This window comes from Monodelphis domestica, chromosome 5 (genome assembly GCF_027887165.1).
Source record: "Monodelphis domestica isolate mMonDom1 chromosome 5, mMonDom1.pri, whole genome shotgun sequence".
Lineage (NCBI taxonomy): Eukaryota > Metazoa > Chordata > Mammalia > Didelphimorphia > Didelphidae > Monodelphis > Monodelphis domestica.
This window is the reverse complement of record NC_077231.1, coordinates 225818394-225961667: the sequence shown is the minus strand read 5'-3', so window position 1 is coordinate 225961667 and position 143274 is coordinate 225818394. Positions and strand designations below refer to the sequence as shown.

The window sequence follows — 143274 nt, the reverse complement described above, 5'->3', positions numbered from 1 at the left end:
TTTAAGAAATAATTTTGTTCCAGGAACTTTTGAACCTCCTTTTCCATTTGGCCGAACCTACTTTTTAGAAAACTCTTTTCTTCACTGGATTTCTGTATTTCTTTTCCCATGTGGCCAATTCTGCTTTTTAAGATGTTATTTTCTTCTTGAATCTCTTTCTTTCTCTTCCCTATTTTTCCACTGCTTCTTTTATTTAATATTTGAAATCCTTTTTGAGCTCTTCTAGAGCCTAACACCAATTCCCTTTTTTTCTGAAGTTTTTCATGTAATTGCTTTGATCTCACTGTCCCCTTCTGAGTTTGTGCCTTGTTCTTCCATGTCTCCATAATAATTTACTATACTTGGGTGATTCTTTTTTTTCTTCCTTCCTAGGGGCTGTGGAGCTCTAAAAACTACCTCCACAGCTATTTAAGTCTCCCCAAGGCATGCTAATGGTTTGTAGGACCCAGAGAACTACCTTTTGCTGGGGCTCAGGGCTTCATCTTGGGCTTGGACAGAGGCTCTAGGACTCACTCTGGGCTTACACTGGCTAGACCTACACTAAAGACTGCCTTGAGATGGAGTTCAAGTATCCATTGCAGGTTTGGACAGGAACTCTGGGCCTCCATTTAAACTTGCACTAGTCAGGCACATTATAGACTGCCTTGTACTAGGGCTTGAGATCTCATGACAAATTTATCTCAGGGCTTGCAACTTCCAGGTATGGGAGTAGTGGTATTTTCCTCTTGGCTTAGGCAGGGTCTTGGGGTTTCCATGTTGGATTGGGCCCATGTTCAGAAACTCTAACAATTGGGATTGGTTGGGGGGCTCTTGTTGGCTTGCAATGGTGATCCTTGGTTCAATCTTGCTATGGGCTGCCTTCTCCTCTCACTCTCTCTACCTTCCAAGGTGTTTTCTTCAGGAAAGTTTCAGGAAAGAACCATCTCCTAGTTGGTTCTGTTGCCCCAGTATTCATCTTGAAGATTTCTTTTAAGGTTGATTGGAGAGGATTCCAAAGAGGTTGCAACTTTCCTTGCCTCTATTCTGCCACTTGATGAGGCTCTTCCTGTGCCTTTAAGTGTGTCTTCAGTCAAGTGTTCCCTGGCTTCTCCTGTGCCTTCAACCTCTGTCTATTGCCCTGCCTCTGGGAACCAAATTTGTTCTTTCTGCTTACACTCATGCCAGATTCATGGGCAAAGCACTGGCCTTCCCCCAGATCTAGTCTCTCAGGCATTCCAGCTAACTGGGGTGATTCAGGCAACACTGGGGTGTCATCCTTGGCATCCAGGTTAGAGCTGGCTTTGGGAAGGTTCAAAAAGCAGGAGAGACAGACAGACAGAGAGACAGAGATGGAGAAAGAGACAGAGATGGAGACAGATATGGAAATGGAGACAGAGAGACAGAGACAAAGACAGAGACAGAGAGAGCTGAGGCCTTGGGAGAGGCCCTTCATTTTAGCCAAGCCTGGAGGATTCATACCCAAAAAGCAGCTGACTGAGGGAATAGGGCCCACGAGCTTCATCCTGGCCTGTGGTTCCTGAGGTGACTGGTTCAAATCCAGCTGTGAAGCCCCTTGTGAAGAAGAGCTGGCTTGAGGGTCACCAGGAGACAGAGAACTTGGCAGTAGTGGGAGATGAAAGGCCTGACCCTAACCCAGAGCGCCAAGAAAGTGGGCCTTGGCAGTTGTGGTAGGAGATGGGGGCTGCAGGTTTCTCAGGGCCCAGGAGCTGTAGAACCTACCCTGGGCATGAACAGATGTTGTCTGCCTTGAAGAGCACTTACTACATTCCCTCCACCAGGAAAAAGAGCAAGCTTGTACCCAAGCAGGCTAGGCTTTGAGGAGGAGGCTGGAGCCTCATGTTGGTGCTCAAGAGATGGGGGCTTGCAGTTGCCCCAAACCCTACCCAGGTGACCTCAAATCTTACCCAAGGCTTGTAGACGAGCTAAAGGACTTGTAGCTTCAGCTGTGGGGCAGCATTCTATGCTTCTGGCCATTCAGAACCTAAAAGCCCAAAGCACTGTCTCAGCTTCATCTCCAGGGGCCTGGGGAACGGTTGACTCCTATGACTTGGGTGCTGCTAGGCTGGTCTGGGTGAGGAGGAAGGACAAGTAGCAGCCCCATGTGACTGGGGTCTCTGTAGGAGTGGGTGAGGTCCAAAGGACCTGTGGAGGGCTTGGTGGTTGTTGGGGACCCTCAGAGGGTCCCTGGACAAGGCTCTTGTGCCCAGGGCCAGGGCAGGCAGCTGGGCTCTGGGGAGGCTTCTCCAAAGCACTGGCAGTGGCTCTGGAAGGCAAGTGCTCTGGGTGTGGTGGCAGCTTGGAAAGGTGCTCATTAAGGGCAACCTTGCAGGCCAGGGGGTATAGCTCAGGGGTAGAGCATTTGACTGCAGATCAAGAGGTCCCTGGTTCAAATCCAGGTGCCCCCTACCAGCTGCCTTTCCTTTTAGGCTTGCCACATGCTCTTCCTCTTTGCCTCCCAAATGTCTGCAACAACCCAGCCTCTGCCATCCTCTGCCATCCTCTGCCATCCTCAGCCTCTTTCCCTCCTATGGCTGCCACACTCCAAGCATGCTGTGTCCAGACCAAGCACCTCCCTGACCTCAGGCTGACCTCACTCCCCTGGGGGGGATCCCAGCTTGCTTCTCTTCTGCCTCAGTGACCATCTGCCTTCCATTGGCTGCCATTTTCCTGCCTCTCCAATCCTCTTCTTGGGCCTGCAGAAGTCTCAAGAGGAGGCCCCCAGCTTGTGAGAGCCAGCTGCTAACCATGCACACACTTGAACAGGCACTAAATCTTGTGGGTCAGGGATGGTGGGTCCCCTAGAGGTGTGTATATTTTAAATATATCATTTTGTAAACATTAGGAACCCCAGCCTTGACTACCAGAGGGTAAGAAAGATGGATGGAGAAGTTTAGTGGAGTAAGTAGTTTTGAGTAGTGGTTGGCATTAAATTGGGGTTCTGCATTGAAGTCTCCATGAGAGATTTGGCTTCTCATAGATGTTTTTGAGAAATGGGGAGGCCACCCCAAAATTGGAAGGGACCAGTGTACCCTAAATCCCCTAAATGCAGTGAGCAGGGTCAGGGGGCAATCTTTGCATGAACTTTAACTCCCAAGAAAAGCCTTGAGGAGTAGGAGATGCCCTTTTAATTAGTTAGGTTAGTCACAATTTTATAAAACTTGTGGTTTCTTTGTTTTGGGGTGTGTATCTGTCTATCTATCTATCTGTCTGTCTGTCTGTCTGTCTGTCTGTCTGTCTGTGGGGTGAGCTAAGAAAGTGAAAGAGGGAAGAAGGCAGGTTTGAAGCAGCTAGGGCCACAAGGGAGAAATAGTTCTAAAATGGACAGAGGTTTTCCCTTCTCCTAGCCAGACCCGCTTCTTTCTTGGCTAGAATGAAAAACCTTCAATTGGCACTTTCAACTTTGATAGGTAGAATGCTAGAATTTAAGTAAACTTTTAAAGAAATCCTTTTCTTTTAGCAAATTCAAACTTTATTCTATTTTTTTAAGGCCTGTCTGACACAATCTGTGGTAACTTGGCTACTCTCAGGAATGCAATGATCTGGGACAATCCCAAAAGACTTATGACGGAGGATGCTATCTACTTCCAGAGCAAGAACTGTTGGAGTCTGATGGATGCCAATCAAAGCAGACTATTTTTCCCATCAGTGTATTCATGATTTTACTTGGAGTTCTAGTTTTGCATTAATGTGCTCTTACAACAATGACCCATAGGGAAATATCTTTTGCATGAAATACATAGGTAGCCCAGATCAAATTACTTACCTTGTCAGAATGCAGGAGGGAAGGAAATGATTTGGATCTAATAATTTGGGAAAACGTATGCTGAAAATTATTATTACATTTAACTGAGAAAAGATATATCTTTGAATTTAAAACTCTATAGTAACAGCAGCTGAGATTTTGTTCTAACTTTGTTACATATTTTTGAAACAGAAAAAATGTTTAGCTAGCTACATTAAATATTTTGTTATTTTGGGCATTTACCATCATCACAGAATGATACAGTTGTCTATTTGGGTATAGTGTCTGTGTCTAATTTTTTAAGTGGTTGTTTTTAGTTTCTTTGTAAAATGTAGAAGTCTTTGTATTTTTATTTATTCTGTAATAGGCAAATTATTTTTCTTTTTTCTTGTGCATTTCCAGAGAGTGGCCAATATCTGGAGATTACAGAGAATATTTTTTAAAAATTCTAATTAGAAACATAAATGGGTTAGTAAAAAAATTCTCTTTTGAAAAAAATGTCTAAATAATTATGTGAGAATTTGAGGTGAATGATTCCACTGTAAATAAAGGTAAAAGTTATGTGACCAGTTATAAAAGCTAGATTTGATTTGGTTGATAGCTATTTTATTTTTTCTTTTTAATTGAAATTTTTTATTTAGTTAATTAATTTAGAATATTTTCCCATGGTTACATAATTCATGTTCCTTTCCTCCCACCCCCCTCCTGTAGACAACAAGCAATTCCCCTGGGTTTTACATGTGTCATTAATCAAGACCTGTTTCCATATTATTAATATTTGCATTAGGGTGATTGCTTAGAGTCTAGATGGAAGTGATCCTAATGATGTATTTAGAATAAGTCAAATTTCTGTTATTTAAATTAAAAGTGAGGTGTTGGGTCAAATTGACCAGTGAACTGAGTAGTGATAAGAGGCATGTATTGAGAATTTAGTCAGTTTGGCCTTTAGAAATTCAAAATCCCACCAGAATTGAAATGTGTTTCTTAAATTGCATTGTTATCTCTTCCCTCTAGAGTAGGTCCATGGGAGGGAAGGAAGGATTGAACAAAGACATACAAATTTCTATTTCGTGGAAGTGTTATCCACAGTTGAGAAAATGGAGGACCAAGAATCTTTTTCACTGCTCAGAGATCCCTGTACAGGTGTTTCCAGCTGAGAGGGAAAGTAATAATTCCAGGTGGAATTGCTATTTTTTTAAGGCCTTTGTGACGGGCCAGTTTAAAATGTAATAAAGCAATTCTGTGTATGATCATTTGAAAAATTGGTAATGATTTTCTTTCATATGTTCAATTCTTAAATATATTTGTGATTAGATATGATTTGGTAAACTATGTAAAGATATAATGCTAAAAAGTTATTTCTCTAATTTGGACATTGTTAAATTATGAACTAAATTGAAAGAAATTATAGCATTTGGAAAAGTTGTATTTTGTTATATTCAAATGTATTATTCTGGATTTTTAATTCCGAATTTTAATTTTGATTAATTATAAATTATTTGTTTTGTTATCTAATTAATATTTCATTTATATGTGTGATGTATGTAATATATTATTAAAATGTATTATATAGAATACAAAATTATATTAAAACTATATTAAACATATGCTATTTATAATATTAATTAGTTGTATAGATAGAAACCACTCCCTAAGTTTGTCCTAGACCACATCCCATTTTAAGTGTGTACTTTGCTTGACAGAGGGGGATAGGAGGAAAAAGGTATGGTGCATGAGGGGAGGTGTCTCTCTCTCTGGGTTGGCCCACCTGTGGAAGTTGGTCTTGAGCAGAAGCTCTGGTGCTTGCTGTGTGCTCCAGGGTTTTTTGTGGACTTTGGCAGGCTTCCTGATTCTGCTTCAGTATTTAGCTATGTAAAATTTTCTATCCCTTTCCTATATCTCCCTTTTTTTTTCTATATCTTCATTTTTGTTAAAAATTTAATTGTTAAGAGCAATTAACAGACTCCTTCCTGACTTGAGAGTTAATTAATTTTATAAATGGCGACCACACTCTTTTTTAAAATTAATATTACATTTAATAATTTTACTTTCATTTATTACATAATGAAATAATAAAAATAAATTATAAATCACTCAATTAAATGAATAATTGTTTGATTAATTAAATTTTAATTAATTTTAATTCTAAATTTTAGTTCTGGTTCTAAACTCTAATTTTGAAGCATTAAGTTTTATTTTATAGTTATTTGGCTATTTAAGGAACTAATAAATTAATCTGTTAAAGTTATTGTATGAATTGGATTTTTTTAAAGAATATGGAAGTGATCTGTTTAAATGTCCTTGTTTACTTAAAATACATAACATTTGTTGAAATTCTTATTCCCTTTCTTCCATTATAAGTCCTCTTTGATTAAAGGGAGAAGAAATATCAGAGGATAGAAGCAATTAAGAATTTATTCATTTTATTGTGAAACATATTACTGTTTAATTGTGGATTATGGAGTTGTTTTAGGTTTTGAAAAATTATTGGGTATGCTCAGTAAAATGTTAAAAGGAAATTTAGAAATGTTTTCTCATTGAATTATTGTCACCTGCCTCAGCCTAATTTGCAAGTTTCAAATATGGGATATTGAGTGCATGACAATTTTTCTTCTATTTTAATATTTGAAAGGGGTTGTTATATTACATTCAAAAAAGGCATTACAAATTCCTCTGAGATCTTTCTGCTTCTCAGCCCTTATCCAGCCTTCTGCTAGTGTTTTTCAACTAGATTGTCATACTTGAAGACCTGAGTTTTTCTCTCAATTAAACTAAGGAACTCTCTGAGTTAAATCTTATGTGATAAAGTGAATTTTCTTTTAGATCATTTAGAAAATGATGGAATGGTGTTTGTTAAAAACTTGAATATAGTGAAGCTGCATTTTTGAATCTACTTTTTACTCTTAAAGTCTAGACTGTAATTATTTTATGACAGATCAGTGAGTATACCCTGATTGATACTGAGGCATGAAGAAAATAGCAAAGATGTGGCCCTAATCTATAAATGATGATGACTTTGCTTTGGAGGAAAAGCTTTGGGACTTTTAACCTGCTCCTATTCTAAGGCTTTTTTAAGATTTAAGAGTGATCCTTCTTCAGCTGCCATCATTCCTTCCTCCAACAATCACTGGGAATGCTGAAGGAATGACCTGGCCAAAAATAAAGATGGGATTTCCTTAATACCCATTAAGAACAAGGTTTTAACAGAGTGGCTTATATGCCAAGTCTGGCTGTGGCACCCTAAAAATGGAAGTGAGACTTTGTGCAGCACTTCACTATGATTCTTCCTTGAATCCTAACACAACATTCTGTGCTGTAAAGAATGGTTTTGATGTTTTGATGTTATGGGCATTAGCAAATTCCTCTTAATCTGGGCATTTGATCATATAAGTACTATAGTAAATCTTTATCAATTAGTTTAAAGCAAAATATCTAAGCTATTGATAGGTAACATCAGAAATATTTGACCTGAAATTATGATTCCTTTTATACTCAGATAAATATTTGGACTTATTATCTATCATTAATTGTCTCAAATCCTTCCAATATCTGAGTGGTATAATTAGGTAATTATCTAGAAACACCTAAATTAAGATATAATTCTGTTGTTTCATAACATTACATCAGCAATATATTTTTAGAGTGAGAAGACTTGTGGGCCATCCTTTATCTTAAAAAATTATTTGTGTTTTATCATTTGTCATTTCTAAGTAATATCTTGACTTATTATTTATTAAAATATTGTTATAATACTAACACTAGTGTATGGGTAAAGCAAGTAGATTACACATGAGCATGGAGAGATCAGAAAACATTACTCTATGTGTGTCCTCTCGTTTATTTGAGTCCAGGTAGAAACTGGTTATGTTTAACAAAATGTAACATACTTTGCCTAGCTTTTCAATGGATTCCATCCCAAGTCTATTGCTATAAAAGAAGGGTGAAGCATCTTTTGGGTGAATTCTTGTTTGCTATCATCTAACTTAGGCAGACAAACCACATGTTTGCAAAGAGTGGTCTCTATGGCATTCACCGAAGAAGATTCTTTGCAAAATCACATCCTCCTAAGGGAGATTGAGAGTAAAAACTGGAGAAAGTTAAAGTAACTAATAATGAATAACAAATAATAATAACACATAATGGAAGTGAGATAAAAATTGAAGTGGAAGTTTTTGAAGAAAGTTTAAAAAAATCTCAAATGATTATGTATATGTCTAGTCTGTTTCTGAGGAATTGAGTATGTTCTAATGCCAATTGGGGATATATCAACTTTGTGCCTTTTAGTGTGTCATTGGCAGTTTTCCAAAAGCAAGGATTTGGTTCAGATAGAAGGAAAAAACAGCAAAAAGTATAAGAAATGTCAGGTCTTTATTATCGAGGATCATAATTTGATATTCTTTATATTCATTAAATTAGCAGAAGGGGAGTGACCTCAAATATCTTCCAGTCAATTGTTCTACAAATTGTTTTTTAACATGTTGAGAAACAGCCATGCATGGTAGTGAGGTCCTGCTTGTACTATAGAGTCATCATATTCTGGGTATTTTATTGGGGAAACTGAATGTCAGTTTCCCCAAGAAGTAAAGGGAGGATTTCGAGAACTTATTTTTCACATACTGTATTCATTTGTATATAGTAGGAAGAATGACTGGACATTCCTGTCTGGAATCCAGGTCAGAGATACCACATGATCTGCAGCTTTTTGCATTTTCTTTGTCCTTGGCAATCCCAGGGAATGTCTTCCTTTTTTAATAATGGAGGATAGCATCCTTTCCAAGAACATGATCTGTCCCACTATGTGGATGGAGAAGGGGGACAAATTGATGAACAACTTTTTCATCACTTACCACTAATTAAAGCTGTCTTGGGATGATCAAGGGAGGGGCTGAGCCATGAGCTCCTATAAAGCTATTTAATAGGCTTTCTGACTCAGCTTGGGGCATCCTAATGTCATGAGAGCCATGGAGACCTACCTCACTTCTTGGTTATGACTCTGGCCTAACCAATGAGCTTAAGAGGATCAATAAACTTATATTATTCAACAAAAATCAGTCACTCCAAGTAATTTTAGCAGTAACAGAGAATGGGGGCAGCAGATTGCCCAGGGGACCCTGCCTGGAGAGCCTAGCTTGATCATGGACACACAAGGTCTGCCTTATGGCAGCCAGAGTTGGCCCCTAACTCTGGGCTCCCCATAAGGAAAGAGAACAATTTTATCAGCAAACTGGCAAGGGGCTGAGGAGCAGGCTGGAGCCACATGGTGCTGCTCGAGAGAGAGGGGCTTGCTGTTGTCCCAGGCCCTCTCCAGGTGACTGGAAGCCTCATCTGTGGTGTGTGGAAAGGCAAAAGGACTTGTAACTTTTACTGAGGGGTGTGCTGCCAAGTCTCTGGGCCATATAGAACCTAAACAATTATTTCAGCTAAATCCCCAATCCAGTGGGCTAGAAGACAGTTGGCTCCTGTAAAAGAGAGAATATACATGCATGCAAAGGATATCATCTGTCAGTCACAATGAACATTCCATTTTGCAACGTTATCGGGGAAAAAAGTTAGAGCTAAGCCAACAGCTGAACTGGGCTGGACTGGGCCTTTTGGCTTCTGATAGAGTGATGGAGAAGAAGCGGAGGCTTTGGCTGGTGTGGCTGATGTTGGTGAAGAAGCTAATTGTGTCTCTGGACTGGAATTATTCAAGTTGGAGGGTGCCTGGCTGGTTAGGAGAAAAAGAAGGAGGAAGATAGTTGTCCTCCTATCTTCCTGACTGTCTCTGCTAGTGACTGATTACCATTTCCCCAATATCCTCCTATCCAAGGCTCCTTGTGGAGAATAGGGAAACCCCATCCCTCTTACCTTCTCCTCTATCCTTGTCCTATCTTCCCCAATAAACCCTTACTTGAGTTAAAGAAGAGAAAAGAGTATTTTCTCTAAAGCATTATAGTCCACCATGAGTGACTTAGAAGAAGGTTGAAGGGAAAGGGGTAGGGGAAGCTGAAAGGCTTTTGAAGAAGGGAAAAAAGGGAGATTGAAAAGGGGGAGGAAGGGAGACATAAAGGGAATAGGATAGGCAAACCTTGAACCATTGGTTATTTAGTATCAATCAATATACACCCTCAGAATATCTATCTATTACAGATTGGTACCCCTAAATGACTGAACCCCACAATCCTTAGAAACAACAGTAGGAAAGATGTTTAAGCAGGTTATCTGTGGAGCTGTCATTATGGCAGCTATTACTAGATTCTGGGTCTACAACATACCTTTTTTTTTTTTTTAGTTTTTAAAACATTATTTTATTTGGTCATTTTCATACATTGTTCATTGGAAACACATCATTTTCTTTTCCTTCCCCCCAACCCCCTCGCCACCCCTTCCCTAGCCGACGGGCGATTCGTCTGGGTATCACATGTGTCCTTGCTCTGAACCCATTTCCTTGTTGTTAGTATTTGCATTAGGGTGCTCATTTAGTGTCTCTCCTTGATCATGTCCCCTCAACCGCTGTAGTCAAGCAGTTGCTTTTCCTCGGTGTTTTTACTCCCTCAGTTTGTCCTCTGCTTGAGGATAGTTTTTTTTTTTTCCCTCATAGATCCTTGCAGGTTGTTCAGGGACATTGTAAAGCCATTACTAGAGAAGTCCATTAACATTCTCTTGTTCTCCTGGTTCTGCTCCTCTCACTCTGCATCACTTCCTGGAGATTGTTCCAGTCTCCATGGAATTCCTCCACTTTATTATTCCTTTTAGCACAATAGTATTCCATCACCAACATATACCAACAATTTGTTCAGCCATTCTCCAATTGAAGAGCATCCCCTCATTTTCCAATTTTTTTTTTGCCACCACAAGAGCGCAGCTATGAATATTCTTGTACAGGTATTTTTCCTTATTATTTCTTTGGGGTACAATCCCAGCAGTGCTATGGTTGGATCAAAGGGCAGACAGTCTTTTATCTCCCTTTGGGCATAGTTCCAAATTGCCCTCCAGAATGGTTGGATCAATTCACAACTCCACCAGCAATGCATTAATGTCCCTACTTTGCCACATCCCCTCCAGCATTCATTACTTTCCTTTGCTGTCATGTTGAACAATATGCTAGGTGTGAGGTGATACCTCAGAGTTGTTTTGATTTGCATCTCTCTGATTATAAGAGATCTAGAACACTTTTTCATGTGCTTATTAAAAGTCTTGATTTCTTTAACTGAAAATTGACTATTCATGTCCCTTGCCCATTTTTCAATTGGAGAATGGCTTGATTTTTTGTACAACTGGTTTAGTTCTTTATAGATTTGAGTAATTAGACCTTTGTCAGAGGTTTTTGTTATGAAGATTGTTTCCCAATTTGTTGCTTTCCTTCTAATTTTGGTTACATTGGTTTTGTTTGTACAAAAACTTTTTAATTTGATGTATTCCAAATTATTTATTTTGCATTTTGTGACTCTTTCTAAGTCTTGCTTGGTTTTAAAATCTTTCCCTTCCCAAAGGTCTGACATGTATACTATTCTGTGTTCACCTAATTTACTTATAGTTTCCTTCTTTATATTCAAGTCATTCGCCCATTCTGAGTTTATCTTGGTGTAGGGTACAACATACTTTATAGCAAAATGACCCATATGATATTTGACTCTCTGGATTACATTGGCAACACAACAATGTTTATTCTGCAAATGCCATTTCAGACTGATACTATACTCTGGCAGATTTTGGCTCAAGTTTATGTTTTCTTTATGGCAGCCTTACAGACTTTGATCCATTTGAAGAAGACATATAGATTTATGATCCCCAAAAAGGCAGAAAAGATACTGGTTGTTGATAACAATCTGGAAAACATCATTAAGAACTTGTTTGAAGAATTGATCAAAGAAAAAGGCTAGATGATATTAAGGACAAGAACAATGGACATGCAGATAGCGTATCTAAAGAAACAGAAAGAAAGGAAAAGAAATCTAAGGTCAATGCTAAGGGAAATGAAGGTGACAAGGACACTAAGTCTGAGAGTGAACCAGAAAAGATTTGTCCATTAAAAGAGGTCACTGAGCTACCCAGTACAACTGGTGTACTACAATATAAAGTCCACAGACAATTTACATCACAGGAACTTGAATCCCTAAAAAAATGTTTCCCAAATTTCATAGAACAACCTTTTAAAACACAGAAAGAACTGAAACATGCCTTTAGGATCTTTGACCCTGATTTTGAAGATGTAGGGTTTCACCTCTCTGAACTGTTCAGCCCCCATGAGCAAAGGCAATTCCTTGAAATGACCAGGACTGATAACAGCTTAACTAGTTGGCCAACTGAGGAGCAAAGGGAAGATCTAGATTTTGTAAATCCCAATAGCATGTCCTACTTAAGAAAATGTAGGGAATACTTGCTCCAAACGATTAAGCAGTGCTGCTCAAAGCCAAATGCATGGGCTAGATTTGATAAATTCGTGCAGAATAAAGGGGAACATCCAGCCACATACATTGATCATCTCTCAGAAATGGCAGAATCAATATTGGGTCTAGAGGCTAATAGTGAGGAGTCTTTGAGTCACATATGGAGAGTTTTTGAGGGACTGCACACCTCATTTAAAGAACTTCTTTAAACACTATTTCCCTAAATATGATATGGTCAGTCTCATAGAACTACGTGAAACAGACAGTTACCTCCATGATAGTCATTCAGAACAGCATAAACAAATGCAAGACTTAAAAGATAAATTAGAAGTAACAGAAAAATCTAAGAGAAAAAGAGATAGAGGAAATCAAGAAACTCAACACTGTAAGGACTTACACAAAATCTAGTTACACAAAACCAAAACCAATGCAGAGAGAAACTAGAGAGACTAGGCAATGCTTCTTCCACCACAAGAGAGGACACTTGATAAAAGATTGTTTTTTGAAGAAGAAATATGAAAAGAATGACAACAAGACTACACAGAATCGATACAGAAAACAGACATTCCATTTGCTGTTCTCATTTTAAGCTAAAATCCACAAAGCAAGCATCTGATTTGCAAGAGATGCAACATACCATTAACTCTGGAGCCAAACCTAAGTAGTCATGGTTAGGAAAGAATTATGAAGCCAGGCCTATAAAGTATATAGTGTGGTATATGGAGATAGAAGTGATAGTGAAAAAGAGGCTGCTGTTAAAAATAGTAGAAAAAAGATAAGAAATGGTGAAAAATTTGTGCAATAAAGTGAATCTGTGAATGATAGCTCATGCAATAAATCAAGAGAAAGGCAGAGACTAGTAATACAGACATATGGAGAAATAAAAGAAATCATTTCTCAAATAGTTCTGAGATAAGACACTTTGAGAAAGAATGTATAGTAACCACACAAGAAAAAAGTGCAAATGAAGTCAAATCATTATTAGAGAATATTTTTCAGTGCAGAGTGGGCTCTGGGATTGAATTTTGTACAAGACAAAGTCACAAAAAACTCAAGCAGGAGTTAGTGAGAAATACAGAGAAACAAAATTTCAATTCCCTACTAGTTATTGTTGCTAAAGATGAAAATGGTTTGAAAATGGTGCAAATTCACAGATTTGCACAATATCCCACCAAACTCAGTTAATTCTTCCAATAGTTATATGGCAAAGATAACCTTTGAAAAAGCATCTAATTTGAATCCAGGAGTAGAAATTTTCCATCCATCAATAACTGATTTAGATAAGACAAAAATCACTGAAAATTAAGCTGAAATTACATTTGAAAACTATAATCCTATTCAAAGTAATAGAAGTGACATGACAGTTGAATTTGAAAGGGGGAATGGTATGGAAGTCTTAGTAACTGAAATAAATGATTCAAATGGCAGACTTGAAGCCAACATTCTAAGTGGCAGAGAGGAATCTGACCAAATAAACTTATGTGAGATTAAAGTCATGTTCCATTGCAGTAGAAGATATAGTACAATCAACCTCATATGAAAACTTCATAGGAAATGATGTAAATCAAAAAGAGTAACTGATCCACATATACAGCTGGCAGAGGATAGCAAAGGAATGAACAGTGACTCAGTGGCTATACACACCTTAGCTACACAGCCAGAAACATATGTATGTGATACTGTGGGAAAAAATGTAGGCACACATCCTACTAATGATGCAGGGGAGCATGCAGATGTACTAAACTTATTCCCAGAAAAACATAACATGGAAATATTTCTATCTCTACACAGTCAAAAGAGAATGAAGATGAACATAAACCTCAGACTGGTGATAGAATAGGATCTATGAATATTAGTAACAGCATTGGATATCTGCAAGAAGAAGCTAATCCCATACCATCAAGTTTATGAATTCAAAATGAAAATCTAAAGTTTAGTAGTGATAAACAATCAGAAACTGATTTGGAAAAGATAAAAGCTGGTGACACAGATTTAGGTCAACACACAAAGCCAGAGTTAGTAAAATCTGACACAAGTCTACATGTCACTGAGAAAAATCCAATGAATAATATTTAGATTGGATTCAGTGATTCAGAATCAGATACAGAATCAGAAGGAATACCAGAGGGCATAATAATAATTGATCAAGATGATTTAGAACAAATGCCTTACCAATTTTGTAAGCTTTATGAAGAGGTAGATGAAGAAGGGGATGTGTGGGACATAAGTGAGAAATACCTGAAACCAGTACAATAAAAATCTCACCAAGATTATGATGATGAGATATTCTTTGGGCCCAGAACAAGTTGCATACCATTAGAAGAACTTTATGCAAGACTAGGGGGTTGATAATGAAGATGACTTTATAGAGAAGTTGAATTACATGACTTGTACAGATGCAGATTTTGAATGGGAAGGAGGATATCAAGGAACATATTAAGAAATGTAGGAGGAGAGATAGACATACAATTTCAATTCTATTCTCTAACTTCAAAAACATGACAAATACCATTCATGCTGTAAGAGTGAAAGCAAGATTAGTTGGAGTTCCATCGGGTAACATACAACACAAGACTTTATGAGAATAGTCTTAGGTAGAAAATAAGATATTCCAGAGAAAGAACAAGTAATTCAACAACAAGGACACTCCTATACTTGTATTTTCTTTAGTAACTTCATAACTAGGACAGACACAAACACCTAGAATGATATAGAAGCATTGGAGGAATTTGTTATCAAAGAATTTAACATCAAGTTATAGATGAGAACTGAAAAAGGTTATCCATATCCTATCAATCTTTATCCTAAAATAATCTCTACCAGAGGAAAGGAGAGAGGGAGGGTATACCATGAAGATATGATCCCATAGTTTCAGATACCTCATAAGAAACAATAATGTGATCATGTCATACATACAAATGACATCTGAAAAAAAACCATAGTCATGAGCAGCAACACGAGTATCCCTGGAACACATCAATAACAGTCCTTGTAAATGAAAGCCTATGGAAAACAAAGGAAATTTTTGCAAAAGCCAGAAAAAACAGAAAAAGGAATATGCATTTAAAAGAGTAGCAGCCACAAAAAATCTCTATATTTTATACAAAGTCTCTGCCAACCAAAGTAATAGAACAGAAAGAAATAATGTTATCTCAAATGAAAATACATTAAATCCAAATTCTATCTCCAAGACAGCAAACATACAATAAATCTCTTTGCAAAAAAGTCAAACATCCAAAAGATAAACAAACTTCAAATTCATATTCTTAAAAAAATTCTAAGAACTTCTGCACAATACTATTATTTTACACCCACCCATGAAGATAAACATGAGTAAAGCTTGCAAACACCCATGAAGATGTACATGAGTAAAGCTTACTTCCATGCATGAAGATAAACACATGTAATGCTTACTTCCACATATGAAGAATACTGATGAATTCTGACAAGCATTCATGAAGAACTCAGCTTACTTCCATGCACATGAAAATTTCAATCTTACATACATGCACATGAAAAAACCTTACACACATGCATGTTTCCAATTGTTCAGCATTTCCTGATTGTTCCAGTTGTTCTGGAATTGAAGAACACAGGTCTTCAATCAAGAGTGAAAGAAGACAGGAGAGTGGTATGCTGACCAGAATATGAGGACAGAGTTTATACAATCAACATAAAAGGGCATGGAAGAACTTTGAAAGTTTGGACTTGTGATCATGAGGATATGTAAGAATGCATCATACATGTTAACATCACATATATGCATAAACATCCTACAAAGAATAAGAAGATATCTCATGGAATGGGTAAGTATACAACATACAGCATAACTGCAAAACAAAAGTCACACTGATATAAAAATTCTGTGGAAAATTCAAACAGACAAAGATATTTCTTATCTGCATGAATTTGCACAGAAATCATGAACAATGAATATGGGTGTACATATGTAAATTTGTAATATGTACAACTTATGTACACACGTAGATACTAATGTACTAACTACTTATATTAGAATAATTTATTAATATTCTAATGACTAACTATAGTGACCACTTAGTGAATTTGTTCAAGTCTTAGGGAAGTAGAGATAGACACAGAACTACTTAAGTATAGAAGTAGGTTGTATTATGTTTGTAGGTTAGCAATTGGTAGTGATAGAAAATTTTAGTTAAATTTATAGACATTAGGAGATAAGACAGTTGCATATTCAAAATGTTATGGAAATTGTTGGAATGGTTTGAAAATTGTTACATGATTTGTTATTATGTAAAAACCATGTTCATTTGAATCCCTATTACCTAAACCATTTTCCTATACCCAAACTTAGCATAGACCTAGGTAGACAGAATAGCTAAAATAATTTAGGATTTGTTATTTTGGGAGGGTAAAGGAATATTTAAGATAGTATAGGGTAAGAATAGATAGCTAGAAATATCCAAAAGGTAAGTATCATTAAAATTTGTATTTGCAAAATTTTTTTAAGACAAAAAAGGGAGGGATGTAAAAGAGAGACTATACATGCATGCAAAGGACATCATTGTCAGTCAAAAATGAACATTCCATTTTGGAATGTTACCGGGAAAGACAGTTGAAGCTAAGCCAACAGCTGAGAGGCTTTTGAACTGGACTGGCAGGCTTGGGGGACTGAAACTTTTGGCTTTGGCTTCTGACAGAGTGGTGGAGAAGAAGCTGAGGCTTGGGCTGGTGTGGCTGATGGTGGCGAAAAAGCTAATTTGTATCTCTGATACTTACCTGGCTAATTGGCAGAAGAAGAAAGAAGACAGACAGTTTTCCTCATCTCTATGATTGACTCTGTTCACAGTGGCCATTTCTCCCAATATCCTCCTAACCAAGGCTCCCTGTAGATAATAGGGGAAAGCCCATCCCTCTCACCTTATCCTTCATCCATTCCTGTCTTCCCCAATAAACCCTTATTTGAGTTAATGAAAAGAAAAGAGTATTTTCTCTAAAGCATCATAGTTCACCCTGAGTGACTTAAAAGAAGGCTGAAGAGAAAGGGGGAGGGGAAGCTGAAAGGCTTCTGAAGAGGAGAGGAAACTGGGAGGAGGGTAGGAAAACTTGATCCATTAGTTATCCAGGATCAATCAATACACACCCTCAGAATATCTATCTATTACACTCCTGCCTGCCTGAGGCCTGCCAGGCTGGTTTGGGTAGGGAGTGAAGACAAGTTCTAGCTTCATATGGCTGGGGCCTCTGATGGGATGGTTGGGGTCCAAAGAGCCTATGGAGGGCTTGGTGGGTGTTGGGGACCCTCAGAGGGGGCCCCTGGACATGGCTCTTGAGTCCAGGGTCAGGGCAGGCAGCTGGGGTCTGGGGAGGCTTCTCCAAACCACTGGCAATGGCTCTGGAAGGCAGGTGTTCTGGGTGTGGAGGCAGCTTGGAAAGGTGCTCATTAAGAGTATGTTTGTAGGCCAGGGGGTATAGCTCAGGGGTAGAGCATTTGACTGCAGATCAAGAGGTCCCTGGTTCAAATCCAGGTGCCCCCTACCAGTTGCCTCTCCTTTTAGGCTTGCCACATGTTCCTCTTCCTCCTGGCCTCCCAAGTGCCAGCAACAACCTCAGCCTCTACCAGCCTCAACCTCTTTCCCTCCTGTGGCTGTCAGGCTCCAAGCCTGCTAGGTCCATGGCCTCAGGGCACACAGTCTGACCAGCTCTGCAGCCTCCCATTGGCTGCCATGTTCCTGCCTCTCCAATCCTCTTCTGAGGCCTGCAGAAACCTAAAGAAGAGGCCCCCAGTTTGTCAGAGCCACCTGCTGACCAGACACACTCCAGCAGGTGCCCTCTCTGGGGGCTCAGGGTCAGGAGGTCACCCCGGGGACAGAGGAAACCACAGGTGTCCAGGTTTCTGGGCCTGGGCCCGGCCACAGCCTCCTCTTGGCTCCCTAGTCTCCGCTGTCCTTCTGACCACTGGCCTCTGCCTTCTCCTGGACCTCCAGCCTCCACCTGCTGCCCTGTCTCTGACATCTGCCCCTCCTCCTCCTGGTGACCCTCCCCTCGGGTACTTGGGCAAAAGCTCTGCCCTCCCTCCTGCTCCAGCCTCTCAGGCCTCCCAGCCAGCAGAGCCTCTACAGGAAACAATGGGTGGATGTCGCTGGCCCCCGGGATAGGCTTGCCTGTGGGAAGAGTCAAACAGGAGGGGAGAGAGACACACACACACACACACACAGACAGAGAGAGCTGAGGCCTAGCTGAGGCCCTTTTTACGAGCCAGGCCCAGAGGCTTCTCAGACAGAGAGAAGCTGGCTGGGGGGGCAGGGCTCTGGGGCTTCCGGTGGGCTGTCTCAGACCTAGCCTGGTGGCCTGAGGGGCCAGAGGTGGCTGGTTCAAATCCAGCTGCATCTCCTTGGGAAGGGGAGCTGCCATGAGGGTCACCAGGAGACAGAGAGCCTGGCAGCAGAGGGAGAGGCAAGGCCTGGACCCGCGGCACCAGCAAAGTGGGTTTGGCAGGCCCGCAAGGAGACTGTCCAAGGCCTCCTGGCTGTAGAGCTCAGTCTGGTCGTGGGCATGTGGGGTCGGCCTGGTGGCAGCCAGCGTTGCCTAGCCGGGTGGGCCACAAACCCCACCGGGAAAGGCAGCAGGTCTGTCAGCAAACTGGCCAAGGGATGACTAGCAGGCCAGAGCTGCAGGCTGGTGCTCGAGATGGGGGGCCTGAAGCTCTCCAGAGCCTCTCAGGGGCATCCAGGCTCACCCAAGGCCTGTGGAAGGCCAAAAGGTCTTGTAGCCTCTGCTCAGGGCCGTCCCCGCCTCTGGGCTATGTGGGAGCTGAAAGCCCAAAGCCCTGGCTCGGCTCCATCTCCAGGGGCCTGGGGAGGGTTGGCTCCTGCCTGCCTGGGGCCTGCCAGGCTGCTCTGCCTGGGGAGTGAAGACAAGATGTAGCCCAGGTTTACCAGGGCCTCTAGCACAACCATGGAGGCCCAAAAGGCCTCGCTGGTGGGTACTGGGGCCATTTAACAGATGGTGCCCCTGGATGGATGTGGCTCTTGTGCCCAGGGTCAGGGCTGGCATCTGGGCCCTGGGGAGGCTTCTCCAAACCACTGGCACTGGCTCTGGAAGGCAGGTGCTCTGGGTGTGGTGGCAGCTTGGAAAGGTGCTCATTAAGGGTATTATTGAGGGCCAGGGGGTATAGCTCAGGGGTAGAGCATTTGACTGCAGATCAAGAGGTCCCTGGTTCAAATCCCGGTGCCCCCTACCAGCTGCCTCACCTTTTAGGCCTTCCACATGTTCCTCTTCCTCCTGGCCTCCCAAGTACCTGCAAGAACCCAGCCTCTGCCAGCTGCTTGTCTCTGTCCTCTACTCCTGCTCCTTCTGCTGACCCTCCCCTCCAGTGGATGGGCAACAGCCCTGCCCTGCCCTTCCTCCTGCTTAGGCCTCTCCGGCTTTCTGGATAACTGGGTTACTACAGACAACATTGGGCAGAGTTCCCTGGCATCCCGATTAGGGGTGACTGTGGGACGGAGACAAAAAGGGACACAGACAGACAGACAGACAGAGATCCAGAGATCCAGAGATCCAGAGACAGACAGACAGACAGACAGACAGACAGAGAGCTGAGCCTGCACGGGAGGCCCTTCCTGCTAGCCAGAATTAGAGCCTGACCAGCCAGAGAGCAGTTGGCTGAGGGGGCAGCCCTTGATTCCTGCCTGCTGGCTCAGGCCCAACCTAGTGGCCTGAGGTTCCAGACGTGGCTGCTACCATGCAGATCTGAATCTCCTTCTGCTAGAAGCACTGGCACGAGGCTCACGAGGAGATGGAGAGCTGGCAGCAGTGCCAGAGGCAAGGCCTGGCCTCAGAGCACAAGGAAAGTTGGCCTCGGGGACACTGCAGGGACATGTTGGCAGCAGACTGCCCAGGGCCCCAGGGCTGCTTATGGCAAGATGGCGTCTGTCTTGGGGCGGCCAGGGGAGCCTGGCCATGGGGGCCATGAACTGTGCTCCCACAGAAGGGAGCAAGTCCTTCAGCTAACCGGCCAGGGGCTGTGGAGCAGATGGGTGCTGCGTGGTGGAGGCTGTCCATGTTAAAATTCTCAAAGACCGATTCTTCATTTATAATTATTTATTAAATAATATAAAAGGGGGTCAGAGAAAGAGAGAACCCCAGTCAGATATGGACCCCCATTCCCTTGGCCATCTGCTCCAACCACTAGGCCCAGAGCCAGGAGCAGGGAGTCTGGCCTACACATACATTCTTGCTCTGCATTCCAAGGGAGAAGGTTCCCATTTGCTCCCTCTACTCCAACTGATGCTCTTCATGAATCCCTTTACAAAGCTCTTCCCACTGGAGGACTGAGACCTCACTCTGGCCAAAGGGCTGGACTTCCACACACCAGGAGACCTCTAGCTTGCCTGCAGTATGCATAGCCACTGCTTTCTGCCCCACTGGCTTTCCTCTACTCCACTATCTCAAAAGGCTTGTTTGCAGATAAAACAGGCTTTGGCTGCATCTTGTTCAGCCAGAGGGTGGGGAAAGAAGCAGAATGGTTACTTAATGGTTCTCCCTTTTCAATTCTAAAGATTGTCTTTGGGGGTCAAAAAAAAAGGGGCACAGGCTAGTGAGGAAATTTCACAATCCCCCCCTTGATTCCCTGGGAGATAGAGTAGTCTCCTCAACAAAGTTCCCATTATGATATCTAACAATGCATGCATATAGGTGATGTTAACATGTATGATGCGTTCTTACATATCCTTATGATGAAAAGTTCCAAAATTTCAAAATCCTTCCATGTCCTTTTATGTTGCTTGTATAAACTCTTTCTTCCTCTCTGGTCCTCCGTCTGGTCAGCATATCAGTCTTCTGTCTTCTTTCACTTTTGATTGAAGACTTCTGTTCTTCAAATCAGGATCCACTGGAATAATCAGGAACCAGGAACATATGGGAACAAACATGAACATGTATGCACGTAAGGTTTTTAAGTGTGCATGCATGTAAGTGAAATTTACATGTGCATGAAAGTAAGATGAAATCTTCATGAATGCTAGTCAGAATTTATCAATAATTCTTCATGTTTGAAAGTAAGCATTACATGTGTGCATCTTCATGCATGAGAGTAAGCTTTACATATGTACATCTTCATGTGTGTAAGTAAGCTTTGCATATTTACATCTTCATACATGCAAGTAAGCTGTACATGTGTTCTTCATGGGTGAGTGTGAGCATTATGCATAAGTTCTCAAGATTTTGTTAAGAATAGTGATTTGAAGTTGTTTCTAATCTTTTACTGTGTGACTCTTTACAAGGAGATGTATTATATGGTTACTGTACTTATTTCTTGGAGATAGAATTTAATGAATCATGTATTCATTTGAAATAACATTGTTTCTTTCTGTTCAGTTACTGTGTGGCTGGCAGAGACTTCGTATATAATATATATATAGAGAGAGGCTTCTATATGACTGCTAAGCTTTCAAATGCATGTTTTCTTTTTGTCTGTTACTAGCTGCATTTGCTTCAGGGGTGCTATCCTTTCATAATTTTAACATTTGCAGTGCTCTCTTGTCTGTATTCTGGTGGCAAGTACTCTCATGTGCTTTCCTTCATTTTCAGTAGGGACTGTTACTGCTTATCAATTATTTTCCTAGGGCTACTCAACATTATGGGTGTGATGTAATTTAACATGTGAAGCATGGAACCATGGATCTCTTTGATCAACCTTTATAGACGTTGGGGTTGTCATTATGACCATAGTTGGTCCAATCCATCTTGGTTCTGTAGGAGATTCTCTATTAAAGTTCAGGAATATACCTTATCATCTGGTTTTATCTTATGCAATGAAAAATCTAGTAGTATTCTTTGCACAAGCAAACCCAGTTTCCTTAGTTCTTCAATTCTACGTTGTATCTGTTTGAAGTATTCATGAAGACTACATTCCACTCTTAACATGGACAAGTAAGGTGGCTTTACTGACCTACCATGCCAAAGTGGCTGACCATTGTAACCACGAAAATGTGGGTTCCCAAAACTATGAATTGCAGAAACTGTAAAGGTTTAGGCCAAACTATAAAGATAATTTTTAGTGTCTTGATTTATATTAAAAATAAGTGGTCACCATGGGAAAATTCCCAAATATGAAAATACGCAAGTCAGCTGGGGTTTATGGAGATTTTAATTAATACAAATGAAGGAATTAAGGGAAGAGAGAGAGAGAGAGAGAGAGAGAGAGAGAGAAAGAGAGAGAGAGAGAGAGAGAGAGAGAGAGAGAGAGAGAGAGAGAGAGAATAGTAGAAAGGGCCTAGGCCAAATGGCCTAGGTCTGAGCCTTAAGGAAGAGAGAGTCAGTCTTTATCACTCACAAGATCGTCCCAAGCAAGCTCCAGTCATTCACTGAAATCCTCAACTCCTGAACTGAGTTCAGAGACCCTCCTCTGAACTCCTGAACCCTGAACTGAGTTCAGAGCTCCAATTCAGCTTCCAAACTGAACTACCTCCAAACTGAACTGAATTCTCCTTTTAAAGAAATTTTCTCTTATGTCACCTCCCCTAAATTTTCACATTTACCAATCATAGTAGACGCTTTTTCCCAAGACTGCCGATTCTTAGTTCTCATCACTCTTTAGTTCTCACCTTCTCTGGGTATATTATATATTCTGAGTATTTCACATCTCCTTTGCTAAGCTTGCCTTTTGTAAGTTGCTTGACCTTTTAGTGATTAATTTAGCCTTTATAGGTACTTAGCACCCTTTTGTATTAGATCTAAAAATAGACCATCTAGCTTAGGGTTTTTGCTTCACTATAAGTATGAGTTGGGGACTTTTCATTGTTCAATCAGGAATTTGCAACTTTATTTTCCCCTAAGGCACTGCCTGAGCAGGGTGGAGTAATTTTAAAGTTCTCAATACATTCCTGACCAAATATTTTCATTGTTAAAAGTGGGGAATAGCTTAATCAAATCTTCTGAAGTAGAATCTGAGCACTTTTAAGATTCACACCATATTGCATTTCAAATGGTGATATATGCAAGTCAGTCCTAGGCCTGGTTCTTATGTTGAACAAAGCAAGAGGCAAAACATCTGTCCATTTTAAGTGTGTTTCTGAACAGAGTTTACCTATTTGTGTTTTCAATTCTTTGTTCATAAATTCGACCTGCCCGGAACTTTGGAGCTGATAAACTGAATGGTAGTTGCACTTAATCCCCAAGTTCTTGTAGATTTCTTGTAGAACCTGGGAAGTGAAGTGTGACCCCTTGTCTGCATCTATGGTATCGAGAATGCCATGTCTAGGTATAATCTCCTTTAATAGAAATCTCACTACCATTGCAGTATCATTTTTCTTGGATGGACACGCTTCAACCCATCTAGTCAGTCTATCCACAATCACCAATGCATATTTGTATCCCTTGTCTTTAGTTATGTTGATATAATCAATTTGAATACACTGGAAAGGCATATAGCTGAGTGGTATGCCTCTCAATGCAACACTCTTAAAATGTCTTTGATTATATCTTCTGCATGTTTCACATGCCTGACAAGTTCTAATGGCATTTGTTGTAATTCCTGGTGCTGTCCAATACCTCTGAATGGTATCCAGAATCCCTTGCACTCCGTAATGTCCCTTTGCATGAATTACAGTGCACAAATGTCGATATAGCTTTTTAGGGAGAATAGGTTTACCCCCTTGAGCAATCCAGACATCTTTGATTTGTTTAGCACCTAGCCACTCTTTCCATGACTGTATTTCTTCTCTGTCATAGGCTTCAGTGAGATTATGCCTTTTAATCAGAGAGAAATTCAGCACATGGTGGGGACCGAACCTTGTAGCATATTTTGATGTTATGTCTGCTCTGACATTTCCTAGGGATATTCTGTCCTTTCCATGAGTATGTGCCTTACAATGGATTATGGCCACCTCTTTAGGAAAGTCTACAGCATTTATAATACGATCTATCAGATTGCCATATGCAATTGGTTTCCCAGCTGAAGTTTTATACTCTCTGTTTTTCCATATGTATGATGACCAACGTACAGTGGAGAAAGTATATTGTGAATCCTGAAAAATATTAGCTCTTTTCCCTCTAGCTAATTCTAAGGCCATTGAGTAGAGCCTTGAGCTCAGCTCCCTGGGTGCTGACATGACTTGGCAATGATGCATGCCGAAGTGTTCTGTCATTGTCAACTATCGCTGCCCCTGTGAATTTTCTCCCATTGCGAACATAGAAGGACCCATCTGTGTATAACTCTATTTCTGGATCAATAAGAGGTGTATCTTTAAGGCGTTCATTTGGCTTGTGCATAAGTTCTACTATTTGCCCACAATCATGTAATACTTCCCCACCCATTGGCAAATCAGAAATCAGAGTCACTGGGTTAATTGGTGCACATCTATGAATTGTGATGTTATCATTGCCTAACAAAATAACTTCATAATCAGATATTCTTGCATCAGTGAATGAATGCATATTCTGCGACCATAACCATTTTTCAATTTGGTGTGCAGAATACACATGCAATTTACATCCTAGTACTATATCACAGGACTTCTTGACCATTAGAGCAGTAGCTACTATGCTCCTGAGGCAATGCACCATTCCTTGTGCAACCGTGTTAAGGATAGAACTGTAAAACGCAATAGCCCTTAGATTTAACCCAAACTACTGTGCTAGCATTCCAGAAGTGATGCCTTTTGCTTCATGGACATACAAGTGGAATTCTTTCTTATAATCAGGTATTCCCAAAGCTGGAGCTGATAGAATAGCTCAACTGTGACAAAGCATGTAAATGTTCTTTATTCAATTGTAATGGTTCTTTAATGTCTTTCTTTGTCAAATCAGTTAAGCACTTGGAAATATGAGAATATCCCACTATGTACTGCCTCGAGAAACCAGCAACCCCTAGAAAAGTTCTAAGTTCTTTCTTAGTTCTAGGGAAGCCTAGCTTCTATATGTCTGCTATCCTTTTATTAGAGATTTTCCTGGTGCCCCCCTCCAGGACAAATCCTAAATATCCCACTGTTGGAAGGACTCATTGAATCTTCTTTTTAGAAACTTTATGTGCCCTCTTATAAAGTTCCATCAATAATTTCTTTGAATCTTCAAAACATGTCTTAGGGTCAGGAGATGCTAGCAGCAAATCATCCACGCAGTGTATTAATCTGCTACATTTCAAAGTTATGGTGGCTAGATCTCTTTGCAACAGTTGACAAAATATTGAAGCAGACTCACAACAACCTTGCACTAATCTAGTATAGCTGAGTTTGTCCCCATTGGAAAGCAAAAATATTTTGAGAATCAGGGTGCAACAGCATAGTAAAGTAAGCGTTGCTCAGGTCTAACACTGTACCACCTAGCTTCTGCAGGTATTTGTGTTATGATATTGTTTGGCCATGGTGTGACAGTGTGTCTTTTCCTTATAAAATTATTCACAGCCCTCAAATCCATCACAAATCTCCAGGTGGGAGTGCCATCTTCATTTATCTTATTCTTTTTAGTAGCTAAAATTGGGCTATTGTATTCAGATCTGTAGGTCTAACTATACCTTGCTCAAGCAAACTATTTATGATAGGTGTTATCGCTTCTTTTGCTTCTCTACTCAATTTGTATTGCGGTATCTTAGGTGGCATGCCTTCCCTGACCTCAATCCTGACAGGAGTAATCGACTTGATCTGACTACATCATTTTGATGTTTTGCAAACAGCCCTTGTGGTATATCTGTTGGTATGTCATACATAGATGTTACAACTTGAATCTTTTCAGGTTCTTCTTCTAGTTGTTCTAAGTGCAACAATGGGTAGTGCTTCAGTGAATTCTTGGGTAAATGCAAATAAATTTCCCCAGATTTTTCACATCATAATGTTGCTTGAATCTTACACACACACACACAAAAAAAAAAAACCTTGTCCTAAAAGGTTGTCTGGGCATGATGGAATTAACAAGAAGGTATGATCTATGGTGAGAGGACCCAATTTAACCATAGTGCTTTTAAGTGCAGAGACCTGTTGAATTTGTCCTGTTGCTCCAGCTACAGAAATCACACACCCTATGTTGGTTTCCCCTGGACATGTCTTTAGGATAGATTTTGAAGCACCAGTATCTAAGAGAGTCTTGTAGTTCCTCTTTCCCACTTTAATCCATACATATGGTTCTGGCCTATGGGTAGCTAAAGTGTTTATTGCCACCAAATTACTACTATGTCTTTGCTACTCTCTGCCAGTTGTATATGTGGCTCAGCTAATTCTCTTTGATTTGATTCATTCCCTATAAAGTCTTCAGTTGAGGTTGTATTCTCAACCACACTGGAACATGAATCTAAATCATAGTTGTTGCTTTGGCCAGAGTCTCCTCTGCTACTTAGAACGTTGCCACCAACTGAATCCTTGGTTGTTACTAAGACTGCCATTCCATCCTTCTTTTCAAATTTAACTGTTATGCCACCTGTAGATTATTGTGTTCAAATGTAATTTCAGCTTCATTTTCAGTTAATTTTGTCTTATCTAAATCACTCATTGCTGGATGGAAAGTTTCAACTTCTGGATTCATTGCCATGTAGCTACTGGACAAATTAACTAAATTTGGTGGGATGTCATGATACAAATCTGTCAATAGTTTGAAAGTGTTTTCTTCTTTAGCAACAGTAACCTTTAGGGAATTGAAATTATATGTCTCTGTATCTGTCACAAACTCTTGCTTGAGTTCTTCTGACTTATTATTTCTTTGTCTCTTGCACAATTCAATCCTATAGCCCATTCTACACTGGAAAACGTTTTCTAAAAATGATTTTATTTCATTGACACTCTTTTCCTGTGTGGTTACTATGCAGATTCTCTGTAATTCTCTTATCTCATTTGCAATTCATTGTGTAATTTCTTTTATTTCTGCATCAATTTCTTTAATCTGTATCTGCCTTTCTCTCACTTTATTGCAGTAGCTATCACTCACAGATTCACTTGCTTGCACTGAATTTTCACCATTTCCCAACTTTTTTCTACTATTTGCAACTGCAGCCTCATTCTTAATATTTCTTCTATCTCCAAGTGTCACACCATATGCTTTAAAGGCCTGGCTTCATAACTCTTTCCTAACCATATCTGAGTACTTAGGTTTTGCTCCAGTTTTTATGGCCAGTTGCATCTCATGCAAGTCCAGAGCTTGCTTTGAGGATTTTAGCGTGCAATTTAAACAATAAGTAGACTTCTTTTTTTTTTAATTTTATAATATTTTATTTGATCATTTCCATGCATTATTCATTAAAGACAAAGATCATTTTCTTTTCCTCCCCCCAACCCCCCGTAGCCAACACGTGATTCCACTGGGTATCACATGTGTTCTTGATTCGCACCCATTGCCATGTTGTTCCTCTGTCATGTCCCCTCAACCGCTGTAGTCAGGCAGTTGCTTTTCCTCGGTGTTTCTCCTCCCACAGTTTGTCCTCTGCTTATGAATAGTGTTTTTTCTCCTAGATCCCTGCAGAATGTTCAGGGACATTACACCACCACCAATGGAGAAGTCCATTACATTCGATTATACCACAGTGTATTAGTCTCTGTGTACAATGGTTTCCTGGTTCTGCTCCTTTCGCTCTGCATCACTTCCTGGAGGTTGTTCCAGTCTCCATGGAATTCCTCCACTTTATTATTCCTTTTTGCACAATAGTATTCCATCACCAACATATACCACAATTTGTTCAGCCATTCCCCAATTGATGGGCATCCCCTCGTTTTTCAATTTTTGGCCACCACAAAGAGCGCAGCTATGAATATTCTTGTACAAGTCTTTTTCTCCATTATCTCTTTGGGGTACAAGCCCAGCAGTGCTATGGCTGGATCAAAGGGTAGACATTCTTTTATCGCCCTTTGGGCACAGTTCCAAATTGCCCTCCAGAATGGTTGGATCAGTTCACAACTTCACCAGCAATAAATTAATGTCCCTACTTTGCCACATCCCCTCCAGCATTCATTACTTTCCTTTGCTATCATGTTAGCCAATCTGCTAGGTGTGAGGTGATACCTTAGAGTTGTTTTGATTTGCATCTCTCTCATTATAAGAGATTTAGAACACTTCTTCATGTGCTTATTAATAGTTTTGATTTCTTTATCTGAAAACTGCCTGTTCATGTGCCTTGGCCATTTATCAATTGTAGAATGGCTTGATTTTTGGTACAATTGAATTTGAGTAATTAAACCTTTGTCAGAGGTTTTTATGAAGATTTTTTCCCAATTTGTTGTTTTCCTTCTGATTTTAGTTATATTGGTTTTGTTTGTACAAAAGCTTTTTAATTTGATGTAGTCAAAATTATTTATTTTACCTTTTGTGATTCTTTCTATGTCTTGCTTGGTTTTAAAGCCTTTTCTCTCCCAAAGGTCTGGCATGTATACTATTCTGTGTTTACCCAATTTGCTTATGGTTTCCTTCTTTATGTTTAAGTCATTCACCCATTTTGAATTTATCTTGGTGTAGGGTGTGAGGTATGGATCTATTCCTAATCTCTCCCACACTGTCTTCCAATTTTCCCAGCAGTTTTTATCGAATAGTGGATTTTTGTCCTAAAAGCTGGGATCTTTGGGTTTATCGTATACTGTCTTGCTGAGGTCGCTTGCCCCCAGTCTATTCCACTGATTCTCCTTTCTGTCTCTTAGCCAGTACCAAATTGTTTTGATGACTGCTGTTTTGTAATATAGTTTGAGGTCTGGGACTGCAAGGCCCCCCTCATTTTTTTTTCATTATTTCTCTAGATATCCTTGATCTTTTGTTATTCCAAATGAACTTTGTTATGGTTTTTTCTAAATCATTAAAGAAATTTTTTGGGAGTTCCATGGGTATGGCACTAAATAGATAAATAAGTTTGGGTAGGATGGTCATTTTTATTATATTGGCTCATCCTACCCATGAGCAGTTTAATGTTTTTCCAATTGCTCAAGTCTAGTTTTAGTTGTGTGAAGAGTGTTTTGTAGTTGTGTTCATATAGATCCTGTGTTTGTCTCAGGAGATAGATTCCTAGGTATTTTATTTTGTCTAAGGCGATTTTCAATGGGATTTCTCTTTCTAGTTCTTGCTGCTGAGCTGTGTTGGAATTATATAGAAATGCTGATGATTTATGTGGGTTTATTTTGTATCCTGCAACTTTGCTAAAGTTGTTGATTATTTCGATTAGCTTTTAGGTTGAATCTCTTGGATTCTTTAAGTAGACCATCATGTCATCTGCAAAGAGTGATAGCTTGGTCTCCTCCTTGCCTATTTTAATGCCTTCAATTTCTTTTTCTTCTCTAATTGCTACTGCTAGTGTTTCTAGTACAATGTCAAATAATAGAGGTGATAATGGGCATCCTTGTTTCACTCCTGATCTTATTGGGAATGCATCTAGTTTATCCCCATTGCAAATTATATTAGCTGATGGTTTTAGATATATACTGTTTATTATTTTTAGGAACGACCCTTCTATTCCTATGCTTTCTAGTGTTTTTAATAGGAATGGGTGTTGTATTTTCTCAAAGTCTTTTTCTGTGTCTATTGAGATAATCATATGGTTCTTGTTGGTTTGTTTGTTGATGTGGTCAATTATGTGGATGGTTTTCCTAATATTGAACCAGCCCTGCATCCCTGGTATAAATCCTACTTGGTCATGGTGGATGACCCTGCTGATCACTTGCTGGAGTCTTTTTGCTAGTATCCTATTTAAGATTTTTGCATCTATATTCATTAGGGAGATTGGTCTATAGAATAAGTAGACTTCTTGTACCTAGTTTGTGGGTTTTGTTTGTTCTTGCCATTATTGGCTTCATATTTCTTTAAAAAACAATTTTTAATCAAGTGACCTTTCTTGGGGCAAAAGAAACATTCTCTAGTCTCTCTGCACTGGTTTTTGTCTGTAACTAGGTTTCTTGTAACTAGATGTTGTGTAAGTCTTAACCATGTTCAGATTCTTGATTTCTTCTATCTCCTTATCTTCAAGATGTTTCTCTGTCATTTCTAATTTTTCTTTTAGATCCTGGACTTTTTTACTTTGTTCTGAGTTACTATCATGTAAGTAAGTTGCTATCTCACACAGTTCTATCAGGCCAACAAAGTCATACTTAGGGAAATAGTGCTTGAAGAAATTTTTTAAATGAGGTGTGCAACTCCTCAGAAATTTCCTATGGACATGACTTGACAATTCTTCACTATTTGTTTCTAGATTAATTCAGCCATCTCTGATAATCTGTCAATGTATGTGGCAGGATGTTCCCCTTTATTCTGCAAGATCTTATCAAACCTAGTCCATGCATTTGGTTTTGAGTAGCATTGTTTTATGACCTGAAGCAAATCCTCCCTGCATTTCCTTAGGTAGGACATGCTAGTAGGGTTAGCAAAGTCCATATCTATCCTTTGCTCCACAGTAGGCCAGCTAGTCAGGCTACTATCAGATCTTGTCTTTTTTCAGGAACTGTCTTTGTTCATGAGGGCTGAATAACTTTGAAAGTAGGAACTCTACATCCTCAAAATCCGGATCAAAAATTTAAAAAGCACGTTTCAACTCCTTTTGAGATTTGAAAGGATTTTCTACAAATTTTGGGAATTGTCTTTTTATGATTCAAGTTCCTGTGAAGTAAATTGCCTATGGGCTTTGGAATGTAGCACACCAGCAATACTGGATAGCTTGGTGACCTCTTTTAAAGGACAGATTTTCTCAAGTTCACCAGCAGACACAGTGTCCTTGTCACCTTCATTTCCCTTATCAGTGACTTTAGCTGTCTTTTCTTCAGATACATTGTGTGCCTGTCCATTGTCCTTGCCCATGTTACAAGGGAATCACTTTAAAAGACTGATATATATTAATTTAAGGTCGCCAAGGAATTCAGCTATGTAATTCCTAAATGAAAACTCAAGTCAGCAGTAAATCTTTTATGGAGTTTAATTACAATAGGAGTAAGAAAGGAATTAGAGATAGAGAGAGAGAAAAAGGGAGAGAAGGGAATAGGGCTTAAATACCCCCTTCTGTTTAGGCTGGGCCAAAAGGCCCAAGCCCTTAGATAGCTGGGGCAAAGAAAAGAGATCAGTCCCTATTACTCACGTGACCAAAATGGAGAAACAGTCTCAGAGGCCCCCACCTTCAGCTTCCTTCAGAGCAAGCTTCTCAGAGCACACCGCAACCACTCTGGCCAACTCCTCAACCACACCGAGTCTTCAGACCCCCCTGATCTTTAAGGAAACCATCCAAGTTGCCTCCCCTCAGTTCTCACATCTACCAATCACTGTCCATCAATTTCCCTGTGCCAATGGAGGCTCTAGCTTAACCCAGGACCGCCCAGAGGCTTTGCACATGTCTGTTGAAGGTCATATTTTCAAATAATTAAATCTTTGCTCCTTTGCTATAGCCCTTTCTAAATCCTGTTAACCTGAGTAGGGTAGAGATTGGAATAATTAAATTTTGATCTAGGCTGCAGCCCTTACTCAATCCTGTTAGGACTGAATAGGGTGGAGATTGATTCCAAGTATCTCCATTGTATCAATTCTAAAATCAATCATAACTCAAAGAAATTCCTGTTCTAAGCTTAAGCATAGGTCAAAGTCCTTTCCATTTTTCAGCAAAAGGTTTCTGTCCTAAAGTAATCTTAAGAAGGGAAGAGAAGGAACCTCCCATGCCAATGGGGTTCACATTCCAATAGTCAAGACCCACTATCAATAGGAAATTTTTCAAGTATGAAATTTCCCAATGGTGAAATTTCCAACATTTATAAGTCTAAGAAATTTTGAGGTTTACACCCATAACCTGATCTAGCCCTTTCTCCTTAATCAATTCCTCAAACACAGCCTTAATCATGCTTTCCAGGTTGTTATCAATAGCCAGTATCTTTTCTGCCTTAAGGGGAATCACAAATCTAAAGATCTTCTTTAATTGGGTTAGAATTTGCAAGACATCCCAGATCTCAGACTATATTACAAAGCAGCGGTCATCAAAACAATTTGGTACTGGCTAAGAGACAGAAAGGAGGATCAGTGGAATAGACTGGGGGCAAGCAACCTCAGCAAGACAGTATATGACAAACCCAAAGATCCCAGCTTTGGGGACAAAAATCCACTATTTCATAAAAACTGCTGGGAAAATTGGAGGACAGTGTGGGAAAGATTAGGCTTAGATCAACACCTCACACCCTACACCAAGATAAATTCAAAATGGGTGAATGACTTGAACATAAAGAAGGAAACTATAAGAAAATTAGGCGAACACAGAATAGTATACATGTCAGACCTTTGGGAAGGGAAATACTTCAAAACCAAGCAAGAATTAGAAAGAGTTACAAAATGCAAAATAAGTAATCTGGATTACATCAAATTAAAAAGTTTTTGTACAAACAAATCCAATGTAACCAAAATCAGAAGGGTAGCAACAAATTGGGAAACAATCTTCATAAAAACCTCTGACAAAGGTTTAATTACTCAAATTTATAAAGAACTAAATCAATTGTACAAAAAATCAAGCCATTCTCCAATTGACAAATGGGCAAGGGACATGAATAGGCAGTTCTCAGCCAAAGAAATCAAAACTATTAATAAGCACATGAAAAAGTGTTCTACATCTCTTATAATCAGAGAGATGCAAATCAAAACAACTCTGAGGTATCACCTCACACCTAGCAGATTGGCTAACATGATAGCAAAGGAAAGTAATGAATGCTGGAGGGGATGTGGCAAAGTGGGGACATTAATTCATTGCTGGTGGAGTTGTGAATTGATCCAACCATTCTGGGGGGCAATTTGGAACTATGCCCAAAGGGCGATAAAAGAATGTCTACCCTTTGATCCAGCCATAGCACTGCTGGGCTTGTACGCCAAAGAGATAATGGAGAAAAAGACTTGTACAAAAATATTCATAGCTGCTCTCTTTGTGGTGGCCAAAAATTGGAAAACGAGGGGATGCCCGTCAATTGGGGAATGGCTGAACAAATTGTGGTATATGTTGGTGATGGAATGCTATTGTGCTAAAAGGAATAATAAAGTGGAGGAATTCCATGGAGACTGGAACAACCTCCAGGAAGTGATGCAGAGCGAAAGGAGCAGAACCAGGAAAACATTATACACAGAGACTGATACATTGTGGTACAATCGAAGGTGATGGACTTCTCCATTAGTATCAATGCAATTTCCCTGAACAATCTGCAGGGATCTAAAAAAAATACTACCCACAAGCAGAGGATAAACTGTGGGAGTAAAAACACCGATGAAAAGCAACTGCTTGACTACAGGGTTGGAGGAGATAAGACTGAGGAGAGACTCTAAATGAACACTATAATGTAAATTCCAATAACAGGGAAATGGGTTCGAGTCAAGAACACATGTGATAACCAGTGGAATCAGGTGTCGGCTATGGGAGAGGGAAAGGCTGGGGGGGGGGGGGGAGGGGAGGAAAAGAAAATGATCTTTGTTTCCAGTGAATAATGTATGAAAACGACCAAATAAAATAATGTTAAAAAAAAAAAAAGAATTTGCAAGACAGCCATTAAGAGCACATGAACTTAAACCAGGACCTGCCAGAGTATAGGGTCTGTTTGGAATGGCAACTGCAACATAGACATGGTTATGTTACCTATATAATCAATAGAGTCCACAATCATGTGGGTCATTCTGTTCTACAGTATGTTGTAGACCCAGAAACAAGCAATGACAGCAATCACCACAACTCTACAAACAACTTGTTTAAACATTGTTTTTTTTTTCCTATTCTACTCTGCCTTTCTAAGGATTGTGAGGTTCAGTCAATCTTAGAGGTGCCAATTGTAATAAAAATGATACTGGAACTTGACAAGTTGTAATAAATGAGATACTCTTTTGTCAATTGTAATAAGGAATACTCTGGCTTGACTAGAGAGATACTAGAGAAGACCTGAAGGTGCCTAGTTATAATGGAGATAGAGATACTTCTGAGAGATAGAGAGATACTACTAGAGGGGATACTCTGGGGTTGCCTATTGATCACTAATGATGGCTAATAGATCAGCCTTCACCTCCCAGTTTTCCACACACTTCCTTCTGCCTCCCTTCCCCTCCCCCCTGTTAGTCAGTCACCCTTCTACGTAACTCAAATGTGAACTGTGTGGTTTAGAGAAGATAATCTTTCTCTTTTTCTCAAGTAAGGGAGTTTATTGGGAACAACAGGACAAGGATGGAAGATGAGGTGAGAGGGATGGGGTTATCCCTGGAGTCTATAAGGAGGATTAGGAGGATTTGGGGAAATGTCAGTCCTGTCACAGCTGTGACACAAAAGTGTGTCAGGGAGTTATGAAGGACAATTGATTTACTTCTGTCTTCTTCTAATCAGCCCAGTATATAATGGTCAGTCACCAACATCAGCCACACCAAAACTTCAGCCTAGGTCAGAAGAATCCAGTCTCTCCCTTGGTCAGAAGTCAAGGAACTCTCTCCTTCCCTTCTCTATCCAAAGCCAAGAGACTTAGTTAGTTCTACTGTGGGGTTAGCTTCCAACTGCCTCTTCCTTGGAACATTCTGTTTGCAATGTTCACCTTGATTAATAGATGATGTTCCCAACTTTCTGTCTTGCATACATGAAAATTCTCTCTTCCTTCATGCCTCTTCCACAATAGACATTTTCTAGGGTCAAGAGCTTTTTATGCTGTTGTTACTCCTTTTCCTGATGGAGGATTGGAATTCCTGTATGTTGGTGGTCATTGCTATCTTGGTTTCTGTATCACAGAACTTTGCCTTGGGATTATCTTCCCTTCCCTGTCAGAGGCCTGAGGGAGGGTAGGGAGATCTGTGGTGATTTTTGTGTAGCATGCTTCAGAGTATTTTACTCTGAGGCTATCTTCCTCAGCTGCTGCCACCATGACTGCTGCTGTATGGGAGCAAGCTCCCTGCTATTCCCCAAGTCTCACTGCCCAGGTCTGGCACAGCCCTCAGGGGTGAATTTCTGGTGCTTTCAGTCAGCCCCCAAGAATTTGGAGACTTCTCTAGCCCTGGTTCTCACTGGTGCACTGAGAAGGGGGAGGTGGAGACCCTTGTACAGTTTCATTCCCTTGTAGTATGGGAATTCCCTCTCGCTGCCTACCTTTCACATTGTGTCCAGTGGAAGAGTTCCTTTTCTAGTCCTGTTTTGGCCTCTGTCCTTTTGACACTTTTTGTAATGATTGATTTGGAAGAGATTTCTGAGAGCCTCCAAGTTTTTCCTGCTCCTAAACCATCATCAGTCTGATTTCTTCTGGCATCTTCTATTGCTATCCCCTTTCAGTCACTCTGGAATCATGAAGGTCCTTATAGCATTTTCTCCTGAAGATGTGATTTCTTGGTCCAGGTCACTGGTGATAGCTTTCCCTAAAACTGCCTTTTAAAAATCTTAATCTATGGAGCCTTATGAGAGCTCCCCAATCACCCTTAGGAGGATGAGATACTGTCCAGGGTGCACATACATAAAGTGATGATAACAGGAAAGAATGTTCTAAAAGGTGTATATCCTTTTCCAACAACAATACAACTGGCATATGATGTGTGGCTAGGGTAATTACTTCAGAATGAAGCAAATACATCACCCTAATAATATATAAACCACATTTCGCCAAACTAAAAGAATATAGACATAAGTATGTATATATATATATATATGTGTGTGTGTGTGCGTGTGTGTGTATTTAGAATTATAACACATCTCTGATATTTTTTCGATGAAATTAAAAAGGTTTTTTTTTTACAATTACAGCAATATTGGACCGTGATTATCTGTGAAAACTGGGCTACTCTCAGCAATGTATTGACCTGGGATAATTGTGAAAGACTTATTATGGGGAATGCTACCCACCTCCAGAGAAGGAATTGTTGGAGTCATCTTTCACATCAGTGTATCTTTGGTTTTATTTGGGGGTTTTGGTTATGTAGGCATGTGCTCTTACCACAATGACCAAGATGGAAGTGTGAAATCAAAAAAGTTTTTGTACAAATAAAACCAATGCAAACAAGATTAGAAGAGCAACGACAAATTGGGAGGGGGTGATTTATAGCAAATGACTGGCAAAAACCTTGTTTCTCAAATATTAAGAGAACTGAGTCAAATTTATAAGAACACAAAGCATTCTCCAATTGAAAAATGGTCAAAGGGTAAGAATAGACAGTTGCCAGAGGAAAAGATGAAACTATCCATACTCATATTTCAAAAATACACCAAATTATCATTGGTCAGAAAAATGTACATTAAAACATACCAGATGGGCTAACATGACCAAAAGAGAAGATAATAAATGTTGGAGGGAATGTGTGAAAATTGTGACACTAATACACTATTGGTGGAATTGTAAACTGATTCAAACACTCTGAAGAGCAATACAGAACTAGTTCCAAAGGGCCACAAAACTATGCATACCTTTGACCTAACAATAACCCTACTGGGTTGTGTAATAGATAGATATTTTTGAGGGTGTATATTGATGTATACTAAATGACTAATGGATCAAGGTTTGCCTACCCTCCTCCCTATTTCTCCCATTTCCTCCCTCTCTTCAGAAGCCTTTCAGCTTCCCCTCCCCCTTCTTTCTCCTTCAAGTCACTCAGGGAGAACTATTATGCTTTAGAGAAAATACTCTTTTTTCTTCTTTTCTCAAGTAAGGGTTTATTTGGGGAAGACAGAACAAGGGTAGAGGATAAGGTAAGAGGAGTAGGATTTCCCTATTTTCTATAAATGAGGGTTAAGAGGATCTTGGGGAAAATAGCAATCCAGTCACTCTCGTGAAAGAGAGTCAGTTAGAGAAATATGAGGATAACTTCTTCTTCTTCTGATCAGCCAGGTCACTCTCAGAGGTACAAATAGGTTCTTCTCCACCTCTGTCAGAAGCCAAAAGCCCAGAAGCCCAGTTAAGCCCAGTTCATCCATTGGCTTGGCTTCAACTGTCTCCCAGTAACATTCCAATGGAATCTTCATTTTGACTGACAGCCTCTTGCCTTCAACTTTCTGTCTTGCCTGCATGCCTAGCAAATTCTCATATAACTTCTCTCTTTTCCACATTTTTGGTATCACAAAAAGATCAGAGATAAAGGAAAAGAATTCACCCATAACAAAATATTTATAGCAACTATTTTTTGTGGTGGCAAAGAATTAGAAAGTGAAGTGTTGCCCATCACTTGGGGGATGATAAACAAGTTGTGCTATATGGTTGTAATGGAAAACTATTGCTCAATAAAGAGCGATGAACAGGAAAAGTTCATAAAAACCTGGAAAGACTTTTATGAACTGATGCAAAGTGAAGGGAGCAGAACCAGGAGAACAACATACTCAGTAATAGAAATAGTATGTGATGCTCAGCTGTGAAGGAAAAAACCATGATCAGGAAGACAAGCCTCTAAGTTAAGATTCATGAGATTCATGATGAAAATGCTACCCAGAGTCAAAGAAGGAACTATTAGAGTCTGAAGGAAGATCAATGCATGTCGTCTTCCAGTATATTTTTGCTCTAGAGATTTCTATTGTGTGTGTGATATGTGTCTTCTATCATGAGAGTAATATGGAAATATGTATTATATAGAAGCACTAGTATAACATATGTCACACTATTCATTGCCTTGGGGAGGGCTTGGGAAACTAAAGAGGGAGAAAATATGGATTGTAAAATTTTAAAATATCAAAAATTGTTTCTAAACAAAACTGAAAAAATGGGGGGTGGGGGGAAACATCCTCTTCTGGGGCATTCAGAAGCATCAGGATGAAGCCAGAAGTTGACATAGCTAACTGCTGACCAGGCACACCTTACAGCAGGCACCCTTCATGGAAGCTCAGGGCCATTGGGTCACCCCAGGGACATAGAAAACCACAGGTGACCAGGTCACAAGTCCCAGTCCTTGCCAAGGCCTCCTCTTTTCTCCCTCATCTCCTTTGTCCCTGCATTTGACCCCAGGTCTCTTCCTCTGCTGGTGGCTTCTGCCCATTGCCCTCTAGCTTCTCAAGGTGCCTCTAGATTCTGCCTCCTGCCCTGTCTCTGGGGTCTGGTCCTGCTCCTTCTGCTTACCCTTCCCCCATCTCCATGGGCAAAAGCCCTGCCCTCCCTCCTACTCCAGCCTCTCAGGCCTTTCCTCTGGCTGGCCTGCTGCAGGCAACATTAGGTTACTGTCCTTGGCATCCAGGATAGGATTGGCTGTGGGGAGGATCAGAAAACAGAAGAGAGAGAGGAGCAGCCATGTGCCCAGGAACTGTCTATGGAGTCTGGCCTGGTCATGGTGAGAGATGGAGTCTGCCTTGGGGTAGCCAGGGGGGGCCTGTGTGTGTGGGCCACTGACTGTGAGCCCTCCAGAGGGAAAAGGAGCAAGCCTGTATCCAAACTGGCAAGGGGCTGAGGAGCAGCCTGGAGCTATACACTGGTGCCAAAGGCCACTAGGCTGGAGAACTCTGACCTCTGCCAGCTTAGGGGCCAGCTGGCCAGTCTCAGAAGTGAGGACAAGACAAAGCCCTGTATGATTAAGGACTCTGTAGGAATGGATGAGATCCAAAGGGCCTGTAAAGGGCTTGGTGGGTGTGGGGGACCCTGGATGTGGCTCTTGTGCCCAGAGTCAAGGCTGGCAGCTGGGCCGTGGGGAAGCTTCTCCAAACCACTGGCAATGGCTCTGGAATGTAGGTGCTCTGGGTGTGGTGGCAGCTTGGAAAGGTGCTCATTAAGAATATCTTCACAGGCCAGGGGGTATAGCTCAGGGGTAGAGCATTTGACTGCAGATCAAGAGGTCCCTGGTTCAAATCCAGGTGCCCCCTACCAGCTGTCTTACCTTTTGGGCCTGCCATATGTTCCTCTTCCTCCTGGCCTCCCGAGTGTCTGCAACCACCCAACCTCTTTCCTACCTGTGGCTGGCACACCCCAAGCATGCTGGGACCAATTGATCATTGAACAACATTGCTGTTACTCTGTACAGTGTTCTCCGGATTCTCCTTGTTTCACTCTGCATCAGTTCATGAAGGTCTTTCATCTTGTTCATCATTTCTTGTAGCACGATAGTATTCCATCCCCATCATTTGCCACAATTTGTTCAGCCATACCCCAGTGGATAGATATTCCCTCAATTTTCAATTCTTTGCCACTACAAAGAGAGCTGCCAGAATTTTTTTCTTTTTTTTTTGAAAATTTTATTTAATTGGTTGATTTAGAATATTTTTTCATCATTACAAGATTTATGTTATTTCCCTCCCCTCTCCCCAAACTTCTCCCATAGCTGATATACAATTACACTGGGTTTTATATGTCTCATTGATAAAGACCTAAGAAATATTTTTCTACAAGTAGGTTCTTTCCCTGTTTTTTGGATCTTTTTGGAATGTAGACTTGTGGCCATATTACTCAATCAAAGGGTATACACGATTTGGGGGCATGGTTCCATGTTGCCCTCCAGAACTGGATCAGTTCACAACCCCACCAACAATATATGTGTCCCAATTTTGCCTCATCCACTCCAAAATTTATCATTTCCTTTACTATTATATTCCCAATCCTCAGAGTTGTTTTAATTTGCATTTCTCTAATAAAGGGTGATTTAGAACATATTTATATTCTTATTGATAACTTTGTTTTCTTCATCTAAATTGCCTGTTCTTATCCTTTCCCCATTTGTCAATTGGGAAACGACTTTTGTTCATATTAATTTGACTCAGTTCTCTATATATTTGAGATATGAGACTTTTTCAGAGAAATTTCCTATAAAAATTTTGCCTAGATTGTTGGATCCCTTCTTATTTTTTTAAATGTTTATAATTTGATTTTTTTAATTTTTTAAAATTTTATTTTATTAAGAAAACTTTTCAGACTTCCAAGTAAGCATGGCAGCAGTCTAGACATGGGACGCTTCCTCTCCTCAGACCCACTGACATAGACTACCTAAAGAGACCCAAAAAAACATTTCCATTAGAAAAAAAGGGACTCTACAGTAGGGCGCAGTATTGAAGGTATGTGGGATTTGGGCATTTCCACACTAGAAGAGGGTGAAAAAGCTCCTACCCAAAAGTGAGCCAATATACCCTCCCCCACCCCACCTATGGAGCCAGAGTCAGAGCAAGTGCACCAGAATCAGCAAGTGAGTGAGGGGCACCTCTGGAGTGAGCAAGGGGCACCTCTAGGTCTTGGGAGCTGACAAAGACCACCAAGGACCTACCCCTGAGAGCAGTTACACCCAAAATCCCATCCAGTGGGGGGAGCACAGACCATGGGTGCCCCCAGGAAGGTAGCGCAGCTTTAGAGATGCGAGAGCTTGCCTCAGCCAAAATCCTTGCTCCTTAACTCCGGACACAGAAAACCTGCCCAGCTCACCCAGATATCTGACTAAAAGGGGAAGGTAAATCCTCCACAGTGATGGCTAATTGCACACAGGAGCCCCAAACTCCTTACAAAGACAGCAAAAAAAAATAAAAAAAGACAGTGACCCTCAAAAATTTCTACAGAGGAAAATCCCAGGCTACTGTAAGAGTTAAAATAGGTGTCTGCCATAAACTGTAATATTTAAAATGGTTGATGTTGTAAACTGTAGTGAGTTCAAATGGTGGAAGATATAAATTGTGCTAGATATAAGAGTGGGTGAGTAAATTGTGACCACAGAAAATGTTTTCACTACAGTGTCTTGTTTTAAATCAAATATAAGGTGGTCGCCAGGGAATAGATTCCCAATTATGAATATACCCAAGTCAATTGGGTTTTATAGAGATTTTAATTAACAATACAATGAGTAATCAAAGAAAGAGAGAGAGAGAGAAAGGGTATAAGTATGAAGGGCCTTAAGCCAACATGGCCTAGACCTGAGTCTTAAGAGAGAGAGAACCAGTCAGTTTTTTATCACTCACCACAAGATTTGTCTTAAGCAAAGATGTCTGGGGAACAGAGTCTCCCCAGACGGAGTTCTAGCCAGAGTCGGCCTCCCAAGGGACTTCTTCTCAAGAGATCTTCAAAGGGCCTCCTCCAAAAGGATCTATCTCCAAGGAACCAAGGATCCAAGGATCTCCAAGCCTCCCTTTGCTCAAGAGATACCTTTTCTTATATAGGGGGTTTTTTCCTATGTCACCTCCCCTAAGTTCTTCCATCTACCAATCACCATAGATGTTTTCTAAAAGACAGCCCATCTGAATTCCAGCTAAGTCGACTAATCCCCTCAGTAATTCTGAACCAGAGAAAACACAGCTGAGTCGACTAATCCCATCAAGAGAAAACCTGCCCGACCTTTTTAGGTACCTAGCATCCCATTGTATCAATTCTAAAAAACAGGCATGGCTCAAAGAACTCCCTGCCTCATCATAAGCATGAATCCAAGTACTTTCATTGTTTAGCAAGGAGTTTTCTCCCCTAAAGCAGTCTTAAGTACAGGTGGAATAGAGGTCCTCCCATAGCAAGGAGTTTTCTCCCCTAAAGCAGTCTTAAGTACGGGTGGAGTAGAGGTCGTCCCATTTCTGATCCTGGCGAGTTCTCACATCAAAATGGGGAATGTTTCCAGTAGGGAATTTGTTCCAATGGAGGATTCCTCAATGTGGAAATTTTTAACATTCACAAGTCTGAGAAATTTCAAGATTTACCCTACAGCGGATATACAGGAGGAAATTCAAACAAAAACAAAACCTTCTTAAAAGGTGATAATTGTCGGGGGCAGCTGGGTAGCTCAGTGGATTGAGAGCCAGGCCTAGCAACGGGAGGTCCTAGGTTCAAATCTGGCCTCAGCCACTTCCTAGCTGTGTGACCCTGGGCAAGTCACTTGACCCCCATTGCCTAGCCCTTACCACTCTTCTGCCTTGGAGCCAATACACAGTATTGACTCCAAGACGGAAGGTAAGGGTTTTAAAAAAAAAAAGGTGATAATTGTCCACAAGCTCTGGAAGAATGTAAATCAGAGCTTATCAAAAAGATGGAAGCCTTCTGGCAAGAGAAGTGGGAAATGGTTCAAAAAGAGAATCAAAAAATTATAGCTAAAAATCAAAAAATTATAGCAAAAAATCAAAAGGTTAAAGCAGAAAACCTTAAGGCCTTAAGGAACAGAATTGAGCAACTGGGAACCAATAATCTTGTAAAACAGCAAGAATTAATAAAGCAAAGTCAAAAGACTGACAAAATAGAAGAAAACATAAAATATCTCACTGACAAGGTGACAGATCAGGAAAACAGAGGAAGGAGAGACAATTTGAGAATCATTGGTCTACCTGAAAAGCCAGAAATAAACAGAAATCTTGACATCATACTACAAGAAATCATCCAAGAAAACTTCCCTGAGGTTCTTAAACAAGAGGACAAAATACACACTGAAAGAGTTCATAGAACACACTCTACATTAAATCCCCAAAAGACAACACGCAGGAATGTAATTGCAAAATTCCAGTGCTTTCAGGATAAGGAGAAAATTCTACAAGAAGCCAAAAAGAGGCAATTCAGATACCAAGGAGCACCAATCAGGATCACACAAGACCTGGCAGCTTCCACACTAAAAGACCACAAGACCTGGAACATGATATTCAGAAAGGCAAGAACTGAATCTTCAACCAAGAATCACCTATCCATTAAAACTGACTATATACTTCCAGGGGAAAGTATGGGCATTCAACAAAATAGAATATTTCCAAGTATTTGTAAAGAAAAGACCAGAACTAAGTGGAAAGTTTGATATCCAAACACAAAGATTAAAGAAACATGAAATGGTAAATAAGAAAAAGAATAAAAGGAGAAAAATGGTTTTTTTATTCAAATTCTCTTCTTTAAGGGCTACAATTAGATCAAATTAATATATGGAGAAAATGTTATTTGTAACTCTCAAAAACTGTATTCATTATAATAGTAATTAGAAGAATCACTCATAGGAAAAGATTGGAGCATTTAGGGCTAAAAGATGATATAAAAAAGAAAAAGAAAAAGGGGGATCGAGGAGGATACCAAGAGATACTTGAAGAGATTAATCTTTTTCACACAAAGATACACATGGGAAAGGGAGGGGAAGAATACTCTTATAAGAAGGAGAGGAAGAGAGTGCTAATAAAGAATACTCTCAGAGAAATCAACTCTGAGAGGGAAGAGCATATAGATCCATTGGGATCTTGAATTCTATCTTATCCTACAGGGTAAGGAAGAAGGTAAAACTAAGGAGGGTAGGGGGAAGGGAGTACAAAAATGGAGGGAAGGAGAGGGGGAGGGAACTTAACAGACCCCCCCAAAAAAAAACAAGAAAGGAACAAAAAGAGAAGGACAAGAAAGGGAAGCATATCAAGGGAGGGGATTGGGGGGAATTGGTTAAAAGTAAACCACTGGTTTAAAAGGATATAGCAAAAGAAGAAAGGACAGAACTAGGAGAGGATATCAAAATGCAAGGGAAATCACAAGTGACAATCATAACTCTGAACGTGAATGGGATGAACTAACCCATAAAACATAGACGAATAGGAGTGGATTAGAATCCAAAACCCTCCCATATGTTGTCTTCAAGAAACACACCTGAGGCAGGTAGATACTCACAATGTCAGAATTAAAGGTTGGAGGAGGACCTATTGGGCCTCAACTGATAGAAAGAGGGCAGGAGTTGCAATCATGATATCTGGCAAAGCCAAAGTAAAAACAGACCTGATTAAAAGGGATAGGGAAGGTAACTACATACTGATAAGAGGGACTATATACAATGAAGAAATATCACTAATCAACATGTATGCACCAAATGGTATAGCACCCAAATTTCTAATGGAAAAACTAGTAGAATTAAAGGAGGAAATAGATAGTAAAACTATACTAATGGGAGACCTGAACCTACCACTATCAAATTTAGATAAATCAAATCAAAAAAATAAATAACAAAGAGGCAAAAGAGGTGAATGAAATCTTTAAAAAATTAGAGTTAATAGATATATGGAGAAAAATAAATAGGTACAAAAAGGAATATATCTTCTTTTCAGCAGCACTTGGTACATTCACAAAGATTGACCATAGATCATAAAAACATGGCATACAAATACAGAAAAGCAGAAATAATAAATGCAACCTTTTCAGATCATAAGGGAATAAAAATAAGGATTAATAAGGATACATAGGAAGACAAATCAAAAATTAATTGGAAATTAAACAATATGATTCTCCAAAATTGGTTAGTTAGAGAACAAATCATAGAAACAATTAATTATTTCATTGAAGAAAATGACAATGATGAGACTTCCTTTCAAACCCTATGGGATGCAGCCAAAGCAGTACTTAGGGGAAAATTTATATCCTTGAGTTCATATATTAACAAATTAGGCCATCAGTATTTCTATTTATCTCTAACACATCTCAGCAACAAGAATTAGAAAGAGAAATTCCATTTAAAATCACCCTAGACAACATAAAATATTTAGGAATCTATCTGCTGAGACAAACCCAGGAACTATATGAACACAACTACAAAACACTTTCCACACAACTAAAACTAGATCTGAGCAATTGGAAAAACATTAACTGCTCATGGGGAGTATGAGCTAACATAATAAAAATGACCATCCTACCCAAACTTATCTGTTTATTTAGTGCCATACCCATCGAACTTCCAAAAAACTTTTTTACTGAATTAGAAAAAACCATAACAAAGTTCATTTGGAAGGACAAAGGATCAAGGATATCCAGGGAAATCAAGAAAAAAAAATGCAAAGGAAGGTGGCCTTGCAGTACCAGATCCCAAATTATACTATAAAGTAGTGGTCATCAAAACAATTTGGTACTGGCTAAGAGACAGAAAGGAGGATCAGGGGAATAGATTTGGGGTAAGTGACCTCAGCAAGACAGTCTATGATAAACCCAAAGATCCCAGTTTTGGGGACAAATATCCACTATTTGATAAAAACTGCTGGGAAAAATTGGAAGACAGTGTGGGAGAGATTAGGCTTGGATCAACACCTCACACCCTACACCAAGATAAACTCAGAATGGGTGAATGACCTGAATATAAAGAAGGAAACTATATTACGTGAACACTGAATAGTATACATGTCAGACCTTTGGGAAGGGAAAAATTTTAAAACCAAGCAAGACTTAGAAAATGTCACAAAATGTAAAATGAATAATTTTGACTACATCAAATTAAAAAGGTTTTGTACAAACAAAACCAAAGCAACCAAAATCAGAAGGGAAATAACAAACTGGGAAACAATCTTCATAACAAAAGCCTCTGACAAAGGTCTAATTACTTCTAATTACTCAAATGTACAAAGAGCTAAATCAACTATACAAAACATCAAGCCATTCTCCAATGGATAAATGGGCAAGGGACATGAATAGGCAATTTTCAGTCAAAGAAATCAAAACCATTAATAAGCACATAAAAAAGTGCTCTAAATCTCTGATTATCAGAGAGATGCAAATCAAAACAACTCTGAGGTATCACCTCACACCTAGCATGTGAGGCTAACATGACAGCAATGGAAAGTAGCGAATGCTTGAGAGGATGTGGCAAAGTTGGGACATTAATGCATTGCTGGTGGAGTTGTGAATTGATCCAACCATTCTGGAGGGCAATATGGAACTATGCCCAAAGGACTATAAAAGACTGTCTGCCCTTTGATCAAGTCATAGCACTACTGGGTTGGTACCCCAAAGAGATAATAAGGAAAAATACATGTACAAGAATATTCATAGCTGTGCTATTTGTGGTGGCAAAAAAATTGAAAAATGAGGGGATGTCCTTCAATTGGGGAATGGCTGAACAAATTGTGGTATATGTTGGTGATGGAATACTATTGTGCTCAAAGGAATAATAAAGTGGAGGAATTCCATGTGAACTGGAACAACCTCCAGGAACTGATGCAGAGCGAAAGGAGCAGAACCAGAACATTGTACACAGAGACTGATACACTGTGGTACAACTGAACGTAATGGACTTCTCTATTAGTGGCAATGCAGTGATCCTGAACAACCTGGAAGGATCTACAAGAAAGTACACTATCCACATTCAGAGGAAAAACTGTGGGAGTAAAAACACCAAAGAAAAACAACTGCTTGATTGCATGGGTTGAGGGGGATTTGGCTGGGGATGTAGACTCTGAATGAACATCCTAGTGCAAATACCAACAATATGGAAATGAATTCTGATCAAAGACACATGTAATACCCAGTGGAATTGCACCTTAGCTACAGGAGGGGAGGGGAGGGACATGGGGAGGGAGGAATAGAAAATGATTTTTGTAACCAGGCAATAATGTTCGAAATTGACCAAATTAATTTTTAAAAAAAGAAAATTTTTCCATGGTTACATGATTCATGTTTTTTCCCTCCCCTCCTTTCACCCTCCCTCCCAAAGTCAACACATAATTACACTGAGTTTTTCATGTGTCATTGATCAAGATCTATTTCCATATTACTGATTTTTGCACTAGGGTGATCATTTAGAGTCTACATCCCCAATCATATCCCCATAGACCTCTGTTATCAAGCAGTTGTTTTTCTTCCGTGTTTCTGCTCCCACAGTTCTTTCTCTGGATGTGGATAGTGTTCTTTCTCATAAGTTCCTCGGAATTGTCCTGGATCATTGCATTGCTGCTAGTAGAGAAGTCTCTTACATTCAGTTGTGCCACAGTGTATCCATCTCTGTGTATAAGGTTCTCCTGGTTCTGCTCCTTTCACTCTGCATCAATTCCTGGAGGTCATTCCAGTTCACATGGAATTACTACAGTTCATTATTCCTTTCAGCACAATAGCGTTCCATCACCAACAGATACCACAATTTGTTCAGCCATTCCCTAATCGAAGGGCACCCCCTCTTTTTTCCAAATTTTTGCTAAAGAGCATGGCTATAAATATTTTTGTAAAAGTCTTTCCCCCTTATCATCTCTTTGGGGGATATAAACCCAGCAGTTGTAACGTTGGAACAAAAGACAGTCTTTTAAAGCCCTTTGGGCATAGTTCCAAATTGCCCTTAGAATTTGGATCAATTCACAACTCCAGCAGCAATGGATTAATGTCCCAATTTTGCCATATCCCCTCCAGCATTTGTTACTTTCCTTTGCTGTCATATTGGCCAATCTGCTAGGTGTAAGATGATACCTCAGAAGCCTTCTCTAATTGATTCTTCCTACCAGTGAACTGCCCCTTTGATTCCTACATCCACATAGCACAGGTGTCTATTATACCATAAATCTATTTTATGTAGTTTATTTGTAACTTAATAAATTGTAAGTAAAGTATAACCTGAGCCACATTTTGTATTAAGGGAAGTTTCTTGAGGAATCCTATTAATAAATCATTGACTAGCCTCCAATTTCTCTTTTTATATATTGTGATACCTTTTTTTTGGAGTGGGTGGTTTTCTTTTAAAATGTTTAAGTATTTTATATCCTCTTTTGTTACTCTGGGCAATTTATATTTTTGTAAATATTCATTCATTTCACTTAGGTTGTCAGATTGATCGGCATATAATTAGGCAAAAGAGCTCCTAATGATTCCTTTAAATTTCTCTTCAAAGGTGATGAATTCACCCTTTTCATTTTTATACTAGTAATTTTATTTTCATCTTTCTTTTTTTAATCAAGTTAACCTATACTCTATTTTATTTGTTTTTTTATAAAAACCAAATCCTAGTCTTATTTATTAGTTCAATTGTTCTTTTACTTTCAATTGTATTAATTCCCCCCCCCCTTAAAACACATTTTTAGGGGATGTTTCATGGGTAGGTGATTCTGGGTTGTAAATCTGGTCCTTTAGCCTTCTGGAATATCATTTTCCAAGTTTACTGATCCTTCAATATGAAAGCTGCTAAGACCTGTGTAATACTGACTGTCACTCCAAGATATTTGAATTCTTTCTGGATGCATGCAGTATTATTCCTTGACCTTGTAGCTATTGATTTCAACTATAACATTCCTGGGAGTTGTCATTTGGGGATTTTTGTGGGTTCTTTTCATTTTGATTTTACCTTCTTGTTCAAAAATATCAGGGCAATTTTCTTTTGATAGTTTTTTATAATATGATGACTCTGTACCTCTTTTTCCATATGGCCAATTTTGCTTTTTAAGATACTATTTTCTTTTTGAATCTCTTACATTTTTCCTCTGCCTCTTTTATTTGATATTTGAAATCTTTTCTGAATGTTTCTAAAACCTGACACCAATTCCCACTATTCTTTGAAATTTTGCATGTAATTGCTTTTATCTCACTGTCCCCTTCTGAATTTGCGCCTTGTTCTTCTTTGTCTTCATAATAATTTTCTGTGTTTAGGTGCTCATGTTTTGATGTTTGCTCATTTTCCTAGACTTTTTCTTGGCTTGTAGTTTTATCTTAAATGTGGACTATGTTCTCAGGGTAGAAGGTAATGTTTTTCCTTGGTGCTACCCACAGCTCTAGTTCAGATTTCTGTAGGTTTCAGTTGTCCCAAGGTAGTATATGGCCAGCGGGCTGTGGAGCTCTAAAAGTCAGCTCCACCAATGTTTGTCTCCCTCAGAAACTGCTAATGGCTTGTAGGACCCGAACACTACATTTTGAGGGGGCTCAAGGCTTCATCTTGGACTTGGGCAGAGGCTCCAGCCCTCACTCAGGGTTTACATTGGTTAGGCAAACACTGCAGTCTCCCTTGCGCTGGTGCTTGGGATTTCATGACAAGTTTACCATAGGTCTTGAAACTTCCATGTATGGGAGTAGGGGTATTTTCCTCTTGGCTTAGGCAGAGTCATGGGGTCTCCATGTTGGTGTGGGCCCAGGTTCAGAAACTCTAACAGTTGGGATTGGTGGGGGCTCTTGTTGGCTTGCAATGGTGATCCTTGGTTCGACCTTGCTGTGGGCTGCCTTCTCCTCACTCTCTCTACCTTGCAAGGTGTTTTCTTCAAGAAAGTTTTTTCACTCCATCTCCTAGTTGGTTCTGTTACCCAAGGGTTTATTTTGAAGCATTCTTTTAAGGTTGATTGGAGAGGATTTCAAAGAGGTTCCAACTTTCCTTGCCTCTATTCTGCCATCTTGACAAGGCTCTTCCTGTGCCTTTAAGTGTGTCTTCAGTCAAGGGTTCCCTGGCTTCTCCTGTGCCTTCAACCTCTGCCAGTTGCCCTACCTCTAGATATTGAATCTGTTCCTTCTGCTGACACTCCACCCAGATGCATGGTGTAAAGATTAAAATTTAGGGGGGAAACTGATAGAGGTAGAAATTAGTTTCTCTCTGCAAGGAATATGATGTTTTCAGAGGTTTATTAAAGGTTGAGAATTTAAGAAAATACAAGTAAGAAAGGCACGTGCCAGGTGGGCTGAGAGACCCAATTCAATTTCACTCACATCATGAGAAGTGTCTGCTTGCCAGCTGAGACAGGAAAAGAAGAGACCCCGCCTACGTCAAAGACCCTTTAACTCATAATTTGCTCTCGGCACAGGTGAGAATTCAGTGAGATTACAAAGCATTCTGGGGAAGTGGAGCAAGGACTTCTGGGGATTGAAGTCCTGGATTCAAATCTCCATTTTTACAATGGGCAAAAAGCACCGGACCTCCTCCTGATCTAGCCTCTGAGGCATTCCAGCTAACTAGGGTGCTTCTGGCAACATTAGCTTGATGTCCTTGGTATTCAGTTTAGGACTGGATTTGGGAAGGGTCAAAAAGCAGACAGATAGAGAGAACAAGGTGAGAGCTGGGGAGAGATCCTCTTTTTTAGCCTGGCCTGGAGGCTGCCCAGCCAGAGTTGTGGCCTGAGACTACAGCCCTGAGGTTTCCTCTCTAATGGTTCAGTCTCAGACTGCTGGCCTGAGAGTCCAGAGGGAGATACTTAAAATCCAGCTATGAATCCCCTTGTGAAGAGGAGCTTGCCTGAAGGTCACCAGGAGATAGAGAATCCGGCAGCATTGGATGATGCAAGACCTGGCTCCAGAGCACCAAGAAAGTTGGCCCTGGCAGTTCTGGTAGGAGACAGGTGTTGCAGGCTGCTCAGGGACCAGGAACTATAGAGCCTAGCCTAGGCATGGATGGATGGTGACTGCCTTGTGACAGCCAAGGATGCCTAGCCCTGTGGACCACTAAGTACATTCCCCCCACCAGGAAAAGAAGCAAGCTTGTACCCAAGCAGGCTAAGGGTTGAGAAAGAAGCTGGAACCTCATGCTGGTACTCAAGAGAGAGGGCATGTATTTGTCCCCATCCCTATCTATGTGACCTAGAATCTTACCCAACATCTGTGGAAGACCTAAAGGACTTGCAGCTTCTACTTTGGGGCAGCCTTCCATGCCTCTGCCCATATGGAACCTAAAAGCCCAAAGCACTGTCAGCTTCATCTTGAGAGACCTGGGAGATGGTTGGCTCCTGTCTTCTTGGAGGTTGTCAAGGTGGGGCACCCTCAGAAGGGGCCTCTGGACATGGCTCTTGTGCCCAGGGTCAGGGCTGGCAGCTGGGCTCTGGGTGGCTTCTCCAAACCACTGCCACTGGCTCTGGAAGGCAGGTGCTCAGGGTGTGGTGGCAGCTTGGAAAGGTGCTCATTAAGTGTATCCTTGCAGGCCAGGGGGTATAGCTCAGGGGTAGAGCATTTGACTGCAGATCAAGAGGTCCCTGGTTCAAATCCAGGTGCCCCCTACCAGTTGTCTCTCCTTTTAGGTCTTCCACATGCTCCTCTTCCTCTTTGTTCCCCATCTGCAATAACCCCAGCCTCTCTGAGCCTCAGCCTCTAACCCACCTGTAGTTGGCACACTCCAAGCATACTGGACCCAGGCCAGAGCACCTCCCTGACCTCAGACTGGACCCACATATGTGGAGTGGACCCCAGCTTGCTTCTTTGTGACCTGGATGACACAGTCTTCTCTTTGCTCTTTGGGGATGTCAGGGCCTCAGGGCAAACAGAGCCTGGCCATATCCAGTAGCCTCCAATTGGCTGCCACTTTCCTGCCTCCCCAATCCTCTTCTAGAACCTGTAGACACCTAAAGAGCTTGTCAGAGCCAAACTGCTGGCCAGGCACCCACTCCAGCAGGCACCCTTCCTGGGCGCTCAGGGTCAGGGGATCACCCCAGGGATATAGAATACTGCAGGTGTCCACATTTCTGTCCTGGGCCTCCTCTTTGCTTCCTCGTCTTTGTCCCTGCATTTGACACCAGACCTTCTTGTCCCTGCAACGGTGTCTTCTGCCCCTTGCTCTCTAGCCTCTACCTGCTGCCCTATCTCTGGGGCCTCCTCCTCCTCCCTCATGACCATGGGCAAAAGGCTTCCCTTCCTCCTGCTCTTGGCTCTCCAACCTTCTAACTAACTGGGCTGCTACAAGCAACACTGTGTTAACGTCCTTGGTATCCAGGTTAGGCCTGCTGTGGGAAAGGTCCAAAAGCAGGGGGGAAAGAGAGGACACACAGAGAGACAGAGACTGAGAGAGGCAGACAGAGAGACAGAGACAGAGACAGTGAGAGCTGCAGCCTTGAAAGAGGTCCTTCTTGTTAGCAAGGCCTGGAGGCTGCCCAGCAAGCTTAGGGTGCAAGGCCCAGGGGCTTCCTGTGTACTGGATCAGGGTCAGGCTAAGGAGAATAACTGGACATTCCTGTCTGGGATCCAGGTCAGAGATACCACATGATCTGCTGCTTTTTGCATTTTCTTTGTCCTTGGCAATCCCAGGGAATGTCTTCCTTTTTTAAGGAATGGAGGACAGCATCCTTTCCAAGAACATGATCTGTCCCACTATGCGGATGGAGAAGGGGGACAAGCTGATGCACAACCTTTTCATCAGGTATCACTAATTAAAGCTGTCTTGGGATGATCAAGGGAGGGGCTGAGCCATGAGCTCCTCCAAAGCTATTTAATAGGCTTTCTGACTCAGCTTGGGGCGTCCTGATGTCACGAGAGCCATGGAGACCTACCTCACTTCTTGGTTATGACTCTGGCCTAACCAATGAGCCCAAGAGGATCAATAAACGTATATTATTCAACAAAAATCAGTCTCTCCAGGTAATTTTAGCACTAACAGAGAATGGGGGCAGCAGACTGCCCAGGGGACCCTGGCTGGAGAGCCTAGCTTGGTCATGGACACACGAGGTCTGCCTTGTGGCAGCCAGAGGTGGCCCCTAACTCTGGGCCCCCCATAAGGAAAGAGAACAAGTTAATCAGCAAACTGGCAAGGGGTGAGGAGCAGGCTGGAGCCACATAGTGCTGCTCGAGAGAGAGGGGCTTGCTGTTGTCCCGGCCCTCTCCAGGTGACTGGAAGCCTCCCCTGAGGCGGGTGGAAAAGCAAAAGGACTTGTAACTTTTACTGAGGGGGTGCTGCCATGTCTCTGGGTTAGATTGAACCTAAACAATTATTTCAGTTAAATCCCTGATCCAGTGGGCTGGGAGACAGTGGGCTCCTGTCTGCCTGGGGCCTACCAGGCTGGCCTGGGTGGGAAGTGAAGACAAGTTGTGGCCTCATATGACTGGAGCCTCTGTTGGGATGGTTGAGGTCCAAAGAGCCTATGGAGGGCTTGGTGGGTGTTGGGGACCCTCAGAGGGGGCCCCTGGCTGTGGCTCTTGTGCCCAGGGTCAGGGCTGGCAGCTGGGCTCTGGGAGGCTTCTCCAAACCACTGGCACTGGCTCTGGAAGGCAGGTGCTCTGGGTGTGGTCATAGCTTGCAAAGGTGCTCATTAAGGGCATCCCTGCAGGCCAGGGGGTATAGCTCAGGGGTAGAGCATTTGACTGCAGATCAAGAGGTCCCTGGTTCAAATCCAGGTGCCCCCTACCAACTGCCTCACCTTTTAGGCCTTCCACATGCTCCTCTTCTTGGCCTCCCAAGTGTCTGCAAGAAACCCAGCCTCTGCCAGCCTCTGCCAGCCTCAGCCTCTTTCCCTCCTGTGGCTGCCACACTCCAAGCCTGCTGGGTCCAGGCCAAGCCCCTCCCTGACTTCAGGCTGGCCCCACATTCCTGAAGATGACCCCAGCTTGGCTCTCTATGGCCTGCATGAGGCAGGCTTCTCCTTGCTCTTAGGGGATGTCAGGGCCGCACAACAAACAGCATCGGGCCATGTCCAGCAGCCTCCCATTGGCTGCCACCTTCCTGCTTCTTCAATCCTCTTCTTGTGCCTGCAGCAGCTTCAAGAGGAGGCCCCGGCTTGTCAGAGCCACCTGCTGAGCAGGCGCACTTCAACAGGTGCCCTCCCCAGAGGATCAGGGCCATTGAGTCACCCCAGAGACGTGGAAAACCACAGGGGTCGGGTTTCTGGTCCGGGCCGGGCCTGAGCCTCCTCTTTGCTCCCTCGTCTCCTGGTCCCTGCATTGGACACCAGGGCTCTCCAGTGCCTGCACGTGTGTCTTCTGCCCCTTGTCCTCGGGCTCCTCATGGGCCTCCAGCCTCTGCCAGCTGCTTGTCTCTGTCCTCTACTCCTGCTCCTTCTGCTGACCCTCCCCTCCAGTGGATGGGCAACAGCCCTGCCCTGCCCTTCCTCCTGCTTAGGCCTCTCCGGCTTTCTGGATAACTGGGTTACTACAGACAACATTGGGCGGAGTTCCCTGGCATCCCGATTAGGGGTGACTGTGGGAAGGAGACAAAAAGGGACACAGACAGACAGAGATCCAGAGACAGACAGACAGACAGACAGACAGAGATCCAGAGATCCAGAGACAGACAGACAGACAGACAGACAGAGAGCTGAGCCTCCACGAGAGGCCCTTCCTGCTAGCCTGAATTAGAGCCTGACCAGCCAGAGAGCAGTTGGCTGAGGGGGCAGCCCTTGATTCCTGCCTGCTGGCTCAGGCCCAACCTAGTGGCCTGAGGTTCCAGACGTGGCTGCTCCCATGCAGATCTGAATCTCCTTCTGCTAGAAGCCCTGGCACGAGGCTCACGAGGAGATGGAGAGCTGGCAGCAGTGCCAGAGGCAAGGCCTGGCCTCAGAGCACAAGGAAAGTTGGCCTCGGGGACACTGCAGAGACATGTTGGCAGCAGACTGCCCGGGGCCCCAGGGCTGCTCATGGCAAGATGGCGTCTGTCTTGGGGCGGCCAGGGGAGCCTGGCCATGGGGGCCATGAACTGTGCTCCCACAGAAGGGAGCAAGTCCTTCAGCTAACCGGCCAGGGGCTGTGGAGCAGATGGGTGCTGCGTGGTGGAGGCTGTCCATGTTAAAATTCTCAAAGACCGATTCTTCATTTATAATTATTTATTAAATAATATAAAAGGGGGTCAGAGAAAGAGAGAACCCCAGTCAGATATGGACCCCCATTCCCTTGGCCATCTGCTCCAACCACTAGGCCCAGAGCCAGGAGCAGGGAGTCTGGCCTACACATACATTCTTGCTCTGCATTCCAAGGGAGAAGGTTCCCATTTGCTCCCTCTACTCCAACTGATGCTCTTCATGAATCCCTTTCCAAAGCTCTTCCCACTGGAGGACTGAGACCTCACTCTGGCCAAAGGGCTGGACTTCCACACACCAGGAGACCTCTAGCTTGCCTGCAGTATGCATAGCCACTGCTTTCTGCCCCACTGGCTTTCCTCCACTCCACTATCTCAAAAGGCTTGTTTGCAGATAAAACAGGCTTTGTCTGCCTCTTGTTCAGCCAGAGGGTGGGGAAAGAAGCAGAGTTGTTACTTAATCTTTCTCCCTTTTCAATTCTAAAGGTTGTCTTTGGGGGTCAAAAAAGGGGCACAGGCTAGTGAGGAAATTTCACAATCCCCCCCTTGATTCCCTGGGAGGTAGAGTAGTCTCCTCAACAAAGTTCCCATTATGTTATCTATCCATTTTTGGACGGTCTCTCCAGGAATAATAAGCGTACAAAGGTATGATACAGTTCATGGAGGGTCTAACTATTTGGGGGTATTTCTTAGCGTATTGAAAATGTCAAGGACGGTTCGGAAACCTTCTGCTTTTTTGGCGCATCAGGTTTACAACCAAAATAAAATATCAGCACCTGGGGAGGACTGAAGGGGATAGATGACCAACACATGCATTTTGGTTTGTTATATCCAAAGGCTCATTCAGTGTCCATAAATAAATGTCTGACTTGTTCTGTCATCTGCTATCCTTTTTCAGTCACTCTGGAATCATGAAGATCCTGACAGCATTATCTCCTAAAGATTGATTTCTTGGTCCAGGTCACTGGCAATAGCTTCCCCTAAAACTGCTTTTCTAAAAATCTTAATCTATGGACCCTTATGAGAGCTCCCCAATACCCCTTAGGAGGATGAGATACTGCCCAGGATGCACATACATAAATGGATGGTAACTGAAAAGAATGTTCTAAATAGTGTATATCTTTTCCCAACAATTCACTTGGTATATGATGTGTGGCTATGGTAATTATTTAAGAATGAAACACATTTATCACCTATATAATATAAAAACCACCTTTCCCAAAAATAAGAGAATACATTTGTGTGAATACATGTATGTATTACATATAAAGTTTTAACAAGTTCCTATTCCTTATCCACTTTTTAATAGAGTTAGCTTCTATCCTACAAGCATATAGGTTACGTTAAACAATATTGATAAAATTTCCATCCCAAAGAAGAAGAGGTATAGATGTATGACAAAAGGAGAATGAGGTGCCCTAGTCTCATTTCTATTCCATTCAGGGATCATAGGGACAGCATACTGGAATCAGAGCCAAGTGAGAATTTCCTCCATGAGAGGAGATGTCCTACCAGAGAACAAGTCAGAAAAGCCTACCTCAGTCTTTGGTGAACCATCAGTCTTTGCCTCTCCCATGAGATGGCTCTCTCCACCTTGGCACCCTCTAATATCACCTCCACAGGACTGTTGGCATCTGTGATCATCAGCTTATTAGCACTCCCTTTTTAGTATATCTGGTTGCAGTAGTCCAAGTTTTGGAATAGGCAATGTTCTCAGGGTTGTTAGACATTGGAGAATGATCCTTCAATACCCAATATCAGGTATAATGCCATTAACAAATTTTTTAAAATCATACTTCAAACTAACGAAGGGGAAGAAATCAAAAGAAAAACCATTCCCCAACCCCATTCAACAATGTGGCACTTAAACAGGTATTTCTAAAGAAACAAATTTATATCTTAAAAGTTAAATTTAGTAGATGGCTAAAATAGCCCTGATTCTCAATATGCAGATATATAAGTTCATCTCCTGGTAAAAGTGTGGCTTAGGCAATTTGATGCATAAGATATGGTTTCTCGGTGAATATATGGCACTGGTTTTACATGAGAATGCTGAATCCAAGAATTCTTTACTCAGTTTTTATGGCATTCAATGTAGTCAGCCTCATCTATGTAACAGACTTTCCCAAGCAGGCTGAGTTCCACTAGTTAAAGAAGAATCCAGGACTATGTCAGTGGCTTTCTCTACTAAGAATGCCATGGCTCCAGAAGCCCAAAGGCATGGTGGTACTCCAGCAATCACAGCATTCTGCTGTACAGAGTAGTAAGCTGGGGGGTATTATGTGGGTCCAAGACTTGGGTCAAGACCCAAGAAGTCACTCTGCTCTGTTCATGTGCATAAAAGATAGATGACTTTCTGTAGTTTGCAATTTCTAGAGCAGAGGCAGACAGAATGGCCTATTTTAATTCTGTGTGAACTGACTAGTGTTGGGAATCCTACTTAAATGGTCTAGGGACTGATTAGTCAGAGTTACGAGGGGCTTAGTAATATCCTCATAGCAAGGGATTCATTTTCAGTAGAACCCAGGGACTCCCAGGAATGCTCTCAACTGCCTCTTCAAGAGGGAGCAGAGAACTATTGGGTAGCTTGAATGCATTGAGGAGAAATAGAGTAGGGTCCAGCAGGCAAAATAAGACCTAAATATTCCAGTTTTGGAAGGCACCACTTTGACCTGGAGACTTTGTGGTTCCTCTGATGGAGCTCTAAGAAGAGATGTCTGCTCTCTCCCTGGCATGTCTTGACATCTGGTGTCACTAAAAATAGATCATCTCTAAAGACAGCTCCTTGGATAAAGGACCCTGAGGAATGGAGGGTGGAGGACCACTTATTTGTCCTGTTGGTAAAAGGAGCAGCTGATTTACATTGGCCCAGGTGAGAAGAGGAATTGGTCCAGAGGAACCCAGGATTGTCTGCTGGAATTTCAAAAGGATGAGCTGCTATCTCCTGATAATCAAGAAGAAGAACTGGGAATAAAGTCAGAGAATCCTCAGGCAATTGTAGAGACAAAGAATCTTCTGGAGAGCAAGATATTGTGGCCCTCATAAGAGACCTCTGCCTAATAGATTTATCAAGGAGTCAGGCATTAGGAGGAATGAATGTTCTACTGACAGAGGCCCCATGGGCACAAGGCAAGGAGAAAGCTTACAAATATTTTGAGACTTCCCTGACATCCCAACTGCATTTAAGTTACTGATAGTGGCACATTCAGAATCAGATTTGCTCAGTAAGACAGATCTTGAAGCCTCAGTGTCCAATAGACAATCATACTAAGTGTTACCCACCTTAAGGGTTACATGAGGCTCTTTACTGGGGGGATGGGATTAGACTGGATTAAGTTTGAGCAAAGAATCGAGGTCTAGAAAAGAAGTTACTACACTCAAATCCCAAAGCATGAGCTCTACTAGAATATCTACTTATTCCATATCCCACTTCTAAACTCCTGATTCTTCCTCTTATAATTTGGTGCTACATGACCTAACCTTCCTTGAAAAAATAATGTATTTTCCCTCTAGGTTTGGGGTTACTATCAGTTGCTTCTACCAGAGTCTTAGTGGTTTCCCATAGGTGCCTCAACTGCAAATGTTAAAATAGGCTCCAAGATAGATGTTTCTCTTTCCCTGTTTTGTTTAAATCTTTCTAATTTCTCCCTTTTAACTTTCTTCTTTTCCTTTAATAGCAAATACAGTTAAACATTTCAATTGATCTATATTCATAATAGATCAGTCTAGATAATTCCTATGAAGATATTTTCTAATTTATCAGGAGAAATGAGATGCAAAATGACAAAATATTAATATGCAAGCATCAGTGGGTTTAATGGGTTGAACTGCATTTCTCTTAATTGCTATGCATACTCAATCATAAAACTGGTTGAGATGCTCATTATCTTCTTGAGGAATATATTCAAATTCATGCCAACTTTCTGGGTGACTAGAGCAGTCCCTCATTCCTTTTCCCAAAGCTTACCCAGCATTTCATAACTTCACATAATCCTCAGGGTTAGTGGGGTCCCATTATGGTTACTCTTTCCATCCTCATTCTGAAGATTATTGGTAGCCTCAAAAATTGCCTGTCTTTCTCCCTAAGAGAGTACCGTACGCATCAAAGCCATTGCATCACTCCAGTCTGAATGAAAACCCTGAAGAGTAGCTACAAATTGTCCAAGGATGACCCCAGGATTCATGTCAAAAGTGAACATATCCCTTTGCCACCTGCTGAAGTTAGTTGGACTTGAAGGGATTTGTCCTAATGTCAAGTTGGGACTTCAGACATGTCTGTCATGTTAGCAACTTCCAAAGATGCTGATGTGGTTGAGATGAAATTAGGATCTCATCCAAAGAATTTGACAGCTCAGGCTGACTCCGTAATGAGAGAACAAGCTTTATCATAAGAAAATATAATGAGTGGCTATAGATAGGTAGCTAGTTAGAATGGTGACATCCTTAGTGTGGCTAAGAAGGAAGCAAGACATGTAAGGGGTCTTCAGGAATGCCTTCTATCTTGATTAGTTACGAAGGAAGGGATCATTTGTTTGGGGGGTCATCACCTGTAGTTCCCAAGGAATTGATGTCACTTTGCCTTTGGTTCCCTTTCATCTGAATGGCTTTATCCATGATTCACTCTGTTTGCCCCCTTGGGGGAGCAAATGGAAATGGAAATGGAATGCTAATGATAAGTTAAGCAGCAGGCAGCTGGGTGGCTCAGTGGCCCAGAGATGGGAGATCCTGGGTTCAAATTTGGCCTCAGACACTTCCTAGCTGTGTGACCCTGGGCAACTCACTTCCCCCCCCCCTTACCACTCTTCTGCCTTAGAACCAATGCCCAGTATTGACCCTAAGATGGAAAGTAAGGGTTTTAATAGTAATAAGTTAAGCACCCTAGGGCCATGTTGGGGAACCTATGGCAGGTGTGTCCGAGTGTGTTGGAGGGGGCTTCTCCCTTCCTCCTCCCCACATTACCCACCACTCTGCCCAGCAGCCCAAAGGGAGCACTTCCTCCCTTCCCTGTCTGGAATAAGGCAGAGGGTTCCCATGTGGCATGGGAGTTGCAGATTCACTATTATTGCTGTAAGGCAACTTTTGGTCAAATTTTGCTCTTTCTGTGTAGGCTCTAAGGAAGGCAGCAATTGAAGAAATGAAGCCTCATTTGCACCTAGTCCTGTGTGACTGGGAAACTAAACCAGCTGTCAGAGACTCCCAACCAAGGACCTGGTCTGTTTCTAAAACCTGATTGCGGAGTTTTCTCATAATTGTAGCTCTGAGCCCCCCATGAGTCTTAGCTGGAAGGTGGCCTCATGTCAATCAACTAGTTATTGTTTCCATGTCCCTTTGAATGATTACAGCTACTTGGCAGGGTTAGTGGGATGCTTCAGCCCACATCAGTGCCCTAAAGTGAGTTATTATTCACCACAATTGAGTCTGAAGTCTGTAGAGACAGTGGAGCAGAGAGGACCAGGAGTGTAGGCAGTGACTGGGGAGGCTGACCAGGAGCTGAGTGAGGGGACCAACCTGGAGGGGAGAAGAATAAAGAGGGGGGATGTAGAATGGGAGGCCCCAGAGCATTGAAAGGAAATAGAGAATGAGTCTGGGAGTAGGTAAGGGGGAGCACATGAAGACTGGGCAGGGGGGAAGGAGGGGTTCCTGGAAAGAGAGAAGGGGGAAAGGGGAAGCAATGGAGGTGTTAGAAAAGAAGAAGGGGTTCAGAGATAAGAAGGGAAGGCCAGTTAGAGATTAAGCTATTTGATTAAGCCTTTGTAGATTCATCAAGGGGCACAGCCCATGGATATCAATAATCTAATTCTTTAGGGATTTTATTTCCAATAACTAATCGGAACTCTTAATGTCTTAAAGTCAGAAGATGCAAGATGGGGACACCGTGGGTGCCCAGCTGGTGTCATTACAGGTTTAAACCACTTCTTACAAAAGTCAATGGCTTGCTTTTTAGTCATTCGCTGCTCCACTGGCAGTAGTCCTGGTTCCCATGAGATGAGCAGCCTATGCAAAGGAGACCCTTGAGAGACAGGGCTCTTACTGCATGTATTTCCCATTTCAAAACAAAACAGAAAATCACAAACTGTGGGTTACTGCCTCAAGCTCTCACTTGGGTCTCTCCCTAGAGGCCATGTGGTTTGGTTAAACTACTTATGCACAACTCAGTTTGTGTTTTTGTTTTCTAAAAAAGTAAGGATAAGGAGGCCACTGGGTGGCTCTGTGAATTGAGAGGAAGGCCTAGAAATGGGAGGTCCTGGGTTCAAATCGACCCTGAGATACTTCCTGGCAGTGTGATCCTGGTCAAGTCACTTAACCCCCATTGCCTAGCCCTTACCTTATTGATTCCAAGATGGAAGGTGAGGGTTTATTAAAAAAGAAATGGACAGCAGGCCTTTTCTGCATTCTTATTCAGCCAGAGGAGATGGCGTGGTAAGAGAGGTGTAGCTTGAATCTTTCTAACTTTAAATGCTCAAAGGTATTCTGGGGGGGACAAAGAAAGGGGCACAGACTATTGTCAGCTTTAACTTGGTAAAGAAAGGAGGATGCAGTTCTCCCCACCCTATAGAGGGGGTATCCAGGCTCAATCAAGGACTGAGAGACACCCACAGATGCCTCTGGGGCAAGTGGAAACTGGAATCCAAAAGGACAGCTGCACCTTGATCTCCAGGCCAGGGGGCTGGGGACGGTTGGCTCCTGTCTGCCTGGGGCCTTCCAGGCTGGCCTGGGTGGGGAGGGAGGACAAGTTGTGGCCCATGTGGCTGGGGCCTTTGTCAGAGTGGGTGAGGTCCAAAGGGCCTGTGGCGGGCTTGGTGAGTGTGGGGGACCCTCAGAGGGGGCCCCTGGCTGTGGCTCTTGTGCCCAGGGTCAGGGCTGGCAGCTGGGCTCTGGGGAGGCTTCTCCAAACCACTGGCAATAACTCAAGAATGTAGGTGCTCTGGGTGTGGTGGCAGCTTGGAAAGGTGCTCATTAAGGGTATCCTTGCAGGCCAGGGGGTATAGCTCAGGGGTAGAGCATTTGACTGCAGATCAAGAGGTCCCTGGTTCAAATCCAGGTGCCCCCTACCAGCTGCCTCTCCTTTTAGGTCTGCCACATGCTCCTCTTCCTCCTGGCCTCCCAAGTACCTGCAAGAACCTCAGCCTCTTTCCTACCTGTGGCTGTCAGGCTCCAAGCCTGCTAGGTCCAGGCCAAGCACCTCCCTGACCTCAAGCTGGCCCCATCCTCCTCCTCAAGGGGCCCCCAGCATGTCTGTCTGTGACCTGGATGAGTCAGGCTTCTCCTTGCTCTTTGGGGATGCCATGGCCTCAGGGCACACAGTCTGACCAGCTCTGCAGCCTCCCATTGGCTGCCATGTTCCTGCCTCTCCAATGCTCTTCTGGGGCCTCAGAAGCCTCAAGAGGAGGCGCCCGGCTTGTCAGAGCCACCTGCTGGCCAGGCACACCCTTTAGGAGGCATCATTGCTTCCTGTTCAGGGTCCAGAGGTCACCCCAGAGACAAAGAAAACCACAGGGGTCGGGTTTCTGGTCCGGGCCTGGCCTGAGCCTCCTCTTTGCTCCCTCGTCTCCTGGTCCCTGCATTGGACACCAGGGCTCTCCAGTGCCTGCGCGTGTGTCTTCTGCCCCTTGTCCTCGGGCTCCTCATGAGCCTCCAGCCTCTACCTGCTGCCCTGTCTCGGGGGCCTCCTCTGGCTTCTGCTTCAATTCTCCTCTGGTGCCCGGGCACAAGCCCTGCCCTTCCTCCTGCTCTGGGCGCTGGGGCTTCCCTGCAAACTGGGCTCATAACCTTAGCGTCCTTGTCAGCATTGGCTGTGGGGAACGTCATACTAGAGGAGAAAGAAAGAACAAGAAAGCAAAAAAGGGGGAGAGAGAGCCAGTGAGCTGCGGCTGTGGGAGAAGCCCTTCTGGTGAGCCAAGCCTACAGGCTGCCCAGCCAAGGAGCAACCCACTGAGGCTGCGGGCTCCTGGGGCTTCCTCCCTCCTGGGGGAACCCCCTTGTGGACAGGAGCCGGCATGAGGGTCCCAAAGAGACAGAGAGCCTGGCAGCTGTGGGAGAGGCATGGCCTCACTCCGCTACCAAGAAGGTGGAACTTGGCAGGTCTGGTGGGAGACGGGCTTAGCTGAATCCTGGCTGCAGAGCCCAGCCTGCTCCTGGGCAGCCAGGGGTGCCTTCCTATGTGTCCTCCAGCAGGAAAGGGAGCAAGTCCATCCGCCACCTGGCTGGAGCCTCAGGCTGCTGCTGAGAGATGGGGGGTTGCTGTTGTCCCCAGCCCTACCCAGGCGACCTAGAATCTCAGCCAATGTCTGTGGCAGAGCTAAAGGACTCGTAGCTTCTGCTGCTGGGCAGCCTTCCACGCCTCTGGCCATTCAGAACCTAAAAGCCCAAAGCACTGGCTCAGCTCCATCTCCAGGGGCCTGCCAGGCTGCTCTGGGTGGGGAGTAGAAGGGGCAGCCCCATATGGCTGGGGCCTCTGTTGGAATAGTGGAGGCCAAAAGGGCCTGTGGAGGGTTGGTGGGCGTGGGGGGCCCTCAGAGGGGAGCCCTGGACGTGGCTCTCGTGCCCAGGGTCAGGGCTGGCAGCTGGGCTCTGGGGAGGCTTCTCCAAACCACTGGCAGTGGCCTTGGAAGGCAGCTTGGAAAGGTGCTCATTAAGAGGATCCTTGCAGGCCAGGGGGTATAGCTCAGGGGTAGAGCATTTGACTGCAGATCAAGAGGTCCCTGGTTCAAATCCAGGTGCCCCCTACTAGCTGCTTTTCCTTTTAGGCCTGCCACATGTTCCTCTTCCTCCTGGCCTCCCAAGGGCTCAGCCTCTTTCTCAGCTATGACCTCAGGCTGGCCCCACACCCCTGGAGGGGCCGCCAGCCTGGGGACAAGCCTGGAAGCTGTCCAGCCAAAGAGGAGCTGGCTGAGGCCGCGGGGCCCTGGGGCTTTTTGCCTGCTGGCTCAGGCCCAGGCTGGTGGTCTGACGTTTCAGATGAGGTTGGGTCAAATCCAGCTGTGAATCTCCTAGTGAAGAAGGGCTGGCCTGAGCATCACCAGGAGGCAGAGAGCTTCCCAGAACCCCTGGGAATGGCTCTGGAATCCTGCTCTTTGCTATCCTTACAGGCTGGGCGTTGAGCATTTGAGTCCAGAAAGAGCTCTCCGTTTCCCATGCGGGGGACTTCTGGCCCTGCCTCCCCTTGTTAGCTCCTCTTTCCGTCTTTCCTTTAACAGAGACATGTACCCGACATCAGCGCTCCTTCTCGTTCTTCTGCCTCTTCCCACCATCCCTTTGCCTTTTTAGCTTCCAATGGAGTCATCCCTGGGACCTGCTTGACTTCCTCCCGCTTTCCCTGCCTCTCTGGGGTGTCAGTCCTCTGGAAGGGGCTCTGTCTACTGGCTGGGGCAAGTTCCTTCGCATTTAACGTGTTCCCAAACGGCAGCTCTCCTGGGGTGGGCTGAGTTTTCAGAGGTCGCAACAAGTTAGTGCCAGCTCCCGGGGAAATGTACTCTGGGTACAACAAGAGTGAAAGACATCTCCAGGGACTTAGAAGGCTCTGGTCGAGCCTCTCACCGTCTGCCAGTCTCTCCGACTGTGGCAGGGTCTCTAGTGTCGGTCCCCCCTTTGCCTCTGTCCAGATTCCTGCTGTGCCTGGGAGTCTGCTTCCTGCATCTCCTGTTCTTGCCCCTCTTCTGCCTGCCTGCACTTAGCGTGCCCCGACAGCCCTGGCCTTCCTCATCTTCCACAGCAAGGCAGCTGGGCTGCTCCCAGTGTGGGCTGGGAGGCAGTTCTGAGGTCTCAACCTTGCGGGGACCCTTCCGTATCCAAGACAGCTGATGGTCTGGAAGAGGATCTTCTTGGCTGCTGAACCCTAGTGGCTGCCCAGCCAGAGGGCTGCTGGCTCAGTGTGCAGGGCCCTTGGGCTTCCTGGCTGGTGGCTCAGGCACAGGGAATTTGCCTGAGGTTCCAGAGGTAGCTGGTTCAAATACAACTCTGTTCTCTCAGGTCTTCTGTCTCTTTCAATAATTTTCTTGATTGAAATTTCACAGGATGGCGGGTATTTTAGGGCTTTTAAAACCAAATCTTTTCTTAGCAAGTCTCGTCTGAATCACAATATTTTCATCAGCTTCTCCATGCATCATTTATGCATACGACACTTGTACCTATGTAGTTGTCATCATATATAATAGAGCCTTCACAAAAATAAATTCTCGCTTTAGTAGCTGAATTTTCAATCTCTTGGAAATAAAATTATCTGCATAAAATCTGTACGTTCATATGCTCTTTCAGGTATGGCAGTGTTGCAGAATATGCTTCAAGGGCTATCTATATATGCCCTGGGTTTTCATTCTCTTTATTTAACACTGAGTTTTGTAGAGGTTTGAAGATCTGGTCCCAAGTTTGTTCGTTTCTGAACTAATTTTCAAAGGCTGCCATAACTGAAGAACGTCCTCCACAAATTTATGTTTGCTAGTGGTAGTGACAGAAGTGCAGAGCTGGCCTCCTCTAGGAAGTCCTGATCATCATTTTTCATTTTTTAACTCTAGTATGTCAGGGCTTTTGCTGCATTTCAGCTAGTGAATTTCCATCTTCTGCAATTTCAGTGTTGTTCTTCCAAACGAATTGGGAGGTATTGTGCTGGCATATATTCTTGTAAATTGGTTTAAAATTCACTTAGGGTCTCCCTTTCAAACATTCTTAAAGTCTCTAAAATCATTACCACATTTTAAAAGCATGCATATATGTGAAGATTTATTGTTGACATAGCACAGCATTTTCATAATCCCCGAGAGCAGATGGTTTTGAATTCTGAAGAAAGATCTTTGGCTTTGTCAATTATATAATCATCTGCATTACTGGAGAGAGTGGTTCATTTGAGTTGAGTCAAGGAAAACGGCGAGGTTGAGACTGAAAATCTACTGGTACAAGACTCTGAAAAAAAAATAGTGGGGGCAACTAGGTGGCCCAATGGTTTGAGAGTCAAGCCTTGGGATGGAAGATCCTGGGTTCAAATCCAACCTCAGATGCTTCCTAGCTGGGTGACCCTAAGCAAGTCACATAACCACTATTGCCTAGCCCTTACCACTCTTCTGCCTTGGAACCAATACACAAAGAGTTAAAAAAAATAGGGGAGGTCAGAAGAAAGGTAGGTTAGGGAACAAAAGATTACCTGGTGAGATTTGCATTCAGATCACAATCCATCCATGTCATTCAGATCACAATCCATCCATGTCTGCTTATCCTGTGCTACTCTATCTTACCCCCTCCTTAAACAATTCTTAACTTACTGGTCACTGATCTGGAATGCAGTTTGTCTGATAAGGAAGACCTACCTGCTTGCTAAAGGAGATATGAGATGCTCTTGTATACCATTGAGCCATCTGGGATTTTCTCTATTCTGCTGCTAAGGCAACTTGGGTCCTTAGAGGAGGCAAGTGAGAAGAGGTGCTTAGGGGCTAGGTGAAGGAAGTTCTTGTATTGTGCTGGAGTCAAGCCACCATGGGTCAAATTCCAGATTCCCTCCCTTCTGTGGGTTGATCCCACATCCTTTGGCATCCGGTCGTGCCACACGCCATTCACCCTCCCTTAGTCATATGAGTTGAGGCCCCAAAATCAGTCCATTGGTTTTGAGAACCAGGATGAGGGGCTGCCCTAAGCATGTTTGCATGGTCTCTTTCTGTGAAAGTGACCTCACAAGAAGAGTGACCTCAGCAAGCTTTTTTTTTTTTAACATTATTTTATTTGGTCATTTCCAAACATTATTCATTGGAAACAAAAATCATTTTCTTTTCCTCCCCCCCCCACCCCTCCCATAGCCGGTGCATGATTCCACTGGGTATCACATGTGTTCTTGACTCGAACCCATTTCCATGTTGTTGGTATTTGCATTAGAGTATTCATTTAGAGTCTCTCCTCAGTCATATCCCCTCCACCCCTGTAGTCAAGCAGTTGCTTTTCTTCGGTGTTTTTACTCTCACTGTTTATCTCTGCTTGTGGATAGTGTTTTTCTCCTACATCCCTGCAGATTGTTCAGGGACATTGTATTGTCTCTAATGGAGAAGTCCATTACCTTCGATTGTACCACAGTGTATCAGTCTCTGTGTATAATGATTTCCTGGTTCTGCTCCTTTCGCTCTGGATCACTTCCTGGAGGTTGTTCCAGACTCCATGGAATTCCTCCACTTTATTATTCCTTTTAGCACAATAGTATTCCATCACCAACATATGCCACAATTTGTTCAGCCATTCCACAATGGAAGGGCATCCCCTTGTTTTCCAATTTTTGGCCACCACAAAGAGTGCAGCTATGAATATTCTTGTACAAGTCTTTTTCCTTATTTATCTCTTTGGGGTACAGACCCAGCAGTGCTATGGCTGGATCAAAGGGCAGACAGTCTTTTATCGCCCTTTGGGCATAGTTCCAAATTGCCCTCCAGAATGGCTGGATCAATTCACAACTCCACCAGCAATGAATTAGTGTCCCTACTTTGCCACATCCCCTCCAGCATTCATTACTTTCCATAGCTGTCATGTTAGCCAATCTGCTAGGTGTGAGGTGATACCTCAGAGTTGCTTTGATTTGCATCTCTCTGATTATAAGAGATGTAGAACACTTTTTCATGTGCTTATTAATAGTCTTGATTTCTTTGGCTGAGAACTGCCTATTCATGTCCCTTGCTCATTTATCAATTGGAGAATGGCTTGATTTTTTGTACAATTGATTTAGCTCTTTGTAAATTTGAGTAATTAAGCCTTTGTTAGAGGTTTCTAGGAAGATTGCTTCCCAATTTGTTGCTTTCCTTCTGATTTTAGTTACATTGGTTTTGTTTGTACAAAAACTTTTTAATTTGATGTATTCCAAATTATTTATTTTGCATTTTGTGACTCTTTCTAAGTCTTGCTTGGTTTTAAAATCTTTCCCTTCCCAAAGGTCTGACATGTGTACTATTCTGTGTTTGCCTAATTTTCTTATAGTTTCCTTCTTTATGTTCAAGTCAATCACCCATTTTGAATTTATCTTGGTATAGAGTGTGAGGTGTTGATCTAAACCTAATCTTTCCCACACTGTCCTCCAATTTTCCCAGCAGTTTTTATGAAGTGGTGTATTGTTATCCCAAAAGCTGGGTTCTCTGGGTTTGTCGTATACTGTCCTGCTGAGGTCACTTACCCCGAGTCTATTCCACTGATCCTCCTTTCTGTCTCTTAGCCAGTACCAAATTGTTTTGATGACCACTGCTTTATAATATAGTCTGAGATCTGGGACTGCAAGGCCCCCTTCCTTTGTATTTTTTTTCATTGTTTCCCTGGATATCTTTGATCCTTTGTCCTTCCAAATGAACTTTGTTATGGTTTTTTCTAAATCAGTAAAAAAATTTTTGGAAGTTCCATGGGTATGGCACTAAATAGATAAATGAGTTTGGTTGGATGGTCATTTTTATTATATTGGCTCGTCCTACCCATGAGCAGTTAATGTTTTTCCATTTGTTCAAGTCTAGTTTTAGTTGTGTGGAGAGTGTTTTTGTAGTTGTGTTCATATAGTTCCTGTGTTTGTTTCGGGAGATAGATTCCTAAGTATTTTATTTTGTCTAAGATGATTTTGAATGGGATTTCTCTTTCTAGTTCTTGCTGCTGAGCTGTGTTGGAAATATATAGAAATGCTGATGACTTATGTGGGTTTATTTTGTATCCTTCAGCAAGCTTTAAGAGGGGAAACATCTCAATTTTTTAAACAAGTTTTAGGAATTCTGCCACCTCTGCTTTGGCAGAGGAGGAGAGAGAATCTCTCTCCCCTCTCCATCCTCAATTGTAGTCATGGTAGCCATAGGCAGTATGTACATCATGCTTTCTGGGCACCTCTGAGGCTGAAATCTCCCACAGCCTGTTCTTTTCTTGCTCGAGGTCAGGTGACCAAAATGAGATCCCAAGATAACATTCTCTGTGGGATTCCAGGGTAGGGAAGGGAACTAGAAAATATGGGGAGGGGAAGAGAGCCTAAATCCTCATCCTTCTTCCATTATCCCCAGCCCCAATGTTTTTGGGTAAGACTCTCTCAGGACCAAACCCAATCTGGGTGACTCTAGGGTTAGGGTCCTATAGAAGGACCCATGAGCCACATTGAGAAAATTCCTAAATGTGACCTTCATTGACCTGAGAAGGCTAAATTAGGCTTGAGGACAAATTGGGTGTGGAGTATCTCTCTGTAGAGCTGCAGATTACTCCCTGCCAAAATCTATTGAGCCTTGAGGATGGGAGGCCCATGAATGGTTAGGCTACCAGTAGGAAAGGTGCCCCCTCCAAGGGGCCCACTATGCAGTCAGGTGGATTGACTGTTGGGCATACTAGCTATTTGGAGTCCTGGGGTAGGGCTGGCTGGCTGGCAATGGCTCCGGAATGCAGCTGCTCTGGGTGTGGAAGCAGCTTGGAAAGGTGCTCATTAAGGATATCCCTATAGGCCAGGGGGTATAGCTCAGGGGTAGAGCATTTGACTGCAGATCAAGAGGTCCCTGGTTCAAATCCAGGTGCCCCCTACCAGTTGCCTCTCCTTTTAGGCTTGCCACATGCTCCTTCTAATATTGATCTCAATGTCTTTCTCTTCTGTGCCCCATATTGCTCAAATGGATTACTGAAGGCAACTCCTTTCTCCACAAAGGGAATCTGACTGCCTTGGCTTGCTGGCTCACTCCTCTTATACCTAGGTCCTCCTAGATCATTTTAGGTTATCCATAGATCTCAAGGTTAATGTTCTCAACTTGAATAAAGAAAGAACTGTAGTCACTATTGCCCCTGTCTCCTATGTCCCCTGTGAATAGATGGGACATCTCCATTCAGGTTTAAATTATTGCAGTTACTGAAGGTTACACTTCTATAATGCTCGGGTCATCTCTATTTTGGGGGTTGGGGTAGGCCTTTTGCAAGCACAAAGGCTGGCAGAGAACCTATCAAAATGTTGCAAATTGGTATTGGTTTGTTAAATTGTATTGCTATTTATCTGAAGGCATGAAGAAGATTGCCCGATTTGATTATCAACTGTGCCACGTATATTTAATGAGACCCTTTGGAATGAGGCACTGGGAAAGGCATTCAAGAGGAAATGCAGCCCCTTCCCAAGTCACACAAGAGCTATCTAGAATCGGACCTATGGACTTTAATGAACACATTCCTGTAGGTCTGCTAAAGACAGCAAGCATCAAAACTGGAGCAACAGTGTAAGGGTAGAAGCTGATTGAGCTAATGGGTAAAGGAAATCACCACACATTTAAGTTAAATAACAAAATGTTATCTTCTGATACCTTATTCTTATGAGAAGATGTCAATTCAATAGGTTTTGCAGAAAGTCCACAAAGTCTGCTCAGGAACTATGTTTGGGATGGCTAGGAAAACTTGGTAATGCCCTGTATAAACCAGGGAACTGGCTCAGAATCCAGGAGATTCAAAGAAATGCAAAGACACTTAGAGATAAACCCTGAGAGAGAACCAACTGGGAGGAGAGGCACAGTGCCCTAAGCCTTGGATACCATCTCCTCCACCTTGCCTTGAAAACTTCAGAGGCTGGTGGACTTCCCATCTTCCCATCAAAGCCTTGCAGCATCCCCTGATCATCAGATGGCAGCGTCAGCATTGGGAGCTGAAGATGACGATGATAGAATGGAGGCAGATTCCAGGCTCTCCAACAAGCCAAACACAAAAAGAGCAACATACATCAGAGAAACATCTTGAAGATGCCAACAAAAGGACTTCTAAGAGTTATAAGTTACTCCTTTGACCTGGGATGGGGGGGGGGGGGCCTTGAATTCCACTTTCCCTGGGGCTACAATGTTTTGAACCTGTTCTTACCTGAGTAAATATTTTTCTTTTTTAACACCCTTACCTTCTGTCTTAGAATCAATACTAAGTATTGATTCAAAGCAGAAAAGCAGTAAGGGCTAGGTAATGGGGGTTAAGTGACTTACCCAGGATCACATAGCTAGTAAATCTCTGAGGCCAGATTTGAGCCCAAGACCTCCCATCTCCAGGTCTGCCTCTCAATCCTGTGACAAGGAAATCACTTTAAAAGACTGATATATATTAATTTAAGGTCGCCAAGGAATTCAGCTATGTAATTCCTAAATGAAAACTCAAATCAGCAGTCAACCTTTTATGGAGTTTTTAATTACAAACAGGAGGAAGAAAGGTATTAGAGAGAGAGAGAGAGAGAGAGAGAGAGAGAGAGAGAGAGAGAGAGAGAGAGAGAGAGAGAGAGAGAAAGGAGAGAGAAGGGAATAGGGCTTAATACCCCCTCTGTTTATGTTGGGCCAAAAGGCCCAAGCCCTTAGATAGCTGAGGCAAAGAAAAGAGATCAGTCCCTATCACTCACGTGACCAAAATGGAGAAACAGTCTCAGGGGCCTCCACCTCCAGCCTCCTTCAGAGCAAAACTTCTCAGAGCACAACCTCTCAAAGCAAAACCTCTCGACCCCCTCCAGTCCTCAGACCTTGTGATCTTTAAGGAAACCATCTAAGTTCCCTCCCCTCAGTTCTCACATCTACCAATCACTGTCCATGTCTTCCCTGTGCCAATGGTGGCTCTAGCTTAACCCAGGATCACCCAGAGGTCTGTGGCTTTGCACATGTCTGTTGAAGGTCATATTCTCAAATAATTAAATCTTGATCCTTTGCTGTAGCCCTTCCTAAATCCTTTTACTCTGAGTAGGGTGGAGATTGTATTTTCCAAGACCTGGTTCTGTCGTTCCAAGTATCTCTATTGTATTAATTCTAAAATCAATCATGACTCAAAGAACTTCCTGTTCTATGTTTAAGCATAGGTCAAAGCCCTTTCCATTGTTTAGCAAAAGGTTTCTGTCCTAAAGTAGTCTTAGGTAGGGAGGAGAAGGACCCTCCCATGCCTAGGGTTTCACATTCCAATAGAGTTTCTTACTATCAGTAGGAAATTTTTCAAGTATGAAATTTCCCAATGGTGAAATTTCCCACATTTATAAGTCTAAGAAATTTTAAGGTTTACAATCCACTAAGCCATCTAGCTGCCCCCTAAATATAGCTTTCTAAAAAATAATTAAGTCTGGCTAAATGATAATCAAATGAGAACCACAAATGGAAACATATCAATGGGGACTTATTAGCTAGACCTTTGAAAAGGATACCCATAATCCTTCAGAGGGACCCCTGGAACTCTGAGAGGGAGATTTAACTAGTCTTGCTCTGGAAGATCTGAGTCTTCGCCATGCGTAGGAGCTGGGGATCTCCAGTTCCTACATAATGGTATACTTACAGAACCTACTATGGTTTTTCTGGTTGTCATTCCTAATTTCGGTTGGCATGTATGAGTTCTCATCTTGCATTAGGCAGCAATACCCTCTTTTACCTAATTTTTGATCCTTTCACTGTCCATTTCTTTTTCCCTCTTTCTACTTTCCTCACATCCTTTCACCACTTCAATGCTCCCATCTTCGTCAATTCTATCTTCCTTCCCTTTGGTGGTTTTTGTGGCCTCAGACTACAGGTTTGTCTTGATTCCTTCCTCCACAATGCTCCTTAGATTTTGTTACACAGAATCAAAGAATTTCAGAATTGGAAAGGAGTTGGACCTTGCAGCTGAGTGTCAGTCTAATCTGTGCTGATGAATGTGGGATATGAATTCCTGGGAAGCACATGACCTTGGCTATTACAGGAGGAATATGAAGGGACCTAAGTTTCCAAAGGATGGAAAGCCAGGGAAGGGAGCTGGAGGCTGTTAGTGAAGCTGTCCCTCCTGTCTTCTCTAGGATGGACTGCAGCTGGATCCTTGGTGAATTCTGGCCACAGGATTTATATTTGTGGAAAGCATCTGTAGCTCAGTTTCACAAGTCCTTGAATAGCCATTTTTCTCTGTAAGCTTGAGTTTTTTTATTTTACCACTTCCCAGATTCACATTTGGAGCTGATGGGGACCTGGCACATTATTTAGTCTAACCCCTTTATTTTATAGTTGATGAAACTTAGGGCCATAGAAATTAAATTGATTTGCCTAAGGGTTTACAGATAATAAGCAGCAGAACAAGGCTCCAAATTCAACATTCTTTTTTTCTGTGCCAGTGATAGGAACAATAGCTCCACTTGTTAAAGAGAGAGCATTGCACTCAATTCAACAAGCTATATTCCCACAGGTACCCAGCCAGAGGCACAGGGAACCTGGAACAGTACAGGCATCAGACTCACCAATATTAAAAATTAGGAAGATATCAGGACTGGGCCAAGTCTGCCAGTCTGTCTATTATAAGGAAAATCATTGATAACTTTTCAACATTGCATTACTTTCTGACCACATCTCCCATTTCTTTAAGTCTTCTTGAACCAGGGATTTTTAAAAATATATTTTATTATGATATATTATATGTATTTATTAGTATTATTTAGTATAGGGAATTACCAGGACTATCAGAAAAGGCACAAGAGAGAAGAAGATCCTGCCTCATCCAGGCACTGCCCAGAATCCTCTCATTTGGGAAAACCATCTATGTGGTTTTCGAAGCTCAACGTGTTTCAGTTGAACCAGAGATTTTTTCAACCAAACCAATCTACCTATCAAATGCACTTAACAGTGTATTGAATTCATTATCCCCATTTCATACCTCTCCACCATGACCATCCATGAAAGAGGGGAAAATATAGTTGCTCTTTTTTTCTCTAGGGTCAAGCTTAATCATAGTCAAAGTGTTATTATTTTCAACTAGATTTAACAAGCTTCATATTCTCTCTGACATCTCCCAAGGTATTAATTCTATCGGGATGATTCTCATTTCTGCAGTCCAAATCTCTCTCCCAAGTTCACTTGCTACTGGCACTTCAAAAATTCAGTGGGCAAGTAAACAAAATTAGCCAACTCTTCCACCCTGGGCCCCACCAAAACAACAGAAGAGAACAAGAGAGAACTCTAGCAGCTCTTACTGTTTTCCCAATGGTTCCATCACCTTCTCAATCACCAAACACCACTGGTATTTTGCCTCTGCCCTCTCCTTCACATTACTCTCCCCAGCTCCCCAGCTCCAGGAATGAGGACAAGGAAGACTATAGCATTATAAGTAGATGCTCAGGTGTTCCTGAAAGGAAACAGGTTGAGTTTGCCCTAGAGCTAGTAGGACCGGTCCAAATGGGGTGATATTGGAGGGACCTGCTCATCACAGAATTTTGAGAATCTTCAGGGCATATGTAGCTCAAGTTTAAAGTCTTTGGCTACCTATCGGGAGGCCCCTGAGATGAAATAAGTGGAGTTCTCCTGGAAGACCTGTGCTTTTGTTTCACAAAAGCAAAACTAATGAGCATGATTCCCAGCTTTTATCTTGACTGGGGAGTTAAGGATTTTGGAGCAGGGAAGGCCTGGGCTGGACAACTCAAAGGCCCTACAAGACAGGAAGCACAGTGGCCAGGAGGAACATGGGCACAACCACAGAAACTGAGGCATGTTGGAGAGGTGCTCTGCCAAACTCAGAATTCTAATGTGCCATGGAAAAAAGTCATTTGGGACCGACATTTTGTTCTCTCATGCACATAGCCAATAACGAATAAAAGTGTGAGGCACCACATAGAATTCTTTTTCTTAACATGATCTTAGGATAAAGATTCTGTCATTCTCCCTAAAGACTCTACTTGGCATTAAAAAAAAATCTTCAAAGAGTACACACATTTGAAAATAGCTTTATTTCACCACTGTTCGGATCCTGCAGTGAAAAACACAGTTACTGCATCATAAATAAGAAATAACCATCAAAAGAACAAGCAAAAAAGAGAAATTCAACCTCAAAACTGCATAAATACTTTGCCTAATTACAGGGTTTGTAAGTATACATGACAATTAACCAATCCATGGAACTTTCAAAACACTTGCCGCCTGTCTACCAGACAAACATACAAATGCCTCAAACACCATGAGGCAATGAGAGAAGAAACATTCGACTGTCTCCCCAGTGCAATCTCAAGGTGAGGAACTTTGCTAGTGTTTCCCAACATGTCCTAGAAGCAAGAAGGGATGGACAATGGGAATAAGTAGCAACTCTTCCTACCTTTTCTTATAAAATACATTGGGATAGGCACCCAAACATATACACGTATTTCAAATGCTATTCTTAAGATCAGGTGCCAAGGAAAGAGATCCTTCTTATAGCTGTGGCCATGGGAAAATGGACCAAGTCTGTGGCTGTGGGTGCTGCACGAGCAAGTCTTTAATTGGCTGGGTCAATCAGTCCAGCTTTGGCAAGGATTTCTGCAAAGGAGTGGGAATTCTACTTGACAAGATGGCCACAAGCTGGTTATCTGTTCAAATTCATTCTTAGAATATCCAAAGACTGTAAGGTCTAAAATCTCTCAAGGAAATTTGTTCAAAGGAGAGGGAGGCCCTTTACATCTGTGAGATGGGCACTCAAGTAGTTCTTGGTATTGTCACTTCTCTTTTCACAGGCATTTATGGTGGCCTCAAAAAGGCAGAGAGCTTTGTGTCCCCTACAGCCCTAACAGAGAACTAGACGTAGGTGATTATTTTATAACGTGAAACAGAATTCTGGAAAACAATTCCTCTCTGGGGAGTGGCCACTGAGGGGGATGGCGCAGGGGGGAGCGTTGACTGGGTAAAGCTGGTCACCTGAGCTAGGAGAGGCCTCGTCACGCATTAGTTTCACACCTGTCAGTTATCTCCTGCCGTGTGAGCGCAGAGACTGAGAGGTGCCCCTCAGGCCAGACGTGGGGAGCCCCACGAGCTCTGAAAACAATAACAGCATTTCACTGTAGGTCTTGGCGGGAGGATGACGCTGTCCTTGAGGTCACATGGATGCCAGGACAAGTAGGCTATTTTAGAACAGGTAAAGACAAAACAAAAACAAGAACCCTGGGCTTTATGAAAGGTGAGCCATCTCAGAAATATGGCTGAGGGAAAAAAATAGAACCAGGAATAAATGCAGGTGGAGCTCCAAGGCCATCTGCAGCCAGACCATGATTACCTCCGGATCAGAAATCTGTGCTAGGTAGTGGCACTTTGGAGAGCCTCCGAGGAGGCCTGGGCATGCCCGGGGGAAAGCCGAGCACAAATGGGACATACACACTTTCAGGAAGAGTTCACGGGATTGTAGATTTAGAACTGGAAGGGAACCTAGCGGTTATCTAGTACAATCCCTCCGTTTCTAGAAGGAGCCAGAAGCCAAATACGTGCCAGTGCAAGCCCATTTGTCCTTCCAGTCTAAGCCAGGGGAGCTCTGGCAATCCTGCCTTTGAACTCATGCTAGATGGGAACAGCTCTGAGAATCTTCTGGCCCTTGCCCAAGGTAGGGATCAGTGCAGGATACAGAGGTACAAAGGAACAGCACTGGTCTCCTGCAGGGGTCATTGAAAAATGAGATGATGGACCAATAAAACTAGAAAACTCATCACTGGGAAACCTTCAATCCGGTCTGAGGAAGTTGCTTCAGAATCTGCATAGTTAAAAGTTTACGTCTCTTAAAAACTTGGGGCTTCAAAGCAAATAATGAGTGATCCCAGGCCTGTACTCCCAACCTCAAAATGGTGAAGAGTCCAGCCCGTGCAGCCTTCCGGCCCTCCCCCGCCCCCCAAGCCGGGATCCTGGCGTCGCTGCAGACAGCTGGTTCAGTTCAGAGTATAAGGAAAGCTCAACCTGGAGTGCTCCCATCAGTTCTTCTCCTGGGCTTGCAGAGAGAAACCCCCTCAAGTGTTTCATCCTATCCCTCAGCATTCGTTTTCCTTCCTGAGAAAATCTGGCCGTTCCTGCCCAGGGATGCCGCGTCCTTCCCCACAGGTCCCTTCCAAGGAGAGGGAGCTGTCGATTCTCTGCAGGCGAGGGGGCGTTGGCCCCCCAGCCCTCCATCCCGGGCAGGGTTTTCCCCGGCTGCTAGCCCACATTCTCCATCTTCACATAGGAATGGGGGTTGTGCAAGGGCTCCCCAAGGCCCCCCTGGGCACCACCCCCTTGTTCTTTGGCCCCTCGGCGCCCCTTTGGGTCTTGCCCAGTCCGCGCACCTTCATCGTGCTTTCCCAAGAGGCTCTCGGGAGCGTGCAGTCTTTCCTGGCCCCCGCTCCCCAGGGGGCCGGCAGGAGGCTCTTTGGGGGGCGGGCAGCCTCTCTCGCATTCAGTACAGGGACGGGGCAGCTCGCCCACATGGCTGCCCTGGTGCCGAACCAGCCAGGAGCGGCAAATGAAGCTCTTACCGCACTGCCCGCACGGGTAGAGCTTCTCTTGGGTGTGGCTGCGGAGGTGGCGCAAGAAGCTGGGCTTCTGGGCAAAGCGTTTACCGCACTGGGCACACTTGTAGGTGCGCTCCCCAGAGTGGGTGTTCTGGTGCACCGTCAGGTTGGCCAGCCGCGTGAAACGCTTTTCGCACTCGGCACACTGGTAGGGCTTTTCGCCGGTGTGGGTCCGCCGATGCTCCACCAGCGTGGAGAGGCGGCTGAAGCGGCGCTCACATTCGGTGCACTGGTAGGGCTTTTCGCCGGTGTGGGTCCGCCGATGCTCCAAAAGGGTTGACAGGCGGCTGAAGCGCTTCTCACATTCTGCACAGGGGTAGGGCTTCTCCCCCGTGTGGGTACGGTAGTGGGTCGTAAGTGTAGACTGGTGAATGAAGCTTTTCCCACACTGGGCGCAGGTGTAGGCACGCTCGCCCGTGTGGATGCGGTAGTGGCTGGTGAGAGTGGCTTGCTGGGCAAAGCTCTTGGGGCACTGGGGACAGGCGAACGGCCGAGGGCTGTGCAGGGCCTGCTGGTGCTGCGTGCGGTGCTCCTTTCGGCTGAAGCTCTGGCCACATTCAGCACACGGATAAGGCCTTTCCGCGGACACGGATGCTGGAACGTCCTGGCAGTAGGGACCAGGAGACAGGGCGCTGAAGTCTCGCTCCCAGGGGGCAGATTTGCCAGGCGGACCTCTCAGAAGGGATGAGCTGCAGGGGTTCTCACAAGACCCTCCTCCTAAGGCCAGCTCTGGAGTCTGATGGAGGCTCTCCTTGTCTCGGCCCTGCAGAACCCAACTCGGCTCCAGGTCCTTGGACCCCTTCTCCTGGCTCTTCTCCTTCTCTTTGCTGACCAGCCAGTCCTCTGCTGGGAGAAAACACACACACACACACACACATGCACACGCACACACACGCACACACACACACACGTATGAATCGCTTCTGCCTCTGGTTTCCTTAAACAATGGCCTAGTGAGTCTGGAGTGGCTCACTGCCCTCCTTTATCTCACCGCTGCATAATCCCAGGCAGTGAGAAGTCACGGAGCCCGGCCTCAATCTACCACTCTCTCTCCCTACTTCCTTACATCTCCCCACCCCAAACGTTCTGATTTAGAATCCTTTCTCTGAACAGACCTTGCTCTAACCATCCCTGGGATGTTTTCCCTTCCTCTCCATTTCTCTGGATCCTCTTCAACCTTCAAGGCCCAGCTCAAGTTCTGTGTTCTCCACAAAGCCTTCCTCAGGCCTCCACAGTGATCTCCCAACCTCTAAGCTCCCACAGAACTCCTCTGTGGCTCATGGATAATGCCTAGTCATGAATCACTTGTATTTTTGGTATTCTTTCTTCAAATGTCCCACAGATGTCTCATCTCTCTACCTGAATGTAAGTTCCTTGAAGGCAAGGACCATCTCACTATCACCCCCTCCCCCTTTTTTTAAACCTTTACCCCTTCTGCCTTAGAATCAATATCATGTATTAGTTCCAAGGCAGAAGAGGGGTAACTGCTGAGGAATGGAAGCTAAGTGGCATGTTCAGGGTCACATGATAAGGATCTGAGGCCAAATTTGAACCCAGGACCTCCCATCTTCAGACCTGGCTCTCAACTCACTGATCCACCTAGCTGCCCCCACCCTCTCAACTTATAAGCCCCATGCCTCAGGTGCATCTGCATATACACACATACACGCATGCACATGCCAAAGACTAGCATAGAGTTACCACAAAGACACTTAAATTTGCTCATTGAAGACACCAAGGAAAAGGCAACTTTCATGTTGAAATAAAGATGCCTGAGACAGGACCCCACAGCAAACAAGGCAAATAAGATACAGAGATACTGGTACTGGCTCTCAGGTTCAAAAGATTTTCCTTCTCTCCCTAGTCAAAGGAAGACTAGTCCTACTGAGCTAAAACCCTGGGCAAGAGTTCCAAGTCACAATTTTAAAACTCAACCCAAGAATGATCTCCAAAGACCAAAAATGACTTGGAGTCCCTGTGCCCATGGCGGCTAAGCTCTCTTGCCTCACTGTCCTCGTTTTTACGATGAGGGGATTGGAGCTCCAAGGTCCCTTCCATTTCTAAGTCTTATTATCCTTATCATTTTCCTCACTATTTCTCCTGAGGACTTGTTCCAAGGGAAAACACAAGTGGAGACTCCTAGAGAAGGGCAGCCTCTGCTTAGCTAGGAAAATAACTCTTCGTAAGAGGATTTCTAACAAGATGTGCTGGCCTTGCTGTAACTAATGCTTCCCTTTGGGAGAGATGGGCATATCTGCCTTGACACCCTCCCTGACTCCTGCTTTCACCAGGGTATATACACCATGAGCAGAGGTAGAAGAGATCCAACCCTTACCCGTGCACAGGTCTGTGGAGATCTCACTCTCTTGCAGATTCTGCTGATTCCTCCCACATCCTCCTTCTTGCTTGATCCAGGGAAGTACATCTTGAGAAGAAGCCAGCGCACTGGTTTCTATTGGGGAAAGAGTCAGGGGTTACAAATCACTGGACTTTCTTACTCTGTGGCCTATGCTGCCTATGGGTGCAACCAGGTGATTCAGCACACAATCTACCCCTGAAGTATTACAGGCTACATGAAATCTCTCCAGTCTACTAAACAGACCAAAGGGCTAATTTCAGATGATATAAGCATGGTATGGAAGAGGTTCTAGTCTTAGTTCTGCTATGTAGCTTATCTTGAGAAAATCACTTCAACTTGTATGAACTTAGGCAGAAATGGTCATATCCTTGATCTTGCCATCTTCCACAAATGTGCCACCTCCATTAAAGATCTCTGAAATCTCCTTATCAAATCTTTTATTATAATAATAGATTATAATCCATTGGTTTTTCACCTCTCCCTCTGTCCTGTTCTTTGTCCTCAGAGACTTCCAATCCTTCCTCCTGCAATTCTTTTCCAAATCATCCCCCCAAGGCCAGCACTCCTCCCTCTGCCATTCTGATTCCATGATGAACCTCTACATTGTCCTTTGCCCTTTTATCCTCTTGAAAATCTTAATCTACTAATCCCCAGCCTTGGATTACTCCCATTACCAGCTGCTTTTGCTCCTGTTTGTGGCCTGCTGAATGAAGGTGGGGAAAAAATTTACAAACCTTTGGTACAGGGGTCTACAACAAATTTACGTTGCATGATCTCACCTGGGCCCTCAGTGAAGCAAAACAATCCTTTAACACCTCCCTCATCAACTCATCATCCCACTCAACAAAGCACCAAAAAGGGAGGCAGCTGGGTGACTCAGTGGATTGAAAGCCAGTCCTAGAGATGGGAGGTCCTAGGTTCAAATCTGGCCTCAGACACTTCCTAGCTGTGTGATCCTGGCAAATCATTTGACCCCCATTGCCTTTAATAAAAAAAAGAGCACCAAAAAAAAGGTTTTCCAAACTCTTTTCATACCTCTTCAAACCTCCCATATTTCTCTCTCCATTTCTTCAGCTAAGAACCCTGCCACCTATTTCATTGACAATACTAAAATCATTATTGTGAACTCCCTCCCTTCTCCCCTCACATCATTCAGATGTCTTTTACTTCTCTCATATAAGGCAGAGATATGAATATATGAAAATAGCTTACAAATATATAAAAATACATAAGAATATTAATATGCAAATATTTGTGAATAAAAAACATTGAAATAGTTTCACAAGAAGAGGCAGCCCTTCTCCTTGCCAAGGCAAACTCCTCTACATGCACAAATAATCCCATTCTATACTATCTTCATTCTCTCACTTAACAAATACTCCCTTATCTATTGGCTCATTTCCTAACACACCCATATCTCCTCTAACATTAAAAAACTTCTACTTGATTTATCTATCCCCAATAGTTCTCAATCCATAACTCTCCTTCCTTTTGTGGCTTAAGTTCTGAAGAAGGCAGTCAGTGTCTCCATTTCCCTTCCTCTTCCTCTCTTAACTCCGCAATCTGGCTTCCTACCTGCTCATTGCTCTCTTCAGGCACTAATAATCTTTTAATTGCCAAGTGTAATGCCCTTTCCTCATTCTTCTTGACCTCTCTGTAGCCCTTGATACTGTCAATCACCCTTCTCTTCTTGATACTCTTCTCTCTATTTCTGGGGTACCACTTTCTCCTGGGTCTCCTCCTACCTATCTGACCACTACCCTCTCCTTTGCTCAATCTTCATCTAACCAAAATGATCCTTCAAGGCTCTGTTCTGGATCCCCCTACTCTACTCCCTCTATATTATTTCACTTGGTCATCTTGTGAATCTTAAAAAAAATCAGACTCTACTTTAGAAGATTTGATTAAGCTATTCCCCATTTTTAACAATGATGGTACTTGATCAGGAATGTATTGAGAACTTTTAAAATTACTCCACCCTACTCAGACAATGCCTTAAGGGAAGATAAAGTTGCAAACTCCTGATTGAACAATGAAAAGTCCCTAAATCATACTTACAGTAAAGCTAGAACCTTAAGCTAGGTCTATTTTTAGACCTAATACAAAAGGGTGCTAAGTACCTATAAAGGTTAAATTAGTACCTGAAGGCCTTACAAAAGGCAAGCTTAGCAAAAGAAATCTGAAATACTCAGAAGATTTAATCTAACCAGAGAAGGTGAGAACAAAAGAAGATGAGAACCAAGAATGGGCAGTCCTGGGGAAAAGCGTCTACTGTGATTGGTAGGCATGAAAATTTAGGGGAGGTGACATAAGAGAAAATTTCTTTAAAAGGAAGGGGTAAAAGGTAATTTAGTTAGTTGGAGTTCAGAGTCAAAGGGAGGACATTTGAATGGAGTTCGCAATTGAATTCAGTTTGGAGAGAATTTCAGTTTGGAGTGAAAGGACACAGCTTGGAGGTGATCTTGTGGTAAGTGATAAAGACTGACTCGCTCTTCCTTAGGCTCAGGCCTAGGCCATTTTGGTCTAGGCCTTTTTCTGGAATTTCCCATGGCGACCACTTATTTTAGATTTTAAGTCAAAACACTAAAATTATCTTTACAGTTTGGCCAAAACCTTTAGAGTTTTGGCATTTACAGTTTTTAACATTCACAATCTCATCAGCCACCATAGATTCAGTTCTCAACTCTAAGCACATTTTTGAAATCTATTTGTCTAGCTCTAACTTATTTTCAGAACTATTTCAAACCTCTAGCTGCCCACTGGGCATCTCCAAAAGGAAACTCAACATTGTTTTCACCAAACTCTCCCTTTTTTCTGACTTCTCAATTACTGCTAAAGGTATCAATATTCTCCTAGTCTCTCTCACACACACACACACACACACACACACACACACACACACACACACACACACACTTTATATATATACATTTTTTTTTCATCTTTTTTCTTCACTCATTCCCCACATCCATTAGGTTGCAAGGCTTGTTGTTTCTATCTTCATAATGTCTCTCTTATATGCTCTCTTATCCTCTCTTGAGATTTCTACATCCTGGTTCAGGCCCTCATCAGTTCTTGACTGGGCTATTGCAGTAGCCTGATAGTACCTCCCCTCAAATCTCTCTACTCAAATCCATGCACCACTCAGCTGCCAAACTATCTTTAAGAACTGGTCTGATGATGTCACCACCTCAATTCAATAAACTTTAGTGGTTTCCTATTACGTCCAAAATAATTTCCACCATTTCTAGCTTCTCTGGCTTAAGTCTCAGCTAAGTCTTTTCTTCAAGAAGCCTTTGTCTGTCCTTAATCACATTATCAACCTTCTGAGATTATCACCAATTTATCCTGTATATGTCTTGATTGTACATCTATTTGTATGTTGCTCTCCTCTGACTGTGAGGTCATTGAAAGAAAAGACAGTTTTTCTGCCTTCTTTTGCATCTCCTAACACACAAAAGGTGCTTAATAAATTCTTGTTGACTTCTTGATTTTTATGGCAGTCAAGAAATGGAAGTCAATGACCCCTGAGTGGGTAGTACATGTAAGTAATAAAACTGTACTGTAAGAAATGATAAACATGATAAATATAGACACAGGGGAAGACAAAAAACAAGCAAAGTAAAGGTGAACCAGGATAACATACACATAATAATGGCAAAAACTCAAGTGGAAAGAACAATAACAATCAAAATTCAATCTTCTGAAATTTAATAAACAAACTTGGCCTCCAAGAGACACCAGAAGTTTCCTGCTTGACATTCTTCTGCCAAAGCATTAGGGGTCTATGGATGTGGGATACAACAAATAACATCATACTTTTCATGTTGGCTAATTTTGTGGAATTTTCTCCTTTTTGTTAACATAAGAGACATCTCTGACAAGGGATGGAGAGGAAAGACATGGTGGGAAATGTAGGCAATATAAAAGCAAAATATATCACTACCGTTTTTAGAAATAAAGGCTATGAACCATTAAAAAAGGAAAGTTCTTGGAATAATATCAAAATTTCTCCAGGGTGTTGTATGACACCATACAAAAGCCAGGTCTTTTACATTATCCTACAGTGAATAGGTCTAGTTGTCCAGACACATTTGCTTCATTCCATGCCTCTACAACATGGTAGCGGATAAGTGAGGTATGATTTATTAAAACCAAAGACTAAAGAAATTGCTGTAGGACAACAGAAAATCTAAGAACTGATGTAAACTAGTTTTTACACTTAGGGAGTTATGGTTCTAGAGCTGGGATGAATTTCATCAGAGGCCACATACTCCTTTATTTTTTTAAATACTCCATTCAGAAAAGCTACAAGTTTCAACCAAAATCCTCATGGCTTTACCAATGGGCCTTAATTTGCTGGTTCCTGAACTCTGAAAATAATCACAAGATAGAAAAAAATGGAAAGATTTGTATGAACTAATGTAGAGTGAAACTAGAAGAACCAATAACAATTTATGCATCAAACTCACTAACCTAATGAGAAAACTTTGAAAGATCTCAGAATGCTGACAAAAAAACCGTTACCAATAATTACTTCAAAATACTGATAATGAGGAGGCAAGATCACAAACATTTATATTTATGAAGTGTTTGCTCTATACCAAAGATTCTGATAAGCACTCAAGAAAATTAATACCTCAGTTGACCTTTACAACAGCCCTGGAAAGAAGATGCTATTATTACCCTCATTTTACAGTTAAGGCTACTGAATTAAAAAGAGGTTAAGTGATTTGCCCAGGGCCACATAGCTAGTAAGAATCTGAGGCTGATAGCACTACTGGGCTTGTACCCCAAAGAGATAATAAGGAAAAAGACTTGTACAAGAATATTCATAGCTGCACTCTTTGTGGTGGCCAAAAATTGGAAAATGAAGGGATGCCTATCAATTGGGGAATGGCTGAACAAATTGTGGTATATGTTGGTGATGGAATACTATTGTGCTAAAAGGAATAATAAAGTGGAGGAATTCCATGGAGTCTGGAACAACCTCCAGGAAGTGATCCAGAGCGAAAGGAGCAGAACCAGGAAATCATTATACACAGAGACCGATACACTGTGGTACAATCAAAGGTAATGGACTTCTCCATTAGAGACAATGCAATGTCCCTGAACAATCTGCAGGGACGTAGGAGAAAAACACTATCCACAAGCAGAGATAAACAGTGAGAGTAAAAACACCGAAGAAAAGCAACTGCTTGACTACAGGGGTGGAGGGGATATGACTGAGGAGAGACTCTAAATGAACACTCTAATGCAAATACCAACAACATGGAAATGGGTTTGAATCAAGAACACATGTGATACCCAGTGGAATTGCGTGTGGGCTATGGGAGAGGTGGTGGGAGGGAGGGGAGGGAAGAAAAGAAAATGATCTTTGTTTCCAATGAATAATGTTTGGAAATGACCAAATAAAAATTAAATAAATTAATTTAAAAAAAAAAAAAGAATCTGAGGCTGGATTTGAAATCAAGTCTTCCTGACTCCAGGCTTGGCACCTTATCCACTGCACCATCTAACTGCATACTTCCCATTTTTAATAGGAATGGTGATGGACTAGAGATACAGAATGAAACATTTTCTCAGACATAGCTATTATATTGACTTATTTTGCTCAAAAACAAATATTTACAAAGGAAAAGCTTCTTCTTAAGGGTGTCAAGTCAGTAATGACAAACATGGGAAAAAGGAAAATCAATGGGAAAATGAAAATTGTTTGTATATTGAAATGATTATTGATTGTTAAGTTCACAGTAAAAATTTTTTTGAAAAGAAATATCCTCAGAAGGATCAATGTATATAGTAGGTCATGTTCCAATTTTCTTTGAGGGAAATTCTACCTACAGCTTGGTACTCCTTTTGAATAATGAGTGGGATTTATGATCAGGGTTAATAATAAGCATATGCCCAGGCTAAAGAACAAAATTAGCCAGGTCATACAAAGGAAAATTCTATGACTTTAGTATTATTAGGATGATATTTAAACAAATACTAGATTTTTAGATCTAAAAGAAACTAGAGATTATCTAATCACTTTTTATTTTACTTGAGGAAACCAGAGGCCCAAAAGAGTAAGAGCCTTCCCCAAGGGAGAATATCTGGTCACTGTAGTAGAACAATGTATTAGAAATAAAGAGCCTAGAATTCAGAATTCTAGTTTAGAATACTCTAGTAGTATGACCTTAGGGGGGAAAAACTGCAATCTCTAGGTCTGTGTTCTCATAATGGCTTCTCCAGTTCCTTCTTTACTCTGAAAGAACCTAAATATTCCAATTCTTTCCATAGCATGGTGCTGAAAGCAGCTAAGATCCCTCTTCCATCTCTTCTAATAGCAGAGCTACTCACCAGTACTGGGATGGACTGGGTTTTCTCTTTCCTCTGTGTTTGACAGCTCTTGGCCACATGGCTCCTCCCCTTGCTCAATTCTGGATAAGAGATCTGGCTTGGAGATGGCATAGTCTGATAGGGAAAAAGGTGAAGTATTAGGAAGGACATGACCTATGTTGTTAACACTTGGATTTTGAAGACACAGATTCTCTAATTCTCTAACATTCAAATGGAACGAATAGGAAACTAAGAAAGGAAAAAGATCTCTTCATGTAGCCAATTTATTTTATGGGGAAAGAATTTTCCTAACTCAGGCCTTTGAGATTTTTCAGTTTCCAATCTTGTACATATGCCCTGTGGGAAAGTTCTTATGAATATTTTTAAAAATATTTTATTTTTCTCCCTAATTACATGTAAAAAACAACTTTTAACATTCATTTTTTTTAAATTTTGAGTTCCAAATTCTTTCCCCACTCCCTAAGATGTTAAGCAATTGTATATAAATTTTACACTTCATGAGCATTAACTGAAGGAACTATAATTCTCTTTTGACTCTACCCACATTTCAAACAGCACAAATACACACATGGCTTTTTATGTATTTTGTAAAAGAATAATCAGTAGGCATGGACCACACTATTGAACAGGGGAACTAAGGTTCCATTCTCTGTCCTCCACATTTTTTCTAGCAATTTTTACATGCCAACTATGTACCTGAAACTGTGCTAAGGGCTAGGTCTATAAAAAGCAGCAAAAGACAGCTCCTCAAAGATCTCATAATCTAATGAAAAAGACAAAAAGTAAACAAGTATAAACAAGCTCTACATAAGATAGACAGGAAATAATTTACAGAAGAAAGTGTCTAGAATAAAGAGGGATTGGAAAAGGCCTCCTTGTGAAAACAGGATGTTGGTTGAAACCTGAAGGAAATAAGGAGGTGGGTATATAGAGATGAAGAAGGAAAGCATTCTAGGCATTAAGGGCAGCCAGAGAAAATACCCAGAACTGAGAGATAGAATTCCTATTAGACCAAGGAGTTCAGTGTCACTGGAATGAATAGTATGTAGGGCAATGTAAAGTATAAGACTGAAAAGGTCTGAAAAACTTTGAAGGCCAGAGGATTTTGCATTTGATCCTAGGAATGAGCTACTAGAGTTACTGAGTAGGAGGTTGATAGTCCTGTGTTTTAGGAAAATCACTTTGGTGGCTAAATGGAGGCTAAATTGGAATGAGGAAAGACTTAAGGCAGACATATTCACCAGTATGTTAGCATAATTGTTTGGGGGTTAAGTGATAAGGAATTGCACCAGAGTGGTGGCAGGGTCAAGAGATTTTGCAAAGCTGACATCAACCAATCATAGTTTCTTATTTTTCCTGGTACCATCCAAGAAGGCAGTGCCTGTGGGATTCGTTTCCCATCTCATTGGTCTCAACTTTGTTTCTCTAAGGGTTTGTCTATACCTGAACATCTCAATAGTAAATAACCTACAGATCACTGAGAAGTGAAGTAAAACAAAGGGACAATAATAGATTCTCTTCCAATACTTGGAAACCTAGAGAAAAGAGAATATCAAGGAGAAGGTGATCAATAGTTCCAAAGACTGCAGAGAAGTCAAAAAGACTGAGAATTGAAAATAGCCATTGGATTTGGCAATTAAGAGATCATTGGTAATTTAGAAGAGTAGTGTCAGTGAAATAATGAAGTCAGAACCACATGGAAGGGGTAAGAAAGGATCCAGAGAAGAGAGGGTGGAGATACTTATTGTAAACAGTATTTTCAAGGAGTTTAGTAACAAAAGACAGAAGAGATGAAGCAATTGTGGGGATGGAACAATCAAGAGAGGGGGTTTTTCCTAGGATCAGGGAGACATGGGCATGTATGTAGGCAGCAGAGAATGAGACAACAGATAAGGAAAGTTTGAAATAAGTGAAACAGTAGGGATAACAAAAGGGGTAACCTGCTTGGGGAGGTGGGATGGAATGGGATGACATATAAATGAAGGGATTAGCATTGGTAAAGAGTAAGATGTGAGACAGGAGTGAAAGAGATAGTGGTAGAAGACACATGACTGATAGATGAGGAAGAGGGAAGAAAAGGAAGTTCATGATGGAATGAACTCAATTCTTCCTGCAAAATATGAGGTAAAGTACTTAGCTGGGGTAGGGGAGGAAGAGAGGGCATAAAAGGCTGGAGTAGTGATGAAAGGCTTGGAAGAGATGCTGTGGGGTAAGACAGTATGCTGGAGGTACAGTACAATCACCTAGGAACAGTGAGGGCTTGGTAGATATGATGTAACATAAATTTGTATTGGATCTAAGCTGAACAGTTGCATGATTTTCTTCACTTTTGTTCAACAGCACAAAGGTACTAACCAAGCTCCTATATCTGCTAATGGTGAACATTACAAAGCTAAGCCCTAGCAAGGCACCATCAGCAAAATGATAAGGGGACTAAGGACTCAAGAAAAGAAGACAGTGTAGTGTTGAATTAATTCACAAGAGGTTCAAGATAGGGAGAAGAGAAGAGTGGTTAATGCAGGCATGATAACCTGAAAGAGAAATGTGAGGTTAAAGGACTAAAGGTATGGATAAAGAGTAGGTTTTGTGTAATAATTTGTGTAATAATCTGTTACCCTAAAAAAGAACTATATTTCCCAGGAGCCCACTGACTTCTTGTCATTATGTACTTCCTATAGATAGGGGATATTAGGCAGGGATGTGGAAGGTCCCAGTTCTTTACTTCCTGTCCCAAGCTTGGTAGTGGATGTTTGAACTCGCTGATCAGCCAAGGGCACATGGTCTTTATTTTGTATGTTCTTTATTCCTTGATTTCTAATTGATCTTTAGTAAGCCTCTGTAAAATATAATATTTTTATTATTAGAGATTAAAATTTTAATTTTTATAGTTGGCAGCCAAAAGGGACAAGAACTCTCAATTTTTTTAAGATAACCTAGATAATTTTTTAAAGCCACGTTTCTCCTGCCAAAGCTGTTTGCCCACCCCACCCACCATCGCAAACTCTGAACTCTCTTTGGAGCTGCTGCCTTTTTCTTCAATCCCTAGTTTTTTGGTGTTTTTTTTTCCCCTGGTTACCCTCCCTATGGGCCTGGCTGTTTAAAATTTGAGGAATCTTGCCCATATGTTTGAGCCTGTGTTTGTGTCCCTAATTCCTTGCTTCTGACTCTGGCATTGCTGATACTACTTCCTCCTGACCTTCTCAATCCAGATTGCTCACCTGTCCCCAGCACAGGCCCCAGCCCCAGCCCCAACCCAACCCAGATCGATCATCCAGCCCAGCCCCAGGTCCCAGGCTGCTGGTAGCTGCCTCTGTGTCTTCAGAATCACAAACCAACTGATAAAAATTGGGATGATCTTTCCTTTAGCCTCCATGTGGCAGGGGATCTTGGGGGGAGGAGAGGAGGAAGTTAGTCTTCCATACAGGAAGTTGATTACAAACATGATGTGTTCTATGAAAGAGCAGTGCATTACCTATTTCAAACAGCTTCCAACTTTAGGATGATTTTTCATGAGTGCACTGATCCTTTCACTTATCTTGCCAGAAATTCAGGGGAGAAATTCATCTCCCTGCAACTTTTTGCCATTTGGGCCTGCCCAGTTTGAGATTCCTAAAACCCATGTTCTCCCTCACTATGGAAGATCCCACAGTGCTGACAATAGGGGTCTGAATTTTAGAAAAAGGAACTTTAAAGGGTCTGGAAGTGAAATTTTAAGCCTTTTCGGACTCCAGTTTTTTTTTTATTGAAAGTCTTTGTATCTTATTGCATTTTGCTGATTGTTTTGTTTAAGATTTAATTTTGTTGTTTTAGTTCATATATTAATGTATTCAATACTATTCTGTTACCCTGAATCAGTTTAACCTACTGTGTTTTAACTGTGAATTTCAAAACTATTCCACCCTAATCAGACCATTCCTTAGAAGATCTGATTTAGCTATTTCCTGATCAATAACAATAGAGATACTTGGAATAACAGAATCAGGTCTTGGAAACCCACATTCTCTACCCTACTCAATGTAACAAGATTTTGAAAGGTCTGCATTAAACTCAAGATTTAATTATTTGAGAAAATGACCTTCAACAGACATATGCAAAAAAAAGGACAGACCTCTGGGCCGTCCTAAGTCAAGCTTGAGCCACCATTGGCACATGTGAGATGCAGGAAGTAAGGCAGAGAACAGCCTCTGGAGTTCTCAGGACTTCCTGTGAGGAGGGCTAGAGTTCAGTTCAATCCTGGAGCTTGAGGTTGGAGGAGCCCCGCAGACTGCTTTCCTTCAGATTGGTCACTTGAGTGTTAAGGACTGACCCCTTTCCCTGCCTTGGCTCTCCAAGGCCTTAATGCCCATGTTGGCTCAGCCTGAGCCAGGATGGTTCTGAGTTAAACTCCTTTCCTTCTCTCCCTCTTTCCTTCTCTCCCTCTCTCTCTTTCCCTCTAATATTTTCTTCCTCCTGTTGTTGGCAGCTGACTTGGGTATTTTATTATTTGGGATTTCCCTAGGCGACCATTTAAATTTAGATTTTTTCAGTATCAACCATAATTTCACCCTTCACATAACTACTGTTATATTGTGTTACATTTCCCCTATAACTATTCTGAACAAATATTATTGAATAACTCCATATAAAAAACAGCTTTTTTTTTCTATTTTGGATTTGTAAATTGTCACTATAAATGATGATGGATTTCAACAAAACTGGTTAAATTGTGTGCAACCTTTGGAGAATTTAATGAGCTAAGAATTTAAATTATAATTCTAAGGGGTATTCAGAAATAATTTTAGTAACTAATAGTTTCTGAATGGATGATTTTTTTATATTTATATATACATATACATATATAATAAAGAATGTATTAAATGTAGAGAAACAAAGAAATGTTCCTACCAAGGTGTTTCTATGAATCAGGAAGCTGACAAAAGAGCTCCTGAAAAAATTCTTCAGTTTAATTTACTTCCACCAGAACAATCTAGATTTCTTGGTGATGTTCTAGACCCAAATAAGTTTTACTTTGTTTAAAAATATACTTGCCAAAGTTGAAAGAATTGCTATGTCTGTAAAAATTGTGACAAATAACCATCAGTTCATGAGGTTTGTTTTTTTTTAATGTCATACAGCAACTTATATGAAATATGATAGTGGGTTTGTTTGCTATTGTAATTAACTGGGCTATTGTTAATTTGGGGGACTTTGATACTTTTTGAATGTGCATTACATGTTGTACTACTGTTCTTTATAAAAAACTGTTACTTTGTGAAAGTTATTTGCTTGCACTCACAGTGGATCATGGCAGGGTTTGAAGAGGAAATGGGTCTCTTTTTTTTTTGGTGAGAAACCTTTGTATTCTACCTTTCCTTAGCTAACACAGAGTGTCAATGATTGCAAGCTATATAATTTTTTATTTTTAAAACTTTTTTATTGTTTTTGCTTGCATGAGAAATATACTATTTCAACTTTATTTTTTCTTTCCTTTTTGTATTTGAAGCACATGTCATCAGTATTGATATTTTCTTTAACTTTTTTTGATTTTGCAGTAATATAAGTTTAAAATATATTTGCTATAGTGTCAATGCATACCCAAAAAGCTTGAGACTATAAAAATGATGACGCTGACTGTTTAAAAAAAATTATGGGACTTTGCTTAATGATTCTGTCTGATTCTAGGACAAGACAATACAAAAAGCCATTACACAGTGCCAAAAGAAGCACAAAGCTGAACTGCAATATGCCAATCAAGCATAAGGTCAAAGAGACCAACCAATCCCAGGATGGGATTGATGAAAATTTCAAGCCAAGGCAAGAGGACTTGAACTTGTTTGGGATTCGAGGTTGTGGGTGTTTAACATGTGTTAAAGGCAGGTATTCCTTGCCCCACATTCTACCAAGTATCCCAAATTTGGCTCCTACCTGGCTTCTATAATCTAGTCCCTTTTCTATTTTTCATGATGTGGCAAACTTTCTACAATCCTGGCTACTGATTGGGTAAATGCATAATTGCTTAAATCATTTTAATTGGGCCCTGATTCAAGGACCTATTATAGATTTTTCCTTTACTTAGAATTTTTACACATAAGATTTTGATAGTCTATATTTCATTCAGAAATTATCTTTTTTAATTTGGATTTTTTTTATATTTTTTATTTCCCTTGCCAATTGATTCATATACCTCATAACTCAGCCATGCATCCCTAAGTGATCCCTATGTTTTTCAATCACCCTCTTCAGGGGGATATGTATAAATTATTATTATTTTAAATTGCAAAGTTTAAATTCTTTTTGAGAGTAATTTTAGGTTAAGAAACATGCTACCTCTCCAAATCCAGAAAGTGAACTCTTTGGAGAAAGCAACATGAAGATGCCTCCACAGACCACACACTGCACCAAAAGATCCAGAGTGAACTTTGGGATATGGTGATTTGAACTGTGTGGGGTTGAATGCATTTGTTTTGTATGTATATTCTTATGCCAAAGGGGACTGCCCCCTAACTGGCTTGTTGTCAATGCACCTAGCAATCATTGGTTTTGTTCTCTTTTCTTCTTATCCTCAAATTATTGTAATGTCAAAGTTGGTTATGTTTACAAGATTCATCGGAGAGACCAGTCTTCCACAGATCTCAGGGGGGGATGTATAATTGAAAATCTGTTACCCTAAAAAAAGAACTACATTTCCCAGGAGCCCACTGACTTCCTATCATTACATACTTCCTGTAGATAAGGGATATTAGACAGGGATGTGGAAGGTTCCAGCTCTTTACTTCCTGTCCCAAGCTTGGTGGTGGTAAGGCAGATGTCTGAACTGGCTGATCAGCCATGGGAATGTGGTCTTTATTTTGTATTCTCTTTATTCCTTGATTTCTAATGATCATTTAATAAATCTCCTAAAATATAATATTTTTATTAGAGATTTAACTTTTACAGTTTCATAAGAGAAGAAGCATAAGAGAAGGGGGGCAGAAACCCAATAAATTATGATCAGATAAGGGGATTTAAGAGTTTTTTAATATGGAGGTGGTACATTTGTGGCAAGATCCAGGGTCAAATCATCTTTGTGTGTGGTTGAGGTAAAGTAGAGGAGTAGGTCCTGGGAAGTGAGTAGGTTGAGGAACTTAACAATTGGAGTGTTTAAAAGTGTTAGTATGTGTGTTGAAGTCCCCCCTTCTATGATGGCAGGAGTTCAGAAAAACTTTGAGCTAGGCACTAAAGATATCAAAGAAAGTAGGAGTATCCTAGAGTTCTGTAGAAAATAGCTACCATGATTTTGTTTGGGTGAAAGATGTAAATTATAAAGATCTCAAAGGAAGAGAGGATAGTAAGTGACTATCAAAAACTGATCCACCACCAACCACTCATTTGGCCAATATTTATCAAATGCTGTACTAAGTCTTATGAGAGATTCAAAGATATGAGACAAAGCCACTACCCATTCTAAAGCTTACAAGTACAATATAGAGGAGTAAGTCAGGCATACAAATAACCACCCCTGGAATAATAAGAATAGCATTACATTGAAGAGGTAGGAGTTCCAGGTTTTTTGTGCATTCCCCATTTTTTTAGTTTCAAAGCAAGTCATTGCTTCTCACCTTATCTATAGCAGATGTTCTTTTCAAGCTCCTTGTACTTCTCAGATATAGAATTTTAATTTAATGGGTAAAAATTAAAACGGTATTTTTACAGAGACCCCACAACTCTTAACACTAAGAGAGTAACTCCTTACCCAAGGACACCAACGTTTCATAGTTTCCCCTCATCACATGTTTGTAGAGCTCCTTTTGCCACTCATCCAGGTTCCCCCATTCCTGCTCAGAGAAATACACAGCCACATCTTCAATAATCACAGGTACCTAGAAAACAGAGACACCCACTTCAGAGTCACATCTGATAGCCAGCTCTCATCTTGCCTATTTCTGGGTCTCTGTTAAAATTCCAATAACAAAGTGTTAATCTCCACTAAGCCTCAAGCTGCTCCTGGAAGAAGAGGCTTAAGTGGTTAGTTATATTTCTCCTATTCTATATGCCCTCACATGTCCAACTCCAAACTACAGGCTGTTTTTAGAGATCTTTACAGGTTTCTTCTCTATATTCAGTTTCCAATATACCTGTCATCATGATAAACTCTCCCTACATACCCAACTTCTTTGATCAAAGCCCTTCATTTTCTTTAGCCCAGGATGTATATTATAACTCTGACCCCTGTCCTCCCAAAATACCCCAAAGTTTCTTGGAATAACTCATTGACTAACTTTAGGGACAAAGACTTCTTCCATTTACTGGCTCTGTGCCTGCTGCCATTACTTTTTAAGAACATGGTGTGCCAAGCTAGTAGCCACCAAAAGATTACCTTGGGAACCTCGCCTTTGCTGCCTGGGGGAAGCCGTAGGATCCAGAAGTTCCTGTTTCTGAGCAGGTTCTCCATGTTTTCCAGCCTCCTCTGGAGCAGTCCATACTCTTGGAGCAGGGTACCCAGCACAGCCCATTTACCCTCCAGCTGGTTCCCAAACTCCATTGTAGTCTTCTCACAATCAATCAACTTCTTCTCCGCTGTCCCAGTCCGCCCCTCCAGGGTCTGTAATCGGGCAGCTTGGGACTCCACCTTCTGTTCCACAGCCTGAATGGAAGCCAGGATAGCCAGCAGTGAGATCTCAGCTGACTGGAGCTGGGCTTCACGGTGGGGGACTGTAGGAGATGCTGGAGGTACAGGGTGTTGCATGCTGGTGTCCCATTCCTGAGACTAGACACAAGGAGACACAGAAACAAATGGGGGGTGAGTGGGTAGGAGGTTATCTACACTTACCACAAGACAGTGGCTGAGAACCTTGTGTAAGCTTTGGAAACAGAGTCTCTGACTCAAGGAATAGAGGCTCTAAAAAGCAGTGCTATCACTGGAATAGCCATGGCTAGGAACTATGATCCCCAGGGTCAAGTTACAGCTGGGCAGTCACTTCGGATATTGGGACTTGTCTCCTAATTCATTGTTCTTGATCATGAAGCCTCCTTTGGGCTCTGAGAGTCTACACCAATTTTACATTAGCACATTTTCCCTCTCTAGGCCTCACCTTCCTCATCTGCAAAAAGTCAACAGTCTTTATAACACCAAGCACATCAAGGTTTTCAACATATTTTACAATTATTTCATTTTGCCCACAAGAAAATCAGAAGGGGAAGGGACTATTATTATCCCTATTTTACAGATGAAGAAACTGAAGTCTAGATTTCTTAGGGTCACAGAGTCAGTTAATATTAAAAACTGGATTTTAATTTAGGTTTTCCTGACTCTAGGCCCAACACTGAATAGAGAGCAAAGTACTTTGTAAACTGTGAAATGCTACAAAAATATGAGTTGTTACCTCCTCCTAGGACCAATACAAACAGCCTCTGTGATATAGCTAACTTCATTTTTAGTAATTTGTACTAAACTTACTAAATTGTACACCCATTGAACAGAGTAGCAAAGAGATTAAAAAAATAATAGTGTTCCCCCTTCCTGTAAGAATTACTAGCCTAACAGGGAAAGATGAGTAGTTTCATATAAGGACATAAGAGGAAAACCTCCTATTGATTGCTATTTGTAGGGTTTTGTCTTTGAGCTTTTCCCTCAGTCTTGATCATTCTCTCACACCAAGTTGCCCCTGGAATTTTAGTTGTTTCACTAACTACTTAGAAAACATTCTGTTCTCCTGGGTTTGTTTGTTTTTTTTTTTTAATTAATTAATTTAGTCAATTTAGAACATTATTCCTTGGTTACAATAATCACATTATTTCCCTCCCTCCCCTCCATCCACCCTTCCCACAGCCGACGCACAATTTCATTGGGTATTACTTGTGTCCTTGATCAAAACCTATTTCCATGTTGCTGGTGTTTGCATTAGGATGTTCATTTAGAGTCTACATCCTCAGCCATATCCCCTCGACCCATGTATTCAAGCAGTTGTTTTTCTTTGGTGTTTTTACTCCCACAGTTTTTCCTCTGAATATGGATAGTGGTTTTTCTCATAGATTCTCCAAGTTGTTCAGGATCACTGCATTGCCACTAATGGAGAAGTCCATTACATTCGATTGTACCACAGTGTATCAGTCTCTGTGTACAATGTTCTCCTGGTTCTGCTCCTCTCACTCTGCATCAATTCACAACTCCACCAGCAATGCATTAATGTCCTAATTTTGCCATATCCCCTCCAACATTCATTACTTTGAGGTGATACCTCAGAGTTGTTTTGATTTGAATTTCTCTGATTATAGGAGATTTAGAACATTTTTTTCATGTGCTTATTAATAGTTTTGATTTCCTTAACTGAAAACTGCCTATTCATGTCCCTTGCCCATTTATCAATTGGAGAATGGCTTGATTTTTTGTTCAATTGGTTTAGTTCTTTATAAATTTGGGTAATTAGACCTTTGTCAGAGGTTTTTGTTATGAAGATTGTTTCCCAATTTGTTGCTTCCCTTCTAATTTTGGATGCATTAGTTTTGTTTGTACAAAAACATTTTAATTTGATGTAATCAGAATTACTGATTTTACATTTTCTGATTTTTTCTAGCTCTTGCTTGGTTTTAAAGTCTTTCCTTTCCCAAAGATCTGACATGTATGCTATTCTGTGTTCACCTAATTTGCTTATAGTTTCCTTCCCTGGGTTTGTTTTTAGGCTGCTGTTTAGCAGTCACAAAGAAGTTCCTTTAGAAGTTGTGATAATGCTCTTAGCTGCTTTGGAAATGCCTGGGTGTCTCAGAACTGTAATGACTGCCCCCAAAGTGGGCCCCTTGAGATGAGGAATCAGGTTTTATGGTTATTTGTGTTTCCCTACATTCTCCATGTAGAAGGCTCTCAAGAAACATTAGATGGATAAAAACCATTGTACTTAGAGCCTGGAATAAACTTTATTAGTATTAGAATTTTATTTTTCTACCAAATTTCTATGTAGGAAAAAGAAAAATGAATAATAAACACCCATTGTCCAGACTGAGATATGTAATTAGGCAACCTATAGAGTTGGTCCATCAGTATGTAGAGTTTGGATAGACACCACAGATGGACAATGAATTGACCTCAGATTTGAGAAGAAAGAAGAGTAGAAGGAAATAGGCCAAACTGCACTTGGGAAATGTTTCAGAATTTTCAATAACCTTAAGCTTCTCCCTAAAACAAAACCACACAATATGAATGAATGAAACATTTATTAAACACTTACTATAAGAAAAGCATTGTCCTAAGCACTGGGTATATAAATAACATATGCTTCATAACACCAAAATTCTTCCTGTGTTATTCTAGGGCTCTGATAAGATACTACAATCTCAAAAGAAAGCAAAATTTCAGATCATTGCAAAGGTAACTAAAGGATTATATGGTGGTTCAAAATAGGCCACAGCATGCTACAAATAATGAATTATACATACAAAGTAGCAGAAAAGATATCAAAACAGTGTATAACCAGAAAAGAAGGCCTATCATGTGGTATGAGAGATATGTAACTAATGTTAGTTTCATATATATTCTTTTTTTGTTTGGTTGTAGAAGTGTTCATCTTTCAAGATGACTGAAGGAAGGAAGGAAGGAAGGAAGGAAGGAAGGAAGGAAGGAAGGAAGGAAGGGTAAACATTTTAAAAGAAATTCACCCCCTCCAAAAAAAAAGTATTGTAATATATAAAAAGAGAAATCAGAGGCTAGTCAATGATTTATTAAAAGGATACCTTAAGAAAGTTCCCTTAATACAAAATGTGGCTCAGGTTATACTTTACAATTTATTAAATTACAAATAAACTACACAAAGTAGATTTATGGTATAATAGACACCTGTGATATGGGGATGTGGGAATAAAGGGACAGTTCCCTGGTAGGAGTTATCAATTAGAGAAGGCTTTGAACAATAAGTCCATGAAAACGTATTCTAAATCTCTTATAATTAAAGAAATGCAAATCAAAACAACTCTGAGATACCACCTCACACTTGGCAGACTGGCTAAAATGACAGCAAAGGAAAGTAATAAATGTTGGAGGGGATGTGGCAAAATTGGGACACTAATGCATTGCTGGTGGAGTTGTAAACTAATCCAACCATTCTGAAGGGCAATTTGGGACTATGCCCAAAGGGATTTAAAAGACTGACTGCCTTTTGATCCAGCATTACCACTGTTGGGTTTATACCCTAAAGAGATAATAAGAGGAAAAGACTTGTACAAAAATATTTATAGCCATGCTCTTTGTGGTGGCAAAAAATGGAAAATGAGGGGATTCCCTTCAATTGGTGAATGGCTGAACAAATTGTGGTATATGTTGGTGATGGAATACTATTGTGCTGAAAGAAATAATGAACTGGAGGAATTCCATGTCAACTGGAACAACCTCCAGGAATTGATGCAGAGTGAAAGGAGCAGAACCAGGAGAACCAGAATACACAGAAATGGATACACTGCGGCACAATTGAATGTAAGCGACTTCTCTACTAGCAGCAATGCAATGATCCAGGACAATTCCGAGGAACTTATGAGAAAGAACACTATCCACATCCAGAGAAAGAACTGTGGGACAAGAAGAAAACTGTGGGAACAGAAGAAAAACAACTGCTTGATCACAAGGGCCGATGGGCATATGATTGAGGATATATACTCTAAATGATCATCCTAGTGCAAATATCAATAATATAGAAATAGGTCTTGATCAATGACATGTAAAACCCAGTGGAATTGTTCATTAGCTATAGGAGGGGGGTGGGAGAAAGGGAGGAAAAAAAACATGAATCATGTAACCATGGAAAAATATTCTAAATTAATTAATTAAATAAAAATTTTCAAGTAAAAAAAGAGAAGGCTTTGAGGGAAAGGGTAGAGCATAGATTGATATTAAGACAATAGTTTTAGAGAGAGAAGCAGCAACACACATTTACATAAAATATGGAGTTTTCATGTTTACACAATACTTTCCTTATAATAACCCTGTAATAGGGAAATTCTGATTCCCCATTTTGCAAATGAGGAAAATGAGGTCCTGATATATTGTGTAACTAACTCATGATTACATAGCTTACTAATAGAACTGAGAATTGGACCCAAGTATCTTGAATCCAAGTACAAACATTCTTTCTACTATATCATGGCCCTCTCCTAATTAAGGCAGGTGTCATAAGGCATTAACCCACCAATAAAAACAGATGCAATAGATTGGATAGGAGTGGAACAAAAGACAACTAGTTTAGGATCTTCAAACTGACATTATAGACCTTGGATTTGATGCCTCAAAGTTTTTGACACTATCAATAGACAGATATCTCTTAGTGGATCTCTGGTCTAGCCTTCAAATCTGACATGACAAAGGATGGCAGGATATGATCTTGCCTTGAATTGAAACCTGATGTATATCATTCATCCAAGAGGCATTTATTAAGTACCTAATTTGTGCTGGGGACTGGGGCTCTGGTCCATTCCCTTGCCAGGTTCTCTCATGACTCATCTGGACCTAGGAGTGGGTCCAAAATCAATCAACAGTATTTATGAACCATATGCTATTCATAGTAGGCATTATTCTAGGTGTTGGGGACACAAAGACAAAAATGAAACAGATCCTTTGAGGAGCTTACATTCCAAAGGAAAACAATGATTTGAGAACTAATAAAGTAGAAGAATATTCAACAAGTAACTTGGGATCTAGTCTCAAGTTTGGCATTAACAGAGTATGCCTGTGAACAAGTAACTTCACTCCTTTAGGCCAAACTTTTTCACATGAAGGGATGATTTCAGTGATTTTTAAAATCCCTTCCAACTCTTAAGAATCCAAGACTGAAACACTTTGAGCATTCATCCCCATGCTAGGTAACATGGGAGGTATTCTAAAAAGGCTAACCATCTAGATGGAAAGACAAAATTAACACAAATGCAAAGAATCAGAAAACTATCAAGTGCCAAAGACTGTTTGTAAATTTCAGAAAAATTAAGTGAGAAAGTTTGAAAAGAATCAACCTTTCAAAGATAGATAAAACTTAAGAAAAATAGAGAAGAGAGAGCATTCCAAGTGAAAAGGCAGGAGGCTGAAATGATATTAACTACAGTGAAAAATCCTCATGTTCAGAGGATCACTGATCAGCCTGGCTGAAGCAGATTAGGAAGGAAAGAATAAATTGTGCTGGCCAAATTGGGGAAGGCCTTGACACTCAAGGAGAAGAGTTTAGACTCAGCAGACTAGAGATTCCTCAAACTGTGTTTCATTAAGTTTTAGAAATCATTTAGTCCAAACTCTATTTTACAGAGATCCAGGTAAGTGATTTCTCATACAGATGTTCCATGCCATGTAAATAGGAATTCTAAAAGAGAAATGCCATTAGTGATATCTTTCACTGAAATATTAAATTATGCAACAAAATGCTTTATATTCATGCAATTTTCAACATGATGATAGACTTAATTTCTCTTATTTTGTCTCAAGAATCCCCCAAATCATTCTTTTTTTTTCTTTTCAAACTCTTATTTTCCTCTTACAATTGATACTATCAATTCCAAAGCAGCAGGGTTAGGACTAGGCAATGGGAGTTAGGTGACTTGCCCAGGATTATACAGCCTATCAGTGTCTGAGGCCATATTTGAACCCAGGACCTCCCACCTCCAAGCCTGGTTCACTTTCCACTGAATTACCTACTTGCCCCAGACATTCTTTATAATGGAAGAATTGCACAACCCTAGGTCCATCACCTCTACTTACCTGGGAAGTCAATATTTATGAGTTCCATCCATGTATCTTGTTAAGTCCCAAGGTGTTTTATGGCCATTAGTTGAAAAATGCTAGCTGTGGGGAGTCTCTTGTCCATCTTTCCTGGCTGATTACACATTATGAACTTTATGTTCCAGTCAAATTGACCTTCTCCCTAGTTCTTATACATTGTATTCCATCTCCAGCCTCTTTTCAAGGCTATTTCCCATGCTTGAAATATTCTCCCTCCACACTGCCACATCTTAGGACCCTCCCCCACTCTTCCTTTAGAGCTCAGCTCAAAAGCCAGCAACCCAAACAACTTTATATGTATCCAACTCCTTATCTGTGAATATATTGTAACCTCCCAGAGAAGCTTGCCTATCTTTTTACTGTATCTCTTTACATCTTGTAGAATGCCTAGCACATGGGAGACAATTTCTAAACAGTTTGCTGACTATCGATTTGTTCCCCCTCAGATTCCAGTGCTAGGAGACTAGGTATCTGACATTTCTGCTGACTGAAAATTCAAAACCACTAGAGCTTGTTCCCTCAACTACTGCTTTTTGGACCTTTCCAGCTAGGCCTAGAGCCTGGCAAAAAGGGAAAGCTCATTTGGCTGATAAGACAGGGGAGCCATGAGAAGTACAGATGAAACTCCCAGGGGTATGAAATGGAATTTTGCCCTCATGCAGGATAAATAAGATTTCTCAATTAATTCTTCCTCATTTGAAAATGAACTGAAGCATACTCAGATTTTTATTCAGCAAGGTATTTCCAACTCTAAAAATCTATGGTTCAGTGAAATTTTTGTTCTATCAGAGTTCAGTTGCCTCCAACCAAATAGTTACTTCTATGCAAGGTCAGTCCCAAACACACAGAAAGAAAGACAGAGATAGTTTAAGAGCCTTTGGATGAGAACCTGAAAGGTAAACATTTGAAAAACAACCTGATAACAGGAGCTGGGAGGTGCCATAATGCTTTCCTAGGATCTGTGTGAGAATAAAAACCTTCGAAAAGACACCACAGGCCCGCCCCAAATTTATTGCACCAGGGAACCTGGTTTCTCATTGAGCCATTAAAGGAAGGCTGGAGGTTATAAGAAGTCAAGGCTACCTTTCTTGAAATAGTTAACAAGTCAAAAAAATGTTCTGAGCATGATTTTTCCTCTTAATTGTACATCGGATACCAAGAGATTTATCTAGAAATTTCTTGAAGCCATTTCTATATGGTGGTAGTTCTTACAGAATCAGATACAATAGGGCCTCATACAACTAGTTCCCTGTTACAAATCAAATAAAACATGTAGCTATGACAAGACTCAATTATAAATGTCAGTCTAAATTATATAATATTAATGACTCTTCTTTCTTCTCATGTACGGGGCCAGCAAAGTACTTCAGAAGACATGGACTAGAGACTAATGCAATCTTGCCCCCCAAATAAGGGGAGGAACAGATGGGGGAGGGGAGTGAGGAGGGGGAGCGTCTCTCTGATGCAGAGGTTTGACCAGGATCCTACTTGTAGCAGCAGGTGGGCAGAACAAGAGTCACAGAGTCCCTGCTGGCCCCAATGGGAGGACGCAGTATGGGACAAGAGGGTGGTCCTCAGCTGGGGAACGGAGTTGAAGGTCAGTGAGGAAGCAGAACGGAACCAAGATGGAGAAAGGACAGGGGGAATTTCCGAGCCTGCAACAAGGCTGCAGGGACCCTCGCCCCCTTGGGGGCCCTCCTCCCCAAGTAACTCGTGCAAATTGCCACCCAGACTAGCTGGTCCTCTGACCCCGGGCCTCGACCCCGATCCGGATGCCCTGGCCCTCGCTCGGGGAAGTTGGGCCCGGGGCCTAGTATGAGGGGCACCTTCCTTAAGAACCTGGGTTGGGGTTGGGGGGGGGGGGTCCTCACCGGAGCAGGGGCCGCCTCGGCCATGGCCCTCGGTCTCGTTCCCAGGCCCCTAGGAGGTTGTGGCGTGGGCGGGCGGGTCCCGGAGTGTCCGGTCTCTCTGCACTCAAGTGCCACGAAGGGAGATTCCTCTAGACAAGCCGAGTTCCGGGGCCGTCAGTGGACTGGGCACCAGAAACCCGGGAGAGGACCCCGGCCTCCGTAAGCTCCCGGAGAGCCGGCACAGAACTAGACTGCCTCCGCCGCCGCTGCTACCGCCGCGGCCAGTCCCCGCGCTCAGCTTGGGCCCTTCAATCTCACGCTTGGCTCCGTCCGGCCCCGGCTCCGTTGCACCTGCGCTACGGCCCTGCTTCGGCTCCGGTTCCAGCTCCTGCTCCCACTCCTGCTCCTCTGCAGCGCGAACCGCACAGCTGCTGCAGCTGCCGCCGTGTTGATAACCACTGCATCCTGGGAGCTCGGGCCCCTCATTGGCTGGCCCAGGAAAGAGAAACGCTCGGCGCCTCCTCCCGGACGCGGAGCGCACAGCGCCCCCCGGGGTTTGTAAGAGCGAACAGCAGAAAGGCGGGCCCTGCGCGGGATCTGCCTGTGTCCTTGGGCCTCGAGCAGCTCTCGTCAGTTATAGGGTCCGAGCCAGACCTCCCGTGCAAGGCCCTCCCGGCCCTGGGCGCAGCTGTTTGCACGTGCTGCCTGCACCGTGAGGCTCCCAGTCTTCGGGCTGTGCTAAGGTTCGTAGAGCGTCTCAAGCCAAAAGCCGCACGAAGACGTTTGGGCCCCGTGTAAGGGATGGATCAGTGCAGAGAGCAAGGGGGTCAAATTAGATGTCCGGGAACGCCCAACCAGAGGGTGCAGAGTAGGCCTTCAGGCGCTAGGGTGACTCGTACCCATGCAGTGTCTAAGCAGTTTATTTAGTCCAAGGCTGCTTCTAGAAACTCTAGAACACCCCCCTACCAACCCGATTTCCCGATGTAGTCCTGCTGACTCAAGTCCAACTCCTCCTCCATGATGCTTCCTGGATTTTCACTGCCCACTCCCTTCGTCTCAATTACTGGTTCTTGTCTCCCCCACCACCTCATATTCTCTCCTACTGGGCTGCACAAGGTCCCTGGCGGCCAAGTACTTGTGCCTGCCTCAGCAGTTGATGCAGCAGCCCTCTAAGAGGGTTTATTTGGCCCTGCACCCTGCGGCTCTGCCATGCCGGCAAGTTTATCTATATGCAGGGGAGGTTAAAGTAGTGGCAGTGCTGGGCTCCAAACCAGGGTTTGCAAAGCTGGCCCTGTAGGTATAATGGGAGCTCCATCTAAAGAAACCTCCAAGCTGGGGTTCTAAGAGGAAATACCCCTCCCCTCCCAGTATCAGTCTTTGCATCACACCACTTCCTGCCCAAATACCACAACTGGAGGAGGCTGCAGCACCCTAAGGGGGAAAAAGTACTTCGTTCCCCAAAACCAAGGTATAGCTTGTGAGCCTTGTGGGTGGCCCCTTTCCTCCTGTGGGCGAAGGGAGGCCAGAGTGCTGTGGCCATTTATAGAAGTTAGGGTAGCTTCTCCCTCCCCCAGTCTCCCATGGCAGCATCGAAGAAGGAGTATTGGGAGTTGAGGAAGGAGTAATAATAATGTGTCAATCTGCAGTTATGGGGCCCAAACCACAAATGGGATGGTTCTTCATAGCTGAGTTCTTCCAAAATCCACAAGGAAGAGGGAGCCACACTTTGGAATGAGCAGGAGGGGGTTGGTACCACTATCAAGAAAAAGGCTCGACTTGGCCAGAGGCTACTTTTCCCAGCAGTGCTCTTACCTCCAGGGTTTTACAATAACTCCCATACCATTCCCCTACCCCTCATGCATAGAAGGAAGCCGCCATCCATAATTGAAAGTTGCCAAATATTCCCTTGTAAGGCTGCTGGTTGGTGCCTAAAATTCTCCTTTAAGATTTTATTTTTACAAAAGGTTTTGTCCCCAGTTGCAAAAATACAAATACATTCAATTTTCAATTTTTTGTTCCTCTTAGGTAGAAAGGCAATCAGAGATACTCTACCATTGCTTTTCCTTTCTAAGAGCAAATTTTGATTGAGGAAGGGGGAATAGGAGAATGGGGAAATAAGAACAAGTGTCCTTTGGGGGGGGCATCCTTAGAAAGGGTAATTCTTAACTTTTTCTCCCCCAGGTACTTACATATTATTTTACAATAGCCCAACAATAGCCTTTCCAAAGGCAACAGCATGAAAAGAACTATTCTCCACCCAACAAATCAAAAAACTGGGACCCAGGGAAATCTCGTGATTTTTCCCAAATGACAAAGAGGAGACTGGAAAGCTGCTACTTTACCCATGATGATTGAGGTGAAATAACCAATCAAGAATCATTATGCAACAGAATAGGCAGTGTCTATTTCTTTTGGGGTTTTTATGGAGAACTGAATAAATTTTTAAATAAAGCCTAGCTCTTAAGCCAAGTTGGTTAAAGATCACTGGGAGCCAGGTCATCTTCCTTCCTCTCTGCTGGGCAGGGCTGATAAGAGTTTTTGATCACCTAAGCTAATTTTTTGTTATCCATACAGATAGTGTTTGGCTAGAATTCCACTACACCAGAGCAGGTATAGTCCAGGAGAACTGGATTCTTTCTAGTTTTTCTATAAAAGCACAAGTCAAATTTAGATGAAATAACAGATAACGCTGCATACCGAGAAAGGCACTATCAGAAACAAGTCTGAATGGCCAAAAGGCTATTCTGAACCTCAGCCTCCTTAGCTGTAAAAGGAAGAAAATGATCCTTGCCTCAGATAGCTGGGCACTTTATAAGCCATCAAGAGTTGCAAAGATGTGAGATAATTATTATTACCAGTAGGGATGTTAAAGAACTTTGGGTTAAAAATTTTTAAGAAAAATGCTGGACAAATACTACACCTACTTTGGTGGCCTGGGACTAGTAATCACAAGCTGAGTCCTCTTCAAAGAAGCCTGGAGATTTCTCTTGAGCTACACACACACACAGAGACATCGCCTTTGCATGCCTGTATACAGAGTCCAGGTGTGTACATATGCATATATACACATACACATCGAGCTACACTGTTTGCCAGCCACACACACACGCATGCACACATGCATGTTCTCACTATCCTCTCACTCTCTCTCCACACATACATGCATACAGAGTCAGAGGCAGACCCTTCTACCAAGTCCCTCCTTTGAAATAAGTCAGACCACATATGCAAGCAATAAAAAAAATTCTATTGGAAAAAGAAATTCAAGACAAACACATAAAATAGCAGAACAGGAAAAATCATGTCAGTGATTCTTCTCAGGGCAACAATAAACCCAAATGCACATCACTCCAGAGGCCTGAGTATACAAAATGGAGCCTGGGCCCCATCAGAACTCCAGTGGGAAAAGTCCATGGAAGGGGAGCAAGGAAGGGCCACAGCTTACAGCGGGGCTTGGGCCAGAAGCCAATAACATACACAGGTCCCAGACGTTTCCAGTGATCAGACCTGCCCTCCCCAGCCCATCTTCGATCCTCTGGGTCAGTGTCCCTGAGGGACAGGTGCCAGCCTTAGAGAAGAGAAATTCTAGGTATCTGACCACACTCAACTCCAATCGTGTCATCTGCCCAGTGTTCTTGTACAAAGTAAAAAACTTTCCTAGATGGTCCTAGGGCAAGAGTGCCACCAAAGAACGGGAAGAACGCCAGGCGGCTGGAGTTTATCTTTGCTGTCTGTTCTCCAAGCCGAGCAACAACACGCAGATAGGAGGCTCTTGCCGCTAGAGGCTGCAGGAGGCCCTCCTGGAATGTGGGGGCTTACCCCACCAGCCTCTGGGCTCAACCTTCCTCAGGACGGCTGGGCCGAGCCAAGGCCAGGCTTCCTTTTTTGGCAAAGTGTGGGCTGTCCTGATGCTTCCTGGAGTGGGTTTGCATGTGAACAGCCAGGTGGTGGTTACGATTGAAAGTCCGACCACACTCAGAGCACTGGTAGGGCCGTTCACCAGTGTGGATGCGCTGATGCCGGAACAGATCTGAGGGTCGCCGGAAGCCCTTGCCACAATAGGCGCAGGTGGGGCAGCCCTGGCTGTTGCCTGTGTGCAGGCGCTGGTGCAGCAGAAGGCTTTTCCGCTGCTCAAACAGGCGCAGGCACTCACTACAGTGGTACAGCCTGTTCGGGCGGCCCGATGACGGGCGCTGCTCCTGGCATGGTCTCCCTGCCAGGGCCTGGTGGCTCTCTGGCTCTTCGGGGAGCCACTGGATGATGGGGCCGGGCACCACCACCTCGCCTGGCTCCAGAGGGGCAGGAGTCCCTCCCCACGTGTCCGGCCAGCTGCCCTGGGATGCCCAGTCATCATCTTCCACATGGCTACGCTGGTGAATGGTCAGGTTGATCTTCAGCCTAAAGCTCTGGCCACAGTCTGGACAGGGGAAGGCCCGCTCTCTCCGGCGTGGGAGGACACGAGGTGGCTCACTAGCAGCAGGGGGTAAGGGCTTCTCCCTTACCTGACTCCTTGGCAGACCAGGGGAGGAATGCTCTCGGGGCTCGGCCATGTCTTCTCTGCCACTGTCAGGAGTTCTGCACTCTGCCACGCTGGAGCCCTGTTCCGAGTTCAGCTGCTGTGGGAGTGCTTCGGCCACTTGACTTTCTGTTTTGATGCTCACAAGTCCATTACCTAGTGAAAAGAATCCACATCCAAACTAGGGTCGTTTCCATCTCCATGTTCATCAAAATCCTACCCTTTATTCCAGTCCAACCCAGGGCCCCCCTCCCGGCTTTGAGGTTCTCCTGGCCCACTGCCAAGCCAGATGATTCTCTCCCTTCTCCATATTTAGGGGCATCGAATCCTAGTGGGCTGGAGCTTGCAGGGACCTGAAGATCACCTAGCCCCATCCCTTATCTCACAGATGAGGGAAATGGAACTGGGATGTGTGATGACTTGTTCAAAGTCCCACTGCAAGATGGTGAAAGAGGATCAGTTATCAAGAGCAAGTAAAAGAAGAGGTTTGCTGGAAATGAGTGGAAGGGAAAGTACTGTGGTCCCAGTATATGTCCATGCAGCTGCTGACTTAATACAACAGAAGAGCCAGAAAAGCAGCTAAGACAAACTCCCAAACACAGTCAAAGAAGCCCTCCACTCCCTCCACCCAGGCCTGGTACCTAGCTGTGGGCCCCGCCACCTTCTAGAGCTGTGCCTCCAGATGGGAAGGATCTTTGCCTGTCCAAAATCTATGGAGCCTTCCCTGACTACTTATCCCACCACAATCATCTGTTTTATCTGAATTCCGTTAGCACTTATAGTATGAACCACATCATCTGGCATTTGATTCAATCTTGCCTCATACCATTTTGTTGCCTCGAATAGTTTGTACTTCTAGAAGGCAAAGATTGTGGTTCTATCATTATCTCAAATAAAATGATGTAAGGAAAGTGGTTTGGAGACTTTAAGGCTTTATAGAAATCCTGAACAACTATCATCATCATTCAGTCTACTCCATAACAGATGTTGCATAAATAACTATTACTTGCCAGTACTGAAGTAGACCCAATGGGAGCTTAAAGACGTGCTAAGCCAGAACAGAAAAAACTATGAGAGATCTCATTTTTCCTGGAAAGCTGTTACCCAGGCAGGAGCTATGACTCTTCCTGCTATTCCTCTCTACCCATCCACAACAGTAGGTCTGGTTTTCCTGTGCTGCATAGCCTAAAGAATATCTGTCCTCAGCAAAGACAATGGAGATCTCTTTGCTATCAGTTTAGCTTGTTTTGGGGCCAAGTCCATTCCATATGAAAGTCAGTGGGAAGTTAACAATGGATGTGAATAAGGCCTGGAAGCTTGGCCTGAGGATACTGGCCAGTGAACAAGTAGATGTCCCAAGTGGAGATAAATGGAAAAGAGGGAAAGAACCTAGAATCTAGATCTAACTGTTTCCCAAACCCCAAAGAAGAGGTAATCCCATCACTGCCACAAAACTCCCCTAGTGGCAGAGCCAAATAGCTGAGCTGAAGTACATAAGAGGGAAGAAACAGCACCTCTGGACACCACCCTCAAAAAGTTAATTGGAGTTGACATTGTTTTTGGTTTGGTTTTTTTTTTTTGCACTGGCTACGGAGTAGGTGTCCTAGTGCAATAAATAGAGGGGTGGTCCTAGAATCAGGAGAACCTGAATCCAAATCAGGTCTCAAAAACTTATTAGTTGTGTGACCCTGGGCAAGTCATTTAAATTCTGTTTCCTCAATTTCCTCAACCGTAAAATGAGGATAATACCAGCACCTACTTCCCAGGCTTGCTGTGAGGATCACATGAGATATTTGTAGTGTTCTTATTAGTACAGTGCCTGACACATAGAAGGCACTTAATGCATGCTTGTTCCCTTCCCCTATCACTTACCTAGTCCCAGGCAGGGCTTGATTTCCCTCTGTGGGAAGGCTGATGCTTCTTCCCCATTTGGTGGTTCTTCCTCCTGTTTAATTGCAGACAAAATATTGACGCTGGCTGGAGGGGGTTCTGTGAGAAAGAGAATTCCATTAAGGTCTTCATTGGATGTTAGATGTCAAAGCTAGTACAAGAAGGGGACTCAGCATCATTGTTTCCCCAGCAGGTGTGAAACATCTTTTTGCACACCCTCAGCAGATACCTACTGGTAAAGGAGGATCCCCATCCGGTTCCAGATGAGGACCTGAAGTCAGTCACCCATCAACCATGGCTCAGGAGGTTAGAGCACAGAGTTAATGAGGCCAACATCTCCGAGGCAAAGAAGCCCAGGTTGCTGTCAACCTGTTAAATGACAAAAACTGACATTTCCATAGTGCTTTAGGCTTTACACATTTTCTAATCAGTCCTAGGAAGTAAGCATTGTCTGCCTATTCTGTTCATTATACAGTTAAGGAAACTGAGACTTAGAGGAAGGAATAGTTTGTCCAAAGTCCCTCAACTACTAAGGGCTAGGACTCATGTTGGAGGCTGATCTCCTGACAGTAGGTCTAGACTCCCCTGAGCCTAACTACCTGATCCCAACATAGAGTGAAAGACTGTAACAGACTTCCAGAAGAGAGTATGGGTGGCTCCTCTAACCCATTGCCACTTCTAAAGAAACAGCTCTAAATGGCATGTAGTTATTGATAGCATTGACCTCCTATGGATAACACTGAGGGTTCAGTGCCCTGGACTCAGTATCATAAGGGCTACAGAGGAAGAAAGAGAGCTACTACCCCTAAAAAGCAACTAGATGGCAGAGATCAGACACACACATATATACATTAATAAGAAAATTCAGGAAGCAGGAGTTGAAAGGAACAAAGTTAAGTGAAAGCAAGTAGGGAGATGGTCAGTAGCAAAGGACTGAGTCCTAAAAAAGCAAACAACACTAGAGAAGATTTGATAGTCTAAAATAGGACAAAAAAAGAGAGAGGCTTTCTGAAAAGGCACAGGGCTACACAATTGTTCTTTATGCATGTGAAAGTCTACTTAAGAGTAAATAAGATTAAATAAAGATAGAAAGGATTTTAATCTACCAGAGATATAATCCCATGGGGCTTTTCCCCTAAATGTCTTTGAAAAGAAAAGGGACAGCTCTTTTCCTAGGTGGCAACCCTATGTTTCCTCTGCTGCAATGAAATTGTTACAGTTCTCAAATCCATCAGGTACTATCCCGATTCTGCTCAGTTTCTTCTACCTCAGGATTAATGTGATTCCTCTTTTCTTTGCTTAAATTCAAACCACTTTTTACAATGAAGCTCAAATCCCACTTCTGCTAAAAAGTTTTCCTTGACTGTCCTGATCTCTCCTTTGATCCTGTGCACTTGTTCTCTATGCTCTTTACGAAGTTTTTAAAAATCACATATCATGTTAAGACATCTCTTGCAATGTCACCTTATCACAATAACAATGTTTAGTTTTTCATGTATGTATATCTCATCTTTCTAACTGCACTGGGAGATCCTTTAAGAAAGAGCCTATGCCTTATAAATAGGTGAATAATAGTTGGCATCTACATAGAACTTTAAGGTAGATAAAGCATTTTCCTCACAATAACTCTGTGAAGTAGAGAATACAAATTATTCTCATTCTGCTAATAAGTAAACAGATCAAGGAGTGAGGGTAAATACTTCACCATGGTCACGACCAGAATTGATCTTTTTTCGGGGTCCTATCCTGTAATTTCATCAGCATAGGGATTTCCCTGTGTGAAATGTTCTCCACCACTGCAGATCTGCACCTTATCTCCTACCTATTTTCTTAGAGAGCTGCTTAGGGCCCTCAAAACTCCAGTGACTTTACTGTGGTTACAAAGACAGAACTTAAACCTAGGTCTGACTGGCATCCTGGTTGACCCTCTATCCACTCCATCATGTTACCTACCTATGCCATACCAGTTAGGATATAGACCTCTGTAGTCCAGGTAGTACCTAGCACAGTTTTCTTCACAGGAGAGGGGCTGGTTTTTGTGAACCTACTGGGCAAGAGGGATGAAAGAGGTAGAAGCCATAATTGATGCCCCTGGGAAGTATTTCATCTGGTTGGGAAGATAGATCACTTGCATATATAAACATAAATATAAAGTAGCACATGCTAAATGGAAAACAGAAGGCTTTAGAGAACTCTGGAGCTGGAGTTGGGAGGCCTCAGTTTACAGTCTGGCCATTTGCTCCCTTGATTGAACATAAGCCAGTCCCTTAACTTCTCAGAGTCCCTCCAGAGTTAGGATGAAGATAGTGTTCAGTTTTATATACATGTAAGTTATTAAGATAAGTGCAAAATCAGTAGCACAGATAAGAAACTTCATTAGGAGATGGCCAAGGTGCCCAAGTCAGAGAAGGCAGAAGATCATAGAATCTAAGGGGGTTAGGGTTGGAAGAGACCTCAGGGCTATCTAATCCAAATCTCCTATTTTACAATTCAGGTAACTGAGACCCAGGAGTAGAGTGACTTGCCCAGGATCAATTGCAGAGGTAGAGGGGCTCAGAGGTAGGATTTGAATCCAGGTCCTCTCACTCCAATTAGTGTTCATTGCATTGTGCCATGAGACTTTGAGGAGGCTTTCAAGAGGAGGCAGGACTCAAATAAAGAAACAGGAGGAGGTCATTCTAGATTGGAAAAATATTGTTACCACTGGCACTAAGGAAAATGCATGACCCATTTGTTGATGAGTGAGTAAAAGCTAATCCAGCTAGAAGAACGGAAAGAACACTAGAACTTCTTGATCAGTAGCTGTAAGCCTGAACCTTGGATCTGACATTTAACAGTGATATGAAAAGGAATAATGTGACTTCATTTCCTCTGGGCCTCCATTTCTTTAACTGCCAAATGGATAAAATACTTACACCTAATTACTTCACGGGGTTTTAGAGAAAAGTACTTTACAAACCTCAAATCTCTATGAAATTTGAGTTATTACTGCTGTTGTTAGAAGGATAAGCCCTGCCCTGGGACTTGCTAGCTTCAGAAAATCCTTATCCTTTCCTTTCCTTCCCCTCCTCTCTAAAAGGAAGGCAGCAGAGGAACCTCTGAGCAGTTCTGCAGGGAGGCCCCAAGCTGAAGGTCAAACATTTGTTATCTACCTTTGGCTGCTATGTTCTGACTCACCAGTAAGGCTTAGTCTGGTTAGGTTTCCTTGAGTTTCTGAGCCTCGATGATCTGTAAGAACTGGTTCTTCCTCTGTTTCTCCTTGGGAAGGTCCAAGTTGCTTGAAACTATACTCTGAAGGAGGTAACTCTGGGGCAGAGGGAAATGATACATAACCAATAATGAGTAGAATACACAAGTCTGGGATAGAGCTGCCATATTCTCAGGACTCACCAGAAATCTCTTGGGATTTCTAACAAACATCTAATTCTGAAGCAGAGTTATTTTTTTCTCTGGGGTAGTGACTAGATGCAGGTCCACTGGCTGCTTTGTATTGGTATCTCACTGAGAATCCTAATCAAAACTAGAATGTCAGCACTGGACAAGACATTAAAAATGATCCAGGCCAGTGTCTTCATTCTAAAGATGAAAAAAAAATAAGGTCCATAAAGATGAAATGATTTTACTAGCACTAGAGGCAGACCTATGGCTGAAACTCTGGATTCTTAGGCCAGTGTTTTCTATTACCCTACCCTGTAGTAGGGGAGAAGGGCCCTGGCCTTTTATTCTAGGAGACAACATCTCCCAGGGTAAAAACAGCATTAGCAAACATTAGGAGTAAGTATGAGGAAGCTTTGAAGGGCTGGGGTGGGGAGGGACAGAAAATGAGATAGCTACTTCTTAGACTATAAATCTGGAGCCCTGCACTGGGAGGTGTGGCCTTGAATAATAAATAATAATAAAGTGGAGGAATTCCATGGAGACTGGAACAACCTCCAGGAAGTGATGCAGAGCGAAAGGAGCAGAACCAGGAAAACATTGTACACAGAGACTGATATATTATGGCACAATCGAATATAGTGGACTTCTCTACTAGCAGCAATGACCCAGGACAATTCTGAGAAAGAAAATTATCCACATTCAGAGAAAGAACTGTGGAAGCAGAAACACAGAAGAAAAACATATGATTGATTGATCACATGGATCGACAAGGATATGACTGGGGATGTAGATTCTAAATGATCACTCTACTGCAAATATTAATAATATGGAAATGGGTTTTGAACAATAATAATACACATAAAACCCAATGGAATTGTGCAGTGGCTCTGGGAGAGGGGAAGGAAAAGGAAAGGAAAAGAACGTGAATCATGAAACCATGGGAAAATATTCTAAATTAATTAAATTTAAAAAATTTTTAATGCTACTAGTATATCCTGTTAGCATTTCACTCCCGAGTCTTCCATGTTGTTTCTACTTCATACTTACTAGTATTTAGTTCTCCAGGACACAGCACTAAATCATGGGAGCCCCACTGGTCCTTCAGGCATGGTTTTTCTCCTCGTTCAATCTGAGAGAGAATATCAGGCTTGGAAACAGCATAGTCTAGCATAGGAGGGAGGAAGAAGGCATGTCAATCTGACTAGTGGATATGGGCTGATAGATTCAGTCAAGGAGATAACAAGGCAAAACACTTCACATCAGCCTAGAACACATTAGCGACACACATACTCCCCTGCCTATGGAGAGATACAGTTGGGGCCTCCCACAAGTCAGTAAGTACCCAAAGGCATAGGGGCTGAGCTCAAATCAGAGTCAAACCTACAAACTGCAGGATCTCTTGAGGTTCTTTAATGGGACCCAAGTCTAGCACCTTACCAAGGGAGACCAGCATCTCATAGTTGCCCCTCATCACGTGCTTGTAAAGCTCCTTCTGCCACTCCTCCAGCTTCCCCCATTCTTGCTCCGAAAAATACACGGCCACGTCATCAAATGTCAGGGGCACCTAGAACCACAAGTGTCACACTCTCGAACACATCCACACAACCTTGGTCTCATCTGCTCCCACCATTCCTGGGCTAGAGGGGAATACCTTGGGGACCTCGCCTTTGCTGCCCGGGGGAAGCCGTAGGATCCAAAAGTTCCTGTTTCTGAGCAGGTTCTCCATGTTCTCCAGCCTCCTCTGAAGCAGCCCATACTCCTGGAGCAAGGTGCCCAGCAAGGTCCATTTACCCTCCAGCTGGTTTTCAATCTCTACTGCTACCCTCTCACAGTCTGCCAGCTTCTTCTCTGCAGTCATTGTCCGGCCCTCTAAAGTGAATAATCGGGCCAGGCACAAATCCACCTTCTTTTCCACAGCTTGAATGGCAGCCACCACAGCCCACGGGGTGATCTCTGGAGAGTGCATGCATGAGTCCTTCTCAGGAGACACTTGTAGTGCTGGGGAAGTAAGCAAAGCTTGAAGGGATCCAGACTGTACATCCTGCTCAAGGGCCTGTTTGCAAAGAAAATTAGAGATGGTATCAGGACTATAGGCTAACACATTTTATTTTATTCTTTTAAATCATCCACCACTCCAAAAATAAACCTGGAAGGGACAACCCCTAAGTTCTAGAACTTTCCTAGTGTGTCCCTCCATCTCATGCCCTTCCCCATAAATTAGTCATGGATTTACCCAAAGAAACTTGCAAGCCTACTTGCTTTGTATAAGACTGGTATTGAATAAATCAATAATCTTTTAGTTGAGTTATTATTGTGTTCTCAACACGGTAGGAGATATTATAAGGGCTTTATACTATGCCACTCTAGCACAGGCCCTCATTACCTAGACTCTTATAATGCCTTCATATGTATATTCATCACTGCCTGTCCTCCAAACAATGTTTTTTGGCTGTATCAGTCTAATATTACTCAGGCTATAAACTGCACAACCCTTGTCAATCTGAATTGCTAGAGGGGGATTTCTTATAGAGAATACCAATTCACTACAAAAATCCAGTTCAAGAAATATCTATTACTAAAATAATTTTAAAAGCCTTCAATATATGTACCTGAATGAGAGAGATAGAGAGAGGGAGAGAGGGAGGGAGAGGATCAGAATATTTATATATATCTGGACTCTTTGTGATAACAAAGGGCTAAGAAATAAGAAGCTCCATTAAGGCAGGGAAACATGGAACGACTTAAATGAACTGATACAAGGTGAAGTAAACATAACCAGGAAAGTAACATATACAATTGCTAATTTATAGCAATATACATGTGGAAACAATGACACAATCAAAACTGAAAGCAAAGAAGTTATAATTGCCAAACTTGGCCCCAAAGAAGAGATTTGAGAAGACCTTCCCCTCATTTTTTTGCAGTTGGGGGGCAATGGGTATGGAATACTACATGCAATGTCTGACTTTTGAGAAATACTGGCTAGTTTTGTGGAACTTTTTCTTCTTTCTCCTTTTTCCTTTATTATAAGGGATGATGGCCTTCTGAGATAGGAGAAATTAGGTGATGTAAAAAATTAATTAAAATATTTTAAAACAAAGTATAAATGATCAAAGATGCAAGCAAAATCTGAAAGCCCCTAGGGGCAGCTGGGTAACTCAGTGGATTGAGAGCCAGGCCTAGAGAAGGACCTAGAAGGTCCTAGGTTCAAATCTGGCCTCAGACACTTCCCAGCTGTGATCCTGGGCAAGTCACTTAACCCCTATTGCCTAGCCCTTACCACTCTTCCACTTTGGAGCCAATACACAATATTGATTCCAAGATGTAAGGAAATGGTTAAAAAAAAAATCTAAAAGCCCCAAATTACCAACCAAAGCTAAACACTGTCAAACATTAAAATTCCTCTAGAAAAAAACTAAATTTTGTTTTTCTCCCTCTAAATAGAAACTTGAACAGTAGAAAACATCATTAAAGATCTAATGTTAAAATTGGACTAGAAGAAAGGAAAATTTAGTCTTGCCTCTGTCACTAATTTGCTGCGTGGCCTTGAGATAAGACACTTCAATCCTTGGGGTTTTATAACTGTCCACCTCTCATCCCACAAAGATAAATGTTAACAAAAGAAATAAAGCTGGTAGGGGTTGGGAGAAGCAAGTATTATTAATACTGTTTAAAGTTACTTCAAAACTCCAATGGATCTGTGATTCCTGTGATTCTTGACTCTTGGACCTTCCATGTTTATCACTGGGAACCCACCTGAGGTGCTGGGGCTTTCCTGGAGTTCTCCAGAAATCAGAAGAATACTAATAGAGTAGAAGCATAAGAGCTCTAAATTAGCTCTCCTTTAGGCTACAAAATAAGCCCATAATTTTGGTGCCAGCACTTTATATATGTGTATGTATATAGATGGTATACATACATATCTTTGAATATTTAACAGACATATGTATGCATACATATATATACATATATATATATATGAATGCACACATATATTCTGATACCTGTAATTCAGTCTAATCGGTTTCCTTCGTAACCAAAAAAGGGGTAAGGCCCCTCAATAAAGATTACATCATTTATACCTATCAGCTCTTTTGCTAAATCCTTTGTAAGATGTTACAGACAGCTTGTACCCTCCATAACCTTTTGCATGACCCGAGGACCATAAATAAACAACTTAAACATCTGGTCCATCCCCTTCAAGATACAATGAGGAGGTTCGTGGATTGACTACTGTCACACAAGCTAAAGGTGGCCAAGGCAGGATTTGAACCTAGGTCTTCGGGATCCAAATCCACCATTGATCTTCCTAGGACACTACCGTCGGGTGTTCTTAGGATCTTGGCCCTGCTAGGATTTACGCTCACACCGGACCACGGATTATCTATATTGCCTTACCTACTATCCAGGGACCAGGCCAGAGAACGGGTCCCCACTTCTCAGCAGGTCCCACGCTCGCACCCTCGGGGCAGGGGCGGGGCGTCGAGCCCCAAGCTGGGCTTAGGTCTCCTGGACCTACCCTCCCTCAGAGCTCCGCCCCCCACTCCCCAGCCAGGTAAAGCAAAGCAAGACAAGGCAGGCTGGACCCATAGTCGGCCGGAAACGCGTGGAAGGCCGGGGCCGCCAAAGGTGAAGAGGTTGAGTCCTGCCGTGCCGCGAGGACCCCCGCCCACGCCGCTCTCCCTCCCGCCGGCATCCGCTGCTTGGCCTGGGGCTCACCGGAGCGGGCGCCGCCTCGGCCATGGTCTCCCGCCGCCTCAAGCAGGCGGGCCTGCCTACGGCCTGGCAGCTCGCCCCGGGCACGCGGCACTAGTGCCGGGATGTGGAGCCGGAATCGGCCCACAGGCGGAGCGCACGACACCGGCTGCACCGAGGAGCTGGGGCCAAGCCGCCCTGTAGTCCCCAGTAAGCTCCGCCCCGGATCCCTGGAAATGGGCAGTTCGGCCCTGCAAGTGCCGGGCTGGAGCTCCGACAGCGCCCCCTGCAGGCTGTAGGACCGCTTGGCGCCCACCAAAGGGGTGCAGCTGCGCAGCTACGGCGCTGGGCTTTGTTTCGCCTAAGGCTCCGACTTTAGAGCCCCACGCTCGGGGCGAAACACCAAGCAGATTTAAACAACCCATTTCTAGGAAGCCGAAGTAGAGCGCTAGTCCTTAACTAGTGCGGCCTGGACGGACGTAGGTGGCTTTAAAGGAGACGTCTTTGTTCCAATGGGAGGGGGAGGGACATTCCTGATTGGACTGTAATGAATATAAAAACAACTATTAATCATCCACCCTAAGCACCCGAGGGCAGAGGCTGTTTCCCAGGCCGCTTTGTTCCCTCCTCCAGCACCCCTAAACGAGGTCAGGGGCACAGTGAGCTCCTGCAGGTCGCAGGCCAATGGCGAGGCTCGGAGAGTCTGAGGGACCAGTCATTCACTACAACTCAATTTACCTGTTAAAGGACGAGCCGCCTAGCTTTAAAGGAATAGTTAATGCGTGGAGGAATAGGGTTAGGAAGCTCTCCGCAGTTAGAAGTCAACTTAGATGGGGAGGGAAAAGGGGGTTCTAGCAGAAAGGGCATCAAACAGGTAGAATTGGGGAGCGGAGGTCGGATTGGCCCATCCTTTCTTAGAAAAACCAGATTCAATCTGAAACTGCTATTGCCTGCACCATTAGGCAAGTCTCATCTGCTGCCATCTTTGAATGTTCCTTCCCAGGAGGCACATGAATCGTGGTTTTAATAGAAAGCTCGATAATCCTCTACTTCTGTCTTGGACTAAACATGTGTCTAATGTATTTACCACTTATCTAGTAAGGAAATCCTGCCGAATAACTGTCTGGATACTGGACTCCATACTACTCCGCTCCTCTCCTCTCCTCTCCCCTCCCCCCAGTGTTCTACACACAGCAGGTGCTTTAAAAATGTTAATTGGGTTGGTCGTTTTTATTCTCACATGTACTTGTATTCTTAAGGTTGCCCTAAGCCTAGATACTATCAATCATGAAAACCTTTAAAAATATAAATTATATATTCCACACTACAGTGTTCAATAGTGAGGAAAACCACCTACCCACCAAACTCTTGCCATGCTCTCCCATAACTTCGGCTAGATATAGTTTAAAGTGATAAGCAGTCTAGTTGGTTCCATTCACATGGGGGACTCTAGTATAGTCATTTTTATCACTGTTTGGCAATAACTACCTTATTTCCTCAAATCACCGTCCAAAGACCAAGGGAAGCAGCTTCCTACCAAAATCGGTGGGACGTTATACCCTAAAGACAAACCACTGGGAAGAACTACCAAGACTTAACTGCAGATTTCTTTTCCAAGAGCAGAAACCACTAAAATAGAAGGAAATCCTCTTTAGTTTGGGTTTTGAGTTTAAATATTAATAAGCAAAAGTGTTTGAAGAGGGCCACACATAATTTGGATCCATACATTTTGGGGTAAAAATTTTTAAATGAGCACCTATTGCAGACATTTTGTTAGAAAATGTATTCATGCAATTTGCATTATTCTTAAAATGCTGTCTGGCATATGCAGAAACATAACACTTAAAATGTTAAATTTTTGTTTTCTTCACTTTTCTCATTTTATATCTTCTATTTCTCAATCTGCTACTCCTCCCGCTTCCTAGAAATTTACATCCCTCAGGAGGGGCTCTCTATCTCCCCCATAGGCTAGAACATCAAGGTGACCAAATTCCCCTCAACTTTTAGGCAGTGGAGACAAGGAAACAAGAATCTCCTTTGCTATATCTGGGGCCTTCTTTAGTTCCCTATTTTTGATTCCAGGTTATACTTTAATCACAAATAGTTTCTGTCCCTAAGTCACCTTGAGCAAGTTATTCTACCTGGATCCTAGTACCTTGTAAACAAGAGATCTCTACCATACTCATGTAGCAGGGACAGTCATTGGATGGGTTTGGTTTTTAATGTAAAAATCCCTATCTATACATGCTCCAAGACATGTGAGCTCACCATCCAAAGGAAAAAATCCCGAACTCTTTGTCTTGTCACCCCAAATTTGCTAGTGCTTAACTGCCCTCCAACTCTTGGAGCTTTCCTCACATTTTCCTTACAAAGGATGCAGTGATTAGAATATCTTTCAATCTATATGCTCAACACTTACTATTACAATGATATATTTTTCTGACATTTTTTACACTACCCTTCACGAATTTCTCATTTGTAATGTGCTATAAGGCCGATAATGCCCAATATACAGTCCTCCAAAGTCTGTGGATGATTACTAGCTTAATTTCTTCTTAATAGTAATCCTTAACTCAAAACTACACACTACCACCAGAAACTTTGTTCAAGGGAAAAGATTGGTTTTATTGATCTTGTCTAGGAGTCTGAAATATTCCAGGGCTTGATGTAATAAACATGTCTGTTGCCCACAAACAGGAGTACTTGTAGGCCTCACCATCTAGAGAACTATACTTAACCTTTGGCATGCATGCATATCCATCCACTTTATATTCCACTTGCCACCAATAATTGAGTTATTAAACAAAGTTCTGTTAACACATTTTCAAGATACCATATGATTTTGACATTATGGAAAATTTTTTGGAGAATAGCCTTCATGGCAGTATTTTACTCAACAAAATCAAATGTTTTTTTATGGACAACAATCAGTAAGCACAAGAGGAACAGCCCTTGGGTCAATAGTCTGATATGGCCTATTGCTTGAAATGCCCGTCTGTTTTAACAAGCTCATGAAGGACTCCCTCAATGTGCCAATAGTGATAAAAATTTGTATAGATAGCAGACATATGGACCAATAGCTATTTTTTAGATCCTTAGTTGCTTTTTGATAATACGGCCTGAAATGTTTTTATGCCTAGTTTCCTCTCCTTTCACAAACCTTGAGAATTGATTACTTAGTGTTCTTAAAACTGAGTTACCTTAAAGAACAGAACTCTTCTCAGTGCAATAAAATGTCTTTTCCATTGGTTTTCTTCAGTGCTATTTCCACTTCTTCCATCAGGACATCCAGAAATATAATATTGAATCCAAATGTGGTAGCTCTACTATCCTTGACAGTAAAGTTGGCTAGAAAAATCTTTTCAGAACTTTTGCTATCCTTTTACCTTCAACCTTGAATGCCTTCAGATATCTTTGCTTTTTTCTTTTACCAAGCTTCCTTTAAATCATTTTTATAAAATGATACTCCTCCATCTTCCACAAATCCATTCTTTCTGTAAGATTCTACAAATGGACTGTTATTTTAAATTAGTATTGTCCTTGTCACTCTTTTATTTGGCCAGATCATTCTAGGCTATTTTGGTTTCTTCTTTATGATAAATGATTAACCGGTAAAATTTCTGCATATACCTATTACAATCAAGCTTGATTCCTTTCTTCTATCTATACCCTATTCTGGGGCATCAATAACTTGTTTAAAATAGGTACAGTTGCCATTTTAACTTAAGCATGCCATTTTTCTCATTTTTATTTTTTCTGAATTCTCAAAACCGAGTATTCCCCTATTTTTGTACTAAATTTGATTTTTGTTCTAACAAGTCAATGGACTAATTATACATAGACGGTTGATTTAGGAATCATTCCCACTGCCAAATAATGTCATTTTTTGCTTCTTGAAATATAAATAATTTCACTTTTCTTCACACTAACAACTCACTATGTACTTCCCATTTGTTTTCTCAAAGAAAATATTGGTAATGTAAAGACTGAAGCATCTACGCAATTATCAAGGCTTTGGCCTTATTCCTTACTTTTGATCCATACTGTTTAACATATATTTCTTCAAGTTGTCTTCAAAGCTAAGAAACACTTGGTTTCAGCTAGATGATGTTAAAACAACTTTCTAATCTATGTTGCAAGGAAGATGCTGAACCTGCTTGAGCAGAGAACTTTTCCCACACTAGAAATTGATTATTACTAATGAAATCATCATGGCCTCAAGTTCCCTACTCTGTACTTTCTACCTTTTGACACTGAAGTCACCAAACATCAAGGTTTATGTTGATTTAATTTGGAGGGTTTTATAAAATTCTTCACAGAATTTCTCAACTTCTTCATCAGATGTAACAACACTGAATTCTTCAAGGAAAAAGGTACATAGAGTAACAATGGAACAGAAGTGTCATAACAACTATATCCTTCAGACTAAGACCAAGAAACTCCATCAGTTTCCCATACAATGGAATAGATGGCAACCCTCCCTTCTGGAGAAAAGGCCATGCTCCATTTCTCAGTGGCATTGCCCCATACTTTATCCCAAATATTAGGGGTTCTGTAGTGACTTTGTTTTTTTGCATGCCAAAACTCCACCAGCTTCAGGATGATAAATACCCTAACAGTAGCGCCACTTTTGTATCCTCAGTCTACAATTCGGTGTATACTTTTAATTCCCTTAGCCAGAATTCAATCTCTTCAGCAACTTTCTCATACAACCCTGCTCCTCATGCTGCAGCTGCCACCATTGCTTCAGCTAATTAGGTGGGAGGCAATGACTCATCTCAAGACACCAAGGTCTTTCAGTATTAATTTACTTGCAGACCATGGCCTCTCTTCCTTACCTACAGCAGCCAATTACTGTCAAATATTATCAGCCTTATTAAGCTAAGAACTTTTATGGGATAGATCAAGCAAATTCCTCAGGTATATAAGGTAGTGAGGTCAGGTGGTGGTCAGTTTCTCTAGAAACATCAATAGTGCCTATACAAATATCAAACAGCTTTCCACTGAGATAGGAGTATTATCCAGTTATGACAGATCCCTGCTGGGATTTGACACCGTGTTTCCTGCCTGAAATGCCTGCTTATCACTATACTTTCCAATGGCATTCCCTGAATGTATATGGTAGCTCTTCCTGAATCCATGGTGCTCTAAATCCCAGCTCAATGCCTCAGGTTGGCAATGGTTTCCTTGGGGAATTCTGTTGCTCTCTAAGTAACTCAAAATTTGCAGGATTCAGCAAAATATTTTGTTTGATGTCTGAGAACTTAAATTTCATTGAACAAATTTTTTTTTTGGATTATGTATTTAAAAATGGTTCATGCTCATTCTCTTTCAAATGACGTCCTCTTGGATTTTTATGAAAAGTTTAAAAAATAAAGTTAAGCATGCATTCCACTAAATGTCTGCCCATCAGCCAAACTGCTATATATCAGCTGATTGCAATGATATATAAGCGCTATAAAGTCCCAAATATGATCCCTTTGCCTTGTACATAACTTGGTGGAAATATTCCTTAGGAATATCTAACTTCTTTTGGGTCAATATTATGCTCAATAAACTTTCTGAATGTTCATTTATTCTTCTGAGTTGTACGAATATGGTCCTCAGGCCAGAAATATCTCCCACTGTAATTTATCAATGTTTGTTCTTTTATTATAATAAAGTCATATCCTGTGAATGTTGTTGGCATTCATCAACTAGTCAGTAGCCCACTCAAGTTAAAAGTCAAGGCCCTTGACACTAGAAAACAGGATGCAACACTGAACTGCTATCGAAGCTAAAGTTGGACTGAGAATCTGGAGGATTTCTCATGGTAATAACGTTATTACCAAGACTATTTCAAAGAGGGACACATTTACCAACTGTTAGAGCTCCTTTTCACTCTTTTTACAGAACAAATATTCAAAAAACGAGTCCAATCCTGTGAGGATCAAAAAGGGTATCTTTAAAGGGGGAATTTAGAGAAAGGACAAAAAACTGAGAAAACACTTGAGTATTCTCAAAAACATTAGGAAGCTTAGATCTATGATAGGACAAACCTGTGACATGTAGCTGACCTGCACTTAAATGCAAGGGAAGTCACTGGCTCCAGAGCCTGAAGTACAAGTTTCTTGGTCATTTTCCTCTTACCACCCCAATAAAGTCTGCTGCTCTCACTTCAGCTCCCCAACACTAGAGGAGCTATTTTTGACAGGAGGAAAACACCAGAAAAGGGATTTTTGCTAGTTAGCAGTTTTATTCTATGCAGAGCACAATGATGAATCCCTGTCTGTCCCAGGATCACTCTCCCTCTTTTTCTACCAGACATCAGTAATAGTAATGAGCTTTTGGCAGCGGCTTCAGAGGTGAAGAGTTAAATACTTCTCTTCATTGTTCCTCTGAAACAAGACCCACAGACAATTCCAAAACCTGAACAACCCTGATAAACCAAGGCCACAAGACTCCCATGAAGCAACCAAGGTCATACATACATATGGAAGAAATAGGCCCAGACCCTTGTTCACAACTGAAGCCCTGAAACCAAATTCTACATTTATTCCAGTGAAAGGGCTCAAAGTTTGCCTTCATAGTCTCTGCAGAAGCCTTAGGACTTTATGCATCCTTTCCCCTTGATGCTTTATAGGCAGTCATTTCTACTTATGACTTCAAGGAGCTAATCAGAGGGATACCAGAAACATGTTCTCTGCTCCCTAATCTGTCTGGTGAAGGCAACACTAAAGAAATCTCATATCCTTTATTCCCTCCTAGAAGGTGGGCCCAGTCCCATTGTTAGAACAATCACTTCTTTTAGAATTAAAAATTTAAAAAAACTGTCAGAAATCTTGGTTTTAAAAATTAAATGAAAAAATTTTCCAACTGAGTTCAAATCAGATATCAGCAGAGAAAGGAAAAGTGGCTTATTTAAGTTAATCCTTCTACATGTTAACACCAAATATAACTTTTTTTTTTAAGAAATGCAAATATTGTGCTTCCCAACTTCCTGCCACAGGACTGCTAATACCACTGGCCCTGCTTCCCCTGCAAAGGCAGTTACAAAACACCCCAACAGGCCCTGGGTGACCACAAGTCAGCTAGAGGAGCAGAAGGGGTATCTATGGGCATTTCCATTCTGGGATTCTTGTGAAGAATGCTACTTGGGCCTGGCAACATGACAACTCTCCACCAGGTAGCTGACCTTGGACCACCCAACCCATCAGCTCTGGAGTATCGTGAAAAACAGAGGCACAAAGGATTCCAAAGAATGGCTGACTCAGCAGCAGGTGGAAGGCAGGATAAGGAAGCCTGACTCTCAGGCTACCTACCCCATCTCAGCATGGTTTTCAGGGAAGAGTTAGGGCTCAGTCTAGTGCTTGGTCAGAGAAAAGAGGGGATAAAGGGGTGGTTGAGCTCACCCTGCCTTAAGGCAAGACCTAATTGAGAGCTGCCTCACCCCTGCACAGTGACTTTCCAGGGGGCTTACGCCGGCCCCCCCTGCCCCAGGGTTATGAGGGGCCGGCGTCCTTAGAGCAGCCCATCATTCCCTCCAGGTTCTAGGGCCAGCCCACCCCGTTCTCTCTGGTGGATCTTCTGATGCTGTAATAGGTGCTGCTTCTGGACAAAACTCTTCTCACATTGTGCACAGCTGTAGGGTCGTTCACCTGTGTGGATACGCTGGTGCCGCACAAGGTCAGAAGGATGGCTGAAGCTCTTGCCACAGTACCCACAGATAAGTGAGCTACGGCTCTTCCTCCAGGGGATGTGGCCTGGTAGTGCAACTAGGCTGTTGGGTGAGAACCTCTCCTGGACTCGCTGGCCTGCACTGGAGCCTTCCTGCAGGTGGAACCGCTGGTGGGTCACAAGGCTGGCCTTACAACTAAAACTTCTCAGACACTCCTCACACCGGTGTGGTTTCACCTTCTTGGCCTGTGGTTTGAGCTGAGGTCTGGGCCTCAGAGTCTCCTCAGGCTCTGGATCCCCAAAGGACCCCCAACCAGGGTGGGTCCTCATATGAACAGCCAGCTGCTGCTTGTATCGAAAACTAATATCACACTCAGAGCATTCATATGAACCAGTAGCTGGGGGGCTCCGTGGATGGGCCAGGCTCCTTTTCAACCTCATGCCCTGTCTGCACTCCTGACCTGATCGGGCTTGCCCACTAGATTTCCGCTTCCGATGATAGCCTAATGTTTTGGCATCATTTCGGTCTTGGTCACACTCAATGGGGTTTTCCAGTTTAGCCATCTCTGGATCAGTCTCCAAAAGAATGGAATTGCCCTGGCCATCCCAGGTTGCAGCCTGCTCAGGGATTAGCAAAGTGTGCTGTTCAATACTTCCAGAAAACTCTCCAGGCAAGTCTTCAGGGCTTTCTTGATGATACTTCATCTCTTGTTTGATCATAACTCCATCTGCTATAAGGGAAGAGAAATAAACCCCCAAAAAGTGAAATTCTAATATCAATGAACATCTCACACACACACACACACACAAATCCCTCTCTTACATAACTTTGCCCTTAACGAACTCTCAAGTAGTCAAAATGGCAAATGAACAAAGGAATATTATACTTTACCTACAGGTCTGAATACCCAAAACCACTAAAGCCATTTCTTACAAATACTTATTTGTCCAGCTTTGTCTATCCTATCACCACATTTCTCTTTTAAGATCTAAATTATATGGTTTCAAAACTCTCTTCCTGACTTATATGGATGCATTCTGGTCTGCTCCTTCACCTTTTAACTCCTTAAGCTTCCTTTGTTCCTTGGCCTTAATAAAGGAACATGGGAATACTTTTTTAAAAAACTCTTTCCTTCCATCTTAGAATGCAATGGTTCCAAGGCAAAAAAGTAGTAAGGGTTAGGCAACTGGGGTTGAGTAACTTGTCCAGTCACACAGCTAAAGTATCTGAGGCCCCATTTGAACCCAGGAACTCCTAACTCTAGGCCTGGCTCTCAATCCACTGGGTCACCTAGCTGCCCCCTGAATACTTTTCTACCATCTTTTCTGGAGTGTCACTATAATATGGCATTTCAGAGTTTGAAGAATTAGATGTATAATCCTTCAACTGCAAGAAATAGGGTAAGAGGGGGCAGCTGGGTGGCTCAGTGGATTGAGAGCCAGGCCTAGAGACCAGAGGTCCTAGGTTCAAATCTGGCCTCAGACACTTCCCAGCTGTGTGACCCTGGGCAAGTCACTTGACTTGGCCTAGCACTTACCACTCTTCTGCCTTGGAGCCAATACACAATATTAATTCCAAGATGTAAGGAACTGGTTAAAAAAAAGAAAGAAAGAAAGAAACAGGGCAAGAGCTGAAGTAAACAATAGCTTATTGCAATGGTCTCTAAAGTGGACCACTAAAGTAGAGATGTCATCAAACCATATTAAAATGTAATTAGGAAGTGTTTAACAAAATAAAAATCTAATACAATATAGATAATTTGTGGTATTCCAAGTCAATAGAGGTCCTTCTAGGATGACTACTCAAAGAGATCACAGAATGACCCAAAAGAGTAAGTGATCAATCTATGAGAAAGGAGGGTTCCACCTCATCCTCTTTTTGAAAATCCATTATGAATCTGTTTTAAACAAAACCACAATACTTCTAGTTCTCCTTCATGTGGTCCCTCTTCCCATAGCTTTCTCAAGCTGAGCCCGAGTCCCTCAGAATAGGAAGGATATAACCCAACCTGGGCACACAGATAAAATTTCCTTCCCTCAATCCTCATCTTCTATCCCAAGTCATCATAGCTGCAGACAACTCTGGAGTAGCAGCTCCTAACTAAAACACACACATATACTTCATTTTCAATAGAGAGAAGTAGCACAAGATGAGCAGGCCTTGAAGAGCTATGATGACATTCTCTTATTTCCTAAATCCATCTCTCTCCATAGCTTCCCTTTCATTTCCATGTTCTACCATCCTTCTAGTCTTGCAGGTTTTCAATCTTCTTTCTCTTTATCCTTGACTCCTCACTTAATCAATGACCTTTTCTTTTTTTCAACCCTTACCTTCAATAAGAGCAGTAAGGGCTGGGTAATTGAAGTTAAGTGACTTGCCCAGGGTCATAAAACTATAAAGTGTCTGTACCCAAATTTGAACCCAAGACTTCTCACCTCCAGGCCTGGCTCTCTATTCACTGAGACACCCAGCTATCCCTCAATGATCTCTTAATTACCAAATTGGGGGAGTGGGGGTTTTTCTTAATCTAAATTCTTCTTGACCTCCCTGAAGCATATGACACAAATAACCACTTTCTTTTCCTGGATACTAACTTTCTAGGTAATCCTAATTCTTTCTTGGTTCTCTTATCTGTCTAAATCTTCCTTCTCAGTCTTCTCTCTTCCCTTCTCTCCCTACATGCTCTCAGTTGATGGGTTTAACTATCATTTCTATGCAAAACTCACCAGTTTTACTTATTGAGCCTTAACCTCTCTCCTGAGCTCCCAAACCACATCCTGGGCAAGTCATTTAATTATTCCATGTTTCAATTGTTTCCATTTCTAAAACAAAGGGGTTAAGACTCATTGCCCTCTAAGTTTTCTTCTAGTTCTAACTCCATGATCCAATGATCATGAACTACACAATAGCTATTTCCAAATGGATGCCCCATAGGCATTTATGTCCAAAAAAAGAATTCACTACTTTTACCTCAAAATTTACCTTTCTCCTGAACTTCCCAATTAATGATGAGGGCACCATCTTTCTAGTCAACCAAATTCTCAATCTTGATGTTATATTCAACTCCTCACTTATTTTCACCTTATATATCCAGTTACCAGTGTCATTTCTAACTTAACATCCCCCCCAATATAGTTCTCACATTATAAAAATTCACATTATGGAAATCTGACTTTATGTAAATAATTGTGAAAGAATCTGTATTCTGAAAAAAGTTTAACTTTACCATATAATACTGTGTGGTTGCTCTCATTCTCTTTCTGCCTCTGCCTGTCTCACTCTCTCAGCATTCCATGGCCTCTCACCCCTCCACCAAAAAAATAAACACTTCCAAGTGAGGCAGAATGACCACTGGGAGAGAAAACCACCATCATTGCCCATTGGGGGCTTGACATGAGCACCCCCCCCATCAAGAAAGACCTTTGTCCTAATTATACCCATATACCTTCATGGTTCTATTTTTGCAGACATCAGTGCTGGGAGGTACTATGTGTCTCTGTTCCAACCTCATTCTTCCTCTAACATCAATTCCAGGACCCCACACATAGCTCCTTTGTGTTCCTTTTGCTCTTCTGTCCCCCACCCCCAAGTATCCTTTGAACTATGTGCTGGCCTCAAGTTTACCTTTCCCACATCCACAAATTCCACATCCACTTATATAAATTGAGAATTCTCTCTCTGTCTTCTCGCCATTCAAATAGCAACCACCCTAATTCAGGACTTCATCACCCAAACAATTGAAATAGATTTCCAATTAGTTTCCCTGCCCCAAGTCTTTCTCCATTCTAACCTAACCTCTACACTCTTTAAGAGAAAGAGATTTTCCTAAAGCATAAGTCTGATCCTATAACCCCCTACTCCTTAATAAATTCCAGTGCTTCTATTATTATTTCATCTTTATTTCACCATTTCTTAATTTAGATTTTTTTTAAGTTTGATAATGTACATACTTAGTACAGTTGTACATGTATATAATTTACAAGTATGTAAATCTGTCTTGGGAACGCAGGCACAAATGTTTTTTTTTACTAATAGGGTATGAGTTCGAAAATATGGAGATTATTGGATCCTGGTATCAGTACTTCCTCCAGGTCCCTGTAGACAAACCTATGGCACATGTGCCAGAGGGAGCTACTCCCTTCCCCTTCTCCATGCATCCCTGAGGACATTTCTCTCATCACCCAACCCTATGACCAGTAATCCAATGGAAGCGCTTCTTCCCTCCCCTATCTGGGGTAAGGCAGGGGGCTCATGTGTGAGAGTTGCATTTTGGGCACTTGGTCTAAAAGGTTCACCATCACTGCTCTAGGTTATTCAGGGGAACCACAAAATGAGGGACTGAACATGGTGATGAGGAAGGTGACAGTGAATGATATAAAACATAGAAGACAAATGAAGCTAAAGGGGAGATGTGATGCAGCTGTGGGGTCCATGTGTTGGAACCTGAGTCTCACTCTTTTCATAAAGCTTGTGGTATACAACTTGAATGTGACTCTGCTAGGACCTTATACAAAAGAAAAATAGATAAAAGGGATAGAGCAGCAGTATCATATATTTAAAAACCCAAGGACTACAGAGAATAATTATGAAGAGGACCTGATGAGATTTGATGAAAAGAGATAGACAGGAAGAGACAGAGCAAATGCAAATCTGATATGGCTAAAAAGAGTCATTTTAGAGTACAAGGATGTGTCTTCAAACCAGGGCCTGACCCACATGACCTTTTGCAAGTCATTTACCTATGCTGAACCTTGGTTCCCCCTCTGTAAAACAAGAGGGTAGAATACATAACTGATCCCAAACTTTTCCCTACTCTTCTAGCTCATCAATGGGTATCAGAGTATTCATAGAGGTTTTTATGGCTCCTGGGGCTTACAGTAGTCATACACACTGTACACAAGAAACACAAGACCTATGTGAAGATGAAATCATGGACAAATAGAGGCTAGAGTTGCATAGCTGAACTGACTTGCAATTTTCTGTCCCTGGGGAAGACATAACCAAAGAATAAAGCTATCAGGTATTTACTAAATGACCTGACAAGAGTGGTGACCGTCACTGGAGGGAAGGCTGCTAAATGGTCACTGATACAACAGAAGCATATAATTTGGTCAACATGGGACCCATTATGTGTGAGAAGTATATGCTTTGCATTAGTCTTTCCTCAATTAAAAGGCAGTAAGAACTAAGTGCTTGAGTAATCCACACAGAAGAGGCCAGGCAGGTAATGACTTAGCTCAGTACCTGGCACATTCCAAGTTCTTCCTAAATGCTTGGTGACTCTTAACTAACTGACCAAAGTCAAATTACTATATCGGAAACAGCAAACTGGATTAGTTAGCAAGGTCCCCTTTTTACCCCAAATGATGTCACCTGCTACCTACATAGATGGTGATCTATAACACTTCTGAATCCATCAGTTTTCTTTTTCTTTAAACCCTTACCTTCAAGGTGTAAGAGCAATATGGACTATGCAATAAGGGTTAAATGTCTTGCCCAGGGTCAAACACAGGCAGAAGTGCCTGAGGCCACATTTGAACCCAGGACCTCCCAGCTCTAGGCCTGGCTCTCAATCCACCAAGCCACCCCCATGAATCAATCAGTTTTCAAAATTAATCTTATACTTTTATGCCCAGAACTGTTCATAGCCCTCTAAATTAATTCTTACTCACAAGAAGCTTATGATTTAATTAGAGATATAAGATAATACTCTATTCATTAATACAAGAAAACACCTTGTCTAAAATCTACCACAAAGTAGTCAAAGATGAGTTCCCAAAGAAAGTTAAGGACTTTCAGGGAGAGAGACAACTGGAAGCTGCATAGGAAGTGTCCTTAGGGCCACTCACCTAGGTGGGGACCACCAGGGCTCACCCCCGCCAAATCCCCGAGTTCCTCTGTACCAGATTCTTCTTCCTGGTGGGCCAATATCTCAGGGTTAGAAATGGCACAGTCTGAGAACAAGAAAGGAAAAAAAGGATACATTGAGCATTTGGTTTCTGATTAGCAACCAAAATCTTTACCATAACTATTCCTTTTCTTAGCTACTTACATCACTTTAAAATTCACAGACTATGTGATTGCTTTAAATTTATCTTGCCCACACTGTGAATGATCAAGTGTTTCAATTTTATGCTTTTTCTATTTCCCAGAGAGCTTTAATATGTTAACAAGACTAAGTTTTGCTTAAGCAATCAATTAAATAAACATTTATTAAATGGTTACTAAGGCACTGTTAGTTGCTGGGATACAAAGGTACAAAACGATCTAGACTCTACTCAAGGAGTTTATAATCTAACAGTAGAAAAGACATGGATACCTATAACTATTATACAAAAGAGACTTCCATTAACAGCAAAAGAGTGGTTCAGGCACTATAGTAACAACAATGAGGATAATAAAAGAACACTAGTTTTAAAAATCAAAAGACCTGGGTTTGAGGGTTGCCTTTAACATATTAGTTGTATGCCTCCAGGGAGTCATTTTACTTCTTTCACTTTACAGATGAAGATATGTAGACATGATTTTAATTATTTAAATTTAATCTAATTATGATGTAAGACCTTTTCCACCTAGAAAAAAGAATCTATATCTTCACCAAAAAATTCTTCAGTCAAAACCAAACTGGGATGGAGGTATTCCAAATATTTTTTTAAATTCAACTGTAAATCATCCAAGGCAAATGTATAAACAAGCTGGTTTACTCTTGACCACACTCTGCAACCTTCTGACCCACTTTCCTTCGCTCAGCTGATATGTATTAAAGGAACACAAGTCTAAGAGCAAGTTTAAGAAAAGCATAAATAAATGATTCTGCCACCCTGAGGATTGGATTAATGATTACTAAGATAATTTTCAATTCTAAATCTGATGACATGAAGTGTTATGTACTATATTCCAAAGGCAAGAATATTGTATAGTTTAAATCTGTTCTCAAAAAATGTCATATTATTCTTTTTATTTCATCCTCATAAAAAACTAGGAAGGGAGGAAAGATATTATCTTGAAAGATGAGGACAGAAGAAAAGTGACATGCCCAAAATCTTACAATGATTAAATAAATTCAATTCTCCTGACTCCTAACTCGGTGTTCTTTACATTTGTTCATGCTTTTCTTATTAGCAAGGAAAATCAAGCCATGCTCAGACAATCAAAGGCAACGAATGCCAGAGGACTGTTATTTTTCTAAGTATCTTTGAAAGTGAGAAGAAGAAAGGGGAGATTTCTTTATTATGAATTGGCTGTGGGTATTACAAGCATGAACTCCACTTTGAAACTAATTGGGCCTTAGTCATGAACTGTTCTAATCCCAGAGTCCAGAATAATTAAGATAATTCTAAAAAAAAACTCTCCTTTACCCAGAGAGACAAGGGTCTCAAAGTTGCTCTTCATCACATTCCTGTAAAGTTCTTTTTGCCAATCATCCAGGTTCTCCCATTCTTGCTCAGAGAAATAGACTCCATCATTTTCAAAAGTCCCAGGGACCTGAAAATCACAAGTGTTACACACTGAGTGACTCTTATCATGTTAGCACAGCTTGACCCTTCAAGACAAAAGCAAGACACCAGAAACCAAAGTATATACAAACAAGCACTCCTCTCCCAGCTTCAATCCTAGAGATATTACCTTGGGGACTTCACCCTTGCTGCCTGGAGGAAGCCTCAGAATCCAGAAGTTCCTGTTTCTAAGCAGGTTCTCCATGTTCTCTAGCCTTCTCTGGAGCAGCCCATATTCCTGTACCAAGGTCCCCAACACAGCCCATTTGCCCTCTAGCTGGTTCCCAAACTCTACTGCTGTCTTCTCATAATCAGCCAGTTTCTTCTCAGCAGTCCCTGTCCGCCCCTCCAAGGTTTGTAATCGGGCAGCCTGGGAGTCCACCTTCTTCTCCACTGCCTGAATGGCTGCCACCACAGTCCAGAGAGAAATCTCTGTAGTCTGTAAGTATGAATCTTTCTCTGAGGCTGAAGGCAGGAGTGAAGAGGAATTTATGGGTGTAGAGCGTCGTTTTCCCTTATTCTAAGGAATAAAAGATGGAATTATAATCACAGTCTGATTAGACAATGGCAGTTAAAATATACAAACATTTGAAAATAAACACCATGTTTCAAAGTTATTCAACAATGCCTAGGTTAGAATCTGAGTTTTTTCCTAGTTTAAAAAAAATAAAAGCACCACCCAGATTTCACTCAGTTTGCTGACATTAAGAATCACATTGTAAGTGGAAGAAACAAATCATAACTTTCAGTGTTCTCCCCACCTTTTTCTGGGGGGGGGGGATTGGGGGAGAAAATATAACAAAGTTAAAGTGATAATCCAAATAAATGAAATTCACAAATAATCCTCCAACAAACCTAACCACCTCCAGCAATGACCCAACAGAAAAAACTCACTAGAAAAAACATTTGTTTACTAAATTCTGTTCTAGATGTCAGTTAGCTTATTGGAAAGAATATATAATTAGGAGTCAAGAGGGCTAGGTTCTAGTTCCTGATCTGACACTGACTAGCTGCATGAATAATAGTTTGCTCATCTGCCAAAAGATGTCAGTCAACAAATCAATAAGCATTTATTAAGTACCTATTATGTGCCAAGCACTAATAAGCACAGGGGATGGAAATGCAAAAAAGAAAAAAGAAAACAAAAGAAAGGAGAGGAGGGGAGGGTAAAGATATCAGGACTAGATTTTTTTTTTTTAAGTTCTCTTCCAGTTCCAAAATATGATGAGTCTACAGAAAGGCTGCCAACATAAGCAAAACATAACTGCTGGTTGGCCACCCTTGCATGTCCTGCCATATGACTCATACAAACTTTTCTTGTCTTCCAGTCCTAGAGGCAGGCAATCTATGAAAGAAAAACAGGTAACACTCCCTCAAGTCTTCTCTGAGGCTACCCTGTCTTATGTTTACCTGCTTCTGTTACCCACTCCTATCCATTTTTTTCACTATATATAACTATATAGTTATATAGTTGTCTTTCCAGCACTAGTGATGGGTCCCATTCAGACTCCAAGATGAGGGGCTTGGCTGACATCATAGATCAATGAATCTGTTCCCTGGGGTCAGAGATATAGACTGGAGCAGAACAAAACAGAATGAAATCAACTGCTCCACATGAAGTTTTAAGACCAAAAGCATGGCCTCATTAGCAATATACCCTAGACCAACTTAACCTGGCTTTCCACCTGTCCACTTCCCTCATCCCTAGCTGAAATGAACCTATGTCAGATCCTCAAATATCCAAATACAGTCAAAAAGAAAAACAAAAAATATACATATGAGATGCTTACATTTACACATATGCACATTTCTGTTTTGCCTATAATTTTAGGTTTATAAAGCAAAGTTCATGGTTACTCAATAAATACTAGCTGACTGAAAATAGTGGAAATGTAGAGGGAAGGAAGATGAAAAGAAACAAATAAGATCAACATCTTCAAATCTTTGTTTAAATGACTGCATGGATCATTTGGCAATTCGAAGACTTGAGAAGGATCCTTTCTAAATATCATCTATATTATTTTTAGGCTGTCAGTTCTCCAAATGCCTAGGTCCTATGCTTTCAGGGAATTCATTATTTAGAAGTGGCCTTTTCACCACTGATTTTCTTCCCTACCTAAAGTAATATGCTAAAATCATTCTCCAGTGTTTTGAAATGCTGCCATCTGACAAGTCCAACTCCACTTTAGTAAACAGATCTCAAAATACCTGTATAATGAATACTATAAAAATACTTGTTAAAACAGTTCTCAAGACTTGAGAACAATTAACAGTCATAGGAAAAATTGCTCCAAGTCACTGATATTCAGAGAAATTCAAACCAAAACAAATAGTAAAGAGGGAGTCAGCTAGGTGGCTGGTGGAGAGCCAGACCTGGAGATGGGAAGTCTGTGTTCAAATGTGACCTCAGATACTTCCTAGCTATGGGACTCTGGGCAAGTTACTTAAGCTATTGCCTAGCCCTTACCGTGCTTTTCCACCTTAGAACCAATATTTAGTTTTGATTCTAAGATGGTAAGTGTCTAAAAAAAAACTTGGAAGTTTCACCTCATGTACAGCAAATTAGCAAACTAACAAAAGGTGGAAGTAGTCATTGTAGAAGAAGCTTTGAAAAGACAGGCATATTAATGTTTTTGGTAGAGTTAGATATTGATTCAAACATTTTCAAAACAATTTGAAATTATGCTAAAAACCCATTGCTAGACATATTACAAGGATGTCAAAGAAAGGTAGTCCCATCTATAACAAAATATTCATGGCAGTACTTTTTGTGGTAGCAAAGAACTGTAAACTAATTAAATGTTCAACCATTAGGGAAGAGCTCAATAAACAGAGGTATACCACTCTAACAGAATATTACTATGCCAAACAAAACAATGAATATGAAAGTTTCTAAGCCAAGGAAGGTTTAAATGACTATAACAACTAAACAATGACTACTACTACAATGTAAAAGAATTTTAAAACCCTGAACACCAATTATAATGAGTAAAGTTATCCCTGGAGAAAAAAATGAGGAAATATATCTCTTTTTTGCAAAGGTGGAGGACGATGGGTGTTGAAAGCTACAGATACTGTAAAGCTCTACTGTGTTTATTTTGCTGAACTGCTTTTCCTTTTTCATTATTTCTCTTTCTGTTTTCAAAGGATCCCAGGAATACGGAAGTAGAGATGGATATGTACCAAAATGAAAATGATATAAAAGTTAAGTTTCATGCTTGTTAAGGCATTCTGAAATAGTGGGAAAGGCATGATTTGCTGTTGAGTTCCAAATATGAACAAGACAATGTCCTAGTTAAAGTAACACAAAAAGGCTTCATGGGATTCCTTCCTTACAAGATTTGCACTCAAGCTGAGAAGAGAGATGACCAGAGATAATTGACTTTAAAACAAGGCAATATATGTTAAGTAGTACTGCTCCATCAACTATCTCTACTCTCTTGCATCTTCAATTTCTATCTGTGTGGACTTCTTTTCTTTGTTCTACAAACAAGTTGACACCATCTATACATTTAAATAAATATTCCCTAGACTTGATATTCTGTTAAGCTACCGTCTTTCCTTTTTAGAGGCAGCAAGATTGGTGCCACAGATGGAGCATTAGGGCTGGAACTTGAGTTCACATAAGATCTCTTACTACTAGTTAAGTGACCTTGGACAAGTCATTATCTGCCTCAGTGTAAAATGAAGATAATAAAAAACTTTCCAGGGTTGCTTCGAGGACAGAATGAGATACTTGTACTATAAATACATGGCCAATTCATGCTTAATAAAAGCTTGTTCGTTTCTTTCCTCACTGTTAATTTCTCATTTTCCTTTTGACTCCCTGACTCCTTAATCTCTTGCAATTAGCTTCCATCTCTACCACTCTACTGAAAATGCTTCCTCCAAAATCATTAATAAGCATTTTGTCACCAAGTCTATTCCCTTCCTTTTTTTTTTTTAACTTGAATGAAATTCACTTTAATGTCCCGCTCTGGATTGCAAAGCCCTGGGGATGTTTTGGTTTTTTGTTTCAGAACAGGGCCAACTGGCTTTTAACCATAAAAGAACCCTTAAAAAAAAAACAGCTTCCTCCCATCTGGACTGCCCCCAAAGTGAAACAATAAGAACAAACCAGGCAGCCCAAATCTCAATCCTCCCCAGCCCTGCTTGATGGGAGGAACGAATGAACGAACGAACGAACGCACAAAACTAGTGACCACACCACAAAAAGTAGGAACATGAACATGTTATGATCCGTGCTGGAACCTATCCTCTATCGCCACCTTCACTTGTATTCCCTTCCTTTTGATATCTTTTAGTTTCTTTGAAAACTACTCTCCCAGTTCTTTATACCTTTGAGTGCAAGTATCCTTAAAGGTCTTTTCCTCTTTCTATTCCAAACGTTTTGTCCTCAATCCTCTTCTCTTTTAACATTCTCCGCAAGGTGATCTCATCCTCAGCCAAGTTTAAATTATCTTATTTAAGTAGATGACTTTTTTTTCATATATTAATTTGTTTTACTTTTCCCCAAACATATTCAAATCTTCACTGTCTCAAATTATGTTAAACATATATTAACTAAAACAGGAACTGACAATTCACAAGGATCTAAACAAATTTTTCAAATACTTTTTAACTTCTCCCTAGAGCCTATTAAAAGTATCACTAGTAATCTCACAAATGACTGAATTTAACAAGTCTAAAACTGAATTATCAAGTCTCCCATAATTCCATTCTCCCTTCATTTAAAGGTATAGTTAGTGATGATCTAGTGATGGCACAGTAGATAGAACACTGGCCCTGGAGTAAAGAAAAATTGGGTTCAAATGCAGCCCCAGACACTTAATGTGGCTTTTATTATCCTTCTTTGCCTCCATTTCCTTATCTGTAAAATGACATGGAGAAGGAAATGGTAGACCACTCCAAAATCTTTGACAAGAAAGCCCCAAACAAAGTCATGAAGAGTTGGACACAACTGAATAATACGTTTACCACCACAAAAACATTAGAAAATCATACTAGTAAACAAAGCAGCCCCACTTCCAAATAGCCTAAAAATCCCACAATAGTTCTCTTTGAGCACCTATTGTACCATTTAATTGGCATCTAAACAGGTTATGCATGCTTTGAATTCTCAATTGCTTTCTTAGTTATTTAATAAGATATTAAATGTTATTTAATAAGGGACAAAAATACTAATTACATGCTTATTTTCTTCAAAAATTTCCAGCCCCATCCTTTTTATCCTGTGGGAGATGCACCATTCTCCTTGAACCAGCATTTAGGAGCTCCATTATAGCATGTAGTCCATGTCTAAGTTAGTTTAGGAAACACTAATTTAATAGTAGCAGATGTTCAATACAGTAAACATTTGCTGATATTGATTTGTTTTGGAAATGCTTACCTTCTTTTAGGCAAATAAGTAAGAAACTTCTAAAGAGCACCAACTTCTGCCATTTACTCATGGTGGAAGAGAGTAGAAAAATTCCAATATGATCAATCAATGAGAATTTACAAAGAATAAAACTTTACTTTCAAAACCTCAATTCTTGCAGCCATTCTCTAGGCTCACTTACATTCATAATTAAAAGTGATTCTCCATGAATCTCTCAACCAATGTTTGGCACTACCTATGAACTTAATTATTTTCCAATGTCTATTAAAAATATAGCTGATCTCTCTACTAGTTGACAAGCTTCTTAAGAAACAGGAAATAAGTTCCTTTTCATCTTTTATATCCTGTATTTAGCTTAAGCAATTAACTACAACAATTCCAATTATGTGAACTTTCAGGTTTATAAAGCATTTTCCTTAAAATATTGTGAGCTAATAAACACAGGTCCTCTGATTCTAAGATCACTGCTAGGCACAATAATAAACATTTGTGGAATTGATTTAAATTGTACTTTATGGGGATAGCTGGGTGGTTCAGTGGACTTGAGAGCCAGGCCTAGAGATGGGAGTCCTGGGTTCAAATTCAGCCTCAGATACTTCCCAGCTGTGTGACCTTGGGCAAGTCACTTGACCCCCATTGCCTAGCCCTTATCACTCCTCTGCTTTGGAACCAATACAGAGTATTGATTCCAAGACAGAACGTAAGGGTTTTAAAATAATAATAATAATAATAATAATAATAATAATAATAATAATAATAATAATAATAATAAATTTTTTAAAATGAATTTTTTTTTTTCAAAGTTTATTTCAAAACTCCCACAGGCTCTTCTGGACTGGAATACAACATAAAAATCAATCACATTCCAACTGACATCCCAGTCACAAACTCTCCCATTGAAAAATAAGAGGAACACCAAGCACTATAAGCATAATGATAGCCTTACATTTTACAAGAAATGCTAAAGTATAAAAAAAAGTTTAAAGGGGCAGGTGGCTCATTGTACTGACAGTCAGGCCCAGACCCTGGAGGGTCATGGGTCCAAAAGCAACCTCAGACAATTCTTAGCTGTATTACCCTGGGCAAGCCTAATATACCACTGAACTACCATTGCCTAGCCCTTATCACTCTTCTGCCCTGAAACCAATTACACAATATTGATTCTAAGACAGAAGGTAAAGGTTTTTTTTGTTGTTGTCGTTGTTTTAGGAAAGAAGGGAGTGAAGGAGGAAAAAATATTAAATTTAAAGATCAATTCTCTTCTCTTCCTAGGTAATCTTATCTTGTCCAAGGCCAAGTTTAAATTATCTTATCAATGCAGATGGCTATTAATCTAACACTAACATTTTTACTCTAGGTATATAAATTAAGATCTTAGGAGTTGAAAGGATTTGCCCAAAGTTACACATACAATGGCAGAACTGGATTCTTTGAAAGCTGGATTTGGGAGAACTGTACAGGTAACAAAAGCAACAGCAGGTTTCCTTGGATGTCCAGTCTAAAAGCCCAGAAGGAGAAACTAATTTTCAAAGGAATAGGTGGGGCTGAAGGTTTAATATGTTTCATTGTAATGTTCTAAAAACAGTTGTGTTCACTTACTAGCTGAGAGTGTTAAGTTATCAATCAACCAATATTTTATTTACTTAAAAAATCCTTACATTCCCTGGTAAGGGCTAGACAATGAGGTTTAATTGACTTGCCCTCGGTCACACAGTTGGCAGTGTCTGAGGCCAGATTTAAACACAAGAACTCCCATCTCTAGGACTAGCTCTCAATCTACTGTGCCACCTAGCTGCCCTATCAATTTATTTAAACACTTGGTATATGTTAAGCACTTTACTAAGCTCCAGAGATACAAAGGCAAAAAATAAAGTCGATCCAATCCCCAAAGTAAAGGGGAGTCAATGTTACCTCTCTATCTTCAGTTTTCAAATATGTAAAATGGGGATAGCTTAGATGGCGTAGTGGTCAGACTATGCAGGCTTGGGTTCATCTTCCTGAATTCAAATCTGGCCTCAGACACTTACCTTCGGGGTGACTGTGAGTCAATTAACTTCACTGTTTGCCTCAGTTTCCTCATCTGAAAAATGAGCTGGAGAGGGAAATGGCAAACCACTCCACTATCTTTACCAAAAACAAACAAAAAAACTCACAGAGATCACCAAGAATTGGACACAACTGAAGCACAAAATGAATCCGTCAACAATTGGGACTACCTACTCCAGAAGAGGAATGAAGACAACGCTTCATAAACTGTCCGAATACGAATTGTGCCTGTTTATACTCTAAATGAGCTGGTTATATGCCAGTCATTGTGCAAAGGGAAAAGCACGCAGGTAGTAGAGTGGAGAGATAAGGAATGGGACAATGCCTGAAGGAGACAGCCCTGGCACAATCGGAATACGAGTTTTTTCTCTGGTTTTGATCCACAAGCGTTAATTAAAGGCTTACCAAGTGCCAGTGTGCACTGGGTGAGTGGAAGACACCCCCCCCCCCAGGGCCTAAAGAGAAGCACCAAGCTTCCCAGACACCAGGACCTCAGTAGAGTCTGAGGGGCATAACGCTCAACAAACACAACGCCCCAGAAAAAAAAAACGCTTTGGAGTCCGCAGCCCTGGATTCAAAATCTGCGCGTCCTGGCTATCGAGATAAACAAGAGGAGGCAGAACTTGTTCTGCCACCCCAAAGCGCTGCACAAACCACACGCTCTCGGCTGGGTGACCTTGGGCACATCCCCCTTCTTCTCTGGGTCTCAGTTTTCTCATCTGTAAAATGAGGGCATAGGGCCAGGCGACGTTCCAAGCCTGGGGAGAGAGCTGTTGTCGGCTTCACTGGGACAGTCACGGCCCGGCCTGGCACCGTCTTGGCCAAGTGGAGCGTAGAGCGCTCGGGGCCGCCTCCCCTTCGGGGGCGGCGCTCCTTGACCGAGCTCTTCCCCACTCAGCATCCGGCGCCTCAGGTCGGGCCTTAGGGTCCCTCACACACACACACACCGCCCGGGCCGCCTCCATCCACCCCTCCGAGAGCCAACTCCTTGGCCCGCCCGGAGAACCTCACCGGAGGAGGAACCGCCTCGGCCATGGCTCCCAGCCGTCGTCCTCACACAGCCGGGACGTGAGCCAGGGCGAAATGCCGTCGGTTTGTCCGGACCCCCAGAGGTGCGGCAACCGCCGCCGCCGCCGTGTTGATACAAATTGCATCCTGGGAGCCGCGACCCGCCCCGCCCGTCTGCCGCGCAAAGAGCAGTCTCGAATTCGGCCGCTAGGCAGCAGAATCCTGCGCAGCGCCGCCATCGGACGGGGAGGAGGGACAGCAAACTGGACGTCTGGCGCTTGCGCGGAGCCCGGGCCGGCGCCTAAGGAAGAGGCCATTTTTTCTAAATCTATTCGGAACTCAGGGATCCAGAAGGCTGCGTTTCAGCTCTTCCTTTCCCAAATTACGCGATCGTTAGTGGCCTTTTCATTTTATTCATTCACTCATTCATTCGTCCTTAAGCAGAGTTTGTTTCACGGGAAGAGAAAAAACAAATGGACTGAAAAGAGAAGATAATTAAATTTCTTGTCTTTATTAATGCATAACGAATCTAGGGAGAGAAACCTAGAGAGGATACTCCGAGAATCTTTAGTAAAGTTTTTTAAGTGACTAAATTTTCAAAGGGACACGAACATTTTGGGACCCCTTGTCTACACTGCACCATTGCTACATCACTGCCCTACATAGCAATACTTAACTAGACTTAATTGCAGTGTAGACTAGAAGAGAATAACCATCAGAGAGTGCTAGCAGTAATAACAATGATGAACACTCAGGGGCAGCCTAGCCTAGAGTTGGAGGTTCTGGTTTCAAGTGTGACCTCAGATATTTCCTAGCTGTGTAACCCTGGGCAGGTCACTTAACCCTGATTGTGATTCTTCGTTTTAGATTTGATACTAAGACAGACTGTATGGGTTTTTAAAATTATGAACTGATTATACAACCATTTTAAGGTGTTTGAAGGGCTTTTGCCATTTAAAAGCAGTAATGTAGTAGAAAATACAATATGAGACCAGAGAAAGAAAACATCTTTTCCAGAGTCGAGTGCTTCCTGGAGGAAGGGATGGGATTTCAGCTTGAAGAATGTGTTCAATAGATAGGTTTGAGAGAGAGCATCCCACAGATAGGGAATGATGAGAACCAAGATACAGGGGACCCCAAATCTTGAGAAGCCTCATGGCTTAATTTTGCTTTTTCAGTGTTGTCGTTTTAATGGAAAATAACTCCATGTTTGGGAAAAAGAGAAAAGAAAAAGTGAATAGTCAGATGTGGCTGGTGGTGCATGTGGGGATGTGTAGGTGAGCCTGGAGAAGGAGAATCATAATATCATAGATTTAGAGTTGGAAGAACCTTAATCATCCTTTAGGAAAACATTAGGTGATGGAAGATCTTGAGTGCTGCCACAATGAGTTTGCATATATTACTGGGAAGGCAGTAAAAGGACTCTAAAAAGTCTAAAAAGAAAATGACTCAATGGCCAGACCGGCAAATAAGGGAGACAGTATGAAAGATGGAGGAGAGGCAGAGAATCCAATTAGAAGTATTGACTAGGAAAAAACACAGAACTATTAAAGAGTCAGAAAAACCACTATTTAATTAAGGAAAGAGGTACAGTGCTGAGTACACAGAGTCCGAGGACTGAACTCTGGTGGCTCTGGTCACTGACCCCTGGGAAAGCCAACTGCACCAGATGGGACAATTCCAAAGAACAAAAGAATTTGGGGAACCTATATACCATTTGGGGAGATCCAGGGGCAAGGAAAGATGATTGACATTACCATAGCTACAAGGAAATGGAAGTGTTCAAACTAAACTGACAGCACACAATCAAGCTTGGGAAAGTAATCATAGCCAGAGACTAGAGTGTCAGGGAAGGGGCTACTACCTAGGATACTAAAAGGGTGGTCCCTGGCCCCTTTGGGTCTTCTTGGGAAAGGGTCTCTGATACTGTGGGGAAGACTACCTAAGACAAAAAGGGTACCTAGCATATATGCTTAGCCCTACCTAACTGGGATTGGCATTTACCTTAGGGTCCATTATTCAGTCTAAAACTGCTAGTCTGAGATTCCCTTCAGGGTAGATTCCCACAAGAATGGGGAACAAGTACAAGCTTTGGGGTCTCCAACTTACAAGCTAGTCCTAAAACATGGGGTTCGTCAGATCTTACTAGGCTACAAGTTTGGGGTTTCTAGATTCCGTGTTGACACAAGACTACTGAAAGAGTAGAAATTAGGGTTTTGTATGGTGGTATTGGGGATACAAATGAAGGAACAACTTCTTCAATTATTATTTTAAACTCATGGTCTTCCAAGTGTTTTTTTTTTTAATTGTTGTTTTTTCAGTTGTCGAGCATTTGTTTTTAATCCCTGTCACCTTCCTCATCCCTCCACTGGCAAAAAAAAAAAAAGAACAAAACCAAACCCTTATAACAAATATTCAGAGTGGAGCCAAGCAAATTCTCATGTCCACCATGTCCAAACTTCCGTTTTAGTCTGCCGGTGATATCTATAACCACTCTGTCGCCCAATTAGTCTTCACTGTGGGCCTACTGGAATCATAGCTGATCATTGCGTAATATGTTCACTATTGTGATTAGTCTACCCTTCTACAAACATGCCTCAGATTGTACTTTTCTGAAATCTTTTTCCCCCTTTGGGAAAATCAAAATTCGTTACTGGGAGAAACTATGAAAACTAAGCTCTGGCTTAGGGCTAGCTCCAGCACTCCCCTGTATCTATGTGTGTATATGATATATACATGTATCTGTGAAATGTGTGCATGTATATGTAATATACATACATGGGCAACCTTGTGTGTGGCTGATGCCAGGGGCCAGGACAATGGACCTGGTTCCATTCAACTGCTACCTCCTTACAACTCAACCACAGAGAAAGCTCCTGGGCTAGCTATGAAGCCCCTCTCTCCCGTACTAGACAGAAGGGGAGAAGGGAGTTTGTTCCTGCCCCTGCAATCAAACCCTGGCTATGGTATTTCTTTTTTAAACCCTTACCCTCTCTCTTAGAATCAACAATGATGTATTAATTCCAAGGCAGAAGAGTAGTAATGGCATGGGCTTTGTACCCCTAGAAACTCAAGGAAACTATTATCAGGGAAAGTCCTCTGCTCCCATAGGCCCTTCTGACTCCCAACCCAAAACACCTGATCAGGAAGATTACCCTCCTTTGATTGCCCCATTGAATTGAGTTGGGCAAAGAGACACACCCCATTCATTTATCCCCTAACATGCCCATATCCTTGGGCAGACCTCTTCCCCAACCCCTTGCCCCAGAGTCACATCCTCACAGCTGTAAAAAAATATAAAAATCAGACATCAGGTAAGCATGGCGGCCAGCTAAACGTGGCTTACTCACTCTCCCTGACACACATCAACATACACTGATAAGGATCACACCAAAAGACCTTAAGAATCTATATCAGAGGAGCAGAGGAGCTGTAGAGAGGGGACCAGCAGTGAAGGTGCGTGGGATAGAGGCTTTATCAGCCTATAAGAGGGGGAAAGGGCTTCCACCCAAATGCAAACACAAGTGGATCCAGCCTGCCCCACCCCCACCTAGAGGGTCAGAGCCAGTGCCAGCACATGCAGAGACGAAGAAGCAAGGGGCACCTCTGAAGTGAGGAGAGGGCACTTCTGCTCCCTTGTAAGCTGACTAGGACAGCAGGAAGACACCCAAAGGCAGCTAGGCAGAAAAACTCAAGACGTGAGAGAGAGCAGACTTCAGGTGCCCAGAGCCAGCTCGCCCACCGGAGCCAGGGAGTGAGAC

At 42.0% G+C, this 143274-nt stretch overlaps 3 protein-coding genes and 8 non-coding genes across 15 annotated transcripts; 8 read left to right on the top strand and 3 right to left on the bottom strand.

The window, feature by feature from the left end:
* Positions 1-2333: 2333 nt before the first annotated feature.
* TRNAC-GCA (transfer RNA cysteine (anticodon GCA)) lies at positions 2334-2405 on the top strand. The gene has a single exon. It is a non-coding gene; the product is annotated as a tRNA-Cys (tRNA).
* A 15147-nt stretch (positions 2406-17552) lies between these two features.
* On the top strand, positions 17553-17624 carry TRNAC-GCA (transfer RNA cysteine (anticodon GCA)). The gene has a single exon. It is a non-coding gene; the product is annotated as a tRNA-Cys (tRNA).
* A 21077-nt stretch (positions 17625-38701) lies between these two features.
* On the top strand, positions 38702-38773 carry TRNAC-GCA (transfer RNA cysteine (anticodon GCA)). The gene has a single exon. It is a non-coding gene; the product is annotated as a tRNA-Cys (tRNA).
* An 11670-nt stretch (positions 38774-50443) lies between these two features.
* TRNAC-GCA (transfer RNA cysteine (anticodon GCA)) lies at positions 50444-50515 on the top strand. The gene has a single exon. It is a non-coding gene; the product is annotated as a tRNA-Cys (tRNA).
* Positions 50516-52556: 2041 nt separating this feature from the next.
* TRNAC-GCA (transfer RNA cysteine (anticodon GCA)) lies at positions 52557-52628 on the top strand. Its single transcript has one exon. It is a non-coding gene; the product is annotated as a tRNA-Cys (tRNA).
* Positions 52629-60991: 8363 nt separating this feature from the next.
* TRNAC-GCA (transfer RNA cysteine (anticodon GCA)) lies at positions 60992-61063 on the top strand. The gene has a single exon. It is a non-coding gene; the product is annotated as a tRNA-Cys (tRNA).
* A 1603-nt stretch (positions 61064-62666) lies between these two features.
* Positions 62667-62738, top strand: TRNAC-GCA (transfer RNA cysteine (anticodon GCA)). The gene has a single exon. It is a non-coding gene; the product is annotated as a tRNA-Cys (tRNA).
* A 5694-nt stretch (positions 62739-68432) lies between these two features.
* Positions 68433-68504, top strand: TRNAC-GCA (transfer RNA cysteine (anticodon GCA)). The gene has a single exon. It is a non-coding gene; the product is annotated as a tRNA-Cys (tRNA).
* A 5122-nt stretch (positions 68505-73626) lies between these two features.
* On the bottom strand, positions 73627-102064 carry LOC100014842 (zinc finger protein 777-like). Of its 3 annotated transcripts, none has more exons than XM_007504537.3 (6): positions 101469-102064; positions 93232-93621; positions 92608-92734; positions 84897-85010; positions 78528-78644; positions 73627-77038 (listed from the first exon to the last, which is right to left on the bottom strand). In XM_007504537.3, exons 1-6 carry the CDS (start codon positions 101490-101492, stop codon positions 75840-75842), a joined length of 1971 nt encoding a protein of 656 aa, XP_007504599.1. In that variant the 5' UTR covers positions 101493-102064; the 3' UTR covers positions 73627-75839. The 3 variants fall into 3 exon arrangements, with proteins under 3 accessions (XP_007504599.1, XP_007504600.1, XP_007504601.1); XM_007504538.3 differs by having other exon boundaries at positions 73627-77035; positions 101469-101987; XM_007504539.3 differs by lacking the exon at positions 101469-102064 and adding an exon at positions 99577-101393.
* Positions 102065-104673: 2609 nt separating this feature from the next.
* On the bottom strand, positions 104674-121354 carry LOC100014724 (zinc finger protein 783). 2 transcript variants are annotated; one of them, XM_007504540.3, is made up of 7 exons: positions 115951-121354; positions 112883-113284; positions 112669-112795; positions 112279-112395; positions 111031-111159; positions 107836-107952; positions 104674-106119 (listed from the first exon to the last, which is right to left on the bottom strand). In XM_007504540.3, exons 1-7 carry the CDS (start codon positions 115972-115974, stop codon positions 105284-105286), a joined length of 1752 nt encoding a protein of 583 aa, XP_007504602.1. In that variant the 5' UTR covers positions 115975-121354; the 3' UTR covers positions 104674-105283. The 2 variants fall into 2 exon arrangements, with proteins under 2 accessions (XP_007504602.1, XP_007504603.1); XM_007504541.2 differs by lacking the exon at positions 115951-121354 and adding an exon at positions 115630-115937.
* A 495-nt stretch (positions 121355-121849) lies between these two features.
* ZNF212 (zinc finger protein 212) lies at positions 121850-139710 on the bottom strand. 2 transcript variants are annotated; one of them, XM_007504535.3, is made up of 5 exons: positions 139517-139710; positions 131210-131599; positions 130942-131068; positions 129433-129537; positions 121850-124313 (listed from the first exon to the last, which is right to left on the bottom strand). In XM_007504535.3, exons 1-5 carry the CDS (start codon positions 139538-139540, stop codon positions 123427-123429), a joined length of 1533 nt encoding a protein of 510 aa, XP_007504597.1. In that variant the 5' UTR covers positions 139541-139710; the 3' UTR covers positions 121850-123426. The 2 variants fall into 2 exon arrangements, with proteins under 2 accessions (XP_007504597.1, XP_007504598.1); XM_007504536.3 differs by having other exon boundaries at positions 121850-124310; positions 139517-139684.
* Positions 139711-143274: the final 3564 nt, after the last annotated feature.

What these genes read in the sequence shown, in the direction of transcription:
- LOC100014842 (XM_007504537.3), bottom strand. Translation starts at nt 101,492, where the DNA reads ATGGCCGAGGCGGCCCCTGCTCCG. An exon ending in CCGAGGCGGCCCCTGCTCCG is followed by an intron (nt 93,622 to 101,468) that starts GTGAGGACCCCC and finishes CCTTGTGTCTAG; the next exon opens with TCTCAGGAATGGGACACCAG. An exon ending in CCCAGTCCATCCCAGTACTG is followed by an intron (nt 78,645 to 84,896) that starts GTGAGTAGCTCT and finishes TTTCCCCAATAG; the next exon opens with AAACCAGTGCGCTGGCTTCT.
- LOC100014724 (XM_007504540.3), bottom strand. Translation starts at nt 115,974, where the DNA reads ATGGCCGAGGCGGCGCCCGCTCCG. An exon ending in TGAGATGCTGGTCTCCCTTG is followed by an intron (nt 112,396 to 112,668) that starts GTAAGGTGCTAG and finishes CTCCTATGCTAG; the next exon opens with ACTATGCTGTTTCCAAGCCT. An exon ending in AACCAGACTAAGCCTTACTG is followed by an intron (nt 107,953 to 111,030) that starts GTGAGTCAGAAC and finishes TCTTTCTCACAG; the next exon opens with AACCCCCTCCAGCCAGCGTC.
- ZNF212 (XM_007504535.3), bottom strand. Translation starts at nt 139,540, where the DNA reads ATGGCCGAGGCGGTTCCTCCTCCG. An exon ending in GCAAGGGTGAAGTCCCCAAG is followed by an intron (nt 131,069 to 131,209) that starts GTAATATCTCTA and finishes TGTGATTTTCAG; the next exon opens with GTCCCTGGGACTTTTGAAAA. An exon ending in CCCTGGTGGTCCCCACCTAG is followed by an intron (nt 124,314 to 129,432) that starts GTGAGTGGCCCT and finishes CTTCCCTTATAG; the next exon opens with CAGATGGAGTTATGATCAAA.